This window comes from Monodelphis domestica, chromosome 4 (assembly GCF_027887165.1).
Source record: "Monodelphis domestica isolate mMonDom1 chromosome 4, mMonDom1.pri, whole genome shotgun sequence".
NCBI lineage: Eukaryota > Metazoa > Chordata > Mammalia > Didelphimorphia > Didelphidae > Monodelphis > Monodelphis domestica.
In genome coordinates this window covers 322,907,769-323,035,359 of record NC_077230.1, presented here as the reverse complement: position 1 = coordinate 323,035,359, position 127,591 = coordinate 322,907,769, and the positions used below count along the sequence as shown (strand labels likewise).

General features: G+C 36.1%; 1 protein-coding gene and 3 non-coding genes across 4 annotated transcripts; 1 reads left to right on the top strand and 3 right to left on the bottom strand.

The window, feature by feature from the left end:
• Positions 1–6,132: 6,132 nt before the first annotated feature.
• Positions 6,133–6,205, bottom strand: TRNAR-CCU (transfer RNA arginine (anticodon CCU)). The gene has a single exon. It is a non-coding gene; the product is annotated as a tRNA-Arg (tRNA).
• Positions 6,206–6,466: 261 nt separating this feature from the next.
• On the top strand, positions 6,467–6,539 carry TRNAR-CCU (transfer RNA arginine (anticodon CCU)). The gene has a single exon. It is a non-coding gene; the product is annotated as a tRNA-Arg (tRNA).
• A 1,734-nt stretch (positions 6,540–8,273) lies between these two features.
• TRNAR-CCU (transfer RNA arginine (anticodon CCU)) lies at positions 8,274–8,346 on the bottom strand. Its single transcript has one exon. It is a non-coding gene; the product is annotated as a tRNA-Arg (tRNA).
• Positions 8,347–42,214: 33,868 nt separating this feature from the next.
• HTR2A (5-hydroxytryptamine receptor 2A) lies at positions 42,215–115,140 on the bottom strand. Its single transcript, XM_001378937.5, has 4 exons — positions 114,432–115,140; positions 113,207–113,626; positions 110,895–111,095; positions 42,215–46,800 (listed from the first exon to the last, which is right to left on the bottom strand). Exons 2-4 carry the CDS (start codon positions 113,616–113,618, stop codon positions 46,004–46,006), a joined length of 1,410 nt encoding a protein of 469 aa, XP_001378974.1. The 5' UTR covers positions 113,619–113,626; positions 114,432–115,140; the 3' UTR covers positions 42,215–46,003.
• Positions 115,141–127,591: the final 12,451 nt, after the last annotated feature.

The following is a 127,591-nucleotide window of genomic DNA, read 5'->3' as shown; positions in this document are numbered from 1 at the left end:
CATCTACCAATCACTGTAGACATTTTCCAAAGGACTGCCCATCTGAATTCCAGCTAAGTCGACTAATCCCCTCAGTAAGTCTGAACCAGTGAAAACACAGCTGAGTCAACTAATTTCATCAAGAGAAAACTTGCCCGACCCTTTTAGGTACCTAGCATCCCATTGTATCAATTCTAAGAACAGGCCTGGCTCAAAGAACTCCTTGCCTTATAAGCATGGGTCCAAGTACTTTCATTGTTTAGCAAGGAGTTTTCTGCCCTAAAGCATTCTTAAGTATGGGTGGAGTAGAGGTCCTCCCATTTCTGATCCTGGCGAGTTCTCACATCAAAATGGGGAATGTTTCTCAGTAGGGAATTTGTTCCAATTAAGAATTCCCTGATGGGGAAATTTTTAACATTCACAAGTCTGAGAGATTTCAAGATTTGTAGTATAGAGAATGGAGTCAAATATATAAGTATACAAGTCATTCTCCAACTGATAAATGGTCAAAAGATATGAATAGGCAGTTCTCAGATGAAGAAATTAAAATTATCTTTATGACAATTCTATATAAGTTAAATTACCTATTAAGTTCTATGTCAATTAAACTATTCAAAAATTATTTCATAGAGCTAGAAAAATGATAAAATTCATTTGGAATAACAAAAGGCCAAGAATATCAAGGGAATTAATTTTTTTTTAATGTAAATGAAGGTGGTCTAGCTCTACTAGATGGATTTTATCATATCTTTAGATATATGAAAAAAATGCTCCAAATCACTATTAATTTGAAAAATGTGAATTAAAACAACTCTGTAGTACCATCTCACACTTATCAGATTGGCTAATATGACAAAGAAGGAAAATGATAAATGTTGGGGGGGATGTGGGGAAAATGAGACTAACATATTGTTGATAGAATTGTCAACTGATGACATAAAGCATTCTGGAGAGTAATTTGGAATCATATTTAAAAATGCATACCTTTTAACCCAGTAAAATCACTCCTATGTCTGTATCCCAAAGGATCAATGATCCTCGGAGGAAAGCACTAATTCGTACAGAAATATTTATAGCAGCTCTTTTTGTAGTGACAAAGAACTGGAAACTGAAGGGATGTCCATCAATTGAAGAATGGCTGATCAAGTTCCGGTATATTATTTTATTGGCATACTATTATGCCATAAGAAATGATGAACAGGATGATCATGAAAAAACCTGGACAGATTTATATGAAATGATGCAAAGTGAAGTGAGCAGAACCAAGAGAACATTATACCCAGTAAGAGAAATAATGTTGTAACTGCGAAAATGTGGGTTTCAAGACTGTGAATTGCCAACACTGTAAAGATAATTTTTACTGTCTTGATTTAAATAAAAAATAAGTGGTCTCCATGGGAAAAATTCCCAAATATGAAAATACCCAAGTCAGCTGGGTTTATGGAGATTTTAATTAATACAAATGAAGGAATTAAGGAAAGGGAGAGAGAGAGAATAAGAGAAAATGGTATGAAGGGCCTAGGCCAAATATAGGCCTGAGCATTAAGAGAGACTAGTCAGTCTTTTATCACTCACCACAAGATTTGTCCCAAGCAAAACTCCAGTCCTTCACTGAAATCCTCAACTCCTGACTGAGTTCGGAGACCCAGCTCCTCCAACTAACTCCAAACTCCAACTAAGTTCAGAGAGCCAGCTCCTTTGAAAGAGAAATTTCTCTTATGTCACTTCCCTTAAATTTTCACATCTACCAATCACGGTAGACATTTTCCTTAGGACTGACCATTCTTAGTTCACATCTTCTTTTGTTATCACCTTCTCTGAGTAGACTAAAACTTCTCACCTCTTGCCTTTTGTAAGTTGTTTGACCTTTTTAGTGATTAATTTAACCTTTATAGGTACTTAGCACCCTTTTGTATTAGATCTAAAAATAGACCTAGTTTAGGGTTTTTGCTTCACTATAAGTATGAGTTGGGGACTTTTTATTTTTCAGTAAGGAATTTTACAACTTTATCTTCCCCTAAAGTATGCCTAAGTATGGGTGGAGTAATGTTAAAATTCCCAGTACATACCTGGTCAAGTACCTACATTGTTAAAAATGGGGAATAGCTTAACCAAATCTTCTAAGGTATAGTCTGAGCAGTTTTTAGGATTCACTATGTACAATAATCATTTGAGAATACCAACTATTATCAGCAATGCAAGGATCCAAGACAACTCTAAGGGACTCCTGATGAAAAATTCTATTTGCCACCAAATAAGGAACTGATGAAGTCTGAATGCAGATTGAAACATACCATTTTTTTACTTTATCTCCTTCATGGATTTTTTTCTTGAATAAGGAATATGTATTTTCTTTCACAACATGATGAAAATGGACATTTGTATTGTATCATAGTACCTGCATAACTTATATCGTTTCCTGCCATTTAGGAAAGGAGGGAGGAAAGAGAGAGAGAAAGAGAGCATAGATCATAAAATTTCAGAAAATGATTATTTAAAATTGTATCAACATGTAATCTGGAAAAATATAAATTAAAAAATGTGTAAAAAAAGAAGCAGATTTAATAGAAATGGTGGGAGAGGTGGAAGGAATAACAATATATTCTAGAAGACATTTCTCAATAGAAATACATAAACCTGAGGACAGAAGCATAATGGAGAGCATTTAGGGAAGAGAAACAATTAAGATATAGTTGTTTGGGGGTATAGTACAAACTGTCTAGCCATATACAGGATATAGATAATGCCTTATTATTGAAAATAATAACTTTGGCAGAGTGTAGATATTCTAGTTATTGGGGGAGATTATTGACTATTTCAAACATCTATTGCAAGTTTTATTCAACAAAAAATCTGAAAAACTATTGATTTTATTACAATTTTCCCTCTGTATGGTTTAGTTAAATCTTATTTAGATTTCTCATAATGAAAATAAGAAATGGACCTTGTTTCAAAATGCAAAATTTTGGGGGATCAGCAAAATATGAAGTATAAGCTCACCAGAAGACATCGAATTCATCTGATACTAGAAAACAATTGATATAGAAGATGGTCTCAGTAAAACAAACAAAAAACCAAATAGACCAATTCATAGCTGTTAAAATGATACCTACAAGTTAAATATTATATGGTAAGGGTTGTTACATATCTGGACTAATATTCTTTCTTAGATGGTATTTAGATGAAGAATTGCATGCAGATATAACACTATCACCACTAGCATTGATATTAAAACTTTTATGTCCTAGCATGATATGACTTGGGGATACAAAGAAAAGCAAAGTCACTGCCCTAGAGAAGGTTGCATGGCATATATGTAAATATATGTATATGTGACACGTGTATAAATATGATATATATGCACATGTCCAAATGTATAAGTATAGATATATGTGTATGTATCTCTAGATATGATGTAGTATGTTGGAGGTGACCAGTTTTCAAAAGAGCTCTAGGCTATCAGTAATCATATTAAAAAAATAATCCTAACCAGTTATAATAACAAAAATACAAATTAAAATAACAACACAGATTGGCTCAGATGACATTAACAGAAAAATGACAATTGTTGGAAGAGCTGGAAGAGCAATCATACTAATGCATTGTTGATTGAGCTGAATTGGTTCAGCTATTCTGGAAAGCAGTTTGGAAGTATGCCTCCAAAGTCACTAAACTATACATACACCCCAAAAGGTCAAAGAAAGAGGAAAAGGATCCAAACCTACAAAAATATAGCAACACTTTTTTTAGTGATAAACAACTGGAAACTAAAGTGGTGCTCATCAATTGAGGGATGGTTGAACAAATTATGGTATATCAATGTGTGGGAATGTTATTTTGCCCTAGCAAAGGAAGAAAGGGGTAGACTCAGAAATCTGGGAAGGTATGTGAACTGATGGCAGAGTGAAGAGAGAGGATTTGTACAATGTACAGAGGTACAATTTGTATAATGATTGCAGCATTGTAAAGAAAAAGAACTGGAGTGGGGAGGAACTGTGAAAAACTTTAAAGAACTCTGACTAATAATGACTAACCAGAACTGGAGAGGACCTATGAAGAAATATGCTTCCTTGACAGAGAGTTGATGGACTAGAGATGAAGAATGAAACAGATATTTGTGGTGTCCAGGGTATAGATTTGTTTTAGACACTGTTTATTTGTTACGAGAGACTTTTTTCCTTCTTTCTCTTTTAATTTAGTGGAAGTGAAGAGGAAGACTAGTGATTGTGATGCAAAAAAAAAGGGTACTATAAAAATTTAATTAAAAATGTTCATTGCAAGGTTCATCTTCATTTTATTTATATTTTATAGAGTAATGAATGAAACCCATTTTGCTTGAGTACAATATGTAGCTGGCCTGCAAAGAATTAGATGTATCAGAACCTGCAACTAGAAGAAAAAGTATCTTACTTATATTCAGTAACTAGAAAATATCTTCTATTTGATTACCTAATGTTACAAAGCCTTAGAACATTACATACCTTAGCAAAACAAGTATTAATTGTCTCATATGGGAAATGGTCTTTTAAAAAAGTGCTTGGAAATACAAATCTAACAAGTATTAAAGACTAAAATTAAAGACTAAAAATAAAGACTAAAAAGAAGTATAATTTCCAAAGGGTCTAAGCAAGTATATCAAGTGATTATTAGTTCAGATTATAGTTTCAGAATAGTTATTCATTAGATTTAGGTAGGGACCATTTTATAGTTCCCAGCAAGCTGGAGTTCTTCAATGCAACTCCTCTGGTCATCAGTTTGTTTATTTTTTGTCTGATGTAGAATGGGTTCTTTTCAGAAATGGAGCTTTCCAAATTGGAAAGTGAGAGGATATTTCTCAATTGAACAAATGAACAAATTATGGTATATCCTGAAGTGCTCGGTTTCTGTAAGAACTGGAAAGACCTACAAGTGAACTGAAGTGAAATGAGCAGAATTAGAAGCACATTTTGCACAGTAAAGGAAACATAGGGACAATCGAATGTAATAGGCTTTGCTACTAATAGCAATGTAATAATCCAGGACAGTCCTGAGGGATTTATTAAAAAAAAAAAAGCTATCCAAATCTAGAGAAAGAACTTTGGGAGTAGAAATGCAGAAGAAAAACATATGCTTTAATCACTTGTTTATATGGGTATAGGATTTTGGGTTTTGAGTTTAGAAGATTACTGCATTACAAAAATGAATAATATGGAAATAAGTTTTGAGTGATAATACAGGTATAACCCAGTGGAATTGCTTGTCAGTCCAGGAGGGGGTAGGGAAAAAGGGAGTGAGAAAATATGAATCATGTAACCATTGAAAAATATTTTAAAAATTATTACAAAAAGAAAAAAGAAATGTATTTTTCCAATTTAGATTCGAAAGGTATCTCTGAAGCTTTACTCCCAAATAAGCCCTGTAAGCGATGGCAAAGAACGATGAAAGTGCTTCTGACATGAATGTGATAGATATTAACTCGACAGGCTCCACGCGTCCCTTTAAACCGAATTTCAGTTACGCCTTTCACCTTTCCTGAAATATCGAGTTTCCCTAGGTAACCTGGATAGTTCGAATTAAATCCTAAACCTTTTGCTCTTTCTCTTCAGTCTTCCGGATTTGCGTTCCCTATTCTGTCAGAAAAGACACAGCACTCAGTTCATTTTCCAGAAAAGCCGCAGGAACACGCTTGTTCCGTCTCATCCTCGCTATCCGCCATTTCAGACATCTCGTTATAAAGAATTATTTAAAAAAAAAAGTCATAAGAGAACCGAAAGAAATGCAGAGGGAGACAAAGACAAGCAGCACAGCTTTGAAGCAAATGTGCTGAATTCATTACGTACTTGCACACAAAATGGACAGAGATTTTTGGCCTCATATTCATTGCTTTTTTTCTTGTTCTTTATATAAGGAAATGTTCATGTGTATTGCTGTTTGCCAAGTTCATAATGAGAAATAAAAATTTTAAAGCTAAAAAACAGAAGCAGATTCCTCATCTGCCATACCACCTACTATTTATCTCCATTTGTAACGCACTGACAGGAAATCATATTTAGAGGGCGGAATTAACGAAGTTCCCACCCCATTTTATACATGACTTGATCAGTTTCTGTGTGAGTTGATGTTTCGAGAAATTTCTGAGTATATCGCTAAAGTTCATTAGTTCTCAAAATTTATTACCCCAGGTGGGACTCGAACCCACAATCCCTGGCTTAGGAGGCCAGTGCCTTATCCATTAGGCCACTGGGGCGCTCGTTTAAGCAGCTTTGCTACAGTCTACATGGATCAGAGAACAGGATTTTTCTAGACTAGCTCTGTTAATACCTGTGGGACCTTGAATAAATCTCTTCTTCTACATCTAGGTTTCTTCAACTATAAAATGAAGAACTAGTTTAGATGAGCTGTCGTCTTATCGGAATCCTTAATATCATGTAGAAAATGAAGACAGCGAGAACTAAAAAAACGATAACAGAATTCAATTGAATACTACTTAAGAAAAGCAGTGACGAGAGCCCCAGTGGCCTAATGGATAAGGCATTGGCCTCCTAAGCCAGGGATTGTGGGTTCAAGTCCCATCTGGGGTGAGTTTTTTTATGACAAAGACAAAACCATATGATTAAGGTCTTAGAAAAATATTAAGAAATATGTATATAGGTTCGTTATGAACAAAATGGAGTTGTGTAAATGGTTGAAATTTTGCCTTCTTTAAGCAGAAAAGCAGTTTTTCCATAGCCTAATCAGGCATGGGATTGGATGGAATCAAGGTTCTTTTTCATTCTCCAGTCAGTAAATTGAGCGTTAGATAAAAAGAAAAACAATTATAGTCTCTCTTCTCGAGTTTACATTTTAAATGAGAGACAACAAACAAATATGTACATACAAATTATATACCGAATATATAGGAAATAATCAATAGAGGAAAGACACTAGAATTAAGGACAGGGAGGGCTTCTTTTAGAAGATACATTTTTAGTCAGTACTTGAAGGAAGCCTGGAAAATCAGGAGGTGGAGATGCACCAATTCTGAACTGATTTTAGAACCCTAGCTCTATTTCCTGTCAGAATGCAGGCTAGTCCTCAGGCCTAGATCATTCAGGTTATTTAGAGCATCACCCTCTGAGTTGCTCTTTGATCTAGATTCCCAAATGGCAAGGCCTTTTCCATCCCAGAAGAGTTTTGATTTCCCCAGGGCTTTGCTGATTGATTGTTCTTAATAGTTCTAAGGGCCAGGACCCTATATCCTTTGTTCTGCAGATTATGGCAGAAGGCAAATCGCCTTGAGTTGGTCTGACACTTCCTATTCCCTCTGCCTGCAACTCTAGACATTTCCTGCTTGGGATTGATTGTATTTCTGTTCTTTTAGGAGTTCTGCCTTTACACATACTTCTACCTTGGGACTAGATGTGACACAGGTGACCCAACTCCCTGATGAAACTGGGAATTAATTGCCTCCAGTGATTAAGACCCTTCCTCTGGGAGTAAATGGAATGGCCCAGGAAATAAGTGGATAGGGAAGATCTTCTTTGCTTAGTTTTAATACATCCTTCCTAAAACGCTGCTGGCCAATTTGCTGATCTCCCCACATATCAGATTTTAATCAGATTACTTCTGGATTTACGTTTTAGGGGACTGAATGGCCTAGACAAAAGTAGCCTTATTGGAATCATATTTATTAGCACCTACTGGTGCTTCTAGTTTGCCCTTCATCCTACTGAAAATATACTGGGAGTCTTCTCCTGTTGGGGCTTTAAAAAATTAAAAAAAAATTTTTTTTAAATTATAAACCCTTACTTTCTGTCTTGGAATCAATACTGTGTATTGGTTCCACGCAGAAAAGTGGTAAGGGCTAGGCAATGGGGGTTAAGTGACTTGTCCAGAGTCACACAGCTGGGAAGTGTCTGAGGCCAGACCAACCAAAGAATGTCTCTCAATCCAGTGAGCTACCCCTGCTGCCCTCCTGTTGGGGCTGTTTTGAGAATTCTGGAGCTCTGGCAGATATCGAATAAACCCCTACGGACTTATTGCTGGTCACACCAAAACTATGCACCCCACCACCTCCCCCTTGCTTATAGGGTACAAGATCAACACCTATATTTCAAGATCCATATTCATCTGAAAGGCGAACTAATACTATATAATTGTTTCATATACAGTGCCATGATTTCAGAATGAAAGAGGACTTGTAAGGACCCAACCTTATCAGATATCCTTTGCCTTCTAAGGTAGTTCAACCAATTTGGTAGCAGTTCTAATTGTCCTTTGTAGATGTGAGCACATTTCTGGGTTGTGTAATCTTTGTTTTGGAGTCAAAAGAAATGCACCCCAGATGGGACTTGAACCCACAATCCCTGGCTTAGGAGGCCAATGCCTTATCCATTAGGCCACTGGGGCTTACATGCAGGTCAGCATGTACTTGGCTCCACCCTACTGTTTCCTTTCTGGGTCTAATTAGTTTTATTTCCTTTTAGGCGATTTGCTTTCTGAGCCTGAAGATCAAGAAAGATGTCACCTTTCTCCATAGGACTTGTCGGGAGTTAAAAAGGGGTTAAAAAAAAAAGCTTCTTTCAGAGTGATTATAAACTAGGTACTATGTAGATTGGATTAAAACCTAGGCCGCACTTCTTACCCACCTTCAGTCTGGTTTATATAGAGCCGAAGTAGAACCTACAATTGTGCGTTCTTAGTGCCTTAGAAATGGGTTATTCCTGGGTCTCAGAAAGCCCCATAGTAAGCTTTCCCTCCTGACTTCGTGTACACCTTTACCCCAATCCCACCGCACTGCTCCTGATACTCTAAGGAAGCGGTTCTCAAGGGGTGTATGGAGTTCCGGCGGAGTGACACAGTATAAGGTATTTACACACTTGTAGTGCATGCGCGAGTCTCCCGCGAATAGTGCGGACAATCTTATAGCCTATGCGCATGCTCAAGTCTTTTGCCTCTTCTATGAAGAATACGGAAAGTTACTGAGTCTTTATCGATACAAGGTCCGTCCCTGTTCCAGATGTTTCGAATGTTTATCCTTTGCATCCTCAGTAGTTGACATCCGACATCTATCTCTGGAATTCCTAAGAAAAAGGAATCTCATTGTAAGACTCGTAAGCTCTCCTTCCTTTCTCCTCTCCAATCCCCAAATTAGAAAAGGACGTCAATGAATGAGTGTAGTGGAACGAAGAATGTATGGGAAGATCCAGCAATTTTCCTTCTTCCCATCCTGAATTTAAGATTGGTCCGGAGGTTGAGGCCCTGCTTCTGGCTCCTACACAAAGCACCCCGGAGCTGCTGCTGTAAGGTGCAGAGGTGGCTTACTGGATGGAGCTTAGTGGACCATGAAGGGAGGAACAGAAATGGGCTGGATAAAGACAGTGGAGAACGACTTTTGTGACCTTTGCAATTCTCTAAAGGAGTTACCCTAAGAACAGAGGAAGAGGACAAGCGAGAGTAAGATTCCTCCTAGGTCAGGAAAAAAAAAAACAAACTATCTTCACAGTTGTTTGCCATTCTAAATTTCCCCACTTTAACAAGGAAAATTTAATTTAATTTCCTCTAATACCTTACATTTTAGGTAGTAAAAACTTAAAGGTAACAACAGAGAAGGCATTCGAAATAAGAGGCTTCCAGTAAAGGAAAGAATTTTAGTTAGGCCTTAAAGGAAACTGGGATGAGAAGCAAGGCAGAAGAGCATTCAAGGACTGGGAGGCAGCCAGAGAGAATACTTTATTGGAGAGATGGAGTGTCTTATTTGTGTACTTTTGAAGGCCAGTGGAAAAGCATGTTAATGACTAATTGCTTTTAAATGTCCTAAAGGCCAGGACCTATTCTATGTTGTAGATTATATGAATTGATACCTGAATTTCTCACAAATTGTGCACTAATTTCTCTGAAATGCTTGTTTATTATTAGTCTGAAGAGTTTCTGATAGAGTTTCTCATATGCAGTTGTTAGTGGAGGTGCTTTCCTCAAGAGGGAGATAGGGGAAAAACACATTGATATTAGAGTCAAAGGACCCACTTCTAACCTTTAGTTGGGCTCTATATGAGTATATATTATGCTTGAATCCTACAGACATGGGCCCCTCCAATTTTTAAAATATATGCTTAAAACTTTGACTGAGGACCAAACTGTATTTGGAATTTAAGAAGGTTGGATGTAGACCCTACTTTATGCATTATTTTATATATCTGCATAAAGTCATATAACTATATATGTTTATATAGCTATATTTCATAAATGCATATGTTTATGCACACACACACATATATACATATATACATATATATATATATATGTATATATATATACCTTTATGGATGCTAAAGTTTTCTTAGTCAATTTATTAATTCCTCTGAATTTACATCCTCCTCTTCCCTCAACATTGTAAGATAGTTTTAGTGTTTTGACTTAAATCTAAATAATTGGTCACCAGGGATGATTCCCAAAATAATAAAATTATGGGAATTATGGAGATTTTAATTAATATAGAGAGAAGGAATTAAGGAAAACAAACACACAGAGAGAGAGAGAGAGAGAGAGAGAGAGAGAGAGAGAGAGAGAGAGAGAGAATTAATTTAAACTGCTCTGGCTTAGGCTGAGCCAGGCAGTAGTTAAAGGCCTTGGCCAAAGTGGCCTTCCTGAGTCTAAAGAAAAGGGAGTCAGTCTTATCACTCAACAGGAAACTCTCCAAGGAAGCTCCAGTCCTCGGCTGAACTCAATCTCCTGAACTGAGTTCTGAATCCAATTCCACTCTGAACTGAATTGCCTAAACTGACCTTTTACCTCCTTTTAAAGAGAATTTTCTCTTATGTCACCTCCCCAAAATTTTTACATCTACCAATCATAGCAGATGCTTTTTCCAGGACTGCCCATTCTTTAGTTCTCACCACTCTTTAGTTCTCACCTTCTCTGGTTAGATTATATCTTTTGAGTACTTCACACTTCTTTGTTAAGCTTGCCTTTTGTGAGTTACTTGACCTTTTTGTGATTAATTTAACCTTTATAGGTACTTAACACCCTTTCCTATTAGATCTAAAAATAGACCTAGCTTAAAGTTCTAGCTTCACTATAAGGTATGAGTTAAGTACCTTCATTGTTCTATCAGGAGTTTACAACTTTATCTTCCCCTAAAGTATGTCTAATTAGGGTGGAGTAATTTCCAAGTTCACAACATCCAAATACATACACCATAAGTGGCAGCACTGGATCATCACACATTGTACATAGATACATCATAGTCATGTATACATACCTTAAGATAAGAGAAGAGAGATTTTGCATTTAGGAGAGAGACCAGTCTCTTGGACGGACCAGCTAAAGAAAGAGTGGAGGAGGGGTGAAGAAAAGCTCAGAAGTTTAAGGAAGAATCAGAAGCTTGGAATCCAACTGATACACTCGCTTCCAGCTGAAAACTGAGAAATCCTTTTAATTTGAGACTTACTATCCCTTCTGAAACCCTGATCACCTCCACTAGGACTCTCAACCACAGTTGTTAAAATCCTCAAGAGGGATTGTGGGTTAGGACTTTTGACCAGAGCCATTCTGTCAGTCTGTCTGTCTGTCTGCCTCTCTCTCTCTCTCTCTCTCCCTCATGTTGAATATAATGAAGAACTTTCTAATAATTACTTCTCACACTATGGGTCTGCCAGCTGCGCACCAGAAGTCAAGGAAGGACAAGAGGCAAGTGTCTTCCAGGTGCCAAGAAGCCACCTTCTTCATTCCTCCCCTGCCCCCATCTTCATGGTTTGTTGAAAGATAAGCACCAGGCTTGGTTCTTAATTCAATCAAAGGATGAGACTGAATTGCAACCTAATTCAATCAGAGAATGGGCTATTTTCAGACTCAGTATGAAACTTTCCTATTTTAAATTTTAAAATCAATCTTAGGGTACAAGAAAAAGAAAAGGGGTACAGGCTAATGTTAAATTCTCACAGGGAAGGTAGGTAGACTTTAGGAGAAAGGATAATGAGTTTGGTTTTAGACATGTTGAATTTAAGATATCCTGGAATCTTAATATCTGGATATCTGGATAAATTAAATCACTGGACATCCAGTTGGAGATGTGAGATTGGAAGTCCTCAGAGAGATGGGCAGGATAGGTAGATTTTAGAATTATCAGCAGAGAGGGGAATTAAATCCATGGGAGCTGAGATCACAAACTGAAATAATTAAGAGGAAGAAGAGAAGAGGGCCAGGACAGAACACAAAAGGACTTCTATCCATAGAGGGAGTAATCTGAAAGAAGCAAAGAAGACAGCAGAGGAGTGGTCAGATAGGCAGGAGAAAAACCAGGAGAGAGTGATCTCAAAAACCTAGAGAGAAGAGAGTATCAAGGAGGAGAATGATCAACAGTGTCAAAAGTTGCAGAGAAGGTATATATAATGAGGATAGAGAAAAAACTGGATTTGGCAACCAGTAACTTTGGAGAAATCAATTTTAATGGAATTACAAAGTCGGAACCCAACTGAGAATAAGGTAACTGAAAATAATGTAAAGAAAGTAGTTGCCTTTCTAGATATTATGCCCTAATGTGTAGACCCTAGATGCATGATCCTGAAATTTGAACCCATATCATTTGATTCCAGAGCCAAGTTGTTATGATTCAATCCCTCCACTAGTATGCATATTTTTTGGTCATTAGTCAAAGATATTTCATAAGTATTTATTGATGTACTAAGTACTCACTGCCCCCTTTTCTGCTACCATACCATGTTCACTGTACAGTCAGGAGAAGGCCACACAGGAGCCAATTAACATTGTTTCATAAGATGCCATGACTAAAGAGTTCATCACCAAATGATGAAACTTTCATTCATTCATTCATTCATCCTTCAATACATTTGTTAAGTGTCAACCATGCATCAGGCATTGTAGCAGGAGATTAAAAATAAAAAAAAATTGGTTCCTGTCCTCAAGAAGCTTACTGGTCCCCAGTAAGTAGATTTATTAATCTGTTGCTTGAAATGTTGCCAAAGTGTTTCTGGTAGGCTGGAACAGAGCTGAGACTCCACTGGCATAACCTTTAAGAGCCCAATTTCACCTCAATGCTTTGAGATATTGTTGAGATTATAGAATTTTAAAAAATATGTAATTTTTCCTAGGAGTCAGTCCCATGTTGGTTCACTGTTAGTATCTATAGCAAATTCTGGCTTTTGTAAAACTTGAAAACTCATTTCCCCCCTCATCAGCTGTGAACTAGGGAAACTTCTGCCATAGAGCCTAATTTCCAAATGCTTCTTTCAGGCCACTATTTTAGGAAAGCCATAGAAACCATGTCTCATTTCTTTCCCTTTTTTCTGGTCATCTCCTCACAGGTTTCCCAACAGCCTTGTGGCTCAGTGTTGCCTCCTAGTCTCTTCATCTACTCTCGTCTAAGGAAGACTGATTCCTTCCCAAATGGAAGTAAAATGATTGGTCAAAAAAAACTGACTACTCTTCTCTCCTCAGAAAAGGGTTCTAGTTTATAATTTTAGCTATTTACTAATTCATGCAGCTCTGTGAGCAACAGCTAAACAGACCCATAAGGACACACATAAGTTACATGTACCTAACACACACACAGATACACACACACACCCCTTACATAAAAATTAATTGATGTTTACAATGGAACTGGGGAGTAATTACTGAATTACTGGCATCTGTTGTAAGAATATAAAAATTTAGGTTTTTATGCTAATATGAAAGTTCTAAAGTAATATTGTGTTTGCTGATTTAAAAATATTTTAGCTTAAGTCAAAATGACTTTTAGTAGCTTTATTTACAAAGAAGTGGTAAGAGTGAAAGTGGAAAAATGTGAGAAGAGGGTAGAGAAAATATCTAGCTTATTATCCTAAGTGTTGCTCCAGTGTCTAGCTCAGCCCCAGCAGGGCTCAGCAATCTTTAGCCAGAGGATCAGGTGGTATCTTCAGCAAGGTTTCCACCAAAGCAGCCTCTTCCATGAAAGGAAGGCCTCTGTAGAACCAATCTTTTCAGAAGCCAGGAAAGGAAGGCTGGCTAGTCATTCAGCTCACCAATACAGAATTCAAGGAAAGAGTCTCCTCCTTCAATCTAGCTCACCACTGTGAAGTCCCAAGAAGCCACTTACAAAGAAGAAGTCCAAAAGCCAAGATTCAAAAGCAAAGCTGAAGTCCCAAAGAACTCCAAAAACAAAGTCAAAGTCCAAAAGCCAATTTCCAAAGAACTGAACTCTCTTGGACAGGAAGTTCAGGAATTTTTATAGTCCTTTTTCCATATCACTTCCTGTCTCTCCACTTTATGGGAACCAATCACAGTATTTCAATTTGCCTAGCACTGCCCAGGGGCAGGGCAGTGGCCTCTGGAGTTGTCATCCACTCTAGAAAGTGACTTATGAATTCTCCTACTTAGTGTTAAGTAGAGGTCCTTAAATTTTTGGTTGATTAATTTAAAAGTTGCTGATTGATAGACAAAGAAAGTTTGATTCACTCTTCACACTGTCAGTGGTTGGGGAAGGAGCACTTCTTGTGAAGGATTTAAAATGGCAGTAGAGACATTCTCAACTCCCCCAGAATGTCCCAGAACTCTGATGAGCATATATAGTAAGGTTGGATTTTGTGAAGTTATCCAAAGCATCTAGCCTAAATACATACAAGACTAAGAAATTTTGAAAAAAAGGCACTTGAAGTTTTGCGTCAAAATGTAAAACAAATACATCATATAAAAGTCTACTGATTGGTTGGAAAAGGAGATATCAAAACACTCTTATCTTTGCCAAGACAATTCCAAATGGAGTTGGACATGACTGAATAACAACTGATAAACTATCAGGCTTAAATGTGAAGGTGGTTTCTTTAATTAGGAAAATGTGGAAATGTGTTTTTCAATTGTTTTTCTCTTCAGATAGAAATGGACATTTTATCCTTCTTAATGCCCATTAACTTTGATTGAAAAGAATTTTTCTTTCCTTCCATCCAGCTCACTTTTCCTATTTCAGAGCAAAATAAACAACAAATTCTGAAGATCAGTGCTGCCGAATTTTAGAGATGGATACACTATGTTGATTTTTCTCCTCATTCTCTTTTATATGAATAAATGCTCCCAATAATAGTAGGTTAATACAACAGGCATAAAGACTAAGGCCCATAGCTAACTCTTCATGTAAATAATAACAAATTATTTCCATAGAAAATAACTTTTTTTTCCCCATTACTACAGAACCTAATCATTCAGCTTTTAAATGTGTGCCATTGATCCCAAGGGAATTTAAATGACAAATCTGTTCAAATACAAGATGTGAAAGATTGGGTATATGTAAATATGACAGGAAAGGGCTTGAGATTCTAATGAACTGAAGGCTGTGGACACCTCTGTAGTTAATTCTTTTTTTAATACTTTTTTTCTATATGTTTGTTTTTGTATATGATTGTTTACTTAGTGAACAGACTAAAGTACAGATCTGCCACCAGTCTCACTCTTTCATCCATTAGTCCATCTACTCACTGGGGTAGATAAAAATTCATTCATGTCTTCTCATTGTGGGCAATTTTGATCCATATCATCTCACAAATCTTCCAGAAAGGAAAAGTTTTATTCTAGTGAAGTCACTTAGTATTTTGTGGATACCAATACAGCACTTATATTGTCCATCTGTCCTCCCTCATTCTTACTTTGTAGCATCCTATGTAGGTCCCTACATATCCTATATACTTAGAGCTAGATAATCATCTGGCCAACTCTTTTATTTTATAGGTGAAAAAAAGAGGTCCAAAAATGTTAATGGATTTAGTAAAGGTCATGCTGTAAATAGCAGAACTGAGATTCAAGTTCTTTTGAATCTAAAATAAGTTTTTTTCCCCACAATCTATCATTAAAGGTTGGGATTAGTCCAACTTGATTACTCAGTCATACATTTAGGATCAGAGATTTAGAGTCTTAAGCCAGAAAACTGAAAAGTTTATCAGACTGGTTATCTCTGAGCAGATCAGCCTAAGCAGTTATTCACTTACTAAGATACTACATTGCCCAATCAAAACAGAACACACAGGGAATAACTGAAATTAGCTCTCTGGAAAAGGCAAACAACATTTGGCTAACTCTCCCTATAAAGGAGCTGAATTATTTGCCTTTTTCCTTTTGTTTTTCCCCTCTAAAACCAGAGTACATAGAAAAGGAAAACATACCCAGAACATATAGAATCACCATTCCCATAACCCATATGGCAACTTTAAGGCATTGACATATATGACTCAATCACTGAAAATCTATTTGATTTACTAATAACCAGGAGAACTAAATACTTCAGGGACTTGTTAAAAAAGAGAAGTCAATTTCTGGATAACTTGTTCTTGGCTACAGTTCTTGAGATGATAAGATGTAATAGCAGGGAAGAGTGTAAACAGAGGCCTTCCCTCTTAGGGTCAAAACAGTCTTACCCACATAGTGTCTAAGACCAGGGGATTTAACCGGGTGAGTTTGTAATAAAGATCCTGGTTGTCTTTACTTCTCTCTTTGTGATTTTCCCCCATTAGTAGGTCTGTGGTTTCAAGTAACAAATGATTGTGGTTGCAGGAGCAGGGGTGGATTTGGGTTTGTTCCAAGGAAAGAGTAAGCTATGGAGAGAGGAAATGAGAAAGATGAAGTGGGACTGTATAATAGGGACAATGACCAATGCAGAGATGAAATGTGAGGTGTTTAATTGGTAGCCACACAGGAATTGTGCAATGTCTTAAAGCCTGACTATTAGTATCCAAGCTAACCATGATAGTAGTAATAAATGACCTGTTGAATTCTGTTCTGGTTGTTCTATAACATATAATAGAATTTTTTTTGTTGTTGTTCTTTTCATGGCTTTCTTGAAAGGAGAATAAACTCTTTCTGTGAATCTCATTCATGTTTGAGTACCTCTTTTATTATCTATCCTCAATACAATACAACACACACATATTCACACAGTCACACTTTGGGTAAACACTAGACTAGAGACAAAAGTTCTACAAAAGCCAACATAGTTTTGATGAGACAATGAAAGTAAGAGTGGGAAGCTTAATCTCAGATCATTGTCCCCTAGTAATGAACTTGATATATAATTACATGTCTGGGCTTAGCATAGGGACTGGCATAGTTTGCCCTCACTGGGGCCTCAGCTAACAGATTACTCAACATCGAGAAGCAAACTAACAGAACAAACTGGCATAGTGTTTGACTAAACGAAAGACCTCAATTTCTGGGGGAGGGAAAACCTCACTATTCAAAAATGGCATATTATTTTTCCAGAAAGTAGTTTTAGTCTAGTATTTCACACTACACACCAAGACAAGCACCAAATGGATACATGACTAGAATATAGAAATAGACATCATAAATAAATTTGAAGAGCAAGGAAGAATTGCCATTCAGATCTATGGATAAGGGAAGAATTTATGACTAAACAAGTGCTAGAGAGAATCACCCAAAATAAAGTAGATAATTAAAAAATAAAATAAAATTATATTTACTATGTAAATTTTATTTAAATATAAATGTTATTTTAATAATTTATTTAATGCTTAATAAATAAATTCTATTTACAATATAAATTAAAATTAAATTATGAAATATAATTAAAATGATAAGGAATATAAGTAACTGGGGGAAAGTTCTGTATAATAAGTTTTGCTGATAAAAGTCTTAATTCCAAGGTACACAGTATAAGAATTGGATTCAAATTTATTAAACTAATAAGAAGCCATTTTTAAAGTTAAAGGAACTGAAGAGGCATTTTTCAAAGGAAGGCATTCAAACTCTCAAAAATATATGAAAAATGCTCTAAATCATTAATTAGAGGAATTCAAATTAAAGCACCTTTAAGATTCTACTTTCCAATGATCTGGCAAAGATGAAGAAAGAAGAAAGTGACAGATGTTGGGAAGGTACTTATCAACCATTGGTTCATTTCTAGCCATTCTGGAAAGTAATTTGGAACAATACTGAGTAAGTTACCAAACCATATATACCCTTTCATTCAATGGTACTATTATTGTGTTCTGTGTCCCAAAGAAAGAGGAAAAGTATCTATATATATGAAAGTAGTTATGGCACCTCTTTTCATGATAGCCAAGAATATGAAACAGACTTTTTTTCCTATTGGGGAATGGATAAACAAATTGTAGTATATGAATGTAATGGAATATAATTGTGATATAATAATTGATGAAATGGATATTTTCAGGGAAAAATAAAGTGAACTAAATACAATTATAACATTATCAGAGAAAAAGAACTTTGAAAGACTTTTGAATTCTAATCAACACAGTGATAAATTACAAGACTAAAAGAATGAAAGTGAAGCATAGTATTCACCTTCTGACAAAAAGATGAATTTATAATGCAAAGCAATACAAAACATTTTCAGATATAACTGTGAGAAATGGTTTTGCTGGATTAAGTATTAAGGGATTTATTTTTCTTTTAATTTGCTCAATGTGGATTGTAGGAGGAAAGGCTAGTGAGAGAAATAGATTAAATATTTGAAGAAAAAAACCCAAACTACTAAAATTCTAAGTGAGTCATAACTCAGAAAATGAGAAAATATAGACTAGATCCCATTTTCTTGTTTTCCTGACAACTAGGAAGCTAGGTGGTATAGAGATAGGATTATGAGTCAGGAAGACATGAGTTCAAATTTTACCCCACTTACTTGTGTAATCCTAGGCAAATCACTTAAGATTTACATACTGTAGTTTTCTTTTCTGTAAAATGGAGATAATAGTTTCTACTTCACAGAGTTGTTTTGAGGATCAAAAAGGTTAACATATATAAGGTGCTTATAAGTCTCAAAGCATTATAAAAGTGCCTATTATTATCTGCTTAATATTAATAATAATTTTATTTTATTATATAATCATCATGTGCTTAATAATAATAATTGTTATTATTATTAGGAGAAGATTATAAATCTTGTAAATTTAAAACTTCATACAATAAGTTTAAACACTTCCTAGGACAAAAAAACAACAAAAAACAAAACAATTCATAAATGACCATCTCTTCATGCAATTTTCCTCTTTCCTCATAAACAAATAATGTGTGCATTTAACAGAATAATTTCTTTAGTTCTTGATAATAGCAGGCTCAGAGACAAATAAAACAAAAAAGATGTACATAAGATGGGCCAATTTCACTCCTTGATAGTTGAAGAAATTGAATGATAAAAGCAATGATTTTGGGCAAAGAAGGATTATAGAATTCAGAGCAAATATGAAAGAAGAGAAAACCTTGTTGAATGAAAAGAAGTTGATTTCACTGTACTATATGTAAAAATTAAAATTAATATGCAATAATAAAAATAATGTGTTTTAGGACATTTATTAAATGCTCATTAGAAATAAAGAAATAAAAGGGATACAAAATAAAAACCACGTGCCCATGGCTGATCAGCTATTTTCAAATGCCCACCTTACCACCATGCTCACTGTCATCATGTCAAAGAGGTGGCACCCTCCATGGTCCTGCCTAATATCCCTTGCCTATAGGAAGTACATAAAGACAGGAAGTCAGTGGGCTCCTGGGAAATGTAGTTCTTTTTTAGGGTAATAGATTTTTCAATTTTACATTTTACATTTTTCCCCTGAGATCCATGGAAGATTGGTCTCTTCAATGGATCTTTTAAACATAACAAACTTTTAAATTACAATAATTGGAAGATAAGAGGAAAAGAGAATAAGACTAATCATTGACAAAAGCCAGTTAGGGCTTTTTACAATTATACAATAGCATCCAAATGCATACTGACACTGTCGAATATTGTTCAATTTTAGTTACTTAGCCAATATATAAATACATGAAAGGAATTTTTGTAATTAGGATCAAACCATCAAGAGTGACATTTTCCACGAGTGAATTTTCTAGATAACTGTAGCCTAATGTTAACTGTCAAAAATTCAGTTATTTTAACATTTGGATAGAAATCTTTAAAAAATATATTACATACTTTCCTGTTTCCTTAAACAGAATATGCTGAATATAATTTAAGCTTTTACTTGATGAGTCAGGGTCATTATCTTGAACATCAATGAAGCTCCTAGGATGTATGTAGTAAATACACTGGTAACCTCAGGGCCTATTTGTCCTTTCCTCAAATACTCCCAGAATGCTGTACTCCTATAGTTGCACAATCTGCTTTTTTATAGTCTGTCTCCTGCTGGGCTGTCAGCTGTCACAGCTGACACTGACTGTTGTTGTCAGCACGCTGGTCCTGATAGCTTTCCTTTGTAAAGATTAAAATTTGGGAAAACTGAGGCATGTAGAAAATTAGTTTCTCTCTGCAAGGAGTATTATATTTTTAGAGGTTTATTGAAGATTAAAATATAAAGAAAATACAAGTAAGAGAGGCACGTGTCTAAGCCCAAAGAGCCTATTTACGAACACTCACATCTTGCCTGCTAGGTGGAGAGCCACGTCTGCTCCCAAGTGGAAGTAGCAAAGAGGCCCCAAACCCTTTCCAATCAGGTTAAATACCCCATCTCAATCTTGGCCCAGGTGAGAATTCAGTGATATTAAAAAGCATTCTGGGGAAGTGGAGCAAGGACTTCTGGGGATTGAAGTCCTGGATTCAAGTTTCCATTTTTACATCTTCCACTTTTCACCCTCCTTCAATATAATGTAACCTCCTGAATCCAAAGAAGTCAGATAATTACATTAGTAACTCACCTGTGAAGATAACTGAGAGATGGCCTTAGAAAGAAGGAGCTTCATTCAGGACCTTATTTGGACATGTACTGGTTGTATGATTCTGTGAAAATCACTTATTCTATTAGTATTCCAGGAAATTCTCTAAGATCATAAGTTACTGATGAGATGGTACTCGGCATTGTTGGAAGAATTTTCCTCAATGACTAATCATGAATTCTTCCCTTATCGATAGATATGGTGGGTAAAATATTCCATGCTCCCCTAATTTATTTATGATATCACCCTTTATGTCTAAATTATAAGCCCATTTTGATCTGGTGTACAGTTGATCTTTACCTAGTTTCTACAAAACTGTTTTCCAGTTTTTCCAACAATTGTTTTGTGTGTCAAAAAGCAAGTTCTTGATCCCAAATGAATCTTTGTGTTTACTGAACATTAGATTACTATGGTCATTTATTACTGTATATTTTTGGTATATGTGATGCTAAAGTAAGCGTGGCTCTTTATACTCTCAAAAACTGTTGATAGACCCCTTCTCATGAGTTTTATTTATGTAATATATATATACATATATATACACATATACAATAAAACATGTATTGATATTTACTATATTAGAAATCAAAAGGTCAGTATTATCAAATTTGTTTTCAAAGACTCCCTGAAAGGGTCTGGGGACCCCTAGAAGTCCCTGGATCACACTTTGAGAACAATTTCTCTATAGAACTTTATTTTTGGTGGTTGTTAGACGGTGTTGTGAGCCTGCTGTGGGGGAAAAGAGAGGTACATAGTGACAAGGTCTGCCAGTAAGAAGAAGGGATGAAATGGAAAACGATAAAAGATAAAAGGGAAGTAGATTTCAAGGGTCATGCTGAACTGAGGATACTGAAGATATGAAATAAAGAAGACTTATCTTTGGCTCAATGAATGGATCAAAAAGGGCCACTGGAAGATGATCATTGGTATAATAGCTATAATCTATGAAATTTATTTTATTGTTTGGTTAGTATGGTATAGTAACTAGAGAAGTTTTACACGTCAAAGTGACATGAGAAATTTGAGGAGGGAGGGAACATTTCTGGGAGGAGAGATCTTAAAAAAACCTTATAGAAAAGGTCTTCATTGGGCCTTAAAAAAGAGGACTTTAATTTTATTTATTTATTTATGTATATTCATACCCTGTCCTTCCTACTTCATTTCTTGCCTCCTTTCAACAACAAATGATTGTTCCAAAACAAAACCCTCATCATAAACATGAATAATCCATCAAAACAAAGTTATTTAATCATGCCCCCAAATACCTCTGTCTCTCTGCCCTTTAAGTTTTTCACCTATTTTATTTTTAGTCTTTTGGATTCATAGTTTATCATTACAGTGATGAGAATTTTAAAGAATTTCAAAATCATTTTCTTTTACAATGTCATTATTGTTATAAATTGTTCTGTTAGGTCTTCCCACTTTATTCTGCATCAATTCACAGAGATTACTCTGGTTTCTTCTGAAACTATCCATTTTGTTATTTTTTATGGCACAATATTCCATTACATTCATATACCATAATTTACTTAAGTTTTTCCCAATATGATAAGGATTTTTAACAGGTAGAACTGTATTGGAAGTTCATTCTAGGGAATTGGAATTCTCTTGTAAATGCCCAGAAACTGGAGAGGATAAGATAGGAAGACTAAGTCAAGTTTGGCAGGCTTATAGAGTTTGTAAAGGGAAGTAAAGTGAAATAAGGCCAGAAGCCACCACTGTTGAAGTTTTTTAATGAAAGCTAAAAACCTTTTATTGTCTCCTATGGACAACAGAGAGCTAATAAAGGATTTTACAGACGGGAATGACATTATCAGATCTGTATATTAATAGGATGAGACAGATAGTAATATGAAAAATTGATCAGTAATTTTACAAATTAGCATAACAATCAGTCAACAATTAGCTGATGCTCTTGCTCATTAGGATACAACCAAGTGGAATTTAAAGGTAAAGAGGAAATGAAGGAAAGAAGCTATTTCAATCAGGCAGCCAAATGACTTAGTGCATAGAGTATCGCACCTGGAGTCAGGAAGACAGCACAATTTGAGACATATTGAGTTTGAAGTATTATTGAAATATGCAGGTATAGGTAGTTAGCTGTTGAAAATGTGGGACTGGAGCTAAAGGGAGAGATCAGGGCTAGAGCAGAAATTTAAAAAAATTCAAATGAGGTAACATTCGAAGATGCCATCTACTGTATATTTTTGTGATGCTCAATAAAGATAATATTTATATGCATGTATATATATAACATTTGGAAAATGTTGTTGTTCATTTGTGCCTGACTCTTCATAAATCCTTTTGGGGTTTTCTTGGCAAAGATAATGGAATGGTTTGATATTTCCTTTTCCAGCTCATTCCGATTGAAGAAAATGAGGCAAACAGGGTTATCTTAGTTGCCCAGGTAATGGGCTAATGAGTGTCTGGGGTCAGATTTGAGCTTTGAAAGATGAGTCTCCTTGAATGCAGGACTAATACTATTTATTCTACCACCTAGCAACTTCTTGAAAACTTTAGAATGCAATCTAAATATGGATTAGGAGTAGACTTATTATTTTATTGGGATAGTGAATTACTTCATAGAGGAATTTCCTCTACTAATGCAGATCAGTCTTTTCTTCTCTTCTCATCTCGTCTCCCTCTCCCTCTTCCTCTTCCTCTCCCTCTCCCTCTCCCTCTTCCTCTTCCTCTCCCTTTCCCTCTCCCTCTCCCTCTCCCTCTCCCTCTCCCTCTCCCTCTCCCTCTCCCTCTCCCTCTCCCTCTTCTCTCTGCTCCTCTTCTCCGGGGGTTGCCTAAGGCATTGAGAGGTTAAATGATTTGCTCAAGGTCACACAATCATTATATGTCAGAGGCAGGAATTAAACCCCATTCTTCTTGCCACTTGCTACATATATACCAGCTATTATTGTTTTAATATTAATAGTGATAATAATAATGACATTGCCAAGGTTTAATTTAGAAAGAGAACATCACTGAGAAGAGAGTCTTGGGAGACTCCCATAACTTGGAAGTGGGAAGTAGAAGAGGAATTAGAAAAGCTATGCTCATTGAAGTAGGAAGAGAACAAGGAGAGAACATCAAAAAAAGGACAAAAGACCTAATGTGTTATTTGAGGAAAAAGGAATGGAACTTAAAGAGATTAAGTCAGAAAAAGCAATTGAACCTGACACATATACCCATAATAAATATATGATGGAGAGAGGCAACACTACAAACTCTCATGGATTCACTTTTAGGATATTTCAAAGAGACTAAGTGTAAAACAGTGGAAAAGATCATGAATTGAGTTAATATTTTTAAAATATGACCAACAAGGTATCAGAAATTCCTGATCCATATGCTTACATTCTCATATCTATACGTTTTTATTGAGTCAATACAGATATCTTTGATATCAGAAAGAAGCAAATTTTTGCAGACTATTTCCTATTCCGCACTGCATCTCTATAGTCACACAGTTTATTGAGAAATATGGGGATTATAATATTTTGCTTTTGATTAGAAAAAATAGCCTTAGTAAAGCAAAATATATCCTTTGGACCTTTCTTCAAACCAAGTGTTTCTAATGCATGTGTTGAGATCATACAGTCTTTTTAATTGACGCAATCTTAATTGCTTTGTTCAATGATCTTCTGGTCCTCTTCTCTGATATTTCTTCCAATTTACCCTTTATATATGTGACAATTAAGAGTTTTGAGAGACTGATGTGTGAGGTAAAACACCTGAATCCCGAGGCACTCCAAAGGTCAGTGTTACAGAGCAACATTATATCTAATGGCCTGGCATCCCCTGGCCTCAGCATGAGAGTCAGTGTGCCACATTGTCACGGAGGGAGGGGCTAGTGGGGTTTAAAAGGCAAGCCTGAGAAGGAAAAGCTTTTTTTTACTTCCTCTATTCTTGAACAAGCAGCAGTGCAGCATTGAGGGGCCCATTCTGGGATTTAATCTTAAATTAGTCAGGCTGAACTCTCTCCCTTCCTCCCTCCCTCCCTCCCTCCCTCTCTCTCTCCCCCTATCTCTTTCTCATTTTATTAATAAATGATTATAATTCTGGCCAGACCACTTTTTTTATTTGATACACTGGGTTTTAGGTAAGAAAATAAAATTATTGATCAGGGTAGCAATAATGAATAAATTAATTGGTAAATGATCTCTCTCAGTGATGAAAGATAAGACATACAGCATCTTGAGTCTTTAAATACAATTTTGAAAGCTCATTATTTAGCCCACTCCCTAGACAATCCAAGAATCCAAGGCATCTCTGATTAGTGAGGAGGTGGTTCAACATTCTCTCAGTCCCACTCCAATTCCTTGGTGATGATGGAAAATCACATGCTCTATCCTAGGGTTTCAATGCCTAGACGAAATCAGGTCAACCCAGGAACTTTATGAACAAAATAACTTTTTAAACAAATAAAATCAGATTTAAATAATTTGAGAAATATTAATTATTCATGGATGGGCAGAGCCAATATAATTAAAATGACAATCCTACCTACACTAATCTACTTATTCAATGACATCTTAATTAAATCACCAAAAATTATTTTATTGGGATAGAAAAAAATAATAACAAAATTTATTTGGAAGAACAAAAGGTTAAGAATATCAGAGGAATTAACAAAAAAAAATGTAAGGGTGGAAGGTCTAGCAGTTCCAGATTTTAAACTGTATTATAAAGCTATAATTACAAAAACTAGCAGGTACTAGCTAAGAAACAGAAAGGTAAATTAGTGGAACAGAAAAGACATACACAAACAGTAGTAAAAGATTATAGCAATCTTGCATTTGTCAAAAGTATAGATCTAAGTTTTGGGGATAAGAATTCACTGTTAAAAAATTGTTGGGAAGATTGAAAAGCAGTTTGATAGAAACTAGTTATAGACCAATATGTTACACCATGTACTAAGATAAGATCAAAATGGATATATCACCTAGACATAAAGGGAGATTTCATTTGCAAATTAGAACAAGGAACATATTATCTATAAGATTTATAGATAAGAAAGAAATTTATAAATAAACAACAGAGAAAACCCTGTGGCATATAAAATGGATAATTTCAATTACATTAAATTAAAAAGTTCTTATACAAATAAAACTAATGTAAGCAGAAAATTGGAGTAATGTTATGGACAGTTTTTCAGAAAGAGGTCTCATATCTAAAATATAGAAAGAACTTTGTCAGATACATAAGATTATAAACCACTCCTCAATTGATAAATGGTCAAAAGATATGAACAGATAGTTTTTGGATGAAGAAACCAAAGCTATATATAGCCATGTGAAAAATGCTTTAAATCATTACTGATCAGAGAAATGCAAATCAAAACATCTCTGTGATATCATTTTACACCCATCAGGTAGGTTAAAATGATAAAAGAGAAAAATGACAAATTTTGGAGGGAATGTGGAAAGATGAAACACTAATACACTGTTGGTGAAACTGAACTGATCTGAAACTAGCTATCATCATTTTTATAGCAAAATAGTATGCCATCACAATCATATACCATTACTTTTTCAGCCATTTAAAAAATTCAAAGATATGTTATTTTCCCAATAACATGTAATATTTCAACACATGTTTTTCAAAATTATAAGATCCAAACTGTCTCCTTCCCTCCCTTCCCTCTCCCTACTTGGAGATGGTAAATATGAAACTTCCTAATGATTAGAGCTGTCCAGAAGTAGAATAGATTGCCTTGGAAGGTAATTGGCTCCCCTTCATTAGTGGTCTTAAAATAGAGCTTGGATAATCAATTGTTTGGAGATGTTGTAGAAGGAATTACTGTTCAGCTATAGGTTGCACTAGATATATGGATTCTGAGGTTCCTTTCATTGAAATTGTATGATTCTGACTCCATAGATCATCTGAAAGCTCATTAGTGTGTCTACTCCCTACATAAATATGATTGTAATCTACCTGTGACTTCTCATTCTGTCTATGGTAGAATTTCCCTGTGTACTACCTAGTCTATTTTGTAAAGGTTTCTGATTTAGTTGTCATTTCTTGTGAATATTTTCCCCACCCTTTACTCTCCAAGGTTTGTTACACTGAATATTAAAGCTTTCAAATTAGAAATCATCAAACTTCTGTTAAATTACAATGTAGCGTGTGTAATTAGTTAACATGATCAGAGTATTGCCTATTTGTAAGAATTGTGAAAGTATCATTTGTGGAGATACCATCTAAGCACAATTCCATTTCATGACAAATGTAAGAAAAACAGAATTTCTTCTTATTGCTATTTGAGGATTAGGTTTATAAAACTCCAACTCATCCCTTTCCCTCTGTTAAATTAAAGCTTCTTGAGGCCAGGGATTGTTTTAATTATTTTTCCTCTGTGTTTCCAGTGCCAGAGAGCCTTGCAAGTATACTATAAATGTTTATTGTATTGAATTCTGACAAAAGACATTTCTTTGGGACAAGCTTTAAGCCTTTTTCTAATGTGATGAGGTTTTGGGGCTAAATAGCTATGTAACTAGAAATTGTCACAAGAAACAGAAAAAGTAATATAACTTTGAGAAGTTGATACTGTTTGAAAGAGTTAGCTACTCTTCAACTGGGCAGACAATATGGCACATACAGTAGAATTTACTTTTGTAAATAGGATTTCCAACATTCAGTAGAATTTTTGGCAGTAGAATTTACTCAGCATTCCACATGGTATTTGCTTTCAATTCTAATCCTTTTCTTTTTTGCAGTTGGTGAAGGGAAAAAGGGAAGGGATGTGTTTTGACTCAAATGAGGAATATAGATAAAAAACTTTAAAAAAGTCATTTATACTATAGTGAAGGGCTTGGGGTTAATGTGTCCTGCCTTTCTTGAAAGAGGAACTAATAATAACTATTAATCTTTCATATATGAAATAGAGAAAAGAGCCTGATATAAAAGATGAGTTGAATCACAAGTCTGCCTCATCAAAAGAAGACAAATGCCATCATATTTTAGGATAATTTTCTTGAGCCACATTCTTTTTAGTGTTTAATCTAGCTTGCAGAGGCAACTCAGAAGAGTTGTATATATATATATATACATGTATATATATATATATATATATATATATATACACACACATACCTCCCCCCATAAGGCTGGGGTACCATTTTGTAGCTTTCTTTCTTTATTTTTTCATTGTCATTCAAAACACATTTCCATATTGGTCATTGTTGTAAGAGCAAAGTTATACATAACCAAAACCCCAAAATAAAACCAAGAATACACTGATATAAAAAACTCCGACAGTTATTTTTCTGGAGATGGATAGCATTCCTTGTCATAAATGCTTCAGAAATGTCCCAGATCTTTGCATTGCTGAGAGAAGCCAAGTTTTCACATACAATCATTGTCCAATATTGCAGTTATTGTGTACAATGTTTTCCCGGCTCTGCTTATTTCACTCTTCATCAGTTCTGCAAATCTTTCCAGCTTTTTCTGAAATTATCTTGCTTATCATTTCTTATAGCACGATAATATTCCATATGTATACCACAATTTGTTCATCCATTTCCCAATTAATGGAAATCCCCATAATTTCCAATTCTTTGCTACCACAAAAAGAGCATCTATAAATATTTTTGTACAAGTTAGTCCTTTCCCCCTTTTTAATGATTCCTTTGGGATACAAACCCAGTAGTGGCATCACCAGGTCAAAGGATTTGCACAGTTTTATAGTCCTTTATAGTCCTGAGTATAGTTCCAAGTTGTCTTCTAGAGTCATTGGATCAGTTTACAATTCCACCAACAATGCATTAATGTCCCAATTTTGCCACATCTCCTCCAACATTTACCATTTTCCTTTACTGCCATATTGACCAGTCTGATAGGTATGAGGTGATAACTCAAAGTTGTTTTAATTTGTATTTCCCTAATCAAGAGTGATTTAGAACATTTTTCATATGATTATTAATGGCTTTGATTTCATCTGAAAATTGCTTGTTCATATCCTTTGACCATTTGTCAGTTATGGAATGGCTTGTGTTCTTATAAATTTGACTTAGTTCTTGATAAATTTGAGAAATTAAATCTTTATCAGAGACATTTGTTATAACCCCCCCCCCCAGTTTCTTGTTTCCCTTCTAATCTTGGTTAGATAAGGTTTTTTTTTTTGTATAAAAGCTTTTAAATTTAACATAATCAAAACCATTCATTTTATTCTTTTAATACTCTATATCTCTTCTTTGGTTACAATTTCTTTCCTTCTCCAAAGATCTACCAGGTAAACTCTTCTGTATTCCCCTAATTTATTTATGGTATCACTCTTTATATCAGATATCTGTTTTGACCATATCTTGGTATAGGGGATGAAATATTGTCCTAAACCTAGCTTCTGCCATACTGTTTCCCAATTTTCCCAGCAGTTTTTGTTAGAGTGACTTCTTATGTCAAAAGCAGGGTTCTTTGGGCTTATCAAACACTAGGTTGCTGAGGTCATTTACTCCTGTATATTGTGTTTCTAATCTACTTCATTGATTTACCATTCTATTCCTTAGTCAGTCCCATACTGTTTTGATGACTGCTGCTTTATAGTACAGTTAGAGATCTGGTGCTGCTAGGCCTCCTTCCTTCACATTTTTTTTAGTAGTTCCCATGATATTCTTGACCTTTTGATGAATTTTATTATCATTTTTTCTCGTTCTATAAAATATTTATTTGGCAGTTTGATATGGTACTGAATAAATAAATTAATTTAGGTAGGATTGTAATTTTTATTATATTAACTCGGACTACCCATGAACAATTAATATTTTTCCAATTATTTTAATCTGACTTTATTTGTGTGTTTTGTAATTGTGTTCACATAATTCCTGCATATGCTTTGGAACATAGATTCCTAGGTATTTGATATTGTTTAGAGTGATTTTAAATGGAATTTCTCTTTCTAACTCTTGCTGCTGGACTTTTTAGTAATATATAGAAATGCTGATGATTTATGTGGATTTATTTTCTATTCTGCAACTTTACTAAAGTTATTAATTATTTCAACTAGTGTTTTAGTTGATTCTCTAAGCATACCATCATACTATCTGCGAAGAATGATAGTTTAGTTTCCTCATTGACTACTTTAATTCCTTCAATTTTTTTCTTTCCTTATTGCTAAAGTCAGCATTTCTAGTATAATATTAAATACTAGTGATGATAATGGGCATTCTTGCTTCACCCCTGATTTTATTGGAAAGGCGTCTAACATCTCCATTGCAGATGATGCTTATTTAAGGTATGTAGTACTTATCATTTTAAAGAATGACCCATTAATTCCTATGGTTTCTAGTTTTTTTTTAATCTATATTTTCCACCTTAGAGTCAATACTATGTATTCATTTCAAGGCAGAAGAGCAGTAAGGACTAGGCAGTGGAGGTTAAATGACTCACTCAAGGTCAAATCTAGGAAGGTCAAGGCTAGGAAGTGCCTAAGGCTAGATTTGAACCTAGGACCCCCTGTCTCTAAGCCTGGCTCTCAATCCACTGAGGTATCCAGCTGCCTCCTGATTTCTAGTGTTTTTAATATGAATAGGTGTTGTATTTTGTCGAATGCCTTTTCCGCACCTTTTAAGATAATCATGTGATTTCTGTTAGTTTGGTTACTGATATGGTCAATTATGCTGATAGTTTTCCTACTATTAAACCAGTTCTGCATTCTTCTTGTAAATCCCACCTGGTCATAGTTGAATGATCCTTGTGATATATTGCTATATTTTCCTTGCTAGTATCTTATTTAACATTTTTGCATCTATATCCATCAATGAAATTGGCCTATAATTTTCTTTCTCTGTTTTTGTTCTTCCTCAGTGTAGCATTCTTAAATGTTTAATTCATAGGCAAAAGTTATTAGAGGTAATTTTACATAGTATAAAAACACCATAATTGGAGTTTGGAGACTTGAGTTCAAATTTAGATTCTGACATTCAAGTTTGTTACTGTGGTGAGCTTATTATTTTAACATCTTTGAATTTGGTTCCTCTTCTATAATGATGGGGTTAATAATTCCGAAAATCCTATTTTCAGGGGATTGTTGAAAAAAAACCACATAAGATAACATATGCAAAGCACTTTGCAAGATTAAAGATCTATGTTACCTCTTATGAGTGATTTAGGCACATCTGTAAAAAGAACGAGTTGGACTCAATGACCTCTAAGAATCTTTTCCAGCTAGAAACTTATGATCCTGTGATCTGCTTGGTGCATATCTCAGAGAACTGAGCTGGATTGTTCTGGGACTCCTTTTATTCTTTTTCAAGTTTGGAAAAAAAGCTTGTTTAATCATAGTATGCATGCATAATTGTATACATGAAGACTTGGATTTCCTCCAACTTTTGAGAACAATTTAAGACTATTCAAAACCCTTAAGGACATTAACTTTGAATTGAGCCAAGTAGGATAAAATATAAAGCAAAATACCTTATTCTCCAAGTAGGAATGATTTTAGTTTCTTTTTGAAATCATTCAAATAAAGATCACTGAGCCCAAATGTCCTAAGTGCCTTCTAATGGGTTCAATGCTTTATTCATGTTGCTTTGAACAGTCAAAAGTGACATGACATTTGAGTTACTAACAGCTAGCTCCCTTTCAATGTCTATAGATACTATTGCTCATTTGGAATATGTAAATCTTGAAATTTCTCAGACTTGTGAATGTTAAAAATTTCCACATTGAGGAATCCTCCATTGGAACAAATTTCCTACTGGAAACATTCCCTATTTTGATGTGAGAACTCGCCAGGATCAGAAATGGGAGGACCTCTACTCCACCTGTACTTAAGACTGCTTTAGGGGAGAAAACTCCTTGCTAAACAATGAAAGTACTTGGACCCATGCTTATAATAAGGCAAGGAGTTCTTTGAGCCATGCCTGTTTTTAGAATTGATACAATGGGATGCTAGGTACCTATAAAGGTCTGGCAAGTTTTCTCTTGATGGGATTAGTTGACACAGAAGTGTTTTCTCTGGTTCAGACTTACTGAGGGGATTAGTCAACTTAGCTGGAATTCAGATGGGCTGTCTTTTAGAAAACATCTACGGTGATTGGTAGATGGAAGAACTTAGGGGAGGTGACATAGGGAAAAAACTCCCTATATAAGAAAAGGAATCTCTTGAACAAGAGAGGCTTGGAGATAGGATCCTTGGAGATAGATCCTTTTGGAGGAGGCCCTTTGAAGATCTCTTGAGAAGAAGTCCCTTGGGAGGCTGACTCTGGCTGGAACTCTGTCTGGGGAGACTCTGTTCCCCAGACATTCTTGCTTTAGACAGACCTTGTGGTGAGTGATAAAAGACTGACTGACTGATCTCTCTCTCTCTTAAGACTCAGGTCTAGGCCATGTTGGCTTAAGGCCCTTCATACTTATTTCCTTTTTCTCTCTTTCCTTTAATTGCTCATTGTATTATTAATTAAAATCTCTATAAAACCCAGTTGACTTGGGTATATTGAATAATTGGGAATATTTCCCTGGCGACCACCTTATATATTTGATTTAAAACCAAAACACTGTAGTGAAAACATATTTCCTGTGGTCACAATTTACTCATCCTCTCTTATATCTATCACAATTTATATCTTCCACCATTTTAACTCACTACAGTTTACAACATCAACCATTTAATTATAACAATTTATGCCATACACTAATTTAATTATAACAAATAGTCCTAAATAACTCTTTAAACTTGAGTGGGACCATCTAACTACAGACAGATTAGTGTCCTTGCCTATGAATGGGTGCATTTCTGAAAATGGATTCTCCCATGTTCTATAGTAGAGAAACAAATTTAATATCAATTTTATACTAATTGATTGTCTTTGGTGACTCCTAGAAGAAGACTAATAGACTAATACCATTTTGTTAAAGCATAATGCTCTTTCCCGAACATACCATCAGTCTTCAAAATGACTTGTCTTTTTAAAACGATCAGTCACTTTAGTTGTTCTATTCATGCATTAATAAGCAACATTTTTCATTTTTCTATTCAATGGAGAGAGCAAAAGAACATCTCAACCTTTCATCTTTGGAAGTAAAAGAGTTATTAAGCTATCTTCATATCTGTCATCTCATTAGATATGCTGAAGCAATCTCCATATTTTGTACTTTTGTATTTCTTCCTTTAGTTTCTTTTAGTAGAATTTTCCTTTAATTTAATTAATATCTCCTTTTCATTCTTTCCTGGTCTGCCTGACTGTGTGACTTGGGATTATATACATTTTTAGGTTAGAAGGGATCTGTAAATTCATTTACACCCAGAAAGCTTTTCCTCCTTCGTTTGACTTCTTGTAATCCTCAACTCTCTTCTAGTCTTAACTCAGGTGCTATCTCCAGTATGGTACATTGGAAAGTGCCTTAGCTTTGGAATTGTTAGCAAGTCATTTTTCAGTCATATCCAATTCTTTGTGACCGTATTTGGCAAGCATAGTGGACTGGTTTGCCATTTCATTCTCCAGCTCATTTTATAGATGAGGAAACTGAGGCAAACAGGGTTAAATGACTTGCCTACAGTCTCACAGTTAGTAATTGTCTGAGGCCATATTTGAACTCAAGAAGATGATACCTGATCCCAAGCCCAGTGCTCTATACTCTATTCCATTTAGTTGCCCTGTTTTGGAATTAGAGGAACTAGATTCAGATATATTAGCTGTGTAGTCTTGAGTGAGTTATTTAACCACTCTGGCCCAGGTTTCTTTAATTCTAAAATGATGGGTTTGGAAGAGATGGTTTTTAGGGTCCCTTCATTTTAGGACCCTAGAATGCTTTAAAATGTATTACACTATGATTATGTATACTAATGGATAACTGTAATAAAATTATCATGATTAGAAGGCAAAGGTGGGCTACTAAGTTTGTATGACTATAAATACTGATTATAAAAATCAGAGATATGTTTGTGAATAAAAACTCATTAGCTCAATGGGTGTTTTAGATATTGTATATAAATTCATGTGTGTTTAAAAGTTGTTACTCTTTTTAATAGTTTTATTTTTTATTAAATCAAGGAATATTGAATTTAATTCTGTGATTTATCATTGACCAAATTAATTATTCATGTCAGCTCATCTGATTAATAAAAAATATGTTGTCTGGCAGACTCTGAGTATTTTTTACTAATAACTAAAAGTAATGCAATAAAATAAGTAATGTAAATTTAAAATATTTTGTCTCTCTATATAATAGAATAATGCTATCATTATGTTTAAAATGTTCTTCTTCCTTGTATTCCACAAAAGATTACTTGCCAGTAAAAACTTAAAGTGAATTATTTTGGCTCTTTCTTCATAGTATCATCACTTAAAAAGATTGGCCGGGTTTTATATCCTAAAAGTTTAATCTCTGTGGACTCTGTCCTTTGACTTTTCAAAGTAAGAGAGCTCAAGTGAATTCTTCTCCTCTGACTTCCTTATCCCACCCCCTCCAAAAAAAATTGAAAAGTATTGACAGATGCATTACATCTTTTTTTTCCTGCTTCTATGTGGAGAGAGAAAGGTCATCTCTAAGAAAATTATTATAGTAGTTTTTGTTGTTTTTCAGTTGTGTCTGCTTCTTCATGATCCTGTTTGGGGTTTTCTTGGCAAAGACCCCTGGAATGATTTGCCATTTCCTTCTCCAGCTCATTTTATAGATGAAGAAATTGAAGGAAATAGAGTGAAGTGACTTACCCAAGTATCTGAGGTCCTATTTGAGCTCAGGAAAATGGGTCTAGGCCCAGCACTCCATCAACTGTCTGTCTAGCTGCCCTATTAAACTAGTAAGAATCATTTGAATTGACATTCTAGCTTTCTTCTTTTTTCTTAGAATTGTTAAGAATTTAATTCACACAACAAAAGAATCTCAGAATTGGAAGAGGCCTGAGGGCTCATAGATGACACAGAATCTTACCTGAACAATAATTTTCTTTATAATATAATCAATAAGTGATATTTAAACAATTGCTTGAAGATCACCAGTGAGTAGGAACCTTTTACCTCCTGGGGAACCTAGTTGGATTTTTGGAGAACTCTAATATTAAGGAAGTTTTTTCCTTTCAATAAGCTTAAATCTATATACGTGCTTGAAACTTTTTTCTGATTGCTACTAGTTCTTTCCTTAAGGACCAAGCAGGACAGGTATAATCTCTTATTTGCATGTTAGGTCTTTAAAAACTTTAGTCATTCAATCAAAAAGCATTTATTAAGAACCTTTTATATACCAAACATTGGGCTAGGTGGAAGGATATAAAGAAAGATAAAAACAGCCGCTTCCTTCAAAGAGCTCACATTCCAATGTGGAAGATAATATATATGTATACATATAATTAACAGGTTTATACAGAATAAATGGGAAGAAATCTTAAATGAAAAGGAGCAGCTGGGGAGATAGCAAAAGGACTTTTCCAGAAGTTGGATTTTGAGTCAAGTCATGACAGAGGTTAGGGAAACCAGAAGACAGGAGCAGGGGAAGAACATTCTGGTCATGAGGGACAGACAGTGAAAACCAGTGGAGGCAGGAAATTAGGTGTTGTATGTAGGAAACAGCAAAAATTCCAGGGCACTGGATTGTAGAGTATCTGCAGAGGCAGTAAAGTATAAGAAGACTATAAAGCTTGTGAAGGACTTTAAATGTCAAGCAGGATTTTATATTTTATCTTGGAGGTAATATGGAGTCACTTAAGTATTTGGGTGGGGGGGTGACATGGCAAATCAGCACTTTATAAAAATAACTTTGGTAGCTGAATGGGAGATAAATTGGATTAGGGGGAGAATTAAGGTATAAGGACCAGCTCAAAGACTATTACACTAGTCTAGGTAAGAAGCATTATGGTCCTGAATTAAGGTGGTGGACATGTGAGTGGAAAGAAGAGGATGTATATGATATGTTGTGAAGGTATTTGGCAATGGACAGAATCTGTGGCCTTTTGAGAGAGGATTTGAAGGTACCACAATTTTGAAGGTACCTGGATGAGAGGGAGGATGATAATGTTTCTTGATAGCAATAGAGAAGTTGGGAAAGGGGGAGCGAAAGGGAGAAAATGAATTGTGTTTTCTTTATGCTGAGTTTAAGATATCTATCAACCAGTTCAATATGTCCAAAAATATTTGGTGATGCAGTCCCTTAGAGATGAGTTCTAGACCTGTAGATTTAGGAATTATATATATAGTGAAATGATAACAGAGTCCATGGAAGCTGATGAAATCACCAAGTGAGATAGAATAGATAGAAAAGAGAAATGATAGAACAATGAGATATGCCCATGGTTAGCACAAGTGTCATGAATGAAGAACTAGTAAAGGACACTGAGTAATGGTGAGAAAGGTAGGGGGAGAACCTGGAGAGAGCCATGATATAACTCAGAGTGGGGATAGGATCCAGGATGAGAGAGGGATGAATAGAACTAAGTGCTGTTGAGAACTGAGAAAAACCCATTAAGTTGGGCAATTAAGAACCCACTGATAACTTTGGAGAGAGCAGTTTTGATGCAGGAAGAGACAGGACTTGTAAAAGTGAGTGATAGGAGAAGCAGAGTTATTTAATAACTTTATCAGGAATTTTCCACATGAAATAGAGGATGATAGTGAGGATGGTTAGATCAAATGAAGATTTCTTTTAATGATGAGGGAAATAAGTGTATTTTTAGCAGGAAAGGAGATAGTAGACAGGGAAAGATTGAAGATGCAACAGAGAGATGAAAAGAAGGAAGAAAGGAAATAAACATTTATTATGCACCTCATGTTCTAGGCATAAAAGTGAGGCTGACAGAGGTTGAGTGACTTGCCCAGGGCCACAAAATTAGTAGGTTTCTAAGGTTTTTTTTCTAAGATTTTTTGAGTTCATGAACATGGAAGGGAGACATTTATGAGTGATGGCAAAATCAAGGGTATGGTCATCGGCTGAGTGGCAGTGGGGGAGTAGAACATTGTTACTGGATATACTGAATAACTTGGAAATTACAGCATTTGAGGGAGCATAAACATGTATGTTGAAGGTCACTAGTACAAAGCAGGACTTGGGGTAGAGAGAAAGACAGTGAACTATGCATGCAACTCATTGAAGAAGAAGTAAGAATTTTGTTAGGACCGGTAGAGAATGGTCACCAGGATCTAGTCTGAGTAATAAGTAATAAGAAGTATAAACCTCAAAAGAAGAGATGTTGCTAAGTGGCTGTGGTAGAGAGAGAGTCTGAAAGTGGCAATGGAGAGCAAGGAGTATTCCAATACCCTCATAATAACTAGTGACTATAGGATATAAGTGAAAGTGAAGGACAGGGAAGAAACCATGCAATCAGAAGGGAGACAAATTTCAAAAGGAGCTAGGAAATGGAAGAAAGAAAGGAAGAGGTTAAAGAAGTTTGTTAATTATGGTGAAAGCATTCTAGAGGGCAAAGTGGAAGGAAAAAGCAGATATGGAATGGGACATTGAAGGGCTTGGTTTAGGATGGATGGCAGTAAGGGAATAGACTTTGGGAAATGGGGAATAGGCTTTGTATAGTGGTAATTCAGGGTTTAGAATCTCTAGGATAGGAACTATGTACCTCCTTGAAGATAGCTTTATATCCACTTTGAGATTTGTATTCTCCAAGATCATATCCTCAACTAATTCTCATATGGCTTTGAGTTTCTTCATTACCCTATGGGGTTTTCACTAGATTTTCAATATCTTACCCTATCTTGAACTTAGGAAGTTCAGTTTTGGAACCGATGGGTAACACATTCCATATGTTCCTACTAAATTTCATTTTACTGGTTCTCTCCAATATTCTCTCCTCTCAAGATCTTTTGAATTTTGATTATTTCATGCAATGTGTTAGTTATCTCTCAATGTGTGTTATCTGCAAATTTGATAAGTATGGCATCAATATCTTTATCCAATTAATTGACAATAATGTTCTACCTGAGGGCAAATCACAGATCCTTGTGGCATTCTACAGAAAACCTACTTCCCAGGTGACATTGAACTATTACCCAAATCATGTACAGTCTAATAATGAAATAGACTTTTCATGTAAATGTGAAAAATAAAATTGTCTTGGATTTCAGTTCTAAAGAAATTGGAGAAAATGTAGAATCCTCTTTGAGTGCCCTTTATCATTCTTGTACATGAAGGGGTACCTTATATAATCAAAGATGTGGCAGGGACATCCTAGCAGTCACAGACTCATTAATTTATACCTAAAGGTAATTTAGAACATATAATCTGACCTACTAATTTTATTTTATTTTTTAAAAATTTATTTGTTACATTAAGGTACCCATGAATCTCTCTTCCTTCCCTCCCCTCCACTGCACTAGAGAAAGCATTATGTGACACACACACACACATATATAAAACTAGATCATACATATTTCTATTTGTCAGTTCTTCCTCTGGGGCTAGAGATTTGCAAGTTACCCTTCAAACAATATTTCTGTTGTTGTATACAATAATTTCTTGGTTCTACTCATTTCACTTTTCATTATTTTATTTAGGTCTTTCCATTAAAAAAATTAACTTGTTCATCATTTCTTACCATATGGTAGTATTCCATCATAAGCACATGCCACAACTTTTTTATCCGTTCCTCAACTGATGATCATCCTCTCAGTTTCCACTTCTTTGCCACCACAAAGAGAGTGTCTTATAAATATTTTAGAACATAAAGGTTCTTTTCCTTTATCCATGATCACTTTACGAAGCAGATCTAATAGTGGCATTAAGGGTATGCACAACTTTATAACTCTTTGGGCATAATTTCAATTTGCTCTCCAAAATGGTTGGATCAGTTCACAGTTCCACCAACAGTTAATTGGTGCCCACATTTTTCACACCTCCTCTAATTTTTGTCATTTTTGTCCTTTTATCATTTTAGCCAATCTGATAAATGTGAGATATCTCAGAGTTATTTTGATTTGTATTTCTCTAATCAATAATGATTTAGAGCATTTTTAGATGGATATATATGGCTTTGATTTCTTCATCCAAAAACTGTTTATATGCTTTGATCATTTATCAATTATTCTTATAAATTTGACAAAGTGTTCTCTGTAGTTAAGATGTGAGACATCTAACTGAGAAACTGTCCATGAAATCCCTACCTTGCAATTTTCTGCTTTCCTTCTAATCTTGGCTACATGAGTTTTATTTGTACAAAACCGTATAATTTAATGTAATTGAAATTATTCATTTCATATATCACAATGCTATCTAGATCTTATTTATTTATAAATTATTCTCCTATTCATAAATCCGATAGGTAATACTTTTCATGTTCTTCTAATTTGCTTATATCTCCCTTTATATCCATTTTGAATTTATCTTGGAAAATTATATAAAATATTGATCTGTACCTAGTTTCTTCCAGATTGCTTTTTAGTTTGTCCATCAATTTTTGTAAAATGGTGAATTTTTACACTTAAAACTTGGATCATTACATTTGTCAAACACAAGTTACTATAAACTTTTACCATTGGCTGTTTTCTGTCTGTTCTGTTTTCACACAGTTTTGATAATTACTGCCTTGTACTTCTAAACTTCTTTCCTTCTTTTCTCCCCATTAATTCCTTTGATATTCTTGATTTTTTGTTCTGCTGAATAAACTTTATAATTTTTTAGCTCAATAAAGTAATTTTTTGGCAATTTAATTGGGATGGCATTCAATAAGTAGATTAACTTAGACAGAATTGTCATTTTTATCATATTGGTTCTTCCCACTCATAAACAATGAATACTTCTCCAATTATTAAAATTTGATTTTATTTCTAGAAAAATATTGTAAAATTATGTTCCTCTAGTTCCTGGGTTTGATTTGGTAGATTCCATCTATAGTTTTTTTTAAATGAGGTATCTCTTTCTATCTATTCTTGTAGGGCTTTGTTAGTGATATATAAAAATGCTGATGATTTATGTGGGTTTATTCCGTATCCTGCTACTTGGCTAAAATTATTGTTTCAACTAACTTTTTAATTGAAGCTCTAGAATTTTCCAAATATACTATTGTATTGTATGTAAAAAGAGATATTTTGAGGGCTAGATAGGTGACTCAGTAGATTGTGAGGTAGACCCCTTAGAGATGGGAAATACTGTGTTCAAATCTAGCCTCAGTCACTTCCTAGCCGTGTGACCCTGGGCAAGTCACTTAACCCCCATCACCTAGCTTTTACCACTATTCTGCTTTGGAACCAATATACAGTATTGATTGTAAGATGGAAGGTAAGGGTTTGAAAAAAGAGAAATTTGTATTACCTCTTTGTCCATTCCAATGCCTTCAATTTCTTTTTCTTCTCTCATTGCTATTCCTAGCATTTCTAATACAGTGTTGAATCTTACTGGTGGTAATGGGCATGTTTGTTTCACCCTGATGTGATCTCATTTTATTGAGGAGGAAACTGAGGTCTAGAGAAATTGTGACTTGCCCAGAGGTAGAGAGCTAACTAGAGGTAGAGTTCAGACTAGAAGACAGACTTCTGTGACTCAGCTCCATGTAACAATCTTGATAGACAAAATGAGGATAAAACTTCTTTCTTTCCACATATTCCTAGTGTACATTTCAGTGAGCTATTAGGTTAAAAAAAAAGATAAACCATTTTGTTTCACTGCTTGCTCTACTCCAAGGGGTTGGAATGTATAAGAAATATTTTTGTTTAAGTTCTATGGCATGGTTGACAAGATTAACAAACATATTGGGAGAGTAGATCCCTACATGGTGTGCTGTGAAGGGCACTTGAAAAAGTCCCTGACCAAAAAGATACACCTGCTCCAAACTGGTGGTCCTGCTTCTCTCTCCTCCTCTTGTCACACCACCCAGACATTAATCTAAGCTTTGGTGGGAATGCTTATTGTAGAAAGTTTGAAAGTAAGAATGTTCATCTTGCTCACTTTATAAATGCAGAAACTGAGCAAAGATTGCCTCCTCCCTGAAGTCGACCCAGGTAATGGGGTGGAAGTGTAATGCCAGTCTTAATTGAGAACACATTTGTTATATTTAGCTCTGATCAGTGATTTATCAGATAATGATGGCTGAGGGAAGGGGACACAGAAGAGGTTGGTTTGAATTGGGGCGGGGTCAGAAAATTGGAAATATGGGAGAGTACCACTTGGTCCTGGAGAAAGTCAGGGGCATGAAAGTATTCAGTTTCTGAGGGATAAGAGTAGGGGAAAAGAAACAAAAAAGAAAGAGAGAGGTTTACATGATGCCAAATACAAAAGTTGACCACTTCACCTTTGGTCATGGTGTTTTCCTTCTTTAGCTAAGTCATTCCTTGGGGACTTGATCATGAGAGATCTCTACTTTTTATATTTCATAAGTTCCTTTTACTAAGGGAAAAGGACATATAGAATTGGGACAATTACTTAGTTTATTAAAATAAACCTTCCTGACTTCCTCCAATTTTGCATTGAAATAGCCTAGGATAGTGAATATACTTTTTGAATTTACATGTATATATACTGACTGTGTATACCCTAGGCAAAAAAAAATCATGGGTCTGGTCAACTCTGTAAGACTCTCTACGTTAATAAAGAGTTTCTTTAACAGGGGCTTCTTTCACCTAAGTGTAGGACAAAAACTAGTACAGATAATTTTCTCTAATGTTGGTTTGTGAGTAAATACAAGGCCCAGTATTTGGATTGGGAGGTGTCATTAGCAGAACTATGGGTATTCCAGGCAGCATTCAAAAATTATACTTGACTCTTCAACAAAACAAAGACCTTAATATCATGGTTAGGCTAATTTTTTGACCTTAAAATAAAATCATTTATTAAAATTAGCACGGAAAAGCATCCATTATGCTACATTACAAAGATTGTCAAGTTACATCTCTATTACCAGCTCTGATTAGCTGTGTTTTCCAAGAGATGATGAGGTGGATGCAGCAATGAACTGGATAAATGGGGAGTGGTGGCTTCTATTCCTGTCTTCAATAGAATAATAATAACAGGATTTCATGTCTCTCCAAATATTAAGATCCTTTACAAACCTTAAAGCATTGTATCATTTGACCCCCAAGTTAACCCTATGAGGTGTTTGGAGCAAATATTTGCCCGTTTTTATTTTTTAATGAGGAAGATGAAGATAATAGAGGTTGGGTGATTTGCCCAAGGTCACACAACTGAAGTTAAAGAATGAGGACTGGAACTAAGCCTGATTCCAAGTATAATGACTTGTATACTGTTCCATGTTCTTTCCAAGAAGAATACATTGGGAGGTACACAATAGAGACTTATTAATCACTTAATTGAACATTGGAATCACCAATTACTTTTGTCACACAGGAGATGATAGAGGTAATAATGTAGATTTTTAAGATCCATTTTTATACTTTTTCCAAATTCTCAGGGAGCTTAATGAGTGTGCAATTAAACAAAGAAAATTAAGATAATAGGATCATAGATTTAGGGATGGGAAAGACCTTAGAGGAAATTGAGTAGAACTTCCACTTATATTAATAAAGTGAGGCATAGAATACATTGACCAGTTATACAGTGGCAGAAAGCAGGATTTGAATCCAGGTGTTCTGACTCCAAATCTGGGCATCATTTTTTGTACCCTGGTAGCTCCAGATAACACGGGGCAAAGCAGGAGGGCTGAATCTTCATAATCCTAGATCCTCTTTGCAGGCTCCCTTGTAGTGATACAACTTTAGACACACATAGATAGCACTGCCATTCATTCACTTTCAAGTATGCTTTATTTATAGTCATTCCTTGAAATCCTAAATTTGCTTTAATCAAACTCCATACACAAAATAATTTGCACTGTACTTGTTGCATATCATATCATACAGAATAACTCAATGCTTTATGAATACTTTCCAGTGACGCACAAAACGGCAACAGCACCATTTGCTAAAAGCAGCACAGTAAGTAACTTGGTTGGCTAGAATAGCACTTTTTAAAATGACCATGAGATGGCACTGCGGTCAAGCAGATTAAATATATGCGTTCTGCTCCTGAGGACTTTTCATTGAGATGGTTTGGCATAAATCCTTTTACATCATGTTCGAAGGATTTACCACATGAGTTTCACTAAAGGAAAAAAAGTAAAACTCCGTAATCTGAATAAAACTATTGGTTGAGTGAATCCTTTAAAGTCAGTCTTTCAAGATCTCTCAGTTGTCCAAAGAGTCTCCATCCTTAGGGAAAATAACAATTCACTGGAAAAGATAAGGTAGTCAGAAAATCCCTAGACTGAGATTATAAAGTGCCCTAAGCTTTCGGTTTATTTGACACCAAATAAACCAAACACCCATGTTTAAATATAACCTCTTCCACAGTAGTTCTTCCTCAATCCCTCGTTATGGTGTGGAGAGAAACCACCATGGTTCTCCATGGCTACTCCAAGGAGAACAATCTCTGGGAGATGCTTGCAAGATGAAAAGGCAATGAGTTCAGTGCCAGCAAAGGCCCGTATGTATATCGCTCCTCCAAGGTCCGGACTAGCAAGGTTTGGAAAAGCTCATCATCAGGTAGGCTGGCCACCAGGTGATGAATGTCACAGCAATTGACAAAGACCCATCATCAAGGTATACAGAGGTTGCTGTCTTTCTGTGTTGGTGGAGGGAGCACCCAGAGCCATGGAATCACAGACGATTGAAGAATTGACATAGACACACATACACATACACACATATGTACACATGTGCGCACACACATACATATACATATATGCAACTGCACTCTTTTCATTTCCATCACAATTATGTTAACATCGAGTTTCCAAATTATTTAAGACATACTTCCAGTTTATGAAGAAGCTGCTGGCACTATAGCACTTTAATCTGCTGGGACAGTCAGGGGACTTATTAAAATCTTTGAACACAATTTCACATGGAAATATACAAAATACAAACATGCCCATATGTGTGTATACATATGTATATAAATACAATGTGTTTTCATTAGTCTCTCTCTCTTCCTCCATATAAATATATAAATATTGGGTCAACTGTTTGAACATATCTGTATATATACATATATACATAGTCATTATCATTTATATATACATAATAAAAGATATATATATACTTCATGGAGAGAGTGAGAAACATATTGATGACCATTGATAATATCTATATAGTTATCAGGTAGTTTTCAGGCAATAATTATGTACATTCAATTCAAGGTAGGCTATATGGGGGTAGGAATTCCAATTTTCTCTAATGTACATAAAGAGATGTGCAACATCACAAACTAAGGCAAAATACACTAAACAAGAAGTTTGGTAGCATTTGAACTTTATCCAATACATCTATATAACCGTTAAAGAATAATTCAGTTCAAACACAGTCTTGATGTCAGCTGTATACAATATATTCTAGCTTTTGAGTCACTCTGCCATTACTTCAGTCAGCAATATATTTGGTAGGACATAAATATTGAATTTATCCCTAAAGCAGCTGTAAATTACAGAAATGAGAACCCCCCCAGGAATTCTCTCTCCCTCTTTCCCCATAATTCACTTAAATAATCTGTCCTAAAGGCCTGGGGTAAAAGAGGGAGGGTGAGTAATTTTTTATATTTCAACAGAATTGGCAATATTGGACCTTCCTTTTGGTAATCACATATCATCCTCTTTGTTTCAATAGCAACCACATTGTTTTTTGACCTAGAGTAATAGTTGAAAGGATTATGATCAAGGTGTGAACAGTCAATGTTTAAATGACCTTAAAAATTAAAATAGAAAACCCTTTAAAGAAACAGAGCTTCTGCTGTTTTCCATAGTCTAGCATCACAGAGTAATGTGAAAATAGGCTTTTTTTTCTCTTAGAAAGAATGAACAGATCGTAAAGTAAAATATTATTTTACATTTTTAGCTATGTAGATTTGGTCTATTGCAGATTTGCAACTGGAAGGGATTTAACTATCACCTTTTCAATTCAATGCCATTTCTTCAAGGGCAAGTATTATTTTGTATTGTTGTAACCCCAGATGCTTAATAAATGCTTGTTGAATTCAATCTGTTCCCTTTGTAAATGGGAAAGCTAAGGTGACCTCTTCATAGTTATTTTAATGGCAAATGGAAAAGCCAAGATTGTACCAAGGTCCTCCGATGCTAAATCCAACACTCTTTCAACTACGCCATGATGCTTCCTACATAAAAGCATTTCTTTCAAATGTTACTACATCATTTGGCCAAGCGGGGTTTTTGTTTGCTTGTTTGTTTGTTTGTTTTTTTTACTTTCTTGCTTTGGTTTTCTACCTGCAGCTAAGAGCCAGGATGTTAAAAATAAGGCAGGATGTGAGCCTAATGCCTTAATGACTAATCAGTAGGTTTTACTTTATAGGATTTCCCTCAATGTACCACAAGCAATTTTTTTGAGGGGGGAGGTAGGAATGGGGAAAAGAAATTAAAAAGGAGTGAAATCGATTCCCAGGTTAACTTTTTATTAATGAATATGATTCTCTTTAATTTCTATTTTTTAAATGACTAACACATATAGGCTCATTTCTACTGCTTCGTACCAATTATAAAGACTACTATAATGCTTTTAGACATGGCCTCAGCTGTTGCTGTCCAGAATCATCTGTTCTGATTAATTTCCAAAACTTTTTTGTCATTGTCACGAGGACAGGGCATTACAGAAAAGTTAAAGATTATGTTAAGAGTAATCTTTCCTAAAAACAATTTCTATAAATCTATTTGATACTATGAACTTATCCATTCAATGATATATCCAAAATCCAGCATGAGGACATAGGAGACATTCAGAATAAAAGCATAGAATTAAAAAAAAGGAACTGAAAATATTGTTAACTGAATAATATTTTACAACATCTAATTTGAAATGAAGCATATGGTAAATAGCAGAGAGTTCATTTGTAGTTCAGAATGGTATCTGAATAAATAATATTAATAAAATATTACCAAATTGTCTATGTCATTATTTCATCAATACAGCTATTATTATTATTATAAGAGAAGTACCCTGGGTATTTTTTTCAAAGTATATGTCAGCAGATTCATTAACATTGTCCTTTATTTCAAAGGTTCTAAAAATATTCATTATCTTCAAATTTCTTTTTTATTAATAATTATACCAGAAAGTAACTAATTCAAACCTATGCTGTCAATAAATGACACAGTAGCATAGTTTTCATTTTCAAAAGAAAAATATCAAAATTGATTTATTTGTGGCCATCATTAAAATTCTACCATAAATGGTATTTGCCTTTAAGAAATATATTTTTTAAGATATTAAAAAATAACTTTAGTAAAGGCTATGCTTAAAATAGCTGAAATACTGTATGAATTTCTTTTATTTTTTTAAAAAAGATGCAAATTTTATGGTATTTAACTCTGCTTTTTATTGACATCGTAACATGAGGAATATGTTGATGTAATTGATGGTTCTGTTAGACTGGCCTAATTTTTCCAAGTCTTTCTCCCTTTGAGATTGGTGCAAACTTTCTCAGTGAGTACTCCATGGTTGCCATAGTAGCTACTCACTGTCTAGTGAGATCACACAGAACTAACCTTTTCATTCACTGGGATAACACTGTCCTTGGGTGTATTATCTAAATTATGTATTCCGATATCAATCCCAGTGTAGTCTTTATCCGTCCCCTCAGAGTCTTTCTTTTCATCCTTCTGTGTCATTTCATTTTGCCTAGAATTGTAAGCTAATGCAGGTATGGTATTCACTAAAATCAACTGCAGAGGTTTCTTGTCCTCCTTGTACTGACACTGGATATAACGAGAAAAAGCAGACCTGTAAGTTTTATTGAACAGTGTATACACTAATGGATTCACAGCAGAGGAGAGGTAACCAATCCAAACAAATACATTCAGTAGAATTCCAATGATATTTTCATTGCATGACTTCTTGCAGATGACTGCCATCACATTGGTGATGAAGAAGGGGCACCACATTACGACAAACAGGAAGAAAACAATACCAAGGACTTTGGAAGCCTTTTGTTCATTGCTGATAGACTGCATAGTCCTTCTTCCGTAGGATACAGGTTCCTTGTGCAAGGAACGCTGGAAGAGCTTTTCTGAAGACAGGGAGCTTTGAGGGAGGAAGCTGAAAGACGACAATTTGTTCTTTGTGCCAACATCATTCACACATAAAGTAGCTTCTTTCTGAAGAGTCTTTATTGTTAAAAAGTAGGTGATCACCATAATGGCTAAGGGGATGAAAAAGGACACAAAAGAGCCAATCAGGACAAAGTTCTCATCAGCCAGTAAGCAGCTCTCTTCTTTAAAGACTTTGGAGTCATCTTGTAGGCCAATGACTGGAACTGGCATTGATATACCTTGAAATTGATCAGAAGAAAGAAGGTTACTAAGGATGATCTCAGGTACAAATGAGAAAAAATTGTTAACAAATTGTATTGAATATTCATTGTCCAAAGAAGGATTGTACTGATTTTAAAAGATTTTAAAAGATTTGAAAGATTAGAAAAGTAATCATTTTTTTAAGCTTTCAGTTCAGTGGGATCTTTTGGAAATAACAATTAAAAATATTTATCCATATAGTAGCAATGCCAACAAAATACAGTAGATTTAGCATTAAATTTAATATAGCTTTAATGAAGTAACTGTGGCATGGTGGTGAGAGAATTGGACTTAGAGTAAAAAAGATCTGACTTTCTGGTTCAGGTGCTTATGTGTGTGTGACTTTGGACAAGTTACTTAACCTTTTTTAGCCTCGGTTGTCTCATCTGTAAAATGTTGATAACGACAGCACCTATTTTATAGGTTTGTTGTGACGATGAAATGAGATAATATATATACAGTGCTTTGTAAAACTTCTATATAAATGCTACCCTATTATTAGTCCATCTTTTTGTAATTAGAATGAATTTCAAGTTGAAGTCACTCAAACAAGCAACCAAATAAAAAAAACCAGATAAAATTAATTTCCTAACAGCTCAGTATCCTAACTGACATACTCTGTTGTGTTTGAGTTGTACTAGGGGTTTAACTAGACACAAATGGGGGCTCAGTATTGGCTCTCTAAGACTTAGGTGATTCACTGGATAGTTTCTAGGGAGCAGAGGAAGATGACATTGGATATATTGCCTGGGTGATGATCCCTATAGCACAGCATCTCTTTCATGGTTCCAGTGGGCAAATGTTCCATGCACCTTGCTTGGGCATGTACATACTGACCAAACCAATGCAAGTGGATGACAGCTTGTTTCTTTTTTTGACTGGTGGAAGAATTGAGGTGATTGAAGAAAAGGAAAAGTGAATAAAATATTACATCTATTTTTTTCCTCTTGTCTGACCAAGACAATATCTAAACACCCTTCTGAAGGAAAATGGGAGTAATTTTTCTCCTCATCCTCTTCCCATATCTTTCAATGCATTAGAGAATGGTCAGATCATTATTTGCAGCCATGCTCCAAGAAAAATCCATCAGCTGTTCTACCTACAATGAAGCTGACCAGAATAATATGACAGAGTTGGAGAATATCATATAAGAATTATTACACCACCAAACTCTCTGACTTTGCCTTAGTCCCTGTCCAATCCTTTTTTAGAAATTGTACAATATATAAATGCTGCAAGGGTTGACCAGAGTTCAACTCTATTGGTGCTATAGGGGATGGTGGGGGTGGTGATCAGTCAATCAATCAACAAGCATCTAAGTGTCTACTTTGTGCCAGAAGTTCTTCTAAGTGCCCAGGAAGCAAGGACAAAAACAAAACATTTTCTGCTCTGAAGTAGCTGATGTTCTTTCTTTCCTTTTCTTTTTTTTTTGGGTGGGGGGAGAGAAAGCCTGTATATAGAGAAGTAAAAACAAAATATGTACAGAATAGACATAAGACTCTTCTTCCAAAAACAAACAAAAAACCCAAACTCATCGGCCAATTAGCAAGTGGGGAGAATTTACCTCAGTGAAATTATTTATTTATTTGCATATTATTTAAAGACTCAGCAGCCCAGGATAGAAGAGCCCAGGCTTCTCAAAGGCTTTGTCTCACTCTGAATGACATAGGAACTTTGATTTGGGCTGGTTCTTTCCTTCTTAGGCAACCTGGTTTATCACTTGCTTTTGGGGCATCACCGTGCTCATACTGAATTTACTGAATTGGCTTAGTTCATGAAAGCTTAGAACCCCTGAGCTCAAGAGTTTCATCAGATTTATCCTTCCCAGTAGCTAGGCATGTATTACAATGCAGGGCTCAGTGATTAATTCATATCTCTGGTGACATTTGCTCTCAGTTTCTCAGCCTTAGTTGACGAGATTTAACATTTTTTCTTTTCATGAAAGGTGATTAAATTTTCTTGGGAACTCAATGAGATTGTTAGCATTTGGAACCAGAACTATATATGAAAGGACAATTCACCATCATCATAGATTGTTTCCACTTGGCTTCTTATTCCTGGTGTGCTTATTATGGCACACACACACATACACAAAAACAGTCTAGTAAGTTGATCAGCAGATCAAAGAGCTATGACCCTACAGTATTTTGCCTTCTGAATAATTCATCCTTTTCACTACTCTTCAGAGTGCTCTTTATAATGACGGATTAGGGTAAAATCAGTAAGAATACAGTTTTTCTTTCTTTCAGAATTTGAACATAGTTATAAAGAGGAGATATTTAATGTATTTGTTTATACTAAAGTCTTTGGTAATGTAATGAGTGATCTCACACTCCAGCTCCTCAAAATTATTTGAACTGGAGTTCTTCATTCACTTTCCGTTCCTTTAGTTTGCTTTGGCTGTGTACCAGCTGGCAATACCAAAAAGATAAATCGGCTATTTATCAATATTAGTAGAAATGTTTCTGATTTAGAAGTAAAGCTTCTTAAACTAAAAAAAATTAATTTATTTTAACTATCTATCTTTCAGTTTAAAAATTGTAGAGTGATTTGCTTCTTTCCAGATAACTATAAATTTTTTTCCTATTGATTTTAATTCAGCAAGTTTCTTTCAATCTTTTCCAAGTTGGCTTCAATTATAACCATTATTCTTAAGCATAATAAATGAGTATTGTGTTCAGTGCTGAGTACCATATTTTAAAAAGGATATTGGAAAACTGGAGTATATTCTATGATTAGGATGGTAAAAAGTCTAGAGAGAGAGTGATATGCGAATTGGTTGAAGGAACTAGGGATATTTAGCTTGAAGAAGAGAAGACTTGGCTTGGTGACTGGGGGCATGATGGTTCTCGTTAGGGCCTGTCATGGGAAGAAGGTCTAAACTTATTCTATTTCAACAAGAAGGCTGATCTAGGAACAAGTATTAAAGCTTCCTTCAGAGAGACATATTTAGACTTAATAGAAAGAAAACCATCCTAACACTTAGAACTATCTGAGAGTAGAACAGTTTGCCTCAGAACATTGTAGTTTCCTATCACTTGAAGTCTTTAGGCAAAGGCTGGAATCCATAAAGCATATGCTATAAAGAAATTCTTATTCAGACACAGAATGGGTTGGGCTAGAAGACCTTTCCAGCTCTGGTATTTTGTGATTCTGGGGCTTGGAGGCAAATGACCTGGATAACACTCTAGGCCTCAGTTCACACTTCTATTTATGTTTCTAAACATACACACATACATACATGTAAGTGTATATGTACATATACTCACACATATAGAAGGCAGGAATGTACCTGGGATAGGGAAAGGTGTCAAATAATATGCTCATCTCCTAGGCTTAGCTTTGTCTCTGTGTCTCTTCTTCTCCTTCCTACCCCAAAATCATTTGCATAGGAGAGCAAAACAGAAAATTTCTCCTGGAGATGAAAATCTCTTTTAGCCAAAACTTTGAGAAGAGATAGGTTTATTCCTATCCTGAAAGACCTGTGGAAAACCTTGGTATTTTCTTTTTCTTTTTAAATTTTTATTTAGAATATTTTTCCATGGTTACGTGATTTATGATCCCCCCACCCCACTTTCCCTTCTCCCCTCCCAAAGCTGACAAGCAGTTCCACTGGGTTATAAGTGTATCATTGTTCAAAACCTATTTCTATATTATTCATATTTGCAGTAAAGCAATTCTTTAACATCAAAACCCTAATCGCATCTCTTTCTCACTATATGATCAATGACATATTTTTCTAATGCATTTTGGGTTCCACAGTTCTTTCTCTGGATGTGGATAGTGTTCTTTCTCATAAGTCCTTTAGAAATGTCCTGGATCACTGCATTGCTACTAATGGAAGAGTCCATTGCATTCGATTGTACCACAGTGTATCAGTCTCTGTGTACAATGTTCTCCTGGTTCTGCTCCTCTCACTCTGGATTAATTCCTGGAGGTTGTTCCAGTCTCCATAGAATTCCTCCAATTCATTGTTACTTTGAGCACAATAGTATTCCATCACCATCAGATACCACAATTTGTTCAGCCATTCCCCAATCAATGGATACTCCCTCATTTTCCAATTTTTTTTTTTTGCTATCACAAAGAACAAGGCTATAACTATTTTTGTCCAAGTCTTTTTCTTTATTATCTCTTTGGGGTACAAACCCAGCAGTGCTATGACTGGATCAAAATACAGGCAGTCTTTTAGTACCCTTTGGGCATAGTTCCAAATTGCCTTCCAGAATGGTTGACTTAATTCACAACTCCACCAGCAATACATTAGAGTCCCTAATTTTGCCACATCCCCTCCAACATTCATTACTTTCCTTTGCTGTCATATTGGCCAATCTATTAGGTGGGAGGTGGTACCTCAGAGTTGTTTTAATTTGCATTCCTCTCATCAGGAAACCTTAGTATTTTCAACCAAAAGAGAACATGACAGAGCACCTTCTTTTCATGAAGAAGACAGAGCAACAGAGCTGACACTTGAGCTGAAGCTAGAAACTGGAAGCAGAGAAAACTCCATAATCATGTAGCAGCTACAGAAAGTATGTCTGGCAGTGAGAACAGGTCCAGTTTAGGGACCCATTCCTAGAATTATATTTCTAAATACACACACACACACACACACACATATATATATACATATATGTACAATATATAGGAATACAAGTAAGTAAAACCAATTCCAATGAAATATAGTAATCTATGTATCTATCTATGTATCTATCTATCTGTCTGTCTATCTGTCTGTCTGTCTGTCTGTCTATCCATCTATCTATCCATCCATCCATCTATCTATCTATCTATCTATCTATCTATCTATCTATCTATCTATCTGTCTGTCTATCTATCCATATTTTAAAAACCTGTGTTCTTAAACTCCAGGTTAAGAACCCTAATATGAAATCATCTCTGAGATTTAATGATTAAGGCTCACAGTAGTTGCTCCCTGAATCACTTCCACTTGAATTGTCTTTGGAACATTCTGAAGATCCCCTGGCAAGACAAGGTGCCAGAAATTAGGTCCTTTCTGGAGCTGAACTGCCAAGCATTCAACTTTACTGTAGAGAGTATAACTCTGATGGACTGACCACATTTTTTAAAAGCCAAAAATATGTTTGCCTTAAAGACTATTTTACAGAGAACTCACACAAGGCAAGTGCTCATACAGAGGGAGGAAGAGGTGATACAAGGACTCTCTCCAGGTCTCTCTGAAGAACTTTAATGCCAATTGTGAGAAATGGGAGACACTGGCACAGGACCATCCTGCAGGGTATGTCTGAATTAAAGAAGGAGCTGTGCCCTGTGAGCAAAACAGAATTGTAGTAGCTCAAAATAAATGCAAGACGCACAATTTAGAGACATCTCCATCCCAAATGTTCATACAGGCTATTTGTTCTTGACCTGTGTTAGGGCCTTATGAACTTGCATTGATCTGATCAGCCACAGTCTGAAACACTGTATATTGACTGACATAGTGATGCCATTTTGGTCCTCTTTGAGTACAAAGGACAACAATCGCTAACCAATCAGGTGCTTCCTGATGTTGAGAAAAATGAGCGTAGCTTGTGGCTGAAGGTCTATTCTCTTCTCTGTTAAGGAGAGAAGAATATGAGAAGAGCACAGATAATGATTCCTTTCTAGACTTCTTAAAGTATACTCTAACAACTGCCTTTACTTGAAGAAATGAATCAAGTTAACTGTTTCTTAGATAGACCACTTTCCTAGGAGTGTATATTATTTTTCATGATATCAGAGAAGAGAACTCTGAAAGTTAACTTTATTTTTCCCTAGCATAATGTGTTCCAATAAGCTATTTAAGTGTTGAAGGTGGGCCTTTTGGGCCAAGACAAAATGTTCAAAGATCCAGATGAAGCTAATAATCTTCTTGTGCCACTGAGGCAGATCTCTGGTCATCACTAAAGCAGAAATTGTTCAAGTTTTTTTTTTGTTCAATATTAGTAATTTTTTTAAACCCTTGCCTTCCATCTTGGAATCAATACTGTGTATTGGCTCCAAGGCAGAAGAGCAGTAAGGGCTAGGCAATGGGGGTTAAGTGACTTGCCCAGGGTCACACAGATGGGAAGTGACTGAGGCCAGATTTGAACCTAGGACCTCCCATCTCTAGACTTGGCTCTCAATGCACTGAGCTACTCAGCTGCCCCCATTCGTAATTTTTAGAGACATAAAATCTTCCTACACTTCAAACTTGTGGATTTAATGAGAACAGTACCCTGAATCATTGGATGTTCTATTTTTTAAAAATGTATTTTTCTAAACTAGTAAAAAAAACTGCATTCAGGATACAGGCCTATCTGTCACCTATGGTCACTCAGTGCATGCACAGAATATTTAAATGTTGCAAATGATCCACAGTTCCATCTTTCCATTGGAACAGTTTGCAATCCACCTGTGCCTTAGTAGATGGCTTTATTAGTTGCCATGGCCAGAAAACATTTATTACTTGGTGGACAACCCTTGGTAATAAACTCTGACAAATTTAGCTTAGCTAGTACCCAGTGGGGAATCTGCTGCCAGGTCCATACTTGAAGCCTTTTTCATCTAGTGTGGAAGCTCCAGAGACTGAACTCCACTGATATAGCTTTTAATAATTCATTGTCACTGCCACACCATGATGAGACATCAAAGGAAGGCTAGAGTGGGAACAAATGTATGCATCTTTTGGGTTCTTTTCCCTTCCAAATAGATGAAATGCAGTTGAATGTTGACATCTGGGGTCAGAAGAATCATGGTTGGTGTCTGTCCTTTAGCACAGATCTGCTCTCTTTTAATTGTAAAAATATTATGCATGTTTGTAATTATTAGTCTCATTTGAGAGGAAATTGTTGTGCATGGATGATGGTTTTATTTTGAACTACTGGATGGGAAGGCTTACTGTGGTTCCCATTTTTAAAAATTTTGGATGAACTTTTAGCCTTTATTCCCTCCCTCAACTATAGAAAGAGCAGGCCTCTTAGTAGAAGGCAGTAAGCAGTAGTCTGCCATGTAAGTACAGTGGTTAGTGTTGGATTTGAAGTCAGGAAGACTTGAGTTCAAATCCTGATATATCTTTGAATACGATGCCCATAGATTGGAAGATTTGACCAGTTCTATTAAAACTATAGACTCAGAGATAGATTATGTGTCTCTTAGCCAAGGACAAGCCTAGCTAAGCTCAGAGAGCCTTTCCAACAGGAAAATGAACCTAAAGTGTGGAAGGGTGACAAACAGCATTGACTTATATCTTGTTTTTTTCAGAGCTAGCTATTTCAGACAAGATGTTCAAAACTTTCTGGAGACGCTTATGATTGAACAATCCTGTTAGGCAGGGACAGTTTCTCCCTACCCTTAACTGGTCACCTTTTTTAATATTTGACTTATAAAACTTGTTAACTTTTGTCATATGCTTGTTGTAAAGAATGTCTCCTGATGTCCTGGCTCCTGCTTCCTTTCTTCTTTTTATCTCTGCTAGGCTGTGCTTCTTATGTGGACTCAGAACTTGAGATATCCAGTTACCAGATATCACTGCAGCACTCAGTATGATTCTGTTTTCTTCAATTCAATTCGACCAATATTAACCATTCATCTGCCAGGTGGAAGGCATTGTGCTAGAATGGGAGACTGAAGACAAAAATGAAACATGCCTCCCTTGTAAGGACTTGACACTCTTAGGGGGATACAGCAAGTACACAGTTAGTTACCCAAAGGCCTGAGACACTAGAGAGCAGAACCAACTGGGGGAAATCAGGATTGGCTTTTACTAGGAGGTGGCATGGCGGTTGAATATGGAGGAAGCTGAGAATTCTAAGAAGTGGAGGTCTGGAGAGGAAGAACTCATTATCTTTCCCCTCAAATCCTCCTCTCTGATAACTACCCTATTATTGTCAATGGAATCACCATCCTTCCACTCATCCAGGCTCACATTCTAGGTGTCATCTGAAACTCTTCACTCACACTCATCCACATATGCAATCTCTTGCCAAGAATTGTTCTCCCTTTATAACTCGCTCCTATATGTCCCCCCCCCCATTTATATATATCCTCCTCCCCTATTCTCCCCATTCTTTACAGGTTCTCATCTATTTCCTGGCCTATTACAATAGCTTTTTGGTTCATTTCCCTACCTAAAGACTTTCTCTCACTCTAATACATCCTCTACTCAGTACTCAAAGTGATTTTCCTAAAGTGTAGATTACTCAATAGACTACAGATGCTCCCCATTACTTCCAGTATCAAATATAAAACAATTTGTTTGGCTTTTAAAGCCTTCCACAACTTGGTTTCTTACTGCCTTTCCAGTTTTCTTGTAATTTACTCCCCTTTATCTACTCTGGAACTTAATGACATCGACCTTGCTGTTCCTCATATAGGACAACCCATTTCCTAACTTTGTGCTTTCTGATCCCTGGAATTCTCTCCCTTCTTATCTTCTCCTCTTGGCTTCCTTCACACTGACTATAGTAGACCTTTCTTGGCCCCTTTAGCTACTAGTGTCTTCTTTCTCATTATCTTCTATTTACATTGAATATGTGTATCTTATATATGCAATTTTTTGTATATTGTTTGATTCATTAGAATATGAGCTCTTGGGGGCTGCTAGGTGGCTCAGTGGCTTGAGAGTCAGACCCAGAGATGGGAAGTCATAGGTTAAAATCTGGCATTGGGTGCTTCCTAAGTAAGACTCTGGGCAAATCACTTAACCTGCGTTCCTTAGCCCTTGTCACTCTTTTGTCTTGGAACCAACATTCAGTATCAATTCATTGATAAAAAGAAAGGTTGTTTAAAAAAAAAAGAATATGAGTTCTTTGAGGGTAAGAACCTTGATTTTGCTTTTATTTACATCTCCAACACTAGTTCCTGGCATGTAGTATAATTTAATAAATTTTATTTCATAAATGCTAAATGCTTGTGAGTTAACTGACTGACAGAGAATAGTTTAGGCATTAGAGTCAATCTGTGCAAAGCCAAAAGGATAGGAGATGTATACAAAGTACAGGTAAGAAGTAAGAGGCCAGTTTATCTGGAATGTACCTGGCACATAGAAAGTAATACTTGTTGACTGACTAAACTTCTGAGCAAGCCAAACAGGGATCTCAAAGCTTGAAAACGAAGCCCTGCCTTGTCCAAGTCTACCTCACTTTGAGAAAAGACCAGTCTGGAGTCCTGATTTTCTGTATTATATCCAAGAACTGAACATGGATCTGTTAGGAGGTTTTTCTAACCTTTACCTTCTGTTGTAGAGTCAATATTGTGTATTGGTTCTAAGGCAGAAGAGCAGTAAGGGCTGGGCAATGGGGGTTAAGTGACTTGTCCAGGGTCACACAGCTAGGAGGTGTTTGTAGCCAAACTTGGACCCAAGACTTCCCATCTCTAGGCATCCACTGAGCCAGCCACCCAGCTGCCTCTACTGGGAGATTTTAATATGAATACAAAAAGTAATGAGGGGATGCTTCTAAGGCTCTCTGGGGGAACTCTTCTGGGGAATGGAAAGCCTCCAGGTTTTAGGTCTGGCTATGACAGTGGGAATTGTTACCTGGTCTGAGGGTACCTAGAGCCAAGAGATGCCTGTGCTAGGCATATTGATGCCATTTACTTAATTCGTTTTGTTATTCTGATTTAAGTTTTATATAGTGAGTTCTGAAAGTGGATCAGGGAAGCAGACAGGTACTGACTTGAATGGGAAGAATCAATAAGATCAGGGTATATCATGACACATGACTGGGTAATCCACCCACCAAAACTCTTGACAAATAAAAGAAAGAAGACCTACATTTCCCTTTAGGGTGGAGCCATGGGGATAAACTAATATAGAGTCTAATAGAGGTCCCAAGAGCTCTGACTGATACTCTAGAACTGAGGTATCAAATAGGGACCTCTAGTGGCCCCCATACTCTTGAGTGTGCATAACCAGATTAAAATAAAAATGGTAAATGATTAATAAAAAATAAAAGCCCAGCATGACAGATAATGTTAATTTGTGATTTTCAAAGTCAATATAGTGCTTGTAAGGATCCTTATTTGAGTTGGTCCCACTGCTCTAAAGAATACCCTGTTTCAACAGTATAAATTGCTTCAAATATATTAGGGAATATGAGAACTAAGAAAATGCCACTGGAGTTAGCAGTCAAAATAGACAATTTCTGTAGAGTAGTGCCATAGGAAATCTGAACGCAAGGTACTACTGAAAAGTGTTTTTAAGGTGAGGAATTGGAGGTGATGGGTACAGGTGACTTCTAGGAGTCAATGAAAAGAAGAGATATAGGATGAGAGTTTGAAGGGATGGGCAATGTATAATAAGAGTTTTTAAGGATGGGAAAGGCCTATGCATCTTTGTAGGTAGTGGGGAAAGGGTCAGGAGATAAAAAGAGATAAAGGTGAGAAGGGAGGCAATGGCCAAAGAGATCAGGTCCTGGAGGAGATAAGAAAGGCCTTAGGAGTCTTAGAGTATTTCTTGGTGAGGAGAAGGGCTTCTTTTTCAGAGGCTGGAGCTCATGAAACTTGAGATTTTGAAAGAGATTGAGATCAACTACAATGCTTATCCTTGCTCTGCATACCAAAGTGTTATTCAAGTGCCATGCATTTTTTCTGCTTTGTATGATTACAAATGGCGCAGTGGATAGGACATTGGACCTGGCAGCACCAAAGACCTGAATTCAAAATAGGCTTTAGATACTATTTGTGTGACTCTGGGCAAGTTACTTAACCCTGTTTACCTCAGTTTCCTCATCTGTCAAATGAACTGGAGAAGGAAGTGGAAAATCACTTCAATCTTTGCCAAGAACATCCCAAATGGAGTCGCAAAGAGTTGGACATTATTGAAATGAATGAATGACAAAGGTTATGATAGGTAATATTCTTATTCTTGTATCTGGGGGTGAGGACTTGCTAGTTAGACTTTATTTTCTCATCTGCGGGTCCAAGCTGAGCCTTTCATCTAGGGTTTTAAAGAATCAGAGTCCTTTTCTATCTGGGCCCCAGGCCCGTTCTCTTGTATCTTAGATCAAAATTTCATTCCTCACATCTACCTAATTTCTAACTCAGCCTCTTTCTTTTAAACTGGTGTCAGATTGTTCCCTGACTCATGCATTCCCTGGCCAGCATTTCCCTTTGGTTTTGGGCACTGATCATTTTACTCAATTTCTCAGTGTGAGGAAATGTGTTAGAGGGGAAAGAGTGCTGGGTTTGGAGACAGGCGTACTGGCTCTAAATCCTGGCTTGGATAATGACTAACTGCATGATTTTCTATGAGTTATTTAATTTTTCTGAGCCTCAGTTTCCTCACTTATAAAATGAGAATAATAATATTTGCCCTACCCACCTTACAGAGGTGTTATAAGGAAAATTATATAACTTAAATCCACAACTAAATAGGATAAATGAGGTGAAACTCTTTTCTTGATCATTATTTCCTAGATTGTGTCTTCACTTTTTTATTCATTTCCTTTATGAACCCACTAAGACCTCCAAAAGCTTTTTTCAGCTGTACCTAGTTCTTTGTGACCCTATTTGGGTTTTTTTTTTTCCAAAGATACTGGAGTAGTTTCCCATTTCCTTTTTTAGCTCATTTTACAGATGTGGAAAGGGTTAAGTGACTTACTCAGAACTGCACAGCTAGTAAGTGTCTGAAGCTGTATTTGAATTCAGGAAGATGAATCTCCCTGATTCTAGGCATGGACTTTATCCATTGTGTGACAGAGCTGCCTCAAAAACCTCCAAAAATGTTTTCACAATTCTATTCTCTTTATTCCCATTGTCATCAATTTATCTGCAAGGCTGAGTGCTCCCTGTTCCTCTCTTCCCCCATATCACCCCCATTCAGGGATTACCATACTGCCCTTTTCCTTTTAGAAAGGAAAAATGGCTTACAGAAAAGAACCTACGAACATTTGCATAGAGATCAGTAGTACAATTCTAGTTCAATTAAACTCAGTTCCTCCATTTCATTCTAAACCAGACATAACCTCCAAAACACAAGAGTTTTTAATGAGGAGATTTTTGTTCCACTGGAGAAAGAGGAGAGGAAAATCCAATATTTTCCCTAACTAACCTTATTTAGTGGGAGGCTTTACTGCTTTTGAAAGATGCTCTATCAGGCCACATCTATTCTGCTGTACAGAATCCAGGAATGATTAAGTTAGAAATCATTCTCAGAGATACCTGGGCCAAGCTGAAGAAACCAAGATCAAGAAGATGGTAAGCTGCTTGAGGGAAAAGACTGTTTTTCTTTTAATCTTTGTATTTTCAGGGCCCAGCAAAAGTGCCTTGTACAATTAAGACTTTGAAAAATGCTTTTACAATTGGGTTGGACTAGGAAGCCAGTTGCTTAATACAGTTAGTGGCAGTGTCAAAGACTCAAAACCAAGCCCTCTAATGCCAAGTCTAGTGCTTTCATCACTTTCTTCATACTTCTTGTGAGATAAGAAGTAGCTTTAACATATGTAGAATAATTAGAATTCACTAAAAGGATCCTTTACACTTTTTTCTTTTGTGCAAAGGGAGCTCAGAAACTATCTGGTTGAAATTACAGATGGGAAAAGTTAGGCCTATAGAGAAAGAATCCTTTGGCTAAGGTCATAGGAGTTAGTAGCAGTTCCAGTTGTAAATATCTTCAGAGCATTACAGAATTTGATTTGAAAAAGAGTGTTTTAGATTATTTAATTCAATCCCCCTCCTCTGTTTCCCCTCCTTTAGTCCTGCTGCTTAGTTAGAACACTTCACATTTGTTTTTCCTCTCTTTCTACTTAGCATTTTAAAATTTATTCATTTATTCATCCAATTTATATAGTGTTTGCTCCTGAGGAGCTCTGAGTATTGTATGAAAGCTAAGTGGATTCTGACAATACCCTTGTGAGGGAAGCAGATAGAAATGGGAATAGGAGAACAACCAATCCAAGCTGTTCACTTGAAGAAAGAATTCTACTCTGTAATGGGTAGACTTAAAACTTGGTCCCTCCCAAGGGGCTCCAACCCAAGTACAGTCTATTCAAGAAGCAACAGTTACAGTTTATTTGAGAACAAACAAGAAGAATGGCTTTTGGGGGCATGCAAGACAACAAAAGAGGAAGATTTATTATAAATAAATAACTCATTAGGCAAGGCAGAGAGTCATTTTAGAGATGGAGAAGAAGAGAAATTTTATTTTCATAGTTTCCATAGGCAATCTGCCCCTAATTTTGGAATAGGAAGGAGCCTCAAAGTGAATGGATGAGGGGGCACCTAGGTGGTTCAGTGGATTAAATGGCAGGCTCAGAATAGATCTGGCTTCAGATACTTCCTAGCTGTGTGCCCCTGAGCGAGTCATTTAACCCCCATTGCCTAGCCCTTGCTGCTCTTTTGCCTTGGAACCAAAAAACAGTATTGATTCCAAGACAGAAGGTATTTTTAATGAATGAATAAATGAGTCCATGCATTTAGTAGACCCTTTTTTTATTGTGATGTAGTCTCAGCTTAGCAGTCACCCAGCAATAGCACCACAAGGAAGTTAAAGTCTTGAGAGGAGGTGTCCATTGCTGATGGTAGAACAAGCTCACCTTGCTTCCCAAGTTTACCACTCCCGTCTTTGGAAAAGAGGTTCCTGGCTAGAAGGCACAGAAGCAAAAGAAGCTGTTCAATAAGGAAGAAGCATCAAACACAGACCCAAGTGGGAGGTGCATTGCATGGAGAAAAGATGCCAAAATTTAGATGATGCCAAGGCCACCAACCATAAGTGGGTCTGATCGCCAGGACCGAAAGGATGACAATAACCTATTCTTTCTCAATCTCCTGTCTCTCTCTCTTCAGAGAGGAAATTGATTGTCCTTGTGAGCTGTTTGCTCACTATAATTTGGTTTTTCCTTTAGGTTGAGGAAGCTTTGTCTTGATTTTTAAATGCATCCTTTGATTTTCAAGTTTTTAATTATGACAAAAAATGTTGGTGACATCCAACCTGATGCTCTTTGCTCATTGCTCATGTTGTAGAGAACAGTGGTCCTCAACCTTGTTTTGTGCCTCTGAAAGAAGCCTATGAACCCCTTCTCAAATAATGTTACGAAATAATTGAAGGGAGTGCTAAATTTCAGTTAGAGGTTAGTGAAAACAGAAGTAATGTTTTTCTCATCCAACTTTACTGGCTCCCTGAAATAGTCTATGGACCGTGTTTCAGAACCCCTAATACAGAAGAAAGGGAGAGAGAAAGAGTATTCTCTGTTAAAATACAAGAGATTCTCTGATCAACAGACATTGGTCTGTGAGATTGGAGCTAATTTAGAACAGATGAACAAAGCAGGAGAATGATATTGAATTGTTGTGAGCCTGGCAATGAAATTGAAATCTATATACCTTCAGAAATAAAGTCATGAGTTGGTTTAAAAAAACAGACAGCAGGCTATGAAGGGAGCAAAGTGTGAAGATTTTTTCCTTTTTCCTTTCAGCTGGTAGAGGCCATTTGCCAGGCTCTCTGGCCTTTGAAAAGCAAACCTCATCCTATAAAAGGGAAAAAGAATGAGTTGCTTGGAAAGAGAAAGCCTTACTTTTAAAGGGAACTGAACTCCCACATGAAAGGAAGGTGACTAAATTGTAAGTGTGAGCTCTGTAGTCTGTGGGCTCAGAGGGTGATGAACACTTTAGTCTACTCATGTTGGATCCTGTTGCATACAATAATTACTGTGGATATTTCTGTCCCTGTCCTCCACCTAGGACTTCATTGGATTTCATCTTGTATATTTTTGCTTCTACATCCTCCTCACTGTTATCCTATGTACTCTCTTTTGGAGAAAGTTGGGTTAGAGGTGGCAGTAATACATAGCTAGGGCCATATTGTATGTAAAGAAGAGAGGGTCCTTTCATTGAAATCTGTGCCTACTGACTCCTCTGGCACTACATTGCTTTGGAGCAGTTTCTGAGAATAGTGAGTGTCTAAGCAGGCTGTAGGGGAATTATATGGGAGAACACTTCCAGAGAGAAATCATGACTTTATATGTGCCAAATCCACCAAACCTGAAGTCTTTGTGTAAGATCACCTTCCTGTGAAGGAGTTGTTCCTTTTAATAATAGATCTCAAGGGCTGTAGGAGGGCTAAATGTTTTTTATGTTCCCTGATAAATGAATGAATGAATTTTCCAATGTAATTTTTACCCACCATTCTATATTTGTTGACAGCAATGAAGATATTTAATCAACTCCAACCAAATCAATGCTTAGTGAATTAGCTGGGCTTTCCCCTTCTTTGTTAGTGTGCCCCCAAGGAAGAAATACATGCTAATGGAAATGTTAAGTGAAAATGGGTCTCTCCCACTTGTGATAATCTTAGAAGGTTAATCTAATCATAGCAAAATAGCAAATTTTTTCAAAAATTTAATAACATCAGGTTTTTGGGGGCAGGGTAGGGAGGAAAGGAACTTCTATTTCCATTCCCTATGCAAATGGAGTAGAATTGAATCACAAAGGCTAGTATTAAAAATGTATGATATGAAAAATCATGATATTCTCTAATACAGTCACTTTTAAACATTTAAACACTTATATAAGCAATGAAATTGCTTTATATTGTGAAATAGCATAGCTATGGTATTTTCACTCATTTCTATTCAATTATTTACTTTACAAACATTTATTTGAGCATTCTCAGGTTTCAAAGTCTTATGTAGGACTAAGGGGCAAAGGAAGCTATAGGAGATGCATTTCCTGCCCTCATGGAACTTATAGTCTCGATATAGTCACTATTAAAGTGTAATGGTATCTCACAGTTAATAACATTTGTAAATCTACATATACTGTTTGAGTGTGACCATTTGTGCATCTCTTCATTTGCACCATTTTTAGAATCTCTGATGCACACAATCCATATTTTTTCTTATTAGGATTGTTTCATTAATGAACACATTTTGCTATATAAGGAATTCTAGTATGCTATTTAACTTCTAATGTGAAAAGGAATCTAGGCTAAGTAAGATAAAATATCCATTTTTCACAGTTTTCACCTCAATTACCCTAAGTCAAGATTAACTAAAGAAAATCCCCAAAGTAGAAAATTTGCTTCCTGCTGTGGAAGTGAAGTCATGCATACTTCAGGTACTGTATGGCTCTGAAACAAACTGGGTACATTTATTCTGATGATAATTAAAGACTGTATGTTGTTCTTAAAAATTGAGTTCCAGAAATACAAAACAAAACAACAACAACAACAACAAAACAAACAATACTAGGGCCATGAAGCAGTGATTGCTTCCTAGTTCTGTTTTGGGTATGTTCATAGAAGTGTAGAACTCTGGAATTTGATCTTGGGTCCTCTGACTTTAAATCCATTTTCCACATTTTACAGATCAGAAATCTGAGACTCTGAGCAACAAAGTGATGATTGTTGTTTTTTAGGACCCCATTTGGGGTTTTCTTGGCAGAGGCTGGAGTACTTTGCCATTTTCTTCTTCAGCTCATTTGACAGTTAAGGCAAAAAGGGCTAAATGACTCATGTAAGGTTACATAGCTAGTTAGTGTCTCTGCCCCCACCCAACACACGTACAGCTGCCCACAGAGTGATTATAGTGATGCAAAGATCAGACAGAACATAGCCTTGGACTATACACTATTAGGGAGTATGATAGTTTAGCTTGTTTTTATGTATTGTCTTTTCCTTCATTAGATTATAAGTTCCTTAAGGACAGGTCCTGTTTTTCTTCCTTCCTTCCTTCCTTCCTTCCTTCCTTCCTTCCTTCCTTCCTTCCTTCCTTCCTTCCTTCCTTCCTTCCTTCCTTCCTTCCTTCCTTCCTTCCTTCCTTCCTTCCTTCCTTCCTTCCTTCCTTCCTTCCTTCCTTCCTTCCTTCCTTCCTTCCTTTCTTTCTTTCTTTCTTTCTTTCTTTCTTTCTTTCTTTCTTTCTTTCTTTCTTTCTTTCTTTCTTTCTTTCTTTCTTTCTTTCTTTCTTTCTTTCTTTCTTTCTTTCTTTCTTTCTTTCTTTCTTTCTTTCTTTCTTTCTTTCTTTCTTTCTTTCTTTCTTTTTCCAGTGCTTACCACAGTACTTAGCACATGGTAAGAGCTTAATAAATATTTATTAAATTAAATTGAATCTGAGGACTTCAATCTTCATTCTGTTTCAGCCTTTTGCTAGTAGTTGGTTTTGGGGATGATTGCTTACCATCTGTATTAGGAAGAGGCTGGACTAGAACCACTCTGATGACTTCTAGCTCTAAATTTATGATCACCTACTTCCATGAAACCTCAGCATTTTCCTTAGCATCTGGTTGGAGCACCTAGTGCTTACTCTGCTACAGAACAAAGACACTCTGCTCTGAAGAAGCCTGGGGGTGGGGGGTGGGGGGTTGGAGATAACATTATCAGTTGTACACATAGAAGCTGTATATGGAACAGATGCAAGGTAATGTAAAAAGGAAGACCCTTGCAGTTAGGCTGGAGGGGAGGGCAGAGCAGGAAAAGGTTCCTAAGAAGATATTTGACCTGAACCTTCAAGGAAGCTAGGGTCCCCTGGAGAGGCAGGGAAGGAGGGATCTGAGCCTTTTAGAGATAGTGAAAAGGCACAGACCATCCCTTTTATCTAATTCCCAACACCTTTGCTTTATACTTTTCAAGTACTTTCAGATTTATTATCTCATTTGATAGAATGAATTAGCTAGAATAGATAGAATTAGAAAAATCTTATGGACCAGGTAAGGCAGATAGAGTTATACTCATTTGATGGACCAGGAGACAAAGGTTCAGAGGTGTGTCAATAGCTTCAAAGTCACAAAGCAAATGAATGGTAGAGCTGGCAGTAGAAATCAGGTCTCCTCATCTTTTAGTAGATATTGCTTTCATATAATTAAAGGTCCTGATCATAGAGGACATTTTGTACTTTAAATTTCATATAAATGCGGTTAAATATTCTGTACCAGTCAGAGATGTAGAGTAACATAATCACAACCATTTTAAGTCTGAGTAAATTGAGGTAGCTAGGTGGTACAGTGTATAGAACAATGGGCTTGGAATCAGGAAGACTCCTCTTCCTGAGTGAAAATCTGCCCCCAGATATTTACTAGCTGTGTGACCCTGAGAAAGTCACCTAATCCTGTTTGTTTCAGTTTCCTCATCTGTAAATTGAGCTGGAATAGGAAATGGCAAACCACTCTAGCATCTCTGCCAAGAAAACCCAAATGGGGTCACAAAGAATAGCATTGAAATGACCAAACATTAACAATAAACTGAGACCCAGGGAAAGTTATGAGGTATCCAAAAGCACACAGGTCAGATGTAGAGCTGAAAATAAAATTCAAAATTCTTGTCACCTAGTTATCCCTAGTACGGCCTCTTCCCATGTTCTTTCCTGTAGGCACTTTTGTGACTCTAAGTCTATCTTGAACTATAAAACTCCTTTTGGGCAGAGACTATCCTTTGCTTTAAAAAAATAATAAAAAAATATATGCATATATATATATATATATATATATATATTCCTAGTACTTAGCACAGTGCCTGGCACATAGTAGGTGCTAATAAATGCTTATTGATTATTGGTTGATTGATTTGTAGAATGTTCAAGTTGGAAAGTGATTTAGAACTTCTCTAGTCTAACTCTATTCATTGCAATACTCCTAAAATGCCCTGAGAGATGGTTAAAGAGAAGCAGTAGAACTTTAAAGCTCCATTTTTCCTTTTCCCAAAATGCAAAAATATCATTGAAATTTCAGCATTTTATAGATATTGCAAAGAAAAGTAATTTCATTTTCTATCTGAATTAAAGGATTTGTGATGTTGCTACTTTACAACTATAAGGGCTAAGGGCTGAGTCAAGTTATCCATAATTACTTTCTGTTTTTCAAAGAGAATTTTGTTTCTGTTCATTTTAAAAATTGCTTTAATTGATTCCTTTTCAGTCAAGTTCAACTCTTTGTGACCCTATTTGGGATGTTCTGGGTAAAGATACTTGGCAAAGATATCCTTCTCCAATTCATTTGACAGATGAGGAAACTGAGGCAAACAGGGTCAAATGACTTGTACAGGATCATGCAGCCAATAAATGAATCTGAATTTGAACTCAGGCCTTCCTGACTCCATGTTTGGCAATCTCTCTACTGCACTACATAACTGTAAATAGGAAACCCTACTTTATGTCTTTGAATTTACCTAACATCTTTCCTCTTTATCTTTTCAGATTAGCAAATAGCCTAGACTAGGAGGCACAATGGAGAAAGTGTTAAATTTGGAATTGGGAAGATCTGAATTAGAATTCAGACTTTGGGATTTCCTAGCTATCTGACACTTGATAAGCCACTAAATCTTTGTTTGCCTCAGATTCTTTATTTGCAAAATAGTCATAATAACAGTACCTCTCTTACAGGACTGTGTTGAGGATCAATGAGATTTTTAAAGTGCTCTGCAAACTTAAAGCACAACACAAATGCTCATTATTGTTATTATTATATTTCTTTTAGACAGATGGGGAAAACCTAATCAAAGAGGTGAATTAATTTGCCCCTGGTCAGAAAGTAATCTTGTAGAAAGAACTGCAGAATGTTAAGCTTTCAGTTGAATCAAGAGACCATGATCCTATATTAATTGTCTTTAGAATTCAAGGAAGTTTGATGTATTATTAAGTAGACCATGATTTTGAGGTAAGATCCCAAACATTAAATATTCTAAAAACTCAGCTTTGTGCAGAAAGACAAAATAACTTTGAGGATATTTTTAGATCTTGCAATTCAACATTTAATGAGCACCAGTTATTGACTGAAGATTGTAGGGTGATGGTGGGCATGTCACAGTGGCCTCTATATATTGTTCCACAGACCATCAGTGGTTTCCTAAGATTTTACTATCAAGCCATAGAGAGGTCAAAATTTGGTGTGAAATTGAGATCCTTCAGGATTCTAACATGCAGTGATGGCCTACTTGTGGAAGGGTAGTTCACAATTCTATTCTCAGGAAGTTAAAAATTCAGTATGGGGATATGATGTTATCAATGGACAATCTACTCACAAACAGCAAGAAAATATGACAAAAAACTCATTACTTCAGAGCTAGATGGTGACAAATCATTGGAGCTTCTCTGGGCTGGTTCAGTAGCAATGTCAACATTTTGTCATGCCTAAATTGTATACACAATAACAATAGCTGGCATTTATGTAATAGGTTAAATATATTATGTCATCTGATTTTTCAACAACCTGACTCTTCACAGGTCACCAAACTTTTTTTCTTTTTGCTTTAGCTTTCTCATTTGCAAAGTGGACATAATAAACACCACCTCCATTGGTGTTTTAAGAATCAATGAGATAATATTTGTAAAACATCAAGGTCAATAAAGTATTAATGAAATAATATTTCAAACTTAATGCACAAGACCATTGCAAGAGTCAAGAGTCAGGTAGATGCTATTATTATCCTCATTCATGAGGCAGAGAAAGATTAAAAAATGGCTCGGATCTCTAGAAAGGATTTTGAAGTAGGATTTGCACTCAAGATTTCCTCATTCTAGGTCTAACATTTTATTTATTTTATAAAAATTCTTTACCTTCTGCCATACAATCAGTATTAAGTATTGGTTTCAAGGCAGAACAGTGTTAAGAGCTAGGCAATTGGGGTTAAGTGACTTGCCCAGGCTTACACAGCTTGGATGTATTTGAGGACAGATTTAAGCCCAGGACTTCTGATCTCCAGGCCTGGCTGTCTATCCAGGTCTAGCATTTTATCTACCACTCCCCCTACTTGTTTTTTCTTCCCTGTATTTCCTTGTATTCTAAGGAGACTTAATATAGGATCATAGTCATTCAGTTGAAAACTGAATGCTCTACAATCTTGTCTTTACTTTCTGACCATGGACAAATAACTATGCTATAATAAAAACTTATAAATTCACAAGAAATGGGCAAAAAATGTACATGTATATATAGGAAGGTAAATAGAGGCTTAGGGAAAGTTTCCTGAAGGAGATAGTATTTGATTTATGTTTAAGTAGGGGAGGGAAAGAAAGAAGGGAGTGAACACAAATGAGTCCTCTGAAACATGGGGTAGCCCAAAGAGGTCTTGAATTTAGAGGACCTTATTCAATTTGTCATCTTGATACCAATCCTTAGAAACTATATGATCCTGGATCATTGAACTCTTTGACTCTCTATTCTCTGGGAATGGGAACTATGGAACAATGATCATAGAACTACCCACCAGAGAGTGTTTGTTGTTGCAAGGAATGTGTCTTGCAAACCTCAAAGTACTGTATGTATATGTTATTATTGTAGATAATGAAATCTGCCTTCAGATTGGTTATTAGAGGTTGAAAAGTATTTTTACTTGATGGGAAAAGTCAAAAGTGATCTATGTTAATGTTTAGGATATTTCCTTAAGTGGAGAAATCCTGAATGATCTTTCCACCAGAAGCTGGTTAATTATTCTCCAGCTGAGCAGAATAGCTTCTTAATCAGAATATATTTTATTTGTTAAAGCTGGAACATTACTGAAGCTACCACCTAGTCTGAGACCTATTTATCAACAAAGTGGTCATTAATGGCTATCCGTGGCTGACCTTGACAGATTCCATTACTGAGATAATGAAGTCTGATGTGTTACTATTATTATCATTTACTAATGGCTTTAACACTTCTAAAACATGAGGCCAGAATAGAATAGAGTCACTTCATGACTGGGAGAAAGTCATGAAAAGCTTTCATAAGATGAAGAATGGGTGAGATTTCCACAAATGAAATGTTAAACTCAGTGATATCTTCTTTTTTTTTTATCATCACAGTGGGACAGATTGATTCCTTAAAAGAGAATCTCACTAGATTTTATTTGTTGTTGTTGTTTTTGTAAGCAGAAATAGAAGATTCAAAAGAGAGGAAAATATGGATTTGATTTTTAATAAGTACTTGTTCAATAATATTTGGTCTAGGGGAAAATGGACAGAAAACAAGGGGGGGGGGAGAAAGCAACCATGTACAAAGAGGGAGAGAGGGAGGAAGGAAGGAAGGAAGTAAGGAAGGAAGGAAGGAAAGAAGGAAGGAAGAAGAGAAGGGAAGATGGAAGGAGAAAAACAAAGAAGCAGATTGGGCCTTTATGGGAATGAGGGGCCTTATAATTCACTCAGGGGAAACTAGGTGGAATAGTGGGCAGAATACTGGGCCTGGAGTCAGGAAGACTCATCTTCTTGAGTTCAAATCAGACTTCAGATACTTACTAGCTATGCAAACCTAAGCAATTCACAATCCCATTGCCCTCAGTTTCTCATCTGTAAAATGAACTGGAGAAGGAAATGGCAAAGTATTCCAGTATTTTTGCCAAGAAAACTCCAAATGGGGTCATGAAGAGTTGGATATGGCTAAACAACAATAATATAATTCACTTGGAGAATGCACCATGTTCTTTGATTCCTCTTTCCTAAGGAACAAAGCTCTTTGGCATATGCTACCGTCAGAGTCCTTGTAAATGTTGAATTAGCCCCAGTCTGTAGGACAGGGCCTGGTTTGGGAATAACTCAGGCCAGTCCACTGATAGTATATGTTTGATAATGGAACAAATGGCAACACTTGTAGGTCATTGAATGGTTAACAAAATGAGATTTACTAAGCCAGAGCAAGAGAAGGATAATCAGTAAGTATATGCACTGAGGACTCCTTAGCTGATTCAGCTAAGAAAAGGTCCTTTGCTAAAGTTACCTATCATTTTTCTCCAGCAAAGGATTAGAGAACCCCTGAAGCTCCCCATGACTACATCATACTCAAGCAATCATTAAGTGATGTCAACTATCTGAGCCTTGAGTCCCTTAGCTAACCAAGTATCAAAGATGTACTTTCAAGTACTTTTCTAATGATTTTAAGTTAAAATGATCAGATTGCCACAGATGATCATGAAAACTCAGACCTCATCAGACAGGGACTGGGTCCAGTGTTAGACCAGACCAGAGAAATGGAACCCCAACGTAATTATCCGGAAAATTAAAAACCAAAAGACCCCTTTGTATTAATTAGTTGGCCAATTTTGTCAATGATTTTTTGGGGAAGGGGAATGGAATAATCTAAATTAGTTATCTTCATGCTCTATTTCACTTTGCAAATATTGAACCACCAAGCGTTAGACAATCTTACCTGGTTTATGGAACAGCCCAGTGTTTTTGTTTCTCTCAAAACACAAATTGAGAGAAATGTTATCAGGTACAGAGATCAGAGCTAGGAATCTACGATCTCTTAAAGCATGAAATCCATGATCCTCTGACCTCCAAAACGTTTGTATTTAGCAGGGGTAGATTCTTTGAAATAGTGAACCTTTTCTGAGTCTTTCCTCTATATTATATCATGAGATATTTTTCTTTGCGTCTTTGTTATATTATAATTCTATTTCACTCCTTAGTTATTTGAGCCTGAGGGATAGTTTATATGCTCCACTGCCACATAGTAAGTGCTTAATCAAATCAATGCCTATTGACCAATTGGTAACTAAAGAATATTTTGAGGAAGGTCCATAGTATTGTGTAATTGTGACAGTTTTTAGTGGTGATAAGTACATTTTTAATCTAACTGAAAGACTAAAATCTTATAATTTTCTTTGCTTCAGTTATAAATGAGATGTGGCCTTGTCTGCATTAGCTTGAGTAAGTCAATACAGATTGGTACTACAAAGTTTTTTCAGGTAACTAAATTTATCCCTTTATTCTCCAAAGATTCTTTCTTCTATCAACTAAAAACAAAAGATCTTAAAAAATTTTATTTCATGCTTCCTTGCCCTCTTAAAAAAAGTAAACAGAACATAAGTTACCTGTTAGGGGTCAGCCTACTTAGCAATCTTTGACAGTATTGTTTATCCAGTGACCCTTCTTAGATTCTAGCCATTTAGATTGAGGAAGGACCTAATACTGGACTCCCATCAGAATAACAAATTCTGCAAGGGGGAGGAGGTTGGAAATGATGGGTCATATGTTTGAAATGAAGAGATATCTTTCTATTGATTACAATCCAGCACCTCCTTAATTCAAAACTGAATTGTACTTTAGAACAGGACATCTTCAAAAGATCCTGAAATCTGGCATTGAGTTTGGCAGGCTGCTCTTAAGGGCTATTATGTTTAAGACTCTGTGTTCCTTAACTTAATGATTGTAGCCTTTTATACTTAAAAAATTATTTATTTATTTAGAATATTTTTCCATGGTTACATGATTCATGATCTTTTCTATCCTTCTTCCCTCCCCACTTCTGGAACTGACAAGCAATTCCACTGGGTTATACATGTATCATTGTTCAAAACCTATTTCCATATTATTAATATTTTCAAGAAAGTGATCTTTTAAAGCCCAAACCCCAATCATATCCCCACCTAATCATGTAATCAATCATATGTTTTTCCTCTGTGTTTCCACTCCCACAGTTCTTTCTCTTGATGTGGATAGTGCTCTTTCTCACAAGTCCCTCAGAATTGTCCTGGTTCATTACATTGCTAATAGTAGAAAAGAACCTTTTATGCTTTTTGGGCTTTTTTTTTTTAAATTCTTCTCTCCTTCCCTATCAATTTTTGTTGACTATAACAGCCCTACCCCCTCCTAATTTTTTCTTCCAAATCTATGATTAGGACAATTAATTTCTGTGCCTTAGGAGCAATTGAGGAGTAACCTGGCTAGACCGTGAAATAGTGAGGTCTCAGGGAAGATGAACAAAAGACTTTCCCTCTTCTCTTTTACTCCTTTCTTTCTCTTTCAATTACCTCATTTATAAAATGGGAAGATAATGTTATCACCTGCCTCACATAGTTGTTGTGAGGATCAGATGGGATAACATAAAGAGACTGACTTTTTTCTGATGTTCAGACAGGTGACTGACTGCCTTTTATCCCCTCTTTTTCTTACTGTCACTTTCTCTCTTCCTTTCTTCCCACCCCACTTTTCTTCTCTTTCTTCCTTCCCTTTCTCTGTATGGTTTGAAACCAAGAGGTTTCATGGCCACTGGCAAAATGTTCCCATAGACTGTTAGCTAGGAGATGTATTGGATTATAATATAATTCCAATGCAATTTGCAGGAATGCTTGTGTACCTCTTGAAGATGATTAAGAATTATATCCTAAATTTCTAGAAATCACTTTTGATATATTTACATGTTTTACTGAGCTGGAAATCCTAATAAATGTCCATGAGTTTGCATTTGCATAGCCATATTAAATAATTCTTTCCTTCTCTGTTGAGCACTGCTGTTTGGAGAAGGTTCAGCTATACACAGCATGCTGTAACCACATTACTGAAAAGGTCCCAACAGTTGTTGGCCAGTAAGGGGAGCCCACTCAGATCGCTTCCTGAAACAGTGCTGTTAATACAACTTTCTTTTTTTTTTTTAATGAACCAGGTTCATCCTTAGGAATATTAATTTCTGTTCTATCCTGTTTTCAGGACCTTCTATCTTTGAAGCTTTTGATTTCTAAATTTAATAACTATAGCCTTATATGCTTTTTGAATAAAAAAAATTCCTCTTTCTCTGCTTCCTTTTCCTTCTTATTGTATACATTTCTAATTTTCTCCTCCTAATCTACAAGCTGGAAAATCAATAAATAATAACTGCTCACATTTGTATACCATCTTACATCTTAATAAGCATCTTCCTCACTTTGCCTATAAGACATATTTATTATTGTTGCTGATCAGTCGTTTCCAACTCTTCATGACCCCATTTGGGGTTTTCTTGGTAAAGATCCTGGAGAGGTTGGCCATTTCCTTCTCCAGCTCATTTTACAGATGAGGAAACAGAGGCAAACAGGGTTAAAAGTGACTTGATCAAGGTCACACAGAAAGTAAATTTCTAATGCTGAAGTTGAACTCAGGAAGAGATCTTCTTTACCACCCATCTGCCCCAGTAAGCTAAGCAGTATAAGTATTTTTATTGTCATCCTCGGTTACTGAGAGACTACTACTATCTCTATTTTACAAGAGAGAAAACCAAGACTAAGTAACTTGCCCAGAATCACACAGCTAGTTAGTGATGAGGTCACATTTGAACCCAGGTCTTCTGAGTCCAAATCTAAATGCTTTGTCTACTTATCCATGATATGGCTGGCTAAGTTTGTTATTTCATCTTCCAAACAAAAATTGAATGGTTGTCAGTAAGGATTTGAGGGGCTTCCTATGACTAAAGAACTAAAGTTCATGAGTTTGACTAAATTTGCCTTAGAAGAAGTGGGAGCTTTTCATTTCTTTCTTTTTCTGGGCTATGTTCTAGATGGTTGAGCCTATGGGAAACATGACTCAATAAGTGAAATGTTTATTTTTTTATGCTTAGGATTTCATATTTTTACTAAATGAGGCAAGTCCCTATGCTTTATTAGTATTTCAAATAATAGAATGTCGAGTTTGTTGATTAAGGATTGTTAATTTATGTCTCTATTATAGTATATTTTAGAAAAATTGCTTTCTCAAATAATCCCTGATTTTTCTCTAACACAGTTACTTAATAAACAATTATGTTTATTATTTGAATCTATAGATGCCAAAGTAATGTATTACCTAGAGGTAATGTGAAATTGGGGAGAGAATCAGGAAAGGTTGAATTAAAATTCCTCCATATATCTCTATGAGCTACATTACCTTGGGCAAATCATTTATTCACAGTCTGGTTCTCAGTTTTCTGATCCATAAAATAATATTTATAATAGTCCCTATTTATAGGATTATAGTGGGAAGCAAGTGAGAGTGCAGAAATAAAGCATTTTGGAAACCCTAAAGTGGTATATAAATGCCATATATATTCACTTTACATATATGCTGTATATTAAATTCTATTGCTAGACATCAAAGATCATGTTTTTTATCATCAACTATATATTTCTTTACTGTGTAATTGTGACAGTTTTTAGTGGAGACAACTACATTTTCAGTCTAACTATAAGAATGAAATCTTATTAACAACTTTCTTTGCTTCAGTTATAAATGAGATGTGATAATAAGTTATAAAATCAGTTATAAATGAGGTAAACTAATACTGATTGATATCACAAAGTTTGCTTTTGCTTCATTTGGGTTATGCTTCTCTTCCCAAAATTCAATGATATAAAATGGATCTGTTTATCTTTTTGTTCAATTTCCTCATGGAAGTAACTAAAAAGGTGGCATCATAGATTATTGGATCTAGAGTCCAAAAGACCTGAGTTAAAATTCTACCTTAGACACTTCCTACTTATTGTGATGATTGAATTATTGAGAGGCAATATTTCTTAATTTTTAAGTTAGTTTATTAATCAATCAAGAAAATCTAAACTAACCAGTTGACTTCCTCCTATGGAAAGGAAACAAGACTAATATTACACTCCATAATCTAAGTGGATGTCAAGGATCTAGAGCAGGGCAAAAGAAAGACCTGGGCCAAAAGAGAGTAGCTGGGCAAGAGAGAGCAAACGAATTCTGACACATATCTTATATACCCCTTGTGACCTCAGCATCCAGTTCCTCCCCTGGACCTCCCTAAGACATCTCTGAGTGGTAAATATCCATTGAGGAGGTGGACCTATAAGACCTTAACCTCATTGTATTATCTCAGGAAGGGGAGAAGCCTTGTGGAGACTCTGAAGACACATATTCTGCCACTGGTTGTTGGGTTAACATGGCTACTTAGTGCATGGCTTAGCCAGTGCTTACTGTCTTCCTTTACCTAAGAGAGGCCTTATTTACAGATAAATGAGGAGTAGGTTTCTATACTGCCTGTAACAAAAACCATACCAGTGAGATGCCCTCAGGTCTGGGAATAAATTCCTTTAATTTAGAAGCTGGATTACCTTCTAAATCTGAGTTTTAAGTAAGGTTTCCTGTAAAAGTTATTACAGTTCAGTCTTAATTTTCAACAGTATATGACCCTGTTTCCTCATCTGTAAAATGGTGGTAATGTCATTACCTGCCTCATAGGGTTGTAGTAAGGATCAAATAAGATAACATATATAAAGCGATTTGCAAACTAAGAGATAGAAATGCTAGATACTTTTAGTTCTCAATTTTACAACTTGGAAATATAAGCTATGGATATGAATTCTCCCTTTCCATTCTCTCCAAGGGATCGAATAACCTTTAAAATTGTAGATTTTAATTAATACATTCAATAGTTCACTATTAGTACTCTGATGCTGTGGTTGATAATATCTAGGTTTAATATGGGCACTTTTATTACATAAATTTTTTTTTGTATTTTAAAATAATACTACAAATACATTTATTGTTATAAAGGATTTATATTTAAGATAGATCTTAGAGATTATCTAGTCCAACTTCTCATTTTACTGGTGAGGAAAGGTGAACTCGTTTACTTAGGGTTACAATGGGTTGAAGTGATAGAAATGGTATTTGACCCAAATGATCTGATTGTAGTTCCAACATTCATTCTAATGTACTGTTTCCTCTATCTTAATTTTGTTCCCTGAAGAGTGATGTGTTTAATATTTTTTTTACATATTAAATTAATGTTTTCAGGGTCATTTATTTAATTGTCCCTTCTCTAATCTCTCTTAGCTGCAGAAAGAAATAGGAAAACAAGATTAGTCTTGTTCTGTGTAGCAGAAAGAGCCACCCTTTGCTCACCTCCTCCACTGCTATGTCAGGAAGAACAGTAAGTCATTTTGAATGATACTTTTCTCTCATTGGAAATATCATTTTCTTACTAATGGCAAATAATAATAGTTTACATTTACATAGTGATTTAAGGCTTTTAAAACACCTTGTGTATGCTATCTCATTAGCATAAAGTAATTTACAAATGTTCAAATGTTATACAAATGCTTGTTTTTATTATTATTGTCTTCATTTAATCCTTGAACTAACTTTGGGAAGTAGGTTCTGATTATTACTTCTCATTTTACAGTTGAGGAAACTGAGATAAATAGAAATTAAGTGACTTGGTCAAGGTTACACAGCTAGAAAGTGCCTGAGGCATAATTTGAACTCAGGTCTTCCTGACTTCCAGATTAGTACTCTATTCACTATGCCCCTCTAACTCTTCCTGGGGATCTGTCACTGTTCTATACTTAGCAAGATATGAAATCTTTTAATCTTTTGTCAAGAAGAAGTTACCTCCAGGTATCATAAATATTTTAATATAGGTAAATAAATATAGGTATTCATGCTTATTTGCAGATTATTCTTTAAAAACATTTTATACTTGCTATGTCAAGCTCCTCATACTGTGAACCTCTAGGACCAATGGAAAAATATGAAAACAATTTATATTTTAGCTCAAAATGAGGGAAAAAACCTTTCTTAAAATTATAACTTTTCAAAAGTGAAGTGAACTGCCTCATAGGGATAGGGAATCCTCTATCCCTGGAGAGTTCCAGATCAAGAGCATGAATAAACTATTTGTTGAAAATATTGTAGACAAAATGAATGATATGAGTATGGGTTGGTATCTAAGCTTCTAACTCTGGGATTCATGGATTCTGTGTTTTGTATAGATATTTACAGGTTTCCTTTTGCACTTAGATCTTCAATAATATGATTTTTTGTTGACAAGAGGACACAGTAAATTGTCCTCCCTATTTGTATTGACTTACATAAGGATCGGCTTTCATTTCAAGCTGTTTATATATGATCACTAAAGTCCTTGGCAGTTTTCAATAATTCCTGAAATTGTGTTTCAGAGTAAACAGAGAGCCTCAAAATGTCCAATTGAGCAAATGATTTATGATACAATGTTTTTCTTCATGCTTTTACTTTATGTATCATTATTATTTATTTCTCTGCTTAATGGATTCACCTTAAAGATGAAACAAAAAGGTCTCCCATTATTCTCTTGATTTGATGGCCCCTCTCTCCACTGAAAGATACAAGATGGTATTCCATATACCCATGTCATGCCTCAAGAAATTGACAATTGAAAAGTCAATCTTATTAACCTTCAGAATTTCTACAAAATAAGAGTGAGACAACGGTGATGTAAGATTTAAAAGCCTCTCAAATTTCTGCTTCTTGATCATATAACCTATAGCAACTTTGTCTTTGTAACCAAGTGATAATTTTTGAAATCTTTTTTGTTCAATTTGTCTTCTGTTGCTTAGAGAAAGCCATTTCTTCAGAGCTTAATGCAGCCAGTGGCAACAGGGGGCAGCCCAGATGAAGCTCACGCAGGGGAAATTAGAGGATCTTGTCCAAAACAAGCCACTGCAGCTGCCTCCAGTTCTGAGGAGGGTGAGAAGGAAGGATATTAGGTAGAGGAAAGAATTTGAAAACTGGCACATCACCTATGTGAACCCAAATGGGGCAAGACCAGTTGATTGTTTCTTACTAGCCCGAGGGCCTTGGGGAGAGAAAAAGGCCCTAATTTCTGGCAAACCAGAACACTGTCCCCCAGTATCAGGAGGAACAGGGAATCGTTTGACATGAATTTTTTTTTCTCCCAGTAAGTATAGCATTTTCTTACCAAAACGGATGTCATTATTTTGTCAGTGGCAAATAATAATAGTGAACATTTACATAGTTATTTAAGGAAAATAAAGTACTTTATATATTATCTCATTCATATAAAGTGCTTTGCAAACCTTAAAGTGTTACATAAATGTTTTATTATGATTATTATGAACATTAAATCCTTAAGCCATCCCTGAGAGGGTAGGTGCTATTATTACTCCTATTTTACAGTTGAGAAAACTTTGGCAAATACAGATTAAGTGGCTTGTCCGAGGTCATACAGCTAGAAAATATCGGAGACAGGATTTGGACTCACACACCTTCTGGACTCCAAGTCCAGTACTCTATTCACTATGCTCCTTAACTTCTCCTGGAGACCTGGCATTGCTCTGTGCTTCGCAGGACAGGAAGCCTTTCAGTCTTTTGTTAAAATGACGCTACCCTTGAGTATAATAAAACTAGATTTCATGCTTGTTTGAAGGATATTCTCTTAAAGCATTTAATACATGCTATGTTGAGCTCCTTACAATGTAAGCCTCTAAATGAGTTAGGGCATAGGATTTTCCAGTTGTTAGATATGCCAATAATTTGAATAACCTGTTTGAATAAAAGAAAAAGGGATTTGTGCCATGATTCTGTCTGCATATATTTTCCTTGCTTATGTGTAAGGATGAGTATTTTGTATCATTTACGAATATGACATTTCTTCAGTCATGACCTGATTGAAATTAATGCTTTGCTTACAAAAGTTCTGAAAAAAATATATGTTTTTGCTTTAAAAATATCTCTTTTGCCTCTTTGCCTTTGCTTCTGAAAGGCTGCTTCTTTTAAAAATATTTTCAAAATGTTCTCTGCATACACCATAGATGTAAAGCTGAAAAGGACTTCATGAGCCATCTAATCCACACCCTCTCTTTTTACAAAGGAGGAAATTGAGTCACATGGAGGTTAGGTATACAGAAGTGGGATGTGAACCTAGATCTCCAATATCAAAATCATGCTCTTTCCACTGTAGTATGTTTTTAAAATAATTTAAAAACAATGCATTTGGCATTTATGTTCGATTGCAATTGTCAAAAATATTTTGACATGTATCCTGTTCTTCAAAACTTTGTTAATTCAAGGAATTATAATTTATTGCAGGTGGGCAACCTATCCATAGACACAGATCACAATCCCACTTAGAAATGGTCTTTGAGAGTTGCTAGGGCAGAAAAATTCATTACTCTATGCAAGAAATGCCAAATACAAAGCATTTGGGATCCTCCTGTGAGTCCAAAAGCACATTAAAATGCAATTGGGAAATATTTAGCAAAATAAAAAATATAGTGTGCTACATTTTAAAACTAAGTCAATATGTGACTCAGAGGGATCCTCATGTGTGGATTAGTGGTCCCTGTTTGTGTTTGAGTTTGACATCTACTTTAAGCAAACAAGTGATGCATCTCTCTGAGTTTTGGATGGTTTGGCCCTCAGATGGCAGATATACAGACCCTCATGGGGGATCTGCATTTGAAGCATTTCTAGGCATATAGGATCTGTTTGAGCTTGGCTTTGCTTAGTTTAGTATTTCAAATCCTAAGGCTCTTTATTTCACAATGAATCAATAGATTAGGGCTACAGTTATGGAATTCAGCCTTACTTAAATGATTGTGATCTCAAAATCTCAAACTATAATCGCAGATCTCAAAATGTTGTTCAATTTGCTTAATGAGTTTCTATTTTCATATTAAATTAATTATTTCATGAGCTTACTAATTCTTTGAGTCTTCTTTCCTGAGCAGGTTCACATTTCAACTTATTTGTGCACTTGGGGTGATGGAAGTGATTTTAGAATTATTATTCTTATTACTGCATATATATGCTTCATATATACTGTCCTGCCCAAAAGAATATGAACACCTTGAGATAAGGGACTCCTTGATTTTTGTCTTTCTTTGTACACAAGCATTTAGCATAATGTTTGGCATTGAAATTCTTATAGAATGATTTTTTTTTAAGATCAGGCATATAGTGAGGGAATAGGAGATCCACAAGAACTGACAGAATGGGGCAAAATGGGAAGGTATATACGAGGCACCACAACCAAGAAGTCATGATAATTTAAGCAACTACTCATCTCAACCAGGAGGATTTTCTGTGTTTCCTATTAGGAAAGAAACCAATTTCTAAGCATGACTAGCCTTGGACTTCTAAAAGGATAAAAGAAAATAGTAGAACTTGTGAGAATGGAGTTAAGTCAGAAGGAAAACAGACCTTGGCAAATATTTACTGAATGTACTTGAAGTTTTACATTTCTTCTAATACATGCTTTATATATATATATTAAAAATGCAAATAGCCTATGATAATGTCTTCTGAGACAGGTGTATTCATGATTCTGTATTAATGGACATAATAATCATTTTAATATGCCTTTATATAGTTATGGAAGAGCTAACATGATTTTCTCCCATTTCAAATGCTTGCATTCACTTCAACATTCTGCCTCTACTTTGTGTGAGTAGATGAAAAATGCTCATCATATGGATTATAATATTTAGTTATATCAACAACTCAGAGAACTCATCTACCAGTACATAAATCTTGGAGGAAGACTGTGCATGGACAAAGAACCAAACCCATAAATGAATCCAAAGAAGAAAGCAGGTTGAATTGCTTTTAGGAAATTCTATGATCTTACTTCTTGTTGAAAGAAAAGCCCATATTTTTAATAACAATATTCTTTAAATGATGCTGTATGGCTATGGGTCATTGAATACTAAAGTTTCCAACAAATTAAAGCCAATGAACACTTCAAGGGCAATGGTGAAGTATAGGTGAGCACAGGTAGGTTACAGCATATTGTCAAGCAAAGATCGCCCCCCCCCCCAAATAAATAAAAGTAGTATAAAGGATATCACTAGAGAATAATATAGTCAGAAAAAAAGGTGGGCCAGTCAAAAGCAAGAGCAAAAGACAACTGATGGATATCCTATATACTCCACTGGAATTTAAACAATGTCAAGAGTACCTGAGGGCTCCAGGCATGACAGGAATAGCCTTTCTTGAGGACTTTATGGGCATAGGATGAAATGACAATGATGATTTTTCCATCTACCTTAGTAGGAGATAGTGATGAGAAGACTGCTCCTTTGATATTGTCAGGGTACTATGTGCAATATACTACTAGACTCTGGGGATTAAATAAAAAATTAAAATTAATTAAAATTAAATTAACAATTAAAATAAAAAAACAAAGAACCTATTTCCTATCTTTTTTATAGTCACTGTTGATTTTTCCATGGTTGAGTAAAAAGAATCATGAATTAGGAATCATGTTCCTATCCTTTTTTGTTACAAATTAGCTATATGACATTGGACAAGTTATTCTGCAGCTTTAGTTTCTACATATTAAAATGAGCCATTTGGATTAGATGACTAGTAAGATCTCTTCTGGTTCTGATATTTGGTACCTTTTGTTCATTTCTCTGTTTTGTTGATCTCGAACAAATAGCTTTCTTCTGATTATCAGCAGAGGCTTTTTTCTTTTCACTATTCGGATCCATTTCTTCACTGCCCTCATGTTGGATAGTATCAGTTTTGGCTAGGTTGGCAGATTTCTTTTCATGATAATTTAAATGCAATTTATAATACTTTGTGGAGTTAATGTGATTGTCTACTGAGGGTAGAGTTGGTTATAAAACAGGAGCACATTTTTAGTTTATATTATTTCGATGTCACCTTCTAATTGACACACTTTAGGAAAGCAGTGCATCATGCTTGCATACATTTCTGTTGCACATTTAATACACTTTCTGGGCATTCTCACTTGGGCTTACTGGCTGATTTGCACTCACATATCATTTTGGATGTTACCTTTTGTTATTTTGGCTATTCCTTATACCTCTAAAGGTTCCCTATGGGGTGAGTTAGGCTGCCTACTTTATTTGCCAAGAAGAGAGAATATACTTTACTGAAAGCAGCAGCACACCTTATTTTCCATGGATTAATTTAATTCATATTTTCTGCTGCTCATCATTACAAATTGTCGGGGATCACATAAGAGGATATAGAAATGGACTGTGAAAGACATCCTTTTACCTTCATAAGTGGTGTCATAGATTGAGTGATAGACTTGAGTTAAAATTTGGCTTCAGACCCTAGCTAGGTGACCCTGGGCAAGTCACTTAATCTTGTTGGCCTTTTCCCTCATATTTAAAATGAGCTGGAGAAAGAAATAGCAAACAAACCAATCCAGTATCTTTGCCAAGAAAAAAAATGGGGTCACAAAGAATTGGACATGACTAAAATATGACCAAACAATATTCATTCATTAGATTTTCTGACCACATTTAAAAAAAGAAATCATTATAAATGTCTTCTATTAAATTTTTTCATTTTCTTATTTTTAGCCTTCTTTCCTTTGTTCATTCTTTCCCTCTTATTAAAATTATGATGCTCAGAACTGACTACAGTATTCCAGATGTGGACTGAACAAGACAAGTTACAATGGGACCATTCTTCACCTTGCCATGGATGCTAAAATTCTCTTAATGGCTATGGTAATATAAGATTGAGTTATATCAATCTTAAAGTCCACTTAAAACCTTCACATCTTACTGTTTAGCTATGCCTCATTGCTCTGCTACTTATGTATTTTATTTAAAAAATATATAGAAAGCACACTGGCTCCAGATTCAGAGTAGGTGAATTCAAATCCTATATCCAAATGCTCATTTTTTATTTTGCCCAGGGCAAGTCATTTAGCCTCTTTGGACTTACTATTCCACATTGACAAAATAAGGGCACAGTTAGATAGTCTCTGAGATCCCTTTAAGCTAAAAACTATCATTTTATGGACCATTCCTTTATCCCTATTAAATTCCTTTTTTATGTTTCTCCCAATATTTTAGACTTTGAATATATTTTTGTATCTTGATTCAGTGGCTCAACAATTTTTCTGAGTTATATGGTATTAGCATATTTTTTGAGCCTGCTACCTATAGTCAATGTCACATATAGGTAAGAGCACACTCCACTAGAGACCTTCCTGCACAATCATTCTTTGGGTCTAGTTATTTATTCAGGGAATGTTTTCCCTTTGTTCATTTGTTTGTTCATTCGTTCCTTCCTCCAGGGTCATACAGCTAGGAAGTATCTGAGGCCAGAATTGAACCCAGAAACTCCCATTTCCCATTTCTCTCTATCCACTGAGCCACCTAACTGCATCAATTTTGAATTCTTTTCACACAAGCTGCTATCAAGATAGTCTCTTCCCCAACCTATACTTGGTACAGCTGAGTTTTCAGTCCAATCATAGGACTTTTCTCACTCTCTGACTCCTTTATCCCTGTCTATCAATTTATGCAAGAATAGCAACCTGATGGTTAAGGAAACAGAATTGGGTCTAAAAGTGAGGGAATTTTTTTATCCTGTATTTTATATTTTATTTTATACCATAAAAAACATGAAACCTCTTCTCTGAGGTCTGAGTGGAGAAATTTACGTGTGCTAGAGTTCTAACTTCTTCTCTCTGATGAGAGACCCCAAGGATATAATTTCTGTTAGTTAAAGAAAAATCTGCTTTCAATACTCTTAAAATATCTCAGCATTTCCTGCAAAGTTTGTGGGGTATCCCTGAGAAGCCAGGGCAAGCTGACTAGGGCAACCTGACCTTGTCCAATCTTTAACAATTGAGGTGCTCTTATCGAATTCCTCAGTCGCCAGGCTGTCCTTCTTGGGGACCTCAGAGAGGAGCTATGACCTGTAAATTTACTAAGGTCTTTCTTAGACCTAGTGAGAAGTGGTCTTCTTGGCATGTGGGAGCTATGCCTTCTTTTTTTGAATCAATCAATAATGATTTACCTCTCTGCGGTGCTAGCCATTTAGATGATTTCTGTTCTGTTCTTTGTTCCAAGCTTAGACAAATGTATTATACTCTGAATTTAGAGACTGTTGGTCAGACCATTTGACCTATCCTTTATTTTGAGAATCAAATGCCCCTTATAATAAATGATGTCTTACATAGAGATTTACCTCAGTTTACCTCCTTGTTAAGCTTAAGGCAAAAGTATCAACTATCTGATAGGCTTTCTTTAAATAAGAAAGCATTAAAAACAAACTTAAGGAAAGACATTAAAATGTAAGAAAGAAGCAATTCAGAGAGATTCTAGAATTTCACTTCTTTTATCCTTTGTTCCTGCCTTAAGTACAGAATTTTGGGAATATAAAATAGGACGAAGAAAGGTGATTCATCAGTTGCCCCAGCTGTAGAAAGCTTGTGGATCCACAAAGAGGGAGTTAATTCTCTTTTAAGTTTCCAGTTTCTGTGGACAACCAGATAACACAAACTATTATAGTGAATTTTACAGTGTATTCATGTTGGGAAAAATAAGACCCATTTCTATTTTTAGACACATCCTTTTCTCATCTAAGGCAATAAAAAGAGGCATCCTGGGTCTCTTTTCTCTAGGGAAGTTAGAATCTCAATATATTCTTATTTATATGATCTGAAAACTTGGCAGTGCTCATGGGGTGTGCAATACCTGTGGGGGTATAGTTTGGTTTAGGAATACCACAGAGCTGGAGAGGAATGTCAAGCTGAAAAATGTTATGAAGGGAAGTTGTATGCCTGGAAGTGCAGGCTGAAGATGAAGTATAAGCAGAAGCTTTGACTGTTATTAAGGTTTAGCATTTATTTATAATTTGTAGGGGCTAAGAATCTACATGGAAGCTTTCTCGGAGCTTGCTGAGTTGGTAGTGTCATTTTAGGGGTCTTTGGCAAATGGCAACTCAGAAAGTTATATGCCACTTATCTCATGCTTTCTGCAAATGTCACCCATGGAGGTTGCTGTTTTCCCATATCTTTTTTCTCCTTATTTTAAAGTCCAATTTAATTTTAAATTCAGTTGCAAATTCTCTCCCTCTCCTCCTTCCCCTTCCCCACACATTAAGAATGCAAGATAAACAAAATCCATTGCAAATATATATGTATATGTTTACCTATCTATATGCATGTATATGTATAGTCACATTTAAAAAAATATTTTCATTTGCTTAAGGAGAAACACTACTGTTCCATCTTGAGGTGGTAAGAGTGTTTCAAGAAGAGGTATACAACCAATTTCTGAGAAGTATATAAGGCCTTTGGGATGCTTCAAGGATGAAGAGATGCCAGTTAACTCTAAGAGATTATTGAAGTTCCTAATGACAAGAACTTTAAATAGATGAAAGAAAAAGAGATTATAGTCTACTTCCCAAGGAACTTATTCTAAAATAAAACTTTGGATAAGCAAGGCCAGAGAAATTGTAGGACAATGCTTTTCTCTACCTGCAAAGGTTTGTCTTTTTGACCCTCATATGTAGGCATTAAATAACACTCATGTAACATCTGCTGGGCACATGGAAATATATGAAGTATTAGAAGAACTTAAAATAATTTTGAGATGTGGAATCATAGGAATTAGGGCCAGAAGAGTTCTTTGAAGTCATCTAGTTTGATCCTGCCCCCTGCTTCCTCATTTTATAGACGAGGGAAAAAAAGCCAGAGTTAAAATAACTCATTCAAGGCTACTCAACAAATAAATAGCTGAGCTGAGTTTTGAACCCAGACCATCTGATTCTAAATCCAGTGCTTGGGTGACACCACAATTCTTCCATCTTCTCAAGCACAACCTAAGCTAACAAGAGAGAGTAACCCAGTTAATTAATGATGGAGCCAGACTTGAACCTAGATTTCCCACTAGGAAGTCCCCTCTCCTCCCCAGAGTCTAGTGTATTTTCTTCTAAAACAATCATGCTTCTTATTCAATTAATCTGTCTAGGCTTTTATGAAGCACTAAGAAATAAAATTCTCTTTAAAAGAAACAAAATAAAACAAAACAAGATATAAGCTTCAGATTAGATAATGTCTATGTTCTATCTCTTTCTAGCCTAAAGGTAGATACTAATAGGTACTGTGCATCTGAGAGATTAGATCTAAATATGAAGAGACACATTTATGACGAATATGGATATTTGTTTTTGCTCAACTGCATATTTCTTACATGGATTTTCTTTTTCTTTTTCATTTAGGGTAGGGGAAGGAGGGAAGAGAGAAAATAAATGCTTGTGAATTGAAAAAGAATTTAATTAACAAAAGAGACAACTTATAACACATTGTTTGTTCATGGGTACAGTTCCAAACTACAAGAACTAGCTAGTTGAGTTATGTTCTTCATTGATTCTTTTAGGACTTGAGCTCATTAGTAGCCTAAATACTTGGCAGAACTTCCAGGGGGACTGTAAATATTGCAGCAGTTGGATTTCTTGTTAGATTGTAGATATTATATTCAGTTTCACTGAAAACAAATAGGGTTGCCATACAATCTCACCAACAGTGTGGTATAATGGCCCTAGAATCAGGAGAGAAATTTGGGTTTGAATTTGAACTCAGATGTCTATTAGCTGTGTTTCATATTCACAGTGTTTCAATGCCTCATTCCAAGGGGGTCCCTACTAGGCTTAGCAAGTCGGTGTGTGTGTGTATATGTGTGTGTGTGTGTGTGTGTGTGTGTGTGTGTGTTTTCTAGTAAGATGTCTCTTCTAATCATGTTTTCAGATTTGACATCTTTTAAAATGAAAACACATTCCTTTGATAAGTTCTCTAATAAATCTTGTTCTTTTGGTATAGCAAAAAAACCCAAAACAAAACAAAACAAAAAACACCCTCTCTGACCCTGTACATGAGAGAGAAATGAATGCACAAAAAAAGAAGTATTTATTAAGACCTATTATGTGCCAGGTACTGTGCTAGATTTGGGGCATACAAATGCAAATGCTCCTGCTCTCAAGAAGCTTACATTCCACTAGGGGAAGACAACATAATAAGGGAGACAGACCAGGAAAGGGAGTTTTGGTTTGGTAAGTCATGGGGATAGAGAGGCTGAGTCATTAGGCAGTAGATTTTCATGCCCTTTCCAGGAGCAATGACAATACTGGTTTGGTTATGGTTCATAGAGTAAGAAGTGTAACGTTGGGGGTGGGAGTGGGATAATGGGTTGTGTGGCAGGGTAGATGGCAAGATCAAGACCACAAGAAGACAATACCTACACTTCAGTGTTATGAGATAAATCCTTTGTAAAATAATAAAACATTATGCAAATATGAGTTGTTATTAGCTTATAAACAAAAGATAAAAATCAGAAAAAGAGAAACACTTGCTTTAAGTACAATCATAATCGAATGTAAGAAACAGGACTAAATAACTCCTTACCACCTTGGCGCTGGATCTTTTGCATCCAATCTATCATTTTGAGATTCCTTGCTGAGCAATCCATCAAATGACTATTGATAAATAGGTTGCTTAGCATTCAGCCAGTATGATAGCACTGAAAAAAAATCATCTTAAAAATGTTCTCTTCAGCAGTGCTGTAAGAATTGGGTCTTTGGTTCTATGGTTATTTAAAAATGAAAAGTTACATTATATTATTAAGATTCCAGAGCTAGTCAACTAAGTTAATAATGAAGATAATGATAAATAATAATAATAATAGTAATAATGCATAATATGTTTTAAGGCTCACTAACTTATCCCCACTGTGGGGACAATAATGGCCCTTATTTTACAGGGTTATTGTGCAGGACAAATGAGATAATATCTGTAAAGTGCTTAGTAGCTCATTTTGGGGTGGGATACTCATCCATTGGGGAATGGCTAAACAAGTTATGGCATATGAATGTGATAGAATGTTATTGTGCTGTAAGACATGATGAAGGGAATAGTTTCAAAGAATACTGGGAAGGGGGCATCTAGGTGGCTCAGTAGATACAGAGCCAGACCTAGAGATGAGAGATCCTGGGTTTGAATCTAGTCATAGATGCTTCCTAGCTGTGTGACCCTGGGGAAGCCACTTAACCCCCAGCTCTCTTCTGCCTTAGAATCAATACACAGTGTTGATTCTAAGATGGAAGGTAAGAGTTTTTAAAAAAAGAAAATCTTGTGAAGACCTATGTGAACTGATGCAAAGGGAAGTGAGCAGAACCAGAGAATAATCTACAAAGTAACAGCAGTATTTAAAAAATAGGCAGCTGTGAAAGACTTAGTAACTGGTCAATATGATAAGCCACCACAACTCCAAAGGACTATAAAGGATATATTATATAAAGGATATAATATCTGTCTTCAGATAGAGAGATGATGGACTCAGTATGTAGACCGAAGCATACTTTTTCCTTTATATTTTTTTTTTCTCCATTGGAACATGACTAATATGGAAATGTGTTTCACATGACTATATATATGATATATATTTATAAATGGGTATCATATTCTTCTTACCTTCTCAATGAGTGGGGGAGAGGTAGAAAGAATATAAAACTGAAAATTAAAAAAAAAAACATTAAATACTTAGCCCAGTGCCTGGCACTTAGCAAGAGCTTAAATAAATATTTGTTTACTCCCATTTTACAGATGAAGAAACTGAGGCATATTTGCCCCAAATTTACGTAACTAGTTTCTTAGAGAAGATTTGAACTCAGATCTTTCTAACTCCAAATCCAACTCTCTAAGCATTATACCACCTAGCTACCTAGATAAAAAATACTATTTGCATCAAATGCTTTGGTCAGCCTACTAAAGTGGTTTTAAGATTGTTTAATATATGACTTACTATTTACATGATTTTGAAAGCTCAAAATTTATACTTAGGATGAGAACCCTTATGTCTATATAAGAATATTTCTTTTGAGTATCTCACCAGCTATGTGAAGATGTGAAAAAAATCAGAGCGAGAAAAGGATCTCTTGAGATTATCAATGTTGATTTATTTTGTATATATTATATATATACATATTTTAAATTTCTTTATCTATGAACATGCTATAGTGTCTACCCCTAAACCCTGGTAGGGGCTTTCTCACTCATATTTTTACCTAGCACAGCCTGGTACATCATAGGCACTTAATGAATGCTTGTGAATTGACTGAGCCACTTCAGCCTCTTGTCATGTAGTGGTAAATGCACTAGATTTGGGGCTGCCTAAGGGCTAGATTTGAATCTTAGCTCTGCCACTTTATTATCTCTGGCAAGTGGGACCTTGGCCAATTCAATTGACTTCTGTAGGCCTTAAGTTTTCTTACTCAGAAAAAAGAGATTGGGGCTAGATGACCTCAGAAATCCTTTCCTGCTTTTTATAAGTGCATTAAAAGTCTAAATAGTTGGTTATCTATGGTATTTTAAAAAGGTCTTCAGAGAAAATACATCTACTGTACTTCTCACTGTGTCTTTTCTTTTAAAATAGAAATGTCATAAAAGTGATGTAAACATCTTTGAAAGGTGATATTTTAGTTGATATTAACATATGCCTCATCAAAATTTGGAAGTTACGAAATTTAGATTTTTTCAGTGATAAAAGGTTTGAGGGGAAGGTTAAGGTATGTCTTCTCTCATATATAAAGCAGGTAAAAAGTAGGCTGACTTAATAGTACTCCAGAAATTCACTGCATCACTACATAATCAGTTTGATAGTTCATTTGAACTTCATTAGAATAGCATCAAATTTCTATTCTTCAGATTCTTTTAAAATTTATATACCTATAAATTAATAAGAATTAATTTAAATATGTATTTTCTATCTAATAAGAATAATAGTGATAATCAACTTCATTAGCTTGTTTGAAGGCAATAGCAGCTAATGAAAATGCTTGAATCGCACTGTATAAATATACATGATTCTCTCTAAATTACTCAAGTTTAATGATATCTTTGCATATACAAACCATGAAAAAGACATATTAAAGCAATAGCACAAAAATCCAAACTGACAACTCAAGGAATCCTTTTTATTCATCTACTTTTCCCAATCATGTTTTGTCTACAGAACACTTTCAGAGTAGAAAAAAGCTGAGGAAACTGGCAAATGCTGGTCTAGGGATCCTGGGTATAGAGACTACTTCTGAGACAATCAATCAATCTGTCAGTCATTAAGCACTGACTAAGTACATATCCTGCAGCAGAAGCTAGAGCTACAAAGACAAAAATCAGATACTCCCTGTCCTCAAGGAATTATATTCTATTATGGAAGGCAATATGATGTACATGAGTATTTATGTATATGTGCAAACATGCACATAGAAAATAAATACAAGTTACCTGAGAGAGAGAGAGAGAGAGAGAGAGAGAGAGAGAGAGAGAGAGAGAGAGAAGGAGAGCACAAATAGTTGGTGGTAGAAGGAGAGCTTTAGGAAAAGCTTCCTCTAGAAAGTGAAGTTTGAACAGAGAGTTCTGAAGGAAATTAGGGATTCTTTATATCATTTTTTAAAACCCTTACTTTATATCTTAGTAACAACACCAAGACACAAGGGCAAAGGCAAGGCAAACAAGGTTAAGTGACTAGCTCAGGGGCACACAGTTAGGAAGTGTCTGAGGCAATGTTTGAATCCAGGTCCTCCTGACTCCAGACGGGGTGCTCTATCCTTTGTACCCCTTAGCTGCCCTGAAATTAGGGATTCTAAAAGGTGATGGTGAGAAGAGATCATATGAGGGGAGCATTCTAGGTGAGCTTTTGGAGTAAAATAAAGAAATGACGTCTATGTTGAAAATGCTGTCCATAAAAAATAGTTTAGTTTCATGACTTGCTACTATCCACCAAGATTGATGGAGAAGATGAATAAAGGCTGTCATTGGAGAGAAAGCAGTGGGCCAAACATGGAATAGGAACTAGTTATAATCAATTATCTGTGTGCCCTGGCAGTATCCACATAATTTTAAGAGAATGAGAAGATGACCGTAACATGTTGGAGAGATGCTCTCTAAGCAGAATAGTATCAGGTGAAATTTTTTTTTTAAATCAAGGAATGAGAAAGAGGAACACCAAGAAAATAGAAGAAACACCAAGAATTACTTCATGGGAAAGAGGTGCCAAAGAGTCAATACAGCGGAGGAGAAAATGGGGTTGTGTGATGGGCAATATTTGAACCTAACTCTCATTGAATTAGCTTGAAGTGGGAATAACACCCATACTAAGCCAGCTATGGAAACCTACTTTACCATTTAGGAAGTGAGGGAGAAAGGAGAATAAGAGAAGAGGAAGGTAAACAAAAAGTAAGTAGTGGTCAGATGCAAAACATACAGGGAAAAATCAAAAGGGGAGAAAGAGAGAGAGAGAGAGAGAGAGAGAGAGACAGAGAGAGAGACAGAGAGAGAGACAGAGAGAGAGACAGAGACAGAGACAGAGACAGAGACAGAGACAGAGACAGAGAAAAAGGAAAATAAAATGGAAGGAAAGACACAATTAGTAATCATAATTATCATAATTGTTAATGTGAATGGGATGAACTCACATAAAACAGAAAAGGATAGCAGCATGGATTAAAACCCCAAATCTCAAAATATGCTGTCTATAAGGATAGATCCTCTGTATATGTTCAGGGAGACCATGGACAAGAGTCACAGAGTATGAGAAGGCAAATGGATATGCTACTATCTGTGTTATTGGAGTACCTTCACTGGTGAGAGAATGGATTCACTTACCAGATCAAAGTAATAAATAAGAAGTTATCAAACATATAATTCCATATTAGATATTTGAGAGAGAAAAACATTTCTAGCATTGATGCTTTTATAGAAATCCTATTCACATTGTGTTGAATACTAGGGTTTGGTGAACATGCTTTAGGACATATTTCAATTGGCAAAAGAAGTTTTATTTCTTATTTAAGGGGAGTTTGTGTGGAAGCACAAAGACAATCTCTTACATGATTTAATTAAGTTCTTAGTGCTTAGTTATTTTGCTCCACAAATTTGCCTCTGAGCTCTTGCTAATGACTGCAAACATGGAAGAAAAGAATGTCTAAGTTAAGGTCAACTTTCAGTACCATTTAAAAAATCTTCCCGAGGAATAGTTATGACAGAGCTTCAATGCTATTTCTCAGATGTGCTGTGAACACATGGTAAGGAGCAAAGGATCTCCTTTTCCCCAAGTGATGTTACTGCCTACCAGTAGCAATCTCTCTCATTGAACTGATTTTGCTTCTATAAGAAATGTAAATGTTTTATACTAATAATTCCATTTACTTAATGAAAAGATGTGCTAAAAGGTTTTTGCTGAATTAATTAGGCTTCTTCCTGAAAGAATTTGTGTTCTTGTGTTCTTTTAAGAACATTGTGTTCTTAAAAAGACAAAATGTTACTTTTAATTTTCTTCCAAGAGTTAAAACCTCATGGAGGCTTCTTTCATTTTTTGGATGTTGGCTCCCAAGGGTCTTGCTATAACTGATTGTATAGAAATACATATTTTGTCTATGAAAAACAAGGGAAAAGACACTCAAAAGTTGAAGTTTTTTGAAACTCTCCTTTCACTTTTGCCAGTCTACCCATCATAAGGGCACAAGAGAAGTATGAAATAAATACTTCTTCCATGGGACAGTCTTAAAGTATTTGAAGTAAGCCATCATTCTCCCAGAAGTCTTCTGTTCTTCAAGTCATACAATGCCACTAGTTCCTTCAACTGATCTTTATATGGCATGATTTCCAGTCCTCTCATAGTCTTGGTTACTATTCTTAAGATATGGTCCAAAGTGTCAATATCCTTCCAAAATTGTGATATCTAGAATTGAACACAGTACTCCACATGTAATCTGACAAGGTTAGGGCATACTCAGACTAATCCTTCGATGCTTCTAAAGAGAATATCTTTTTTTTTAAAATTTTTTTTTAAAACTCTTACCTTCCGTCTTGGAGTCAATACTGTGTATTGGCTCCAAGGCAGAAGAGTGGTAAGGGCTAGGCAATAGGGGTCAAGTGACTTGCCCAGGGTCACACAGCTAGGAAGTGGCTGAGGCCAGATTAAGAGAATATCTTTTTAAAAAAAATTAAAATTTTATTTTTGTTGTCATACAAAACACTTCCATATTGGTCATTGTTATAAGAACACACTCATACATAACCAAAATCCCAAAATAAAACTATAAATACACTGATGTGAAAACAATTCCAAGAGTTCTTTCTCTGGAGGTGGATAGCATTCCCCATCATAAATCTTTCAAGATTGTCCCAGATCGTTGAATGACTGAGAATAGTTAAGTTTTCACAGATAATTGTGTATAATGTTCTCCCAATTTTGTTTATTTCACTCTGCATCAGTTTTTATAGATGTTTCCAGCTTTTTTTGAAATCATCTTGTTTATCATTTCTTATACCACAATAAGAGAGAATCTCTTCCATAAAGGAGCATAAAATCATGCTTTTATGGTTGCCATTTCACATTTACACTGAACTTGAAATCTGCTCAAATCCTTAAATCCTTTTTACATGAAATAATAACATCATAATAACGTAATAAGTATAATCTTGGTTACCTGATCCTGAACTTTCAGTGACAATATTTCATCTTCACCATTCTCATTGAACTTCAATTTTCTTATCTGTATATTAAGTACAATGTTCTCCTTATATAGATTAGTTATTTTGGAAAAAGGCAAGAAAAAGGAGAATTTGAGAAATAAAGAAAAGCAATTGGACTAGATATAGACAATTCTGAGAGGACCTGAGAGAGCAGCCCATCAGAGGCCAAAATACTTACTTTTGGATAGTAAAAATAACTACTGGGCATTGTTTCCTAGCAGCTAATTTACATGCAAATTTTTAAGAGGCTGAAGTTTGTAGCTTGGAAGGTTTGTCACTAGACATGAGTGAGTAGTCCATGATCTGAGGCAGGAGAAACCAGATGAGAAAGCGCAGAAGAGAAGTCAGGGAAGAAGCCAATGTTAGAAGCCAACAGATCTAAAAATGTCAACAGAAGAACAAAAGTGGAACACAGAGAGAAGGAAATGGCAGCTGCTTTGAGATGAGTCCAGCTGAAACCAGCTGAGTAGACACAGAAAGGTTCTGAAGTTAATGAAGCAAAATGATCTGATTGGAGAAAAAAGTTCTGATGTTGAGAACTAACAGAAAGCAGAATCAACTGGGGTTTGAAGAAGTGGTTAGGGAAAGATTGCCTTGTTCTCTAGTGCCAAATATAGCTTGAGAGAGGGGGAATTCTCCCTCTATTAAGTCTTGATTATGTAAACTTTGAGTGCCCTCCACACCCCTAAAAGAGAAAAGCTCAAACTCTAGAGAACCAACTTGAATCACTTTGTAGACAGATACCAGGATTAAGAAGAAAGATTTGGTAAGTTTTAAAGATGCTTAAGGCTACTGTTAACTAAAACAGATGAACACTGCTTCCTGAGCCAGAGAGTAGCAGATAAAAGATTTCATATGCAGGAGAGTGGGGAGATCAAGAAGAGGAATGATATCCAAACCAGGGAGAGACAAAGTAGAGAAAGAAAACCATAGGTCATTATCCCCAAATAATACCGACAGAAAACTTTCAATAATAAATTATCAAATTGCCTACAATAACATTAGATTATACACTATTACCTGGGTGGTTTTTTAATGAAGAATTTGATGTTGATTCAGCATAAAGGAGATTATAAATATTTTTAAAAAGACTATTGACAAAATTTAATATCTTTTCCATTAAATATAGTTATAAATGGATCTTTTAAAAATAATCAATATCTATCTAAAACTAAAAGCAAACATTATATGTAAAGGAAAAAGGTCAGAGGCTTCCCAGCAAAATCTGGGGAAAGGCAGGCCTATTCATTATCAACTATCCTATTTAATATAATCTAGAAATGCTAGCAATAGCAAAAAAGCAAGACAAAAATGAGGAATGTTTAGGCAGAGAAAATGATAATATTGTCATTTATAGATGATATGATTATTTAGAAAATTCTAGAGAATCAGCCAAAATTTAATTAAAATAATGAATGTATTCAGCAAGGTCTAGGATATGAAATAAATTTACTCAAATCATCAACATTAGCAACAAAATCCAGCAAGAAGAGGAAAGATAGAATAAGAAATCCCTTTTAAAATACATCCTGGGTTCAAATCTGGTCTTGGACACTTCCTAGATGTGTGACCTTAGGAAAGTCTCTTATTCCCAATTGCCTAGCCTTTGCTGCTCTCCTGCTTTGGAATGATACTAAGTATTGATTCTAAGACAGAAAGTAAGGTTTTTTAAAAAAGAAAAATACGTAAATACAGAATACGTAAAACATGTGAAAGTCCACCTGCCACAGCAACTATATGAATACAACTACCAACCCTCTTTAAATAAATAATACAGAATTAAATAGTAGGATATACATTAATTGTTCATAGGCAGATTAAATAATTTAATAAAAATGACAACCCTACCCAAATATATATTCTTATTTAGTGCCATACAAATCAAACTATCAAAGGTTTGATATATCTATAGCTCTCTTCCCTTATGTGACTAACCTTCTTGAAAAGGTTATCTGCAAACAAGTACATCCATTTTATATTGCATATTTTCTTCTTACCTCTTTGAAGTCTGTTTTCATCATTTTATTAAAATGTTCATTCCAAAGTTACTAATGATCACTTAATTGTTAAATCTTATAACCTTTTATCAGTCTGAATCCTTGATCTCTTTGTAGTTTTTGATATTGTCAATCATTCTTTTTTCCTTGATACTCTCTCCTTTCTAGGTTTTTGTGACTTTTTTTCCCTGGAATCTTCCTCCTATCTCTCTGATTGTTCTTTGTCTTCTTGTTAAGACCACTCACCATGGGGGTTCTAATATTCTGTTCTAGACTTTTATTTTATTCCTTTATGCTATTTCACTTGATAGTCTCATCAGCTCCTATGGTTTCAATGCCCATCTCTATGAAGATGACTGTAGGATCTATTTGTCATGCCCTAAATTCTCTCTTAAACTCCAGTCTTGTATATTAGTTACTATTTATATATCTTGAACTGGATGTCCTTAAACTCATCATATTCAAAATTTGTCATTATCTTTCCCCCAAAACTGTTCCCCCTTCTGAATTCCCTATTACTTTTGAGGATGCCACCATTCCATCAGTCACTCAGACTTTCAAACTTAGTGTCATCCTTAGCTTTTCATTTTCATCCCTTAATGTCAATCAGTAGTCACATCCTACCATTTCTTCCTCTGTTAACATATCTCCTATGTATCCCTTTCTCTCCTTGGAAAATAAAATCATCATGGCTTAAGCCCTTATCACCTCACACCTGGATTAGTGCAATGACCTGCTGGTTGGACTCCCTCAAGTCTCTTGCCCTTCTCTAGTCCATCCTCCACTCAGCTGTCAAAATGTTTTTCCTAAAGTATAGTTCTAACTATATCATTCCCTATTAAGTCAACTCCAGAGCTTCATGTAACTCCAGGATCAAATAAAAAAAATGCTCTGTTTGACTTTTAAAGCCCATCATAACCTGCTTTCTTCCTCCCTTACTAGTCTTCCTATACCTTATTCCTCTCCACATACTCCACAGTCTAGTGACACTGGCCTCCTTGATGTTTTTTCCTTAAAATACTTCTTGCCATTCCAGGTATTTCCCCTGTTTTTTCTTCATTTTTGGAATGCCCTCAATCCTCATTTCCACCTCTTAGTTTCTCAAACTTCCTTCATGTCTCAGCTAAAGTTCCATTTTTCCCCCAGAAGCTTTTCCCAGTCTTCTTTAATTATTGTGCCATGTAAGATTATAACCGACGTATCCTGTATATATATCTTGTTTGCTCATAGTAGTTTACATGATGTATCTCCCCCATTAAAACTGTGAGCTCCTTATTATCTTATCTTATATAATTATCCTAATTATCTTGCTTTTGTCCATTTGTATTTGATGTAGCACTTAAAACAGCACCTGGAATACAGTTGGTATTTAATAAATGCTACTTGACTGAGAAGGGATGACTTAACAGAAATAAAAAAATAATTGAGGAATAATTGAATAAATGACATATATATTTAGATGTACAAATATGGTTGTATACAGACACACACATATATAATACTATTGTACTCTAAGAAATTATTAAGAGGATGGTATCAAAGAAACCTGGGAAGACTTATATGAACTAATGCAGAGTGAAGTGAGCAGAACAAGGAGAACAATTTATATGATAATAATACTATAAAGACAGACAACTTTGAAAGACTTACAAATTTGGATCAATGCAATGATCATCCATAATTCCAGAGAGCTCATCCTGAAATATGCTACCCACCTCCTGACAAAGAGTTGGTGGCCTCAGAGTGAGATTGAGATGTATAGTTATGAGAATATGCTTTGCTTAACTATGTATATTTGTTAACAAAGTTTTGTTATTCTTTCTTTCTTATTTGAGGAGGAAGAAAAGAAGGAGTTTTGTCAACTAAAACAATTAAATTTTAAAATGGGACTTAACATAAAAAGAGAGATCAAAGAAAGAGGAAAATGACCCATATATTAAAAAATCTACTTAAAACAGCTTCTCATAGTGGCCCCAAACTGGGAACTACGGGGGTATGGCAACTTTGAGGAATGACCAAAAATAATAAATATAAATTAAATGGAATATTATTGTGCCACAAGAAATTATGAGACAGTTTCAGATGAACTGGGAATACCTTTATGAATTGAAGTGGGAGGTGAGAACTAAGAGAACACATTTTATAATGACAATATTATAGGGAAAAACAACTTTGAACAAACTCAGTTCCCTCATTAATGCAATGACAAATCATAAGCCCAGAGGAATGAGGATGAAATATTATATTCATCTTCTAACAAGAGAGATGATGGACATAAAATACACAAAGATTCATATGATTTTGGACATGGCTAATGCAGGAATTTGTTTTGGTGAACAGTGCATATTTTTTATGATTTTTTCATTTCAAGGTTTGTTTCTCATTTTTAATAGTTTTCAACTGAGAACATATTTGGTGAGAGAAATAATAAATATAAATAGTAAAATTACTCAAAAGAGAGAACTGAGAAATTAACAGTAAACTCAATAGTATTTTATATTCTTTCTACCTCATAGTCAGTTGTATGACTGTAAAAATGTGGTCTACTTTAGAAGATTTTCAGTGAAAATGTGTCTGTTCCCATCATGTTTTTAAAAAAATCAAGGATAGCATTGATATCTATAGAAGTCATTTTCACAAAATTTTTAATAGATATTAGAAATGAAGACTATGGATTGGTCATTCCTGATGGTATTTCAGTTGCCCTATTTTGGGATATTTAATTATAAAATAATGATTGAAGAATAGCAACTCATACCAGACCCATTTCTACTTGAACTCTGTTGAAAAAGATGAGAATGAGATGATGATAATGAAATAATCATAGTTTATATTCATGTAACTTAAAAAACTTTGTAAAACACTTTCTCTTTTGATCCTCCCAACATGCTGATGAGATAAGTCTTATTATTATATTTTCATTTTAGAGACAAGAAAATATACACTTAGAAAGTCAATTAACTTTCCCAGGGCCATATAGTTTATATATATAAAATATGAGGTTGGAACTGAATGCAAGTTTTCCTTATCCAACATTTTATCATTTATCCTGTCCTCCTAAATACAAGACTAAGAGATCAGAGCAGAGGGTGCTAAGATGATCTAAAGTATTAGTTTGACTGTTGGTACTGTAAATATGAGATCCTAGTCCAATTATCAATAAGCTGACTGAAGGTACTATTCTTATAACAAATAATGCCAAGGAACATAAAGAAGTTGAAGTTAAATAGAAAATTGGATCCCTCATTTTCCTTGGAGCAGTGTACGGAGGATTGGTAGAAAGTGGTATCATTTTGTTCCCAAGAGCAACAGGAAGTATAACTTCATGGGGCACTTTGTTGTCTTTGATTTAATTTTTCATGTTGAGTGTAAGGTTACCACAATGAAAATATAGTTTGATTAATGATACTTTATAAAGAAATTGACAAGATTTTCCAGTGGAATCAACAAATTTCTTAATACTTAATTACTTTAGTACAAAGGTGGACACAGAGCAACACAACAAAAAATACACCAGAAAATGTGATTTGTTAATAAGATCCAAAAGATGAATCATTTGTAAAGGACTCTTTCTGGAGTTTATGAATACTTTCTTTAAGTGGATTGGACTTTGTAAATGTTATTTTAGCATAAAGTATGTGATTGTGAACATTATTTTAGTAGATGATATATGATTGGATACTGACATTAAAATCATTTTAGAATTAGCCGATTGACAAATTTTAAAGATATAAATTAATATCAGTATACAAGAAAGGATAATGATGAATTGAAAGTAAAATAGCTATACCACTAACCTGATTTATTCAATGAATTTGTTGTCTCTTTAAAATGGGAAATGGATAATAGTAAAGGCATTGATTTAGTTGTCACCATTTCTTAGAGAAGTAGTGAATTGTATAGTATTTACTTCTTTATTTCAATTAAAAAAGTTTATATTAGAATTATTATCTATTATTAAATAATTTTATTACATAGTTCAATAAATTGACTAAAACATACTCGGTATGCTAATAGATTTTAATTGACTATTGTAATATTTATTAAGAATAATAACTTACAAATTACTTTGCTTTCATCACAAATGGAAAATAATTGCCTCACCAAGGAGGCTAAAAGAGGTAAAAAATCACTTTGACAGAAAACATTTAGTATTCTTGCCCCCCAAAAAAGGTATGTTGGACAAAGTCAATGATAGTCTAGAACCATGATGGTAATCCTATGACATGCATGCCAGAGTGAGTCATAGGGGGCTGCTCCCTTCCCCGTCTCCACGCATGCCTGAGAATATTTCTCACATGATCTGTCCCTCTGCCCAGCAGCCCAATGGGAGCACTTCTTCCCTCCTATCTGGGGTAAGGTGAGGGAGGAGGGTGGTTCACATGTGGTGTGAGGGGTGCAGTTTGGGCACTCAGTCTCTAAATGTTTAACATCACTGGTCTATGGTATAAGCTTATCAGCAAAACACTATGGAGGATGATGTCAGAAATACAAATAGTATTGTCTTACAAGTAATTACAAATATCCTTTACAAACCAATGAAAAGTAATGGTGGTAAAGACAAGCTTGCCAAGAATGTGGCATGAAAAACCAATTAAACTGGATCACCCCAAGGACATTTGTAGATGAAACTAAAATGATCACAAAAAATAGATGCAAAATGGTATATATCTGTTATTAATCGATAGTAACTTATTCATATCAGCTCTGACAATGGACTGCAGTACTTGATAAATGAAATGGAAGTGGGGTTCATTCAAAAAGATGAAATTAGGAAAACTTAGAGTCTTTGTTACCACACACTAGTTGTGACTTAGGAATGATACTTTATCTCTCTGTACTCACATTTTTAAAACTGTAGAATTGCATTAATACTTGCACGATATTTTCATGAGTGTATGGGGACTCACATAATGTATGTGAAACACTTTAAAAGCTACTGTTTCTAATGATTTTAATAGTCAACTAAAATGTTAGTGAATCAAATATGATGTAACCATCTTACTGAAATATGTAATAAGTTTATACCAATTAACAACTCAATTTCAATATATGTACATATGTATACTTCCTGGCTTCCCTCTTCATAGTCCTTAATACTAGTGTCTTTCCTCTGTTAATCATTTCCTATTTATTCTATACATAGCTTGTTTGTATATATTTGTTTGAATGTTGTCTCTCCCATTAGATTTTGAACTCCTTGAGGGAAGGGACTGTCTTTTGCCTTCCTTGTATCCCCAGGGCTTAGTACAGTGTCTGGCACCTAAACACACACAGTTTAGGTGCTTAATAAATATTGGCAGACTGATTGCCTTACTGACACATAATCGCAAGAAACAAGTTACTTCTGCTTTAACCAATAATTGTGTGAAGATGTTTAATTATTTTAAAATTTATCTATGAACAATAACTGTTACCTAATAATTGAATTGCCAGGAAATAAAAGGCTGAAGATTATGCCTCCACAAGACCAGGGGCTCAGCTTGAAAATGCATCCAATTGTATAACAATAACAATATATCTGGAAGATTTGAGAGAAAATCCTCACTCAGCTCAATACATTTTCAAACACTCTAGGGAAAAGAGATGTAAACTTCAAATGAGAAACAGTGGTGTTCATTTCACTGAGTTTAACAGAATGCAAATAAAAGAAAAACAAAAAAGATTTGGGAAATGACTACTGGGTGTTTTTTGCATAAAACAATCTGGTGCAATGGGGGTTCTTTGGTAGGAGCGAAATGGATTGGCAGATTCAATTACACACACAGAGTGAATTGATTAACTTTCCATAAACCTTTTACTTTTCAATGATGTCACCAAGACTTGGTCTCTCCCCCTGTACCAGCTCCTTGTTGGTAGCTATGGATTGTATGTGTACAAATATGTAAGTGAATGCATGAATGAATACAGATTTTACAGTCATGATGTATAAAGCTAGAAGAGAATTTAGAGATCATCTATTCTACCTCCTCCATTATGTAGGTGAGAAATATCCATGTTTTTTTTTCATGCATCTGTTTTTTCATGTCTATGCTAAATTGAGGAAGTATTTCGTTTTATAAACTTTTACTAGTTAATAAATCTCTGATAATTGAAATTCCATTCCCATTTCATTGTAGATTACTCCTTTCTTCTCCCTTCTTCAACATTTAGTATTATAGACCTAATTTAAGCCACTGTTGATTTTGAAGGAGGAACGAATTACTGTTTAATATCATGAACGCTTGATTGCCCATGGTTAATAAGGATCAGATATAACAGGGAAAATGAAATTCATTGAAAATCAACTAATCTCACCTAATTTAATAGTTTCAATATTTTCCTTCAATAGACCTTGAAGAGAGAAACTAAGAAATAGTTTCTTTTAAGTTTCTTTTAATATCTTTTCTGATAAGCACTGATGCATTTCTCTCTGAGTGTGGAGCAGGGAAATGGTCAAATAGCAGGTAGTAGAAAGAACAATAGATTGAGTGAGAGGACTCAGATTAGATTCTCAACATTGTAAATAAGTAGATCTTGGATAAGTCACTACACTACTCTGGACCTCAGTTTTCTCTTTAGCAAAATGAGGGGTTTGGAGAAGCAATTATGCTTGGATGATCTCTTGATCTTTAAGCTTACATCTTGCTTACCTCATACTTTGAGAAAACAGAAAGCATTTGCCATAAACTCATTCTTTCCTTCTTTATATCCTCCATTCTCTCTTCCTCTTGTCTCTGATGAGGAGTTGAAGATTGAGCCCTCTATATTTACTCTCAATTCCACCCTTTACCATCTTCTCCATCAGATGATTCCCTCATAATTTTTCTGTCTGTCTTTCCTCTCTTTCTCTCCCTCCTTCTGCCTGTCTGTCTGTTTCTCCCTCCCTCCTTTCCCCCAGCATCTTTTCCTGGTTATTTATTCCTTCTCTGTAGCCATGTCTCTCCAATCTTTAAAAATCTTTTACTGGACCCTACCACCCCTTCAAACTTTGTGCTTTATCTCTGTTCTCTTTCTCAATCAAAATTCATAGAAAATGCTTTTTATCCTTGTTGCTTTCACTTCCTTTACACTTTGCAATCTGATTTCTGACCTCATCATTCACTAGAAAGTGATTTCCTCAAAATACCAATCTTGATTACTCAGTCTGATAGCCTTTTCTCAGTCTTCACCTTTCTTCACTTCTCAGCATTGTGACACTAGAACCAACCTCTTCTCTCTTACGTTTTTATTTTCATGACACTGTTCTTTCTTAACTCTCTATCTACCTGTATAACCTGATACCAACCCTGACTATTGTTTTTCAATCTCTTTTGCTAGATCATCATTCATATTAGTCAGTCACTCAATAAATATCTGTTAAAACATGTTTGATGTGCCACACAGTGTGCTAAAAGGTTCAAAGAAAGACAGAAGACAGCCCTTGCTTTTAAGGAACTCCTGATCTAATGGGGTAAGACAACATACAAAAATGAGCTGAAATATCATCCTCCATAATGATGATTATACTACAGAGCTTTCACTTTTTTTTCTCTCTTTACACTCTATCACTTAATGACCTCATGTAATAAAGATGTAAACTGAATGAAACCACTACTGATTGAAATGGAGAAGCTAAACTGAGGGGAACCTGTTTCTTCAGCAATGGCTGTTGTTCTCTGGCTAGCTGTGACTAGAGAGGGCTGCTAATAGGAACCTGAGACTGCTTTCTCAGTCAAGGGGTTTGTTGGGCTAACAGGATGGGAAACTGAGTTAAGAGGGATGAGGAATTTCCCTAATCTAAATGAGATAAAATTGAGGATTTGGGAAGTCACAAGCGTGACTCTTAGACAGTTAGGGAGATGGAGGGCAATAGCAGTTCAAAATCTTTCTTCTTCACAAATCATCCAGATCTCTCAGCTTAACCTCAGAAAGAAACAAAGTTCGTTAGGAGTCTCCTTTTCTCCTGGCCAGCTCAACCCTCTTGTAGATCACCAACTCAAAAGCTTCTCAGTGTCAATTTCAACTGCTCAGAGCCAGAGACAAAGTCCAAAAACCAAGTCAGCCTCACAAAAGGTCTTTCGGTCAGCTTCAAACCTCCATGGAGGAGAGTGTCTCCCAGTCAGAGATCAAGTCCAAAAGCCTGTGTCTCCTCTCAGTGTGGCCAGAAAAAGCCTCCAGAGAAAAAAAGTGACTTCCAGTCCCAGACACAGAGACCCAAAGCTCCTCCCCCTGTCAGTTCAACTGCCAACAACTGGGGACATTCCATTGTAACCCTGGTTCTTGCATTCTTGCATCTTGGTCCACAAGTCCTGCAAAACCTCTTTCTCATGTCTCTATCACACTCATCAGATCACATGGATTAAATTATCGTCTCCATACAGATGATTCCCATATTTATATATTCAGTTCCGATCTCTCTTAAGCTCCAATCTCATATCTCTAGCATTCTCTTAGTCATTTGATACTTGATATTATAGAAATGTCTCAAATTTAGTATATCCAAATCATTGGTCCTATAATTATCTTCTCTCTCAAATCTACTATTGTACCAAACTTCTTTTTTTTCTATCAAGAGCATAGTCATCCCCTAGTCACTCTGATTTGTAACCTTATAACTTTTTAAACTTGTCATCACAGGGGCATCTCTTCACTATGTTGAAAATAAAATTTGTTATCTTTCCCCTCAAATCCACTTCTCTGTCAAGCTTCTTTATTTTTGTTGGGGGCACCCCCCCCACATTGATTTGCAATCTTGTTTTTATTTTTGACTCCTCACTCTCACTCTCACTCTGCATATTTAATTTCATTGCTAAATCTTATCATCTCTATCTCTTCAATATTTCTTGTATCTTTTCCCTTTTCTTTTACTACAGCCACTATTGCAGTTGAGGTCTTTAGCATGTCTCACTTGGACTATTGTAATCAGTCTATTTCTAATCAGTCTCCCTACCTCAAGTTTCTTCTCTCTTCAATTCATCAACCACTCAGCTGCCTAGGTAAATTTCTTAAAGTACAGGGCTGACCATATCAGCTTCCCCAATCAATAAGCTCCAAGTGGCTCCCTATTACCTCTAGGTTCAAGCATATTCTCCTTTGGCATTTAAAGTTCTTTACAACCTAACTTGATTCTTCGTTGCCATCCTTATATGTAGTTTCCTTTCATATACTCTTTGTCCAGTCTAAACTGGCCTTCTTGCTGTTCCCAATATGTTCCCAATATTTTCTCTCAGTTTCCATGCCTTCTATTCAGTTGTGCTCTACCCCTGGAATATACTTTCTCCCCAACTTCAACTCTTGTTATTGTTCAGTCGTTTCAGTCATGTCCATTTGTGATCCCATTTGGAGTTTTCTTGGCAAAGATAATGGAGTGGCTTGCCATTTTATTCTTCAGCTCATTTTACAGATGAGAAAATTTAGGCAAATGACTTTAAGTGACTTGCCCAGGATCACATAACTCATGAGTGTCTGAGGTGATATTTGAACTCAGGAAGATGAGCCTTCCTGACTCCAGGTCTGTCACTCTATCTGCTCAACCACTTAGCTGCCCAACGCCACCTCTTGGAATCCCTTATATTCCTCAAAACTCTTATCAAATCATAGTTATTACATGACATTACCCCCGAGTTCCCCAGCTGCCAATACCTCTCTCCTAAAGTATTTTGTACTTGTTTATGGTCATTTCATATCTACATATGTTAACATCTATTTTTCTCCTAAAAATGTTCCCTGGGAGCAATAACCATTTCATTTTTGTCTTTGTATCCTTAGCACCAAGTATATGCTTAGCAGGCACTTAATAAATTCTTATTAATTGATTGATCTATCCAAAGAATATTTTAAAACTTATCTGATTGCTAGTCAGCCTTTGGCTGGTTTGTGGATTTTGCTAAATGTATAGAAGGACTGTTGTCTACTGTACCAAAACCATTATTTTTTGTGGTAATTGCTTTTGACTATCTTAACCAACTGGGTAATATCCAGATGTTGAACTAATTTTCCTTTCAGATGGAGTTCCCTGTTCAGTTTTAATATGTATATTTTCATGGCTATGGAGAAAGCATGAAATTAAAAATAAAAAATCCAAGAAGGGATTGTGGGCCCTTTTCCTCCTCATCTCCGTGTCTTGATTTCCTTGCTTCCTTCAAGTCCTAACTAAAGTTTTATCTTCTTCACAAAGTATTTCCCAATACCTTTAAATTCCAGTATCTCTCTCCATTAATTATTTCCTATTTATCCTGGATATAGCTTGTTTGCATTTTTTTTTGCTCATTTCCTTCATTAGATTGTGGGTTCCTTGGAGATAAAGACTATCTTTTGCCTCTTTTCATATCCCTAGCACCTAGCACAGTACCTGGCACATAGTAGGTGCTTAATAAATGCTTATTGTCTGTATCTATCTATACCTCAGGGTACGAAAAAATGGTAGGATGATTTTGCTGAGTAACAATTTGTGAACTTTGAAAAATCATTGAAAAAGAGAGAGGTGTAAGAGAGCTAGAAAAAGGTAAACATCATCCTGATTTTCAAAAGAGGAAAGAGAATAGATTCTTTAAATTATACATTTCTAAGTGACTGAAATTTTGGCAGAATTCTAGAATGTACTATGTTATTAATGAGATGTTTTGTGAATACTTAGAAGGGGAACTGGTGATAGCTTTAAGCCAGCAGAGAGTCATTCATGCCACATATTATAAAACTCATATCATATTCTGGACAGAACTATAAGATTAAGGTAGTGGAACTAATCTGCTCTACAGGACTGCTAGATTAGAGGAGTGGGGCTTTGGCATAATTCATAGAGGTAGAGTGAATGGTTAATCAAAGGGAAGGTATATGGGTCATCAGCTAACCCTCTTAACTAATAGATAATACCTGTGCTTGTCTCTACCACAACTACCCTTTTACTCATCACCAATACTCCACCCCACCTGCTCTGATCTATATATTGTCCAAGACCTGTGATTGTAAACTCCCAACCTTTTCCCTTCCCTGATGGAAATGAAGCCCCGATCAGGATCCAGGCACCTAGACTAACAGCTGCTAAGGTAAAATTCCTTCAATCCCCAGTTCACAGATCACTTCATGGCTCTGGCAAGTGCTCTGAGGGGAGAGCAGTCTCTGCATTGTGGGGCAGCAGACTGTCACTAGGAACCTTGCCCTCTCTTTTCATTTTCAATAGGACTGTGTGAGTTGTACAAGATGAACAAGTCTGGATGGGTTCCACACTAGATCACAAATTTCATTATATCATCTTTGCCTCCAAACCTGCCTTTCTTCCAAATTTCTCCATTTCTATGGAGGACACCAATACTTCCTTGCCACACAGGTTCACAGCCTTGGTGTCCTCCTCAGCTCCTTGGTTTTCATTCATTCACATATTCAATTAGTTGCCAGATTTTTTTCCTTTTCTACCTTCACAACATCTCACATTCATCCGCTTTTCTCTTCTTATATAGCCACAACTTTAACATGGCCTCCTGTCACCTCTTTTTTGAATTATTGCAATAACTTCTTTGGCCTCTCTGACTCAAACTTCTCCATTCTGATCAATCCTCAACAAGATTGCAAAAGTAATTTTCCTAAAGAGCAGGTCAGAATATGTTTCTTCTCTACTCAATAAACTCCAGTAGCTCCCTATTAAATACAGTATTGAATATTATTTTTTGTTTCTATTTTTATATAAATCAAACATTCATAACTAGTAGAGTAGTATATAGAAGTATGTAATATATAAACAAATATATATATATGTGGTGAGTGTTTGATTGAAACTTTTTAATGATATAGGGGTACCTGATTTTTAAAAAAATGTGGGAGAGCACTGAATAGAGGAATGGTATTCATTGGATATTGATATCCAGGTTTCAACAACAACATTGGGCAACACCTTTCATAGCATTCTTCTGGACGAGGAAGAGATGTAGCTAGACGATAGTAGATCTAGATAACTACTGAACTGGTTAAATAACCCCAATTAAAGAATAGTGGTTAATGTTTATCTGGACAGAGGTCTTTAGTGGAGAGTAAACTTGTTCTTAGTTCTACTGGGTTGGATATTTCTATCAATGACTGATGGCTTTTGAAAATTGTTCACTTTGCATCTGCTGCTCTGTCTGGTTTCAGTGCTATAGAACAAGGTGTCTCTCCCAGCCAAGCTCATCACATCTAAACTTACCACTGTGTTGCTAACTCAAGCCTTGACTGAGTCTACCTCCTTCTGATTCTTCTCCTTTTTGTTCAGAGGGTGGAATACCAAACCCCTCCCAATACCTTCCTATACAAAAGGCAGAAACTGGACTCTTAGAACAATCTACTTTTTATCTGCTAACTTTCAGGTTTTAACTCCTCAGAACACAATAATCCGGTGTTTCATCCCTCTATCCCCATCCCTCATGTCTTTCCCGACTCCTTTTGTGTGTTATGCTTCCCCTTTAGAGTATAAGCTTATTGAGGGGGAGAGACTGCCTTTCTTGTTAATTCTAACACCAGAGTTTAACACAGTGACTGGTACATTGTAGGTGCTTAATAAATATTTATTGAATTGTATTGTATTAATAAGCTCATCAAATTTGCCAATGACATAAGCCTGGGATGAATATCTATCATATTGAAATAATAGAACAAGGAGCTTTAAAAAGAGCTCAACAGCTAAGTAGTGCAGTGGCTAGAGCACTGGATGAGGAAGAGCTGAGTTCCAAACTGGGTTCAAGTACTTATTAACTGTGGAAGCCTGGGGCAAGTCACTTTATCTCCTTCTGCCTCACGTTCTTCATCCACAAAATAGAGGTAGAAATAGCACCTACCTCCCAGGATTGTGATGAAATTTGAAAGCACTATATAAGTGATAGCTATTATTATTATGATAATAATAAATGTAAAAAACCTATACAACTGGGCTAAAAATTAATCATAAGTATAGAATGGGGTAGAGATGGCTAGAAAACATTTTCTGTAAAAAGACCTTGGGGTTTTAGTGTGCTGTCATTTTAATATGAATCAACAACACGATATTCTACACTGGTCAAACCACATGCATAGTTCTCTGTTTTGTATGCCAAGGATTTGAAAGGATATTGGTAGGAGGAAGTATGCCCAGAGGAGAGGGATTAGGATGATGAAGACCTGGACACATTGGCATGTAACATTGATTCTTCACTTGATGGAACTGGACACATTTATCCTGGAGAAGAAAAGACTTTGGGACAACAGAAGAGCTGTTTTAAGTCTGTTACATAGAAGAAGGCTTTAGCTTGTTGGGCTTGTCCCAGAAGGAGAGAATAATGTATGGACAATGTGGAGGGGCAAATTTTGTCTCAAAGTATGGAAGAGTTTCCTAGCAATGACAGATCTACTAGGATGGAGTTATCTTTCTTGGGAATCTTGAGGGCTTCAAGCTGAGGCTGATTGACAACTTGTAGAGGGATTCCTGCTCAGGCATGGATTGAACTCCAGAACCTCTGGTGTCTTTTCTAAAGCTAAGTTTCTACAATTCTTTGCTTTGAAACATATATTGAATGATGGAGCAAGCCAGCTCATATTCTATCCTGGTCAGGCAGATCACAATTGGTATATTGTGTTCAGTTCTGGGTGTCTCATTTTAGAAGAGACATTGACAGATGTCTAGAGGATTATTACTGATAATAATATATTATATGAGACAGTTTAAGGAGCTGGAATGCTGTATCTGTAGAAGAGATTTGGTGAGGACATAGTTGCTGTGTTCAAGTATGAAAAGGATTGTTATATGGAAGAAGGATTAGATTTTTTTTTTGGTCCCAGAGGGAGAAGGACCAATGGATTGAAATACAGGGAAGTAAATTTAATATAAAGAGGAACCTTCATATAATTAGAGCTATCCCTCAATAAAATGGGTTGATTTAGTAGATGGCAAGTTCCTGTCACTGGACATGTTCAATTAGAAACTGAATAAACATGTCAGGATTGTGGTAGAAGGAATTCATTCATAGCTTAAGGAAGTCTCTTAAGTCTAAAAATCTAGGATGACTGACTCCTTCCCTGTGGCTGTCCATAAATATTCTATTATAGTATTTTGAACATGGTTGTCACTTAGAAAGAAGTTGTTAAATAGTTTGTCAAACACTAGTCCAAGTAAACAATATTTATCCTTTGAAATCTGCATTGTTCCTACATGAATTTCCATGTTGCAACCAGCTGCTTATGGTCTCATGGCAAGAATGCTAGTGCATTTCCTAAAAGCAAATATGGCATTTACTAATGGGGTGGGGTGGAAGAATAGGCCCATGACTACAAATGAGAAAATGTGGGCTCTAGTCCTAAATCTGCCATTAGCTAACTGTTGGATCTTAGGCAAATCCTTTAATCTCATGGGTTAATAAATTTAGGGCTAGAAGGGATCTTATAGGTGACTGAGGTTCATTCTCCCCCCATCAGATAAGGAAAATGAAACAGAGGGGTTAAGTGACTGTGGGCCCAAGGAAACATGAGTGGTAAGTGACATGACCAAGATTTGAATCTAGGGCTTCTGACTACAAATTCCTTGATCATTCCACATCATCATTTTGCCTCTTTCCATGCTTTTCCTTTTCATTCTGTTAAATAGTGATCATATATAACCATCTCTAATTCTTAGAGCTTTGCAAAATAGAAAGAGTTTTGCAAAAGTTTAAAATTGCTACTGCAATATGTTTTATTTACACCCATAAAAATGAAGCAAAAGAGGAAGAAAAAAAGTGGTTGACTGCATTCAATTTATTTTAACTCAATGCCTGGTTTTCATTAGGTCCTTGGTTTAATTTACTTTAGGCCACAGTCATTAAAGCTAGAGCTTATCCCTTTATGTAAACTTAAATTGGCTCTTTTCTTATTCTATACACATATTCACACCGTGAAGGATGCAATACCACCCACTGACACATTTTATGGTTTTAAAACAAGCTAATCTCAAGGAATCTTTAGCTGAAAGCTGAACATGCTGAGGTACAGGTCGAACCTCATGATCTCTAGTGTCTGTTCTAGAGCTATTTCTTTTTCATTGTCTTGCAAAACACACTTCTATATATTGATCATTGTTGTAGGAGCAAACACAGATATAACCCAACCCCCAAAATAAAACCATAAATACACTGATGTGAAAGATGACTCCAACAATTCTTTCTCTGGAGGTAGATGGCATCCCCTGGTCATAAGTCTTTTAGATTTGTCCCAGATTATTGTATTGCTAAGAGGAGCCAAGTGTTCACAGATAATCATTGTACGATATTACTGTTATCATGTACAATGTTCTTCCAATCATGCTTATTTTGTAAACCCAAGTTTCTATAGTTTTTTAATTTGAAACATTATACTGAATGATTTAGCAGTAAATGACTTTGATAACTGGGAGCTTTTTCCTTCTCTGGATATCCAGTTATGATGGATGATCAAGACTGGTCTTCTGCAAATACATGAGATCATCCTGGCTGATGCAGTGCTCTTGGAAACATATGGATGTGTAATCAGACAGGTGCAAGAAGGCACTTAGATGCACTGAGTGAGTGACTGGAGGGGGTCCTTGACTCAGCCCCAACACCTTACTGCAATCTCACCCCCTCTAGCCAATGAATAGTTGTTAGAGTCTAGGCTCTTCTGTGGCTAGAACTGCATCTTCTATTAATAGCACTTTGAATGTTATGACATGAGGAACTTTTTGATTAGGGGTCTTGTTAGAATTCATGTTTTAGAATTTGTAAGTTTGAAGAGCACTATAACTTCAGGGAGCTAACTAAATATGTTTGTATCTGTATGTAATATAGATGTTTCTATATGTAGACATTTAGAGTATAAATCTAGCTCTCTCTGTGTCTCTCTCTATGTCTGTCCATCCACCTTTCTGTCTATCTACTTCTCTAGCCACCTATCTATCCATCCACCTCACAGACCTATGATTTTTTCAGTCTAGGCAAGGAATTCCTTGTGAGGAAATTCTTTCAATATAAATCAGCAACTGTTCTGTAATTTATTATTGCAAATAGTTCTCTGGAAGCTCTAAGAGATTGAACAACTTGCCCAGGATGACACAGCCAAGGTATGTTGGAGGCAAGACCTGAACTGAGGTCTTCATGCCTCCCAGACTATGTATTCACTATTCTATGCTGCTTTTCATAAACATATATTCTTACTCATGTAGTATAACTTGAGTCCACCAGTAGAATAGAAGTTTCTTGAGGGCAGAAATCAGTCTGCATTCCTGGTGCCCACCACAATGCCCACCTGACACATAGTAGCATTTAACTAATGCCTGTTGAATCGTGTTGAGTCTATTCTGCTACAGATAACACCAGATAACTTGGAAATCTGATTATTATCCCATTATGCACCAAACAAAGCTATATATTTCTGAATGTCATTTTAAAAAAAGGACAACTAATGTATGAAACCTCCTGGCAAAGCAGAGAACTGCAGCTTGGAGACAAATACTGAATGTTCTCACTTACCCACTGATATGGTCCAAACAGCAATTATTTTCAAAAATGCCTTAGCTCTTGAGTTAAAGCGACTATGATGAATGGGGTTCCGAATAGCAATATAGCGGTCCAAGGAGATAGCACAGAGATGCATGATGGAAGCAGTGGAGAAAAGCACGTCCAAATAAATCCAGACTGCACAGAGTTTTGTGGGCAAGGGCCATTTGTACCCTACAACAGCAAAGAGGGTTAGTATCAGTGGGGCATTGGCTTTCACAGGTACTTAACATAGGTTCATTGTACACTATAAAATGATATAACAGCTTTACCTGTTTTTCAGCAAAGCATATGGCAAGAGGAATTTTTAAAAATAAATCACCCAAATCAACTTCATCAGGTGATTTCTCCCAATCATTAATGGTTTGATTCATATTAACAGTTCTCCAAGTCATGTTGGGGCTTGGAAAATGTGCTAGGACTCTATGTTGGTGAGGTGCAAAGTTGTAATGACTGTTTTTATAAACTATCATGAGATTGCATACCTCCTGATAGGCCAGAAATATATTCAGAAACTCTCCCTAGTATAAAAATAATGCTGGCGTGAATGCTCAGAAACCAAGAGGGTAAATGCAGAATGTAAGCCTAACGGGAGGACTTCTGCTGAGGTTTTTTTGGCAAACAGCCCAAGCCATGACTGGAGCCTTGTTGGTGTCTGTCAGGAAAGCCACACTGGGCTGATTTGTTCACCTTGGCAGGATTTCCTAAGCAGCAGGGTCTTTTCTGTGGGGATTGGAATTTTTTAAAGGGTCCTTCTGCCTAGTAAGTGACACTCCAAAAGAGGGTAGAGCCCAACTGAGTGAAATGTATTCAGCAGGGCATTCACCGCAGTGATGAGCTGGGGGGTGGAGTGGGGGGAGGGAGGAGGTGGCGGGGGTCAGCACTGGCCACGAGGGGGCGCTGCTGACCGCCCCAGTGAGGTCTGGCTCCCGGATCCCCACTCCTTTGCTTAGAGAGTAAGATTGTTTAAGTCTTCTGAGCCACATTGCTTTCTCCCGAAACATCACCCATCTCTTGCATCCCATCCCCACAGTCTGTTCTTTGACTACCCGGTACGGGTCTTCTCTCTCCTTTTCTCCCTCTGAACTTTAGAACACTTCACGCTGGTGTTCACCTTGGAAGGAAGTAGAGGACTAGGTCGAGGAGACGAGTGGAATTTCGATTTATGGAATCGTGTCCCCAGGGTTGTCAGTATGACGGCAAAGTGGGCTTTTAAGACTTTCAGTGAGGGAGCTGTCCCCTCTCTGTGCAGCCTGTCTCGCTTCCTCTCCGCCTCATCTCTCATGTTCTGGACTGATTTTTATTCCAGTCGTGTCTAAAAAATTGGCCAGAAAACATCTCTAAATGGGAACTCCTTTGTAACTCATCTCTTTAACCTTTATTTAGCTGTCAGTTTGTGTCTGTCAGTTGCCTGAAGGATTTTATTTATTTATACCTAGTTGTATTACTCATCTTCTGGAAAGGGTATCACACACTCTGTTTCCCAGCTGAAGCAATTCAAATGTTTGCACACTTTACTGAAAGGTTTATTTGACTGTTTCAAATGCTATGAACCCCCTTTGCTTTTTATCTACCCTCGTTAAAATTACCCACTGCATATTTTATGTTGTAATGGTATGTGCACACATAGTTGAATGGCTGATGATGTCATTGAAGAGTGCACAGCCAAAGAATCTCTGGGGAAACGATGATTAAAAACAGGAGTAATTAATTTTATTCTAATAGAAGCTTGCATATTTTAACTTGGAGCTCACTGCACCATTAACGTTTGCTCTGCAAGTGTTCTAGAGTAATTGGGAAGGATTTGCTACATTAGAAGTGCAGAAAACTGAGTGACAGAGATAAAGCTGTCCTACCAGGCAAGCTGGAATGTTTGCTGGGGAAGAATATGAAGGTACAAAAATCAAGCAGATTCCTACTGATAAGTAAATCATCAGGCATTGCTTTGTGATAGCATTGGGAAAGATACATAACAAATACCTGTTTAGAAGCATTCAACCTTACAAGAGTTAGGAAGGAATTATATCTCCTCACCCCTAAATAGTGATACTATGATTTTTCTGTGGTAACTGTCTTATCTTTCCCATATAACTCTCATATTAATTAGAGTAATATTTAATTAATTACCAGAACATGGTAGACTTGGGTCTTAAAAATGATTATTTTTTTCCTCTACATATTTTTCCTGATACATCTTTCTGATCTATTGAGCCAATGTACACACACACACACTTTGTGACTTGTGAGTTAGTGAGTGTGCATCAGGGAACACAAATGATACTCACCATACAGGATGGTTAATGTTGACACTGGCATCACCAGGAAACCCAGCAGCATATCAGCAATGGCAAGTGACATCAGAAAGTAATTGGTGGCATTCTGCAGCTTCTTCTCCAGAGTGACTGCCATGATGACAAGTATGTTTCCAGCAATGGTAAGAACAATCACTATAGCTGTCAGCAATGCGGGCCAGTTTTTCTCTGGGAAATGAAGTAAGGAGTAACATGGGGGTGCAAGGCCACCTTCACAAGAGAAGTTTGTACCATTTTCAGCATCCACGGTCCAATTAAGTGCATCAGAAGTATTATTCTCTCCAGAGAGGAAATCAGGTTCATAGAGTCTTCTGTCATGATTTAATTGTATTAAGGGATTTGTAGTTGGGGTCACAGAGCTATCCTCTTCCACAAGAATATCCATTTCTGAGCCTGAACTTTGCAAAGATGAAATGTGAGGGGAAAAAAATGAACAAGTTATAACCTTTGGTCACCATTCATTCATCTAGTTTTTTTTTTTTTATCACTACACTATGTAAATCTGAAGCTGGTGGAACTTAGGGGCATTGGCAGTCGATTGATTCTCCCCACGCCCTTTGGCACATTAAAGCAGTATTTAAACAGTTGATAGGAATGACAGAAGTATGTGGTTAATATTCAGACCTCTGCAGTTCCATGTAAAATCCATTAACACACCTATTTTACTCAGCATGTGTGTGTGTTCCCCTTTAACAATTTTATAAAGCAGAATGAGTTTGTAAAATGGAAAGTGTGGACTTGAGAAATCAGGGAGAAAAACATGCCCTGAGCAAAAAAGTTTTGTAACTACCGGGGCTCCCTCATTAGCTCTATTTCATTCTGTTGACACTGTTGAGTGCAATACAGCAGTATTAACAGAGCTTGTAGTCCCCCAGAGAAAGGCTACCTCAAGCCTGTTGATGAAAAATCTATCCAGTGTCACCCACATTGTAACTGGATATGCTTTCGGTTATAGTTCACATGCCGTATTAAACTGGATTGTCACAGACTTCTTTCTGCCGGCAATTTCAGCATGGACTATGCCTCTCCTTTATACAAAAGAAAAGAGAAAGTCTCCGGCCGATTGCAAAGCAATTGGCCACACTCGAAATACTAATTGTAATGACTGTCTTTTAGCCAAGCACAGCTTCCCACTGGAAGGCAAATAACATGGGACTAAAAATAGTTTTCAGCAATACAGAACATAATGAAAACTTACATGAGGCTTCAGGGTCCAGACATTAGATGTACTTGCTTGTTCTTTGACTTCCTGGTTCCTTCATCCTCATTAAGGCAGCCGGTAGCCCCGTCTCTTTAATCCTTCACCCACACAATCAGATGGTAATTTGATTTCAGTTTTGCTGACTTCAAAATCGCACGTTAGAGGGAAGCCAGTTGCTGTGCTGTGGGCTCTTGTCTCGTTCCGTCTGAGAGCCAGTCAGCTGGCTTACTTCTTCTCTTCTGCCTTGCGCTGTTCTCTCCGTGAGCTATACATCGAGCAGTAATACCAGAGCCCCTCGCAAAGTCACACAGAAGAAAGAAATCACTCCAAGTGAAAGGAGCTGTCTCCACCAAGGGATCACGGATTTCAGCAAGAATGAAATTCCTTGCAGCAGCCTGTCTTGTTCAGTTCATCAGACCTCCCACTATCTAGATGTCACAAACTGGAAGGTAGCAACAGCAAAGGAGGGCAGACCAAATAGGATTGTCTTTTTTTTTTTTTACTACATTGCTATAATTGGAGAGTCTTGAGATTTTTTTTGAGAACCCCCAGAAATTGGCATTCGTAAAGATGACCTGCCTTGCAGGTGTGCACCTCTATAATATCTAGTAGGCTGAAGGTTAAGAAGAGAAGGCAAATAAAGCTAAAAAAAAATGACTGGCTCAGAAAACTACATAAATATGCAGCTTCTCCAGCCAAAAGGCTGCAGCTTTTATGCTAACCCTATGTGAAATGATTAAATTATTTCTCAGAGTAACCAAGCAGTTATTTCATACAACTAAACTAATAGTCTTATTTTTATTTGTTGTGAAGAACATATTTCTCTCTAATTTGGCTGTATCTACCCTTGCTTAGAAGGTGAATTAAAATCTAGGGAAGAAGAGAAAGAATGAAAGGATCTCTTGGTGGTATAGTATTTTTCTGAGAAAGGAACTGTTTTGTCCAAGAACAGAAGGCTCTCTAGATCTTGATCTCTAAAGAAGGAAGTCATTTTTTTAAAATCTCAATTTTGCAGATGGAGAAATGGATATTTTTCTAAAAAATCAGATTGAATCAGAAAAAGAGCTGAGATGGGGTAGCTGGCTGGCTGGCTCAGTGGATTAAGAACCAGGCCTAGGGATAGGAGGTCCTAGATTCAATTCTGACCTCAGACACTTCCTAGCTGTGTGACCCTGAGCAAGTCACTTAACCTCCATTGCCCAGCCCTTACCAATTTTTTGCCTTAGAACCAATACACAACATTGATACTAAGATAGAAGGTAAGGGTTTAAAAAAAAGAAAAAGAAAAAAGAAAGAGAGCTAGGAGCAGATCCTGGACTCCTATCTATTGCTTTATAGACAAGACCACATTGCCATTGAATTCTAGCACATATGGCAATAAGAAGGACGCTGAAAACCCTGAGGTTGGAAAACTAGCTGTTCTAAAACTTCCTGGTGGCAGTGAAAGTATTTATTTTGGCCATTACATGGGGGTAACCAAAGTATGCTGTGAGTTTGTATGAGACAAACTCCAATTTAAGCTTTTTACTAAGAATATTATTTTTAAAATACTAAATACTTAACATTTATGTAGCAATTATTATGTGCCAGGCATTGTGCTAAGTATTTTGCAATTGTCATCTCATGATTCTTGTAAAAATCCTGAGAGGTAATTGCAGCCTGTCTTGTTCAGTTATCAGAATAATATCAGGAGATAATAATATTTCCATTTTACAAATGAAGAAGCTGAGGCAAACAGATTAAATACTACCTAGGTCATATAGCATCTTGGACTGAATTTGAGCTGCCAGATTTTTGACTCTAGTCCTAGTGCTCTGTGCATTGGGTCTGTGTCATCTAGTTCTGTTATCTCATAAGGTAAATGAGGAGAGTGGACTAGGTAATGTCTGAAGTCCTTCCAGCTCGGTATTTATGATTCTATGATACAATCTACTTAGAGAATGCCAGATTTCATCAAGTGATGTTTCAACCAGGTTAGAATGAGCCTACAAACAAAGCAAAATAAAGAATAGTGGCTCCTTCAGAATTGGAATTCCTGGAGAAGTCTATTTAGGCATCTTTTTTGGGTTCTAGGCAGGGAGGTACTTGATGAGTTCATCATAGGATTATTGAGTCCATATGGAAACCCATATGTGCAGCTCTAGAGAAGCAATCTCCAAAGTGGGAGCTGAGACATTATGGGGAGAGGGGTCATGGTGTGCCCCTAAAGGGGCTGTGACCTGACACCAGGTGGTATGTGATCAACTAGAAGGAAGGTGAAAAGATGGATTGGTTCCCATCTTCCTTGAAATAGCCAATTTTGGGGCTTGTCTTTAACACAATCACATCTACTCTTTTCTCCCAACACTCGCCTCCTCCCACTTGTATAAGCTCCTAACCTTTCCCCTACTTATCTAGGTGTCAGTTCTTCAGGATAGTTATACTTTATCTGCTACTAGGATACTCATAGCAATATTTTCTCCCTGCCTCCTATCTCATGGATTTGACAGGCACTCCTCAGTTGGTGAGACAGTAGAATAATATGAGTGGATTTGGATGGGATACAACAGATTATGGACCTCATTACATGATCTTTCTCTCCAACTCATCCATCTTCTGATGTCCTTATTATCATTGAGGACACGGCTATCCTTCCAATCACCTGGGCTCTCCACCTTGGCATTACCTTCAGCTCCTTACTCTCTTTCATCCCTTCTCTTCAATCATTTACCAAATCTTATTTCTACCTTTTTATCTCTCACACCTGTCTTCTTATCTCTGTTAGAGTTCAAATTCTCATCACATCTTGCCTGGCACCATTTCAACAGCTTTCTAATTGTTCTTGTCTCAAGTCTCTCCTTACTCTGCTCCATCCCCCTGCCACCCTATCCTCCCCCCTTACTAAATAAACTCCCTCTTGGTTCTAGGACTAAAAACAAATTCATCATTGTCTTCTATTTTTGTTTTTTAATGTAATTGGAAATTGGAGATTAGTGTCTGTTGGTGGATACTACTACTACTACTACTACTACTACTACTACTACTACTACTACTACTACTACTACTACTACTAGCCCCCAAAACCTGTCTCAATGAGCACCTGAGAATGATGGAAATGCATTGGCACCTGAAAAGGTAGAAATTCCTTTCTTTTTCCCTTTTCCCTTCCAAGAAGAAGGAGGGAATCAAAATCTCAAGCAAGAAGCAAATAGCATGCTTAGGAGAGAATGGAGTTCTTCTGTAGTGTGCTTTAGAGAACTCCACTGCATGCTCTTGTGGTTGCCACTGCATCTCCTGCCATGATTGGAGTGGTTGAACCATAGTTCATGTAGAAGTCATACTGAGTGGATGAAGCCATCTTTGTTTGCTTTCTCTTCCTTTCCCTCCTTTGAGAGAGTATCTGCTCTAAAGCTTATCTCTCTTTCTTTAAAATTCATATTTTACATTACTATTTACTTACTCTCAACAATCAAGTATCAAGATAAAACTGTGGGTAGTGCAATGCATGATTGATCTGTATATATTTCATTTGCTCAGAGAGCTAAGAGGAAGGTTATGGTTGGCTTCACCCAGAGAGTATAACAATACTTATTAGTTAACTTACTGAATCTTGTTTTAAGTGTTTCTATTAAGGCATACTTGTAAATGTTTTGTGCTTTAGTAATTCTTTTGTGTGTAAAAAGACAAAATAGCCATACCATATGTATCCATGCATATTGTATAGTTTTACATTTAGTGCCACTCTTCTCTCCTCTTTGAGAACAGCCTAGAAGTGAACCCAAACCTGAGCTTAGAGTCATTTTCTCTGGGACTACAGAGGAAGGATTGTAAGGAGCAAAAGTATCGTAAAGGAGCATAACCCATCTCACTAGGACTCGGGCTCCCCAAGACTGAATTGCCTAGATTGCATGCTTGGGTGCAGAGATGAAAGGGCTCCTTAGAGAACAAGGAGAAAGCATAGTGCCCAGTTCTCTGGCTCCAGAAGCTTTTCATTTAATAGAGAAGGAAAGGTATAAGCAATGTAAACCTCTTAGAACTTCATGGTTTCCCCTGAGCAAATCATGAGCTAAGCAGTGTTGTTACTGGGTCAGAAGTTTGATAAAATGAGAGATGAAGTCACTTTCTTCAGAATCAGCTATCTTAGTGGCCTCAGGAAAATGTCTTTCCTGTTTCTACTCAGGAAAGGTAGGGTGGCACAATATAAAGAGTGTTGGGCCTGGAGTCAGGAAAATCTGAGTTCAAATGTGACCTCAGATACTTACTTCCAGCTGTGTGACCCTGGGCACATCACTTAACCTTGTTTGCCTCAGTTTCCTCATCTGTAAAATGAGCTAGAGAAGGAAATGACAAACTGGTGTCTCTGCCAAGAAAACTCAAAATCTGATCATAAAGAGACAGACAGGACTGAAATGACTGAACAACAACAACAACATTTCTACTCAAAGGTTCAGAGGGTCCCATTTGTCTCCTTAAGGGTAGAGTGAAGATATTGACTCCTGGAAAGGATCCATGGTTATGGATGAAAGAAAGCACTGAAAGTGTGGCTTTATACACCTCAAGGTGGGGGTCATTAAGGAGAGATAGTTTTCCTACAAGTCAAACAACTCTAGCATCTAAGTACTATTAAAAATGTAATTATTAGTAAAGTGATAGATGTATGTAATTTTCAAATAAGTAAATAGACATACTTTGGGAATGCATATAAGGGGGGGAAGCTGGGTGGCTCAGTGGATTGAGTCAGACCTAGAGATAGGAGGTCCTAGGTTCAAATCTAACCTCAGACACTTCCCAGCTGTGTGACCCTGGGAAATTCGTTTATCCCTGATTGCCTAACCCTTGATACTCTTTTGTCATAGAATTGATAGTAAGACAGAAGGTAAAGTTTTAAAAAATAAGTGAAGTTTTAATAAAAAAACCAATTAAACAATATTACTGTTTTCGAAGCATGATCAGTTTCTATAGTATAAACCTGTGAAAACTGCTTTCTTTGCTTTGGCCCTGGAAACCTAGCATGAAAGTAAGCTAAGACTAATAAAGCACAAGGCAAGGTGTTAGCCCACACCCCTAGCCTCTCGCTAGATGGACACAGAGTTAAATTTCCTATGCCCCTGCCCATTAGTCCTCTCTCCTTACTAGACTATTTAGAAAATATTCCCATTTCACTGATCCTGACTATATGACTGATTCCCTCTGGAGGACAAGGCAGTCTCCTCCTTGTGCCAGCTGGCTTTTGGTCTAGAATTCTGGATAAGCTTTATCCCTAAGAGGCTCTCAGCCTTCAACCAGAGTGCAGAAAGTTATTGCAGACTTGCCCATCTGGAAGCTACCTCACTGTGAGCTGCCATTGGCTAGGTCCAAGGGGAGACTCTCAGCATGTCTGTTTCCTGTTGGCATTTCTTCTCCTTTTCCTCCTGTGAGCAGTGTAAAGTTTTGCTAACTGCTTCTCCTGCTTGGCTCTGCTGCTCTTAGTCCAAACTCACCTGTACAACATATATATGCTTATTCAGGGTATACCTGACTATTGAATCAAAAATAGACTGTCTTTTGGGGTAGCTACCACGTTTTGATTTTCTGTCATCTTGTTTTATGACCTGGGGCTAGCTAGGGTCATCCATAGGTAGAGAAAGGATGAGAAAATCACACTCTATGTTCATTCCTTCTCCCTCTTACCCCCAAACATGGATCCTGTTGAAACTAGGTTAGAATGAATTGCCATTCATGAAGTGGAAAAGAAATCATAAAAGGCAGGATGAGAAATATGGGTAGACTGAATCCTTCACCTTGAAAGAAATGAAGGTGCTTAGCTGTATGATCCTGGGCAAGTCACTTAATCCCTATTTCCCAGCTCTTACCCTTCTTCTGCCTTGGAACTAATACTTAGGATTGATTCTAAGACAGAAGGTAAGAGTTAAAAAGAAAAGAACAGAAAGAAAAGACAATAGGTATTCCCTGCCTGAATTCTGAAAGCTCAGGCAATATCTTCTGCATGAAACTTTTCTGAATTCCCACCAGTTGCTAACATCCTCTCTTTTAATGTATATTAGATTTAACTATTTTGTTTGCATATACATACATACATATATGTATAGTATGCATTTTTAACTTTATATTTACACTATTTTTATATGCACTTTCCTCCATTAGAATGTAAGAAGCTCTTTGTAGCAGGGATATTTAATTCTTTATACTTGTGTTCCCGGTATTTATGTGCCTAAGACATAACCGGTACTTACTAACTACCTATTGATCAGAAAGTGCTTCAGGTCATTTTCAGACAGACCAATTGAGGTATCTTTCCTTCTGCTTCCCAGCTGCAGCCTATCTGAGGGACTGTCTAGTTACAAGCAGCAAGGTGGTAGCAGGGTCCCCTAAGCTAAAAGGCTTGGACTGCATGATCCAGCTCATCAAACTTTAGGGTTATTTCTGCCTGGGGAAGGGTCAAGTGTCAGGCTTCTCAGGAAGTTGTGCCTTCTGTTGATGGAGAGCTGGGAGCATGGTGTCCCCTGTCTGTATTCTTTTCATCATGGTGAGAAATATCTTTGCAGGTGTCAGTGAAGACCCCTGACTACAGGAAAGCCATTTAGCTATCACAGAGGGAGGAAGGAATCAGCAGATTCTTGATATCCCCAATGATTAACACAGTGCCTGGCACGTAATAGGCACTGGACAAATGCTTGTTTATTGCCTGAATCATTCTTACCATGATGGGCAAACACCAACTGTTTGTGGAGGCCAAATGCCAGCCAGAACTCTGTTATTAAAGCTTTGATTTGGAGATGAAATGAGGCACTTGAAAGTCATCGGATCATTCACCAATGGAAGTTTCCTTTGCCACAACATAGCAAGGATATGAGAAAAGGAGACAATCATACTTTTCTGGGTAATGAATCCCTTCATCTTCACATGGAAATTCATATGGTCAGCAGGGCAGGGTATCAGCATTTGTGTGATCAGAAATCTATGAAGTAGGATAGGTCCCACATGGGTGGGATTTTTGTGCCCTAAGCTGTGTCAAGAGATGAAGAGGCCAATCAAGTTCAAGGGATGTAGTTCATGTATTTTAGGGAAAACAATTTCCTATTCTGAGGAAATGGGGAACTCTTGTTTCACATCAACCAACCAATAGCTTGGTAAACATTTTTGAAGTGCCTACCATGTGTCCAGAGGCAAGCAAAAGGCTTTGAAGTTAGGAAGACCTTAGGGTTAGCTTTGCCTTTGATACATACTGCCTATGTGATCCTGGGCAAATCACTTGAACTCTATGCACTCTGCATACTTTTCTAAGACTATAAGTTTCAAAGAATATAGTTTCTTTTTCTAGGACTTTCTTATACCAATATATCTTGGCAGCTGCTCCTACAGGTGCTACAGCTACAACCCCAGAAAATAAGGTTTCTTATCACTAAACTCCTTGGCATTGTCCTTTTATCAGTGGAAATGAAATTAAAGAAAAATCATTCCCAACTGCTTTGCTACTATACCCCAAGGACTATGGGATTTTGACATCTAACTTGCAGCTGAAATTTTTGCATATATGGTTTCCCCTAATGAAGTGTGAGTTCTTTGAATCCAAGGACTGTCTTTTCTATTTGTATTACTAGTGCTTAGCACAATGATTTGGACCTAGAAAGCATTTAATAAATACTTCAATAATTCATTTGATAAAATCATAGGCTTAGTGCCTGGCCATATGCTAGACACATTAATTAATTCAGTAAAATCTCAGGTTCAATCCCTGGCCCCATGTTAAGCACTGGAGATGACAAAAACCAAAAAATTAACCTCCCCCCCCCAAACTGAACAACTAGCCAGTCCCTGCTTCAAGAAACTTCTGTTCCATTAGGGGACTGCAATATCTTCACAAATGAGTACATATAATACACATGCAAAATAAATACACAGTGATTTTGACAAGGTGAGGGAGGAGTTGCAACCAGAGGGAGTGGAGGGGACCAGCAAGGAGATTAAGCAAATTGTTCTCTTTTGATAAAGATAGTAACAGCTGGTATCATTATAATTATTACTGAGCTTGATTGTTCCCAGTGTCTGAGTCACCCTAAGGTGTTAAGAAGCATTTCAGGTCACAAGGTGGCCATTTAAAGCAGGATTGTTTTAGTGTTCCACATGGTACTATTTTCAGTGAATTGGAAGGTGTGTGTCTCCTCAGCTGTCTAACATACTATTAAGGCATGATCTAGGTACAAGGATATGAATACCTCATACCTTAGATTTCCATTGTACAATAAGGTAAGATAGCCAGTTTCCTTCCTACAAGGGACTACCTGCTAAAGGGAGAGAATTTCTGCCAGGAAAACTTTTGAAATCTCTTCTAGGGAAAATGTTGATTTGACAAATCCATTTTTCCCATCATGACATAACATGGAATCTATTAACAACGAAATGAAAATCTGTACATGATATCTGGGGATTTCTGAAGTTTTAGGATGAGGAGTAGTTGATTCAATCACAGTGGTTGGAGGCCCTTCCTTTACCAGCCCATTCTTACTCTAGGAGCTTAACCTCTCACCTATCCTCAGACCTTACTATTGTATAAACAAAAGACTATAAAAACAAGTGGTTTGGATATTTGGGTTAAATAAGTATAAGGTTTTCTAGGTCATCAAATGGTAAAAACCAGAGCGGAGAACTTTCCTCTTCTGATTTACTTCTGATCCAAGTTTAGGCGATAATCTTGTTTGGTGACCTTTCCCCAATGAGAAGATTCCAGGCAAATTGACAGTATAACATCCTTAAGATTCAGAATTATTAGATTCTGACACCAGGGCTTCTTGGAGAATAAGCCAGAGCCCTCAGCCTGATGGTATGTGGAAAACTATGGTTCCTCTTTCTGTTTGCTGGTATATTAGAGGGCTGGTTTGGGTATAATGGAGAAAGAGTATATGATCCCATAAAGTAGAAGGAGGGTGAGATGGATACCCCCTTCAGTCTTCTTCAAATATATCTCTCCACTAATCCTGCCTGTACTCCCCTTTAATAACTGATTAATCAGTGAACCTTTTCCCTTGGGGAAAGAGAGAGAAATCAGCTGTCTCCCCCTTCAATATTACAAGGAAGTCAATTTAAGATAACACTTTATTCTAACAAATGGTGGTTAGGGGTAAGATAAACAAGATGTCTGTAGATTGGAGTTTATAGGAAAGAGGGTAAGGAAAGTCCCTATCTGTCTAAAAATATCTTTCTCCCTCCCCCAAAATTGAGAGACCCAGGCTTGTCAGCCTGGTCTCTAAGAGGCTCAGGATTTGGTGACCCCTAGTCTTCATCCAGCAGAGCCAATGTCCCAGACTCAGGGTATCACAGGAGCTGTGTGAGACCTTCTGATGCTGTTCTTCTTCTTTTCAGGGTTTGCCACAACTCTTGGTGTCGTTGGTGGGAAATGGTGATTAGGATCAATGAGGGATTTGTATGGCTCAGGAGAGAAATCTCTGATCATCTTGTCATCTCTGGCAAGCAAGAGAGAGATCAATGGTCTCCCCTTGGAATCTCCTCTTCCCTCAAGATTCCAAACCTCCTCCACCATCCTCCAGTGCAGATGCAAGCCTCCGCATGTCCTCCAGGTTCTTGTCCCTCAAAGTCTCTGGATCATTCATCTATCACACTGGGTACATAGTCAACAAGGATTTGTTAAGCACTTAATTATGTACCAGGTTTGCTCAGTGATGATTCAAATACATGCAAAAACACAGGCATTGCACTCAGGGAGCTTAAATTTTAAGGTGGTGGAGCAAAATACAGAATATTATACATATAAGATAGATACAGTATAAAGGGAAAGTATTCTCAGAGGGAAGTGTAGGTAGGGTGGAGGCCACCTAGAAAGACCATTTGACGAGGTTGATTTTGAAATGAGTCTTGAAAAAAATCTAGACAAGCCAGGAAGAATTTTCATAGACAAATTTATTTCTTTCCTTAAGGACCCCTTTCACAAACAATGCATTCACTATTCAAGAGAAGGAAGATAATTACATTTTCAAAGATGACAAGTGAAAAACAAACCACTGACTGACATTTCATCATTATTCTTAATCATTTCTGTTTGATAGTCAGATAATCTGCCATAAAAGTATTGATCTCTTATGCTTACAGGTCCTCTTTCAAGTTAGTGTTTGTTCCAAGACAGATTGTTTTCAAGGGTTATGGAAAGTTTGTTTTTGCCTCTAAGGAGCAAAGAGCCTCAAATGGCTCCCAGAGATATTTTTCCTTTCCCCTCACTTTCATTTTTAGTTTCTTTGACTTTCTTTTTTTTCCCTTTTTCATGTCCATTGATTGAATTGAGTTGAATTTCCATTGATGAGTGCTTGACTCATGGAAATTAATATGGAATTGGAATCAGTAGAGTCCTTGTTTCAAATCTTGGCAGCTCTGTGAATATCTGTAAGTCTTAGTTTTCTCATCAATAAAATGGGGATGATAGGCAATGGGGAGATTAAATGATTCAAAAGAAGAATCATACCAAGTGAAAGTACAGTAAACAAAATACAAAATATTATGCTAGTTTAAAGGAGGAAGAGAATACTTTTGGCTGTAGGGTGTAGTTTATTCTTTAGTCAAGAAATGACATTTGAACCTGGCCTTGAAGGATTTATAGATTGCATTAGGTGGAACATGGAATAAAGTATGAGTGATGGCATGGAAATAGGAAATCATGTGGCATATCTGGAGAAATAGCCCAGTTTGAATACATATTACCTATAATATGAAGTAGGGCAGCTAGGTGGCATAGTAGATAGAGTACTGGCCCTGGAATCAGAAGAATTATCTTTCTGAGTTCAAATCTGGCCTCAGAAACTTACTTTTAGCTATGTGATCATGGACAAGTCACTTAACCTTGGTTAGCCTCAATTTCCTCTTCTGTAAAATGAGCTGAAGAAGAAAATGGCAAAGTACTCCATTCTGTGCCAAGAAAGCCCCAAATGGGGTCATGAAGAATAGGACTTGACTGAAAATAATTTAAAACTACAACAGATAATGAGTGAAATACTAGAAAATATTGTTTGAAACCTTGGTAGAAGACCAAAAGTACCAGGCAAAGTAGTTTGTATTTGATTTGGTAAGCATTTATTAACATTGTATAGGATGCTCTGGAAAGAGGAGAGATTGAGGATAGGAAGACCAATTAGGACACTATAGTTGAGAGTTCAAGTGAGAACCAATGAGGACTTGAACTAAGGAGATGATGGATATGAGTGATAGTGCAGAGCCAAAAGGAACAGATTTATCTGATGATTGCATATTTGTTGAGGGAGAAAAACCTTTCTGAGAGAGCAACTAGATTTTTAGGCAACATGATTAGGAAAATAATGGTACTGTGTTGTTCCTATAGGTTTATGAAATGCTTTCATAACAATTTTGTGAAGATTTCCATTTTATCTGTAAAATGATGGCATTGGGCTTGATAACCACTAAAATTGCTTTAAGCTTTGAATCTTTTATTTTATGCTAATAATAATAGCTAACATATTATTATATAGCACTTTAAGATTTGCAAAGAGCTTTACATATATTATATGTTTTCATCCTTGACACCCTCTTTAGGAAAGTGCTATTATTATCCCTACCTTAGAGATGATGAAACTAAGGCCAAGAGAGGTAAAGCGATTTGCTCAGGGCGAAATAGTAAGAAAATCAGAGTGTGAATTTTTCTTCCTGACTTTGAGACCAGTGCTCTCTAGTCACCACCCAAAGCTTCTTATCCTTGTTCAGGTCTTATCTATGCTCTTTGATTCATTCTCCATATAGGATCTTACTGACATTCTAGCTGCCTTATTATGTTTTCTAATATTTAATGGATACTTGTTCAACACTCAATAGCTTGTACATTGTTACCTGCATGACTGTTTGATTGACTCACCTCCTTTTCTGATTATCTATATTCTTGTTGATTTCTTTTATTTTACCTTCTAGTACCGAAATCATTGTTGGTAATATACTATTGCTTATTTACCTCCATTGTCATTATATGTCTTTCTTTTGTCATCTGGGTCACCTGTAGTTTTAATTTTTCTGAGGTTGTGGGGCTCCATGATTTGAAGCCATCACTAGGCAAATATTAAAATTCATCTCTGTGAGCTCATAAAAGTTGCTCCACCAACTAATAAAGATTGAGTCTGCCTATCTTGTGCAACTTTTGTTCTTGTCCTCCATTTTCATCATAGAGGGTTTACCTAATGTACTGGGGCTTCCTTTGCTTTTGCCTGACATCATAAGAGTACAGATAAAGCACCAAGGCTGTCCATCCTGGGCCTTTCCATGTGATAAGTCTATCTTCTTTTTCACTGACACATTAATATGATGACTTTTTTTTCACCTTTTCAATATTCCTTATTGGTTATTCATCTCAGCCTGCTGATGTCTCTCCATTGCTCTCTTATGTTCATTTTTAATACCCTAGAGACAAGTGTTTCATCATTTACAGCCACACAACACTGATAGGTTATTAGTATTAAAATATAAGACTTTGTTTCTAGAAGAAGTCTGGGGGTGGGAGTAATTAAAAGAGCTTTGAAATTCCCTGAAGGTAATCCAGTCCATTCTTCTCCTGCTTAGTTCTGGGCTCAATAAGTGGAGTCATCAAGGATATAAAAAAGCCATTCAGAATATGTGTATAATACATCAATTATGTACAGTAATGTTGAGACTTTGATCTCAGTTTCTCTACAGTTTGTACTGATTCCTTCAACCTTGGTCTTTTAAATGGTCTTAATATAATTGGATTTGGTCTTATAATTGCTTTTAATATAATTATAAATTATTATTTGATCATTTAGTAGTTTTTTATTTTTCATTCCAAATAGTCCCAGTTCCTTTTAGTCTTTTTTTAAAATATAAAAGTAGTGAAGGTAAGTGTCTCTGCAGAGGGTGAAGGTCACCTGTAAGTCAATATGCTTTCCTTCTAATGATCTTTGTCCCTACAGATGTAATCAGCTAAGCTCTGCTACAACGAAATTAAAAAAAAAATTATTTACTTACTTTTTAAATCTCAGGGTAATATAATGGCAGGAACCTTCTTTACTGCTCTTTGGAGTTTGTATTAAATAAAAAGTTAAGAGTATAATCAAAATCACTCAAAGTCACCAGGTAAGGAAAATTCCCAAGATTTAGGAAGAAGTTTGGCTTTCCGCCTTGAATTAAATGTATATTTATCTGTAACTAATACCTCA

Bases quoted from the DNA above. Each gene is read 5' to 3' on its own strand.
- HTR2A (XM_001378937.5), bottom strand. From the start codon at position 113,618: ATGGATATTCTTGTGGAAGAGGATAGCTCTGTGACCCCAACTACAAAT. The intron at 111,096-113,206 runs GTGAGTATCATT...TTGCTGTTGTAG, and splicing joins AACATTAACCATCCTGTATG to GGTACAAATGGCCCTTGCCC. The intron at 46,801-110,894 runs GTAAGTGAGAAC...ATCAATTTCAAG, and splicing joins TGTTTGGACCATATCAGTGG to GTATATCAATGCCAGTTCCA.